This window comes from Ahaetulla prasina, chromosome 1 (assembly GCF_028640845.1).
Source record: "Ahaetulla prasina isolate Xishuangbanna chromosome 1, ASM2864084v1, whole genome shotgun sequence".
Classification (NCBI taxonomy): Eukaryota; Metazoa; Chordata; class Lepidosauria; order Squamata; family Colubridae; genus Ahaetulla; species Ahaetulla prasina.
Window position 1 is genome coordinate 361,480,982 of NC_080539.1, and position 109,319 is coordinate 361,590,300.

Consider the following 109,319-nt stretch of genomic DNA (forward strand, 5'->3'; position numbering starts at 1 on the left):
TCCACAGATTCAACCCCGATCTGGCATTTGTTCAGTTTAACTTTGAGACCGCAGACCGGAAAATGCCCAAAACTTTTCGCAGCCTTACCCCTAATTCCTCTAGATTCTCAGCGGATACCAGTACATCGTCAAAGTATGGTACCACCCTGGTAGTCCCTGCAATAGCCGCCCATTAGGTTCTGAAATAACCCTGGAGCCACACTAACCCCAAACTGTAACCGGGTACACTTAAAAGCCCTCTGTGAGTCACAATTGTCTGCGCTCGCTGTGCTGCTATCTACGGGCAGCTGTTGATAGGCTTGGGCCAAGTCTAGCTTGGCAAAACTTGCCCTTGCCCCATTGAGTGCAGTAAGTGCTGTACCACCGGACGGGTAAGCACTCTTTGCAACGCTTTGTTAAGCGTTGCCTTATAGTCAGCGCAACCGGACCGACCCGTCCGGTTTGACTGGGGTGACTATAGGGTCTCCCACTTAGCATGGTCAACTGGCACTAGAATTCCCTGGTTTACTAGCTTGTCCAGTTCCCGGTCAATCCTGGGCTTTAGGGCTAACGGGACCCTCCTAGCCTTTAGACGGATAGGGCAACTTGGGGTCTAAGTTAAAGAGATAGGGGTCCCGTGTACTTGCCCAGGCAGTCTCTGAAAACGCCCCAAATTCCTTCATGAGTGCGTCTTTGAGGTTGACTTCGTTTCTGAAGATTCCAGTCACTCCCATGCCCAATGCTCGGAACCAGTCCAGTCCCAACAAGCTTGGCAGGGTCCCATCGACTATGGTGATGGGCAGAGTTTTCTTGTATTGTCCATACTGACGTGGACGGACGTTACCCTCGAACAGGGATGCGATTCCTTGGTAGTCTTGTACCTTTAATTTCTGTGGTTGCAGCTTGCGCTTTGCGATGGCGGGTAAGGCTTTCACGAGTGTCCCAGGACATGATCGTGATCGCTGAGCCGGTGTCCACCTCCAATCGGCACGGCACCCCCTCAATCTTTGCCTTTGTAAAGATTTTTTTCTCTAGGCGTGTTGATGCATGACCCACTCTCACGACAGTCTGATTCAACTTCGCGCCTTTTTTGAATTGACCAATCACGGGCCGCCGCTCCCCGCCTGATTGGTCGGTTTGAATTTTGGCGGAAGGTTGGGGTGCTCGACAGACCTGTGCTAGGTGCCCTTCCTTTCGCACCGCCGACAAGTTGCATCCTTAAATTTGCATTGTTGTCGTTGGTGTTGCCCTCCACAACTCGCGCAGTCACCCCGGTCTTCTTTCTCCGGCCTCCCGGTGTGGAAGACTCTTCCTCCTCCTCACCGTCCGATTCGGCCTGGACCTCTTCATTGTGGACGGGGTTGATTTCGCACCAGCCGTTGGTGCGACCTGCTTTTGTAGGGTTTCCGCCGCTTGGGTAGACATCTCGTGAGCCCTGGCTTCATCCAAGGCGTTTGCCAGCGTTAGGTTGCTTTTGGACAGCAGCCGCCTCGCAAACGGATGTCCCTGACCCCACGGATGAGTTGCTCCAGCAATGCCTCATCCAAGTCTCGGTACTCGCAATGTTTTGAGGCTTTCCTCAGGGCTGCCATGTATGCGCTGATGGACTCGCCTCTTGCTGTCTGCGCCCCTGAATTCAAACCGCTGCACATACTTGGACGGCGTTGGTGCATAGTGGGCTTTCAATAGGGTCTGTAGAGTCTGCCACGGCACCGATTGTACCGGCGTTGGCTCAGCCAGGGATTCTGCGGTGTCGAAAACCTCTGGACCACAGTGGCTCAGGAAATACGCTTGCTTCCTGTTGTCTGAGACTCCTTGAAGTTCGTTCGCTTCGAGGAAACACTCGAAATGGGCCATGTATGACCCCCATTTTTCCTTAGCTGGGTCGAATGGCGCTGGCGGTGTGTAGCTGGACATCGCTACTTTCTGCCCCTTGTTTGCTGGGTTCGCGTCTTCCCGGTGACTTCAGCTATTTCCTTGGCGCTCCTAGCCTCGAGATCCCACCTTCGTCGCCAGTGTTAGATTCGGGCAATAACGAGGCAGGAGACCAGGATAGTGACAACAGCTCTTTACTATATGGTGAACCCAGCAGCCAGTGCTGGGAAAAACCTCTCTTTATATACAGTTTGGCCGGAGGCTTCAACCAATCAGCAACGTGCTTTTTTCCCGCCAAAACTTTTAAAGATACATTACAACTGGATTCTGCTGGTAGTTCTGCTTTAGGCATGAAAGCCAGCTGGGTGACTTTAGGCTAGTCACTCTCTCTCTCTCAGCCCAATCCTTCACACAAGGTTGTTGTTGTTGTGTGGAAAATAAGGGGAGGAAGGAGTATTGTGTGTGTCCACTTCTGTTATTTATAAAAATAATAAAGGCAAGATATAAATAAAGGGAAAGAAAGGAAGGAAGGAAGGAAGGAAGGAAGGAAGGAAGGAAGGAAGGAAGGAAAGAAAGAAAGAAAGAAAGAAAGAAAGAAAGAAAGAAAGAAAGAAAGAAAGAAAGAAAGAAAGAAAGAGTCCCAAAGGTGCTTTATCAAGAGGCAACTGGACTGTCTGGTTTTTAAACTAAATCATTTTTTTAAAAAATTTAAATAAAATTTTAAAATAAATCAATAGAAATTTCAAGTACATTAATACTAAGGTAGCCTTCAAATTATCTACGAACCACAATTTAGCCCAAAATTTCCATTGGTAAGTAAAACAATTTTTTGAGTGAATTTTGCCCCATTTTATGATCTTTTTTGGGCACAATTGTTAAGTGAATCACTGCCGTTGATTCACTTAACAGCAGTTACCGTATTTTTCGGAGTATAAGACGCACCTTAGTTTTTGGGGAGGAAAATAAGAAAAAACCTGATTGGTGAGTGGATTGGCCTCCTGAAATACCCCCAATCAGCTGTTCCCAGAGGTGAATTTTGTTGGTTATGAGCTCTGTGCCTTGCTTTTCTTTCTGCCTCTGAAACTTCTGAAACTCCATTTCAGAAAAAAAAAATCTGCCTCTGAAAGCCTCTGAAACAGAGGCTCTGTTTGGAGGCTTTTTTTTTGAAGCTTCTTTCAGAGGCTTTTATTCTGAAGGACTATCTGTACTCTGTTCAATCTAATTTCTTTAGTATTGGTATATAGATTAACGTCTTCCGATCTGTTGGTTGTTGTGTCATTCTCCAGATTTGGTAGCATAGTTTGGTTAGAACCTTTACTGATTCTTCTTTTGCTGCTTGCCATATTATTTTAGATAAAAGCCTTTCAGAGGCTTTTTTTTCTGAAGCTCTGTTAGGAGGCTTTTTTTCCTGAAGCTTCACTTCTGATGCTTTTTTCCTGAACTTCATTTCCGAGGCTTTTTTTCTGAACTTCTTTCAGAGGCTTCTTTCAGCCTCTGAAATCTCCGTTTGAGAGGCTGGGTGGAGTTACATTCAGAGTGTAAGAGGCACCCAGATTTTCACCCTCTTTTTTTGGGGGGAGGGGGAAGATGTGTCTTATACTCTGAAAAATACGGTAGTTGTTAAGTGAATCTGGCTTCCCCATTGACTTTGCTTGTGAGAAGGTTGCAAAAGGTGATCATAGGAGCCCAGGACACTGCAACCGTCATAAATACATGCCAGTTGCCAAACGTCCAAATTTTGAACACATGGGTTGGTGATGCAACAAATATTGGGATGATGCAACAGATATAAATATTGTTGAAAGAAAAATCGGGTCTGGTTCCAAGCCAGGAATAAAATGAAGGCTGCTTTAAGAAAGAAGGTTTATTGATGAGCAGAACCAACAACAGCATGTAGTTCTGGAACAGCTGACAAAATGGCTGACTGAGTGGATGGATCTTTATAGGTTTCTGGGGTTTTGTGTTTTGGAGGGGGGTTTATTATTATTTATTTATTTATTATTTAGATTTTTATACCGTCCTTCTCCCGAAGGACTCAGGGCCGTGTACAGCCAGAATAAAACAGTACAATATACAAATTAAGACAAAAGTTAAAATAACATATTCAATAAATGGCCAAAAATTTAAAACCGTCAAATTTGACCCATAAAATTCATAAAAATACCCCAATTAAAATTGTGCAGTATAGTGAGTTTTTTGTCTTTTACTATTTTAGTGGTGGTGAGTCATGTCCTGTCCTTCTTAATCCTATCAGCTAGAGCTGAAGGTGTTTTGTTTATGAATAGATTGGCCCAGTCTTTCTTAATGGGCACAAAATATCCCTCTCTAAAGACTTCAGGCATTGCTGGAGGCTATTAAGAAAGACTGGGGTTGCTTTCTTCCTTTAAGAACATATTTTCTCTATTTCTCCTTTGGGCAAATATTCTATCCGATCTCTTTTAATATTAAGAATAAAGAATATTTTAATCTGGGCCAGAGGGCTTCCTACAGTATGAAAAAATGGTAATAAGTCAGGGTTCCAAGTAACAACCCCCTTTTTTCATTGCCATTGTAACTTTGAATGGTCACTAGATGAATGGTTGTAAGTCAAGGACTACCTGAACTTCAAGAAGGAGACAATGCAAAGCTTCATGTCCAGAAAAATTTCTATCTGGGGAATTCTGGAACCATCATTCTCTGAAAAAAATTGGGAGAAGTGTATTTTTAAAAAATAGAGAAAACCCTTCACTTATTCTATTCTTGGCAGTTGCTCTTTTGCTGTTATGTGATTTAACTTGTATTTCTTAGCTAAAATACCATGGAAAATGTCTCATGTGTCCAAGTCCCCTTGACTGATTCACTTGTGCCATTAAGTTGGTGTCAACTCTTAGCGAACACATCGATGGACCTTCTCCAGGATGATATATCTCTAACTTGGCCCTTCACCTCACTTTCTTCTTCTTCTTCTGCATCAGAAATTGAAGGATAAATTTAGATGACTGTCATGTTAAAGGAATGCCCGCTAAGTCTAATTTATATTATTTGGTCATTGACCCTGTTATGTCCTGCACTGTCAAAGCAGGCACGCTGTTCTTGGTTGTTGCTGGTCTCTGTGAGTTAAAAATAAACGCTATCTGTGAACATCTGTGGAGCCTCAATTATTACGGAACCCACAGAATATAATAGACCCCAAGTCAATACATCCCTTCAGTGCCATTTCTGTTTTGTGTGTAGGTTCTCAATAGCAAATAGCACGATCTAACTGAAAGTATCTGCAGATAGTCCTTGACTTTCAACCAACCAGTTAGCAACCTTTTGAAGACAACGGACCCCTCCCCAAAAGCTAATTGCAACCCAATTTTGAAATTCCAATGTTGCCTGCCCAGGTGGTCATGTGACTATATTTTGACTGCTTGGCAACCAGCCAGCATACATAGCCATTTGCAGCATCTGCACCTCAAACTGAAGGGCAAATGGCTCCTATAGTCTGCAATTTTCTGGAAATCCTTCAAACTCCCACAACATTCAAAGGGTGTTCATCCCAAAGAGCATAGTTAAAAGTCTACGGAGTTTCTCAGTCATTCAGGTCATGGTTGTCCCAAAGGTGCTTTTTCAGGAGGCACTGAATGATGCTTTTGCCATTGTCACTAAAGTGAACATCTGCCTCTGGCATCTTCCCCTATCTGCTGCCTGATACAGGTGCCTGCTTGCTTTAGGTGGGCAGCTGAGATGAATAGCTTTATACCATTGGTGACTCTGCTGGGAATACAGGTAGTCCTCGCTTAATGACCGATCACTTTACAAGTGGCTTAAGTTATGATAGCCACCAAATGGGTGCTTTATGGTTTGCAAAGCATCCCTGGCTGTTGTAATTGGCTATGCACACACACCACACACCCCGCCAGTCATGTGACCAATTTTGGGCAGGTCAGCTTTGCTACTGGTTGCAGCATTCTGCAAAAAGCAAATGGGTTCACTTAATGACAGTGGTGTTTGCTTATTAATCACGGTGGTTGTTTAAAGGAAAGGAGTCCCTGCAGATTTTACTCTGCTAGACATTGTCCCAAAGGTGCTTTTTTCAAGAGGCAACGGGGCTTTCTGGTTTTTCTTTGAAGACATTTTTGCTTCTCATCCAAGAAGCTTCTTCAGCTCTGGGCACCTTTGGGACAACCATCACCTGGATCAGTGGTCTCCAACCTTAGTAACTTTAAGGTTTATGGACTTCATCTCCCAGAGTTGAAGTCCACAAGCCTTAAAATTACTAAGGTTGGAGACCCCTGACCTGGATGACTGAGAATCTCCACAGACTGCTGGTCATTGTTGGCTATGGGGTGTGTGTGCTCATCTTCATTTCAAGGTCGTGAGTCAGTGCTGTGTGAAGACATTTCTGCAGTCATGTGGCCATCATGACCTTGTGGAGTGCTGTTTCCTCCCCACTGAAGTGGTACCTATTTACCTATTTGCATTTGAATGCTTTTGAACTGCTAGGATGGGCAGAAGTTAGGTGAAGATGGGCGCTCACTCTATCATGCAATGAATGGATCTCAAACTTGGGCTTTCGGCTTTTCAGCTGATACGTCCAGCTTCTTAACTGTTGAGTCATCAGGCCACCCAGTGGTGTTTGCTGAATGACTATCATGAAAAAAATTGGAAGATTACTTCTGGTCACATGGGTGCCTCAACTTATGACTGCAACAATTTATGGCCATAGTTCTGAGCTCAGTTGCTCTTGGTGGACATTTTCAATGTTCTTTGCTTATCCCTTCACCCCTGGCATGATGACTCAGTACAGCGGGACTTGAACGGGCCAAGCCTTCTTGGATCGTAAGAGAGAAAAAGAATAGGATAGAGAGGAGTTTAAATAAACCAAACCACCCATCTCAATCTGTGTGGGATGATTGATGAGAGAAGCTGGAAAGAATTAACTTTTTAAATGAGTTTTAAACAAAGAAGAGAAGGAGGATTATTGTCCTGGCTAAATTTTCTCCTAATGTTTTGCTGATGTAGGCCAGCTGAAGTCAAGGTTGCTGAACATCACTCTTGCATAAATATTGGGGGTTTTTTCTCCCCAAGCAATGCAGCATTATAGCTGTCCCTACCAATGTTGTTAATGGAGGGATGCTATAGAAATTCTATATGTATAGATTATCCAAGCATAGAGGACAGGAAGTAATAGAGACCAATGGAAGCATCCAATGAAGCTGACTGGTGGGACATTCCCAAGCAGTGTTTCTCAACCTTGGCAACTTTAAGATGTGTGGACTTCGATTCCCAGAATCCCCTAGCCCCGTGATGGCGAACCTAGGTGGCACACAGAACCCTCAGCGGACACGCGAGCTGTCGCCCCAGCTCAGCTCTACCGTGCATGTGTGCGTGCCTCTCACCAGCCAGCTGATTTTTGGGTCCCTGCCACGGATGCTTGAGAGGCAGGGGGTGTGCAGGAGATGTGTGCACATGGGTGGGGGAAGGCTGGAGTGCAGGGGTTGCACACACATGCGTAGATGTGCAGTGGGCGGGACACACAGGGAGTCACCCCAGGGGTGGGTTCTACTTCCTTTACTACCGGTTCGCATCGTGCCCACGCGCTCACAGACATGCACAAACGTGTGCATGCATAGGCATGCATACTTGCGCAGCAGAGACTCGAAAACCAGCTGGCCAGCGGGAGGTGGGCATCCCAACACTGGCAGCGCGGCAAGAGGTAAGATCTTTTTCTTTCATGAGCTTCTGTTTCATGGTTTGCAGAGAAACAGAAGCTCACAAAAGAAACACCATGGAGATCTGACCTGGGGCGACAGCATGCGTGTTAGCAGAGAGGGCTCTGCGTGCCACCTCTGGCATGTGTGCCATAGGTTCACCATCACGGGTATACACTAATCTCTCTGTCTTGCTTGATTCATAGGTTTTTTTTATTATTAAAATAAACACATGGGAACCTGGGAGGCTGTAAAATGAAGTGCTAACCTAAACTAGACAAATATCCAAAATTAATTCACAAAGCAGAGCATACCCATTTTGGTAATGTAGGGAAGTAACTATACATTTCATAATTTTGTTGATAATAGTCCTGAGCTACCTTGGTCGGCTTGTTTATAAGATTTCCAGAGGATGTATGTGAATGCTTACAGCAATCTAAATGTATCCTGTAAATCAGTGGTAGTCAACCTGGTCCCTACCGCCCACTAGTGGGCGTTCCAGCTTTCATGGTGGGCGGTAGGGGTTTTGTCCGATACTGAAGCACTTTCCTTTTTTTTTATTTAATTGACTTTTTAAAAAATTTTCATAGCATTATTTAAAAACATTTTCATTAGGTTTTCATAAAATTCCCTGTGACAATTTAAATTTTGAAAAATATGCTATTTGTATCGCCCACGCATAAGTTTAGTTCACGTTATGTAAGTGAAACTAAATGGCGCTATAATGCGACCACAAACAAAGGAGCCTCGTCCCAGAATAGCTCGTGCATCTCCCCCCACATCACCCAGCTGTAACAGACAAGCAGAGCTGGTAGCCAGGCCCCCCCCCCCAAACTCAATCCACGATGCACGAGAGGCATGTGCAGACGGCGATACATGGCGCATTACTGTGGAACCGGTGGGTGGTTAGAAAATTTTACTACTAACAGAGATACAAAGGTGGGTGGTAATTATAAAAAGGTTGACAACCCCTGGTGTACATAAACACTAACTATGACTAAAACTAGAAGGGACATGATGGCTCAGTGGTAAGATGCTGAGCTTATCGATCCAAAGGTCGGCAGTTCAGCAGTTTGAATCCCTAGTGCCGCGTAATGGGGTGAGCTCCCATTACTTGTCCCAGCTTCTGCCAACCTAGCAGTTCGAAAGCACGTAAAAAAATGCAAGTAGAAAAATAGGGACCACCTTTGGTGGGAAGGTAACAGCGTTCCGTGTGCCTTTGGTGTTTAGTCATGCCAGCCACATGACCATGGAGATGTCTTCTGACAGCGCTGGCTCTTCGGCTTTGAAACGGAGATGAGCATCGCCCCCTAGAGTCGGGAATGATTAGCACATATGTGCGAGTGGAACCTTTACTTTACCTTTATGAATAAAACTAAATCTCAAAGGGGGAATTTATGGGGAGTAAAAATTCCAATGCTTGTAAGCGAATTCTGGTCCTTGCTCTTTGTTTCTACTTCCTGTAGATCAGGAGGTCCCCAACCCTCGGACAACAGCCCACTATTGGTCCACAGCCAGTTCAAAACTTGGCTGCGGGAGAAATGGGCAAGTGTACACATGTGAAGCTCTATTTGCATGAGCTTTGAGCACAAGCGCCCTCCACTCAAGACCCACCATTTGCACGAGCACAAGGGCCTGCCACTCGCACGGGTGGAGCTTTAGGCTCGAGTGCAAGCACCCTCTGCTCCATTCATGTGAGTGGAGGACGCATGCATGTCTCTCGCATAAATGGAGCAGTGCGCTCATGCATGCACCTGCCACTCACATGCCCCCCTTGCGCCATGCCGGGTCGCCAAGCTGGAAAGGTTGGGGACCACTGCTGTAGATCACAGAATTAGAATAAATGGTGCAAAATATTTCAGAACTTTGTGTCATCATTTACAAAGATCAAAAATGTCAGTCTTTTGCATCTCAGGGTTTAGGTGTGTGACATTAAGGGAATCTTGTTTGGTTTTTTTAAATCATGAAAGGCCACACTTGGAATGTTGCATTCAGTTTTTGTCACCACAATGTAAAAAAGATGTTGAAACTCTAGAAAGAGTGCAGAGAAGAGCAACAAAGATGATTAGGGGGCTGGAGGCTAAAACATATGAAGAACGGTTGCAGAATTGGGTATGTCTAGTTTAATGAAAAGAAGGACTAGGGGAGACATGATAGCAGCGTTCCAATATCTCAGGGGCTGTCACAAAGAAGAGGGAGTCAAACTATTCTCCAAAGCATCTGAAGATAGAACAAGAAGCAATGGATGGAAATTAATCAAGGAGGGAAGCAACTTAGAACTAAGGAGAAGTTTCCTGACAGTTAGAACAATTAATCAGTGGAACAACTTGCCTGCAGAAGTTGGGAATGCTCCAACACTGGACATTTTTAAGAAAATGTTGGATAACCATCTGTCTGAGATGGTGTAGGGTTTCCTGCCTGGGCAGGGGGTTGGACTAGAAGACCTCCAAGGTCCCTTCCAACTCTGTTGTTGTTGTTGTTGTTGTTGTTGTTGTTGTTGTTGTTACAAATGCTGACTGATCCTCCTCTTTTTCCTTATCTTCCTCTCAAGTGAACACAGCAGGTTCCTTGCTATCCACAAAATGGAAGGGAGAAAACTTTGGTGGGGCACTGTCACGCCTTCAGGAGAAGACCTGCCTTGGTGCAACATCATGGGACTGTACTGAATATAGTCATCGTCATTCCCTATTGGAAAAATGACAGAGGCGATCTCCCACTTCCCAACTATGGAATCGGAGAACTCCAGCGCTGCTAGACATCTTGGATCCTGCTTCAGGGGAGTGAATGTCAGCGAGGAGTACAAAGAACACCTAGCATCTCCTTGGTTCGCCACAACATTTGGCCTGATTGGCCTCTTCTCCAACCTTTTTGCCTTGTGCGCTCTGGTCAATTCCTCCAGGAAGATGCAGAGCCCGTCTGGTTCCTCCTTCTTAGTCTTCCTCTGTGGCTTGGTGGTGACGGACTTCATGGGCCTTCTGCTCACTTTCGTCATTGTGATTCCCTACCACTTCCTCCGCTTTGACTGGACGGATGTAGATCCTGGATGCCACCTCTGCAACTTCATGGGCTTCATCATGGTCTTTTTCGGGCAATGCCCTCTCTTGTTAGGGGCCACCATGGCTGGGGAGCGTTTTGTGGGTATCAACCGACCCTTTTCCCGGTCTGCTGGTATTTCCAAACGGAGGGCCTGGACCTTGGTGGGTGTAGTGTGGGCCTTGGGTTTCTTTTTTGGTCTCTTACCCTTCTTTGGGCTGGGGCACTATAGCCTGCAGTACCCCAACTCCTGGTGTTTTCTCACTTTGGTCCATGATGCCCGAAATGTTGTGTTCTGCTTCCTGTTTGCCCTGTTGGGCCTCCTTTCTGTGGGTCTTTCCTTCCTCTTCAATACAGTCAGCGTGGTGACCCTTTGCCGAGTCTATCATGACTCTGAGTCCGTGCAACGCCGGAGGGACAGCGAGGTGGAGATGATGGTCCAGCTTTTGATGATCATGGTTATCGCAAGTGTCTGTTGGCTTCCCTTGTTGGTGAGTCCTCAAGTATTAGCCTTTTTCCCAAAGAAAGCCTATCTTTTATGGGTAGTCCTCAACTTACAACCATTTGAGCTCTGGTGGCGCAGTGGCTAGAATGCAGTCCTGCAGGTTAACTCTGCCCACTGCCAGGAGTTCGATTCTCATCGGTTGACTCAGGATTGAGTCAGCCTTCCATCCTTCCGAGGTGTGTAAAATGAGGACCCAGATTGTTGGGGACAAGAGGCTGACTCTGTAAACCGCTTAGAAAGGGCTGTAATGCACTCCGAAGCTGTATATAAGTCTAAATGCTATTGCTATTTGTTTAGCAACCATTCAAAGTTACAAAGGTGCTGAAAATAAATGAATTATGGCTGGTCTTTGCAGTGATGACTGTCACAGCATCCTCAAGGTCATGTGATAAAAATTTGGTCCTTTGACAACCAACATGTATTTAAAACAGTTGCAGCATTCTGGGGTCATGTGACTATAATTTTGCAACCTTCTCAACTGGCTTATAACAAGAAAATCAATGGAGGAAGCCAGATCGGCTTAACACTTATATGATTTCAGTTAATTGCAGTGATTCGCCTAACATTGGTGGCAGAATAGAATAGAATAGAATAGAATAGAATAGAATAGAATAGAATAGAATAGAATAGAATAGAATTTTTTATTGGCGAAGTGTGATTGGACCCACAAGGAATTTGTCTTGGTGCATATGCTCTCAGTGTACATAAAAGAAAAGATACCTTCATCAAGGTACAACACTTACAACACATAATGATAGTCATAGGGTACAAATTTAACACTTAATGATAGTCATAGGCTACAAATAAGCAATCAGGAAATAATCAATATAAATATAAATCGTAAGGATACAAGCAACAAAGTTACAGTCATAAGTGGGAGGAGATGGGTGATGGGACCGATGAGAAGATTAATAGTAGTGCAGATTTAGTTAATAGTTTGATAGTGTTGAAAAGGTTGTAAATGCGATTCACATAACAGCTGCCTTGCTTAACAATGGAAAGTCTGGTCCCAATTGTGCTCATAACCTAAGGATTACTTGTACTTTGTTTCAACCAAAAAGATGTTGGCAGCAAATGTATCTTACAGTATTTTAAAGAACTTTCTGAAAGTTGTATATTACCCTTTGATGTAATAATAGTTGTCCTAAAATAGAACTAGTGAGGTTGTTCTCCATTACTTTCCTTCTCAATCTCTCAGTTTCTGCCTTTTGATGGACAGGTGGGCATGCTTGCCTGCAGCACCCTCTCATTTTTATTTTCTAAATAAAACAGACATTAAATCTTTTGTGGGAAAAAATAATGCCAGAAACTTTACCATAAAAAAGTAGTTGCATTGAAGGCTGATTCTTTATGTTAGAATGTCCAAGCTTCCAAGTTATTTTGATTAAAGCAACTGTAAAAAATAGTTTATTTTGTAAAATATTTTTTAAAATAAAGACTTTCTAAGAAAACTTTGCAAACATTTCAAATCTGAAACACCTGTTTCCTTTTGCCAACATCTGGTAAACAGATCGATTACAATTCCCTTTGTCCCCTAATCCAGGGGTCTCCAACCTTGGCAACCTTTAGCCTGGAGGACTTCAACTCCCAGAATTCCCCAGCCAGACTCCTGCCTGCCCTAATCCACACACACCCAATTATGGAAGCCGATGGGTTTGTAGTCGAAAATCTCTCAGTGATGTTAAGCAGGAGACAGCTTTATTTATTTCCAGAGGCATTGGAAGGAAAACTGACCCTGACTAAACACCCATAATGTCAATGCAATACTTGCCAAACTTTTATTAAATCTTCTCCAAAAAAGGCCAAGTGGAGGACAGAATCAGACTGTGATTTATCTGGAGCAAGGAGTGGAATTTGGGAGTTATCGCCTGTTAATAGAGTTGGAGCACAATGGTTTTCAAGTATGCATATTTATAAATAAGGATGTGGACAAGCAGCAGAGATGGATCCTACTAGTCAGTCTTGTAGAAAGTTAGCACCCACCCATCTCCTAGAACAGGGGTCTCCAGCCTTGTCAACTTTAAGACTTATGGACTTCAACTCCCAGAATTCCTCAGCCAGCTTTGCTGGCTGAGGAATTCTGGGAGTTGGAGTCCACAAGTCTTAAAGTTGCTAAGGTTGGAGACCCCTGTCCTAGAAGAATGAAATATTTTGAGAAATATTAAAAAAGGCAGAATATTATATTTCCCTGGATGAGATATGGAGCAACATGCTCTTAGAAAGCAGCCCCCACCTTCTTAATAATACCCCACAGCAAATGTCAGCACTTAAGTGATAAAGAGATAAAGAGAAACTTCAACCAAACGTAGCTCAGCCCAAGATTTGTACATGACCCCATCGGAGTCTGACAACAGCCAATAGAGTACATGTTCTTGCACAGGAACAGGAAGTTCAAGTGCAGCGCCCAAGAGAAGGTATGACCAACTCCCTGTGGTCAGCTGCACCAGAACCATGTGCTTGGTGGTTCTGCTTCATCATTAAACCATCTTTCCAATCAGCCTCCATGGTTTCTAGTGTCTTTCTCCCAGCTTGGAACTGAACCAGAAGGATATTTCTTTCATTTGTCTCAGAAGTACTGGCCTGCCTAGAATTGGAACATCAAACCATCATTGGACCTTCTGGTGAATCAAAGATTGCAGTTCCTATGCTTGTAAAACATTTGAGTGGCAGGTTGGATGAGGATAGACAGAGTGGCTTCACTCTACTTTAGAAACAGGCAGGCAATAAGGCTCTTTTGTCAGGATATGCTACTGAGAAATGGTATGTAGTTGGGCCCCAAGTATTCTTTTTTTAATACCAAACACATTTCTCAAATGCAAAAGGGCAACAGCAGCAGTAAACATCATATTCTCCTCTATCCAATTTTATACAACACCCATTAGTAGTTAAGCCAGCTGATCAAGTCCCAGAAATCTAGCTGGCTGGGGAATTCTGGGAATTGAAGTCTATACATCTTAAAATTGCCAAGTTTGAAAAAGACCCTTCAACTAATTCATTAGTGAATGGCCAGGTTCACAAATGCTCCAATTTGCCAATTCGGTTACAGTTTTACATTTTCCTGCAAAAGTGCAAATGGACCCAGATTTAATTGGTGAATTTATATATTAATTGATTATCTCCTAAGCTGCTTATTAAACAATCTCTTTTTTTTTAATGCCAGCATACCTCCAAGCTTGGATGTTAGGAAGAATTTCCTAATGGTAAAAGCAGTTTGACCGTGGAATTAGAGCTCTGAGAACTTGCCAGCTTTGCTTCACTGGATATGTTTAATAAAGGCTGGAAGCAGCTGTTTGAGTCAGAAACTAGGACAATGCCAAGATAACAACAACAGGCAATTACGATGTATAAATATGGCAATTATATATTAGTTGTCAGACTTCCTTCAGTCTTGATTGGAAGCGAGGAATAAGAATCCGACCTTTATTTGAAGGAAGATAAAAATGATTAACATAAGTTCTCTAAATAAACATTATTTTCAAATGAGAAACAATTTAGAACAACAAAACTCTGTTCTTCCTCTGGACCTTCCTTACAGCAGATTGAGTGGCTCCATCTTTTTGAGAAGGAAGGGCATCTTTTATTGCTCCATCAGTTTAACAGTTAATAGCTGTTTCAGCAGCATGAAAAATAACCCTCCCACTTGTGTCATGATATCTGATATAAGCATATATATTGCAACATTGGTGCAGTGACACTATAGGTAGTCCTCGACTTACGGTCACAATTGGGAGCAGAATTTCCGTCGTTAAACGAATGAGTCATGTCTGGTTTTTATAACTTTTTGCCATGGTTGTCAAATGAATCACTGCAGTTCAATGAATCAAGCGGTCGTTAAGCAAATCCACCTTCCCCCCTTGACTTTGCTTATTGGATGTCAGCTGGGGAGGTTGCTAATGGCGATTGTGTGAGGCTCGGACACGGCAACCCTCGTAAATATCTGCCAGTTGCCAAGCACCAAAATCAATGGTGGCATTCAACTGGTTCAGACCGGTTCGGGAAAACCGGTAGTGGTGACCTACGGGTCCGCCCACCCGTCCTATTTAGCCACGTTTTCTAAGCTGCACGCATGCATGCAAGCAAGCCATGCACGCAAGCAAAGCGCATGTGTGGAAAGCCGTGCGCCTGCGTGGAAGGCGTGCGCACACATTTTCGGTGCGCGGCGAACCAGTGGTAAAATTATGTGAAACCCACCTCTGTACAAAATGTTAATCACACGACTGTGGGGATGCCGCGATATATGATTATCAGTTATAAATCACTTTTTTCAGTGTGTTGTAACTTCAAACAGTTGCTAAATGAATGGTTGTAAGTTGAGGACTACCTGTGTTACGCATGCATTTTGATTTGGGTCCCTGCCCTCTGCAAGGTTGATTGTAAGGTGGTACAGTGTGTGTGTGTGTGTGGGTGTGGGTGTGTGTAAGAGAGAGAGAGAGATCTTTCTGACTCTACCCCTTCCCACGTCTCTCTTCTCATCGAAATATAATTTTTATTGAAAGTTTTTTTGCACAAATAAAAGTAACATGGAAACATCTAAAGCAGAATGTTAATAAAAAAGAGGAAAGAAAAAATGCAGAAAAGAAAAACGATATTACACAAAAGAAGCAGCATCCGATTTTCTTTGCAGCAGTTACAAACAAAGCTTATTTTCTCCCTCTCCCTTTAAAGTTTATGTGTATCTGTCCCCTCTCCTCATATTCAACCTTTTTTTTTAAATTAACGAAAACAAAAATGACCCAGGTCATTTTTAACTCTTTTCGGCAAAAAAGCAACAACAAAACATCAAAGGTTTTCAGTCTTTTATGAAAGAACTTACTATTTTACACATAGTTAAAAAAGTTTATTTTGTATTCTTTCCTCCTAGGCAATCTTCCAATACCAAGTTTCCCAACCTTGGCAGCTTTAAGACGTGTGGACTTCAACTCCCACAATTGCCCAGTCAGCCATTCCCCCATGCTGTTTGGGGAATTACGGGAGTTGAAGTCTACATGTCTTAAAGTTGCTAAGTTTGGGAAACCCAATTCTAATAGATCAGGGGTGTCAAACTCGCGGCCTGTGGGCCGGATGTGTCACATGCTGGCCAGGCCCACCCTTGGTTTAGCAAAGGGGGGGAGTCATGATGCCTCACGTGACGACAATGTGACGCCATGAGTTTGACACACCTGTAATAGAGGCACTTTCTTTGGGCACTTGGTGTTGAACACTAGTGGGTTTCACTTACCTTCGCTAACGGTTTGGAACTATGAGTGTGCATGCGCGCTTGCTTCGCTAATGCGTGGTGCTTCTACACAGGCACAGAATTTTCTGCGCATGTGCAGAGCATCCATGATGACGTCCGGGTGGGTAGGCGGAGTCTCCCGCCGCTGCAGCTACTGATTCACCTGAACTGGGGTGAACCGTTAGAAACCCACCACTGGTGTTGAAGTATTGTTGTATAACTTGATCTCTTGTTATCCCACTTTTCTCCAGATACTCATTCTCCAGACATCTCTTCAAGAACCACCTTCTAACCTGCCCCCCAATCAGATCCCAGAGGAAACTGAGAAGTTGCTGCTCATCTGCCTTCGGGTGGCCACTTGGAACCAGATTCTCGATCCCTGGGTCTACATCCTCTTCCGCCGAGCAGTGCTGAGACGCATCTACCCCAGCTTCAAGTCCAGGCCTTCTATTGTCTCCCTCTACCCGGTGCTCAACCCATCCCTACGGAGGAAATTTACTCAGGAATCGGTGTTTCAGTAGCAAGATCTTGTGTTGAGCCCAAGTGAGGTCCAGCTCATAGGATTCCTTCTTTAACAGGGCAAGAGAGCTCTGGAGTGCTATGCTTTACTGGTGGTCCTCGACTTACGACCAACAATTAGGCCCGAAATTTCCATTGCTATGCAAGACAGTTGTTAAGCGAATTTATGATGCTTCTTGAAACAGTTGTTAAGCGAATCACCGTAATTGTTCAATTAGCAACACGGTTGTTAAGTGAATCCGGCTTCCCCACTGAATTTGCTTGTCAGAAAGTCGTAAAAGAGGTCATATGATCCCAGGACATTATAACTGACATAAATACATGCCGGTTGCCAAGTAACCGAATTTTGATCATGTGACCATGGGGATGCTGCAGTGGTCGTATAAGTATGAAAAAAAGATAAATCACTTTTTTCACTGCCACTGTAAATTTGAACAGCCACTAAATAAATGGTTGTAAGTCGAGGACCACCTGATCTATACCTATGCTGCTTGATAGTTTGCATTGGGGTAAAGACCCTGGGAGTGTACTATGACTTATCTCTAAGCTACAGTATAAGTATAAGGGCAGTGGTTAGAATGCAGTACTGCAGGCTATTTCTGCTGACTGCTGGCTGCCTGCAATTTGGCAGTTCAAATCTCACCAGGTCACCAGGTCACCAGGTTCACTCAGCCTTCCATCCTTCCGAGGGTGGAAAAATGAGGAGTCAAGTTGTTGGGATAAGTATGCTGACTCTGTAAATCATTTAAAGAGGGCTATAAAGCACTGTAATGCGGTATATAAGTCTAAGTGCTATTGCTATTTCTATTGCCGAGGTTCCAAGTAATGAACCCAACCAACCCGGCAATTCTTCAGACTTTCAGCTTTCTCAAAGAACTGCTTTATTGAGTACATCATATGGGCACTTTTGAAATGCAAAACCAGCTCTGGTTATTTCCCGTGCTTTCAGTATAGTTCAAGAACAGGCGGCCCCCTCCCTCCTTGTCACTGGTCACATTGTCCAATTAGGTTTTCTGGCATCTCTTTGGTAACATCTTCCAGTCTCTACCTGGCACCTGTTGGGATGACCTTGGTTCCCACGAGATAGTAAAGTGTTGATGTCTGGTCTGACATTCCAGAGTGCATTCGTTCCCCCTGCCTAAAGTGTGTGAAGCTGAGAAATGGAGAAAATGGCTGCGACAGGCCAACCTGTTTCAAAGTTGAGAGCTATTCCATTGGATGTGGCCTTTCAGCTCCAGAAGCTCCTGCCATGGTACAACCCATAGCCCCAAATGTAGCATGTAGCTTCACATTGGAATCTTTCCAAGAGTAGGAAGGACAGTTCCTCAGAATGGAAGAAAGGCAGGAAGATACAAGTAGGCCTCAAATTACAACTGGTAGCTTAGTGACCGTTTGAAGCTCCAGCCAACCCACCCCAAAAGCTGCTTACAATACAATTCCAAAGTTCTGATGTCACCCTCATCCCTTGCAGTCACTTTGGGATGTAACTGGGCCACCCTTATGGCAGTTTGCGGTACTCCACAGTTACGTAGCCATGATTTGCGAAGGTTTTGCCAGATTTCCAGCAAAACCCAGCCCATAGAAAACAATGGATTCACTTAAAAACGGGTGAAATGCTCCCGGTTCGGACCGGATCGCCCGATCCAGTAGCAATGGCAGCAGGTAGTTTGGAGAACTGGTAGCAAAAATCCCTGCCCTCCCCGCATGCCCAGCTGAGCCGTGCAATCATCAGAGGTTTTTTTTGTTTTTTTTACTTTTAAAAGCATTTTTTCTTCAGCCAAACAGTAAAAGTAAAAAAATAAAGCTCTGATGATCACGCGGCTCAGCTGGAATCGTCAGAACCTTTTAAAAGCATTTCTTCAGCCGAAGAGGTTGTTTAAAAAATGCTTTTAAAAGGTTCTGGTGATCAGGCAACTCAGCTGGGATCATCAGAACCCTTTAAAAGCATTTTTTCTACAACCTCTTCAGCCGAAGAGCTTGTAAAAAAATGCTTTTAAAAGTAAAAAAAAAAAAAAGTTGATCACACCTACCCAGTGACATTAACCCCCCCCCCCACCAAGCCACGCCCACAGAACTGATAGTAACAAATTTTACATTTCACGCCTGCTTATAAACCACCATTGGAAAAAGTCCTAAAATTTGGTCTGGTTACCTAGTGATCTGCTTTATGTCCATCATGACTTAAAACTGTACAGGTAGTCCTCAACCTATGACCACAATTGAGCCCAACATTTATATTACTAAGTGAGAAATTTGTGAAGTGAGTTTTACAACTTCTCTTGCCACATTTGTTAAGTGAATCCCTGCTGTCGTTAAATTGGTAACCCGGTTGTTAAGTGAATCAGGCTTCCCCATTGACTTTGCTTGTCAGAAGGTTGCAAACTGTGATTACATGACTCCGGGACACTGAAACCGTCATAAATGTGAGTCAGTTGTCAAGCATCCGAATGTAAATCACCAGTGTGAAAAATGGTCATAAATCACTTTTTTCAGAGCTGTTGTAACTTCGAATGGTCACTAAGCAAAATGTTGTAAATCAAGGACTGCCTGTAATTGCCAGGCTCAATTATAGTCGTAATTCGAGGATTACCTGTAGTTTGGCAGACTGATGCAGGTGAAGAGAAGGAGCCAGTTTTTAAGCAGAAAGTTGGTCTTATATTCTGTAAACCACCTTGAGTCACAATGGGTGAATAGGCGGCAATATAAATTCAATAAATGAATAAATAAAGTTAATGGGGAAATTGATCCCTAGCGAGAAGACTATATGCAGGATGACCAGGGCAATTCAAAATGCATGGATTTATTCAAAATAAATGATTCTTGCAGTAATAAATCCTGTGGCAGTGTACAATATACTTGTGATCGTCGTCTTTTGGATCCTTTCACTATCCTGACAAGCTGGATTTCAAAGCATTGGAAAATTACTGTGGATATTTCCAGTTTAGTCTGCCCCAAGCAATCCCTGTATCCAGATTGAAGCAAAGGAGCACATCACACAGTTCAGCCAGCAAAAATTTAAAAACTGGATGTTTATTTATTAAACATCAGCTAAAATTTTTGCATTTTTTTTATAAAAAGCCTCAGCTAGCTGGCCAAACCAGGCTAAGAGGCAACTGAATGCAGGAAGGAGGACATGACTAATATGTCTATGGAGAGTCTCAGTCATCCAGGTCATGGTTGTCCCAAAGGTGCTTTTTCAAGGGGTAGTTGCAGTGGTGGGATTCACATAATTTAACAACCGGTTCTCTGGCCTAATGATTTCTTCCCACAACCAGTTTGCCAAACTGCTCAGAGAGTTAACAACCGGTTCTCCCGAAGTGGTGCGAATTGGCTGAATCCCACCACTGGGTAGTTGGACTTTCTGGTTTTTCTTTGAAGACTTCTCATCCAAGAAGCTTCTTCAGCTCTGAGCAATAGGCAAGAATTTACCTGATCTACATACATATCTATCTATCTATATATATATATATTCACATCAGGGGTGAAATCCAGCAGGTTCTGATAGGTAGTGTAAATTTTGAGGACTTCGGAGAACAGGGAAATACCATCTCTGGCTGGCCCCAGAGTGGGATGGGAATGGAGATTTTGCAACATCCTTCCCCCAGGAGTGGGGAGGGAATGGGGATTTTGCAGTAACCTTTCCCTGGAGTAGGGTGGGAATGAAGATTTTGCAATATCCTTCTTCTGCCATGCTCACCAAGCCACACCACGCCCACCAAGCCATGGCCACTCTAACCAGTAATTTAAAAATTTGGATTTCACTACTGATTCACATGCATAGAAGTTTCCAAAGGCACTAAATATAATACTGTAAATCAAAGGCGTCTAACCGTGGCAACTTTAAGCCTTGTGGATTTCAACTCCCAGAATTCCGCAGCCAGCCATGTAATGAGTAAACTTTGCCTACTCTAGTCCTAATCCCTTTATGAACCTAATTAGAGCAAAACAGAGATGGAAAGGAGGACGAGGCGATCCCTCCTGCATTCTGTACCTTGAAGGAAACATTTTGGTAGATGGGGATGGTATACTCCAGAAAAAGAAAACTTTACAAGCTTCAAGGTAGAGCTGTTTCAGGTGTTTTTCCTGCCTTCATGGAGTGAGGTTTGGGGAGAGGAAAGAATAGCTGTCAAAGAAGTGTTGGGAAGTATTGGGAGTGTTAAAAATGGCAGATATATTTTAGAATCCGTCATAAATTCCATCCATGATGCAGAGGAACTTAAAAGTGTCCTGAAGTGTCCATAACAAATTGCATATGAAGAGCCAACTGTACAGTGCTCAGACAGTAAATATAAATGTCAGATTCTTGTTACTGTGGTTTAAAAACCTAGTTTTCAAAGGCTTCATCATCCACATATCCTAAGAACCATGGCATGGATGTGGCCCAATAGTTCCTTTTGCCTGCTGTGACTTCATGCTGTTTGCTTAGCTAGCAGCTAGCCACAGCTGAGGAATTAACCTTAGTTGCTTCAGGTTTAAAGTAGCATTTGTCCTTTTCTCCCAATACCATCAGGTCTTATACAGGCCCCTTATATCCATCGGTTTAATGCTATTATGAAAAAGTGCTAAACCAGAGGTCTTCAACCTTGGCAGCTTTAAGACTTGTGGACTTCAACTCCCAGAATTCTCCAGCCAGCTTTGCTTCAACCTGCCAAGGTTGAAGACCTCAGTGCTAGACTTTATAAACACAATAAGGTAGATTGTGGAGTCCCTTGGTGTTCCCAAAATGTGGTCATTTGCTTGTAGATGTCTCATTAGGGCACTGATGGTGTTACCTAGTTGGGTAATGAGACGTCTGCAAGCAAAGGAAAATGAAGCGAGTCTCATTCCATGACGTACATTAATGAAATACTGCAAAAAGATGCGGTTTTTACAAATATCTTTAATTATTTCAAAAACAAACTGACAGACATAAACAAAATTGCATATAAAACACAAACACATAATTATCATGTCGAGGTGGGTGAGAGGATTATATATATATATATATTGTGCACAGACGAGGGGTATGAAACAGCTTAGCAAAAAAATAATAATAATAACGGCAGAAGATGAGAAAAAGGAAAGGAAACATAGCGAAAACTTGTTTACACTAATACATCCTCCATACCTTCCTATCCTCACAAATCATCTTTATTCCCAATATCCATAGAGCACTTCATATACCACCCCATTTTTCCTTCAAATTTTTCTACTCTCTCTGTTTGAGGATCTCAGCAAGACTAGCCCACCACCCAAACTCCTTTCTCGGGTCCTTCATTTGGATTCATTCTTCCTTCCTTCGCCTTCTATGACTAAACCACTTCAATGTAATTCTTATATTCTGATCCAGGGATGAAATCCAGCAGGTTCTGGAGAACCGGTAGCAGAAATTTTGAGCAGTTCGGAGAACCAGCAAATGGCTGGCCCCAGAGTGGGGTGGGAATGGAGATTTTGGAGTATCCTTCCCCTGCCATGCCCACCAAACCACGCCCACCAAGCCACATCCACAGAACTGGTAGTAAATTTTTTTTGATTTCGCCACTGTTCTAATCGCTAGTCACTAGTCATTCAGAACCCATTCATTCTTGTCATACTTCCGTATAACAAAATACACATAGTCCTTGAGTTCCAACCATTCATTTAGTGACCGTTTGAAGTTAGAATGGCATTAAAAAAGGAGCTTATGACTGTTTTTCACACTTATGACCGTTGCAGCATCCCCATGGTCACATGATCAAAATTCAGATACTCTGCAACTAATTCATATTTATGACAGTTGCAGTGTCCCCTGGGGTCATGTAATCCCCTTTTGGCAAGCAAAGTCAATGGGGAAGCCAGATTCACTTAACAATCGTATTACTACCTTAAAAACTATAGTGATTCACTTAACAACGGTGGTAAGAAAAGTCATACAGACAGCCCTCGATTTACGACCACAATTGAGCCCAACATTTATGTTGCTGAGTGAGACATTTGTTAAGTGAGTTTTGCCCTATTTTATTACCTTTCTTGCCTCCGTTGTTAAGTGAATCACCGCAGGAGATAAGTTAGTAGCCTGGTTGTTAAGTGAATCTGGCTTCCCCATTGGCTTTGCTTGTCAGAAGGTCATAAAAAGTGATCACATGATCTTGGGACACAGCAACGGTCATAAATATAAACCGGTTGCCAAGCGTCTGAATTTTGATCACATGATCGTGGGGATGCTGGAAAGGTCGTAAGTGTGAAAAACAGTCATAAGTTACTTTTTTCAGTGTCCTTGTAACTTTGAACGGTCACTACATGAACTGTTGTAAGTTGAGGACTACCTGTAAAATGTTTCATCTATAACGTAAATTTTTGGCTCAGTTGTGGTCATAAGTCAGGGACTACCTATACTCTTTCCAACTTTAGGTGTGCACAGGGGTCTCCAACCTTGGTCCTTTTAAGACTTGTGGACTTCAACTCCCAGGAACTCTGGGAGTTGAAGTCCACAAGTCTTAAAGGGACCAAGGTTGAAGACCCCTGTTCTAGCACAGAGGTCTCCAACCTTGGCAACTTTAAGCCTGGCGGACTTCAACTCCCAGGAGTTGAAGTCCGCCAGGCTTAAAGTTGCCAAGGTTGGAGACCTCTGTTCTAGCACACCCTTCTCACTTCTATATAACCAAGTGGAATATGGGTAGTCCTTGACTTACGACCACAACTGAGTCCAAAAACACACTTGCCTAGAGGGCCGTTTCCATTTGTTTTATTCAAGATAGAGGTAAACATCCTAACAATGAAACGCCTGCAAGAAAACAATCAAGCTCAGAGAGCAACAAGGATGACGACGGTTCAACTCTGAGCTACAAATATTCTCTTCCATTAATACTAACAATGAATCTTCAGATGATCTCCCTTTTGTTGCATATATTCAGGCAGAGGTTAATTAATTATGACTTGGAACTTGGGCATCTCTGCATAGTGAAAAGAGTTTATCCATTCCAACTCTTATGAATTAATCTATAAAGTGATTGGACTTAATAGCCCAGTTATTCTCTTTCAGGCTTCTTGAAACTGATTAGGAACAAATGAAATTGTCTATGCAGGGTGAAGACTGCTTTTGTTCCAAATGGGTCTTCAAACTGGCTCTGTGTTATACGTTGGGCAATTCATTGAAGGATAGGTGAGGAACCTTACTTTCCTCGAGAGCAGAGCTGTCAAATTGGCAGCCCATGGGCCAGATCCGTCACACGCTATACACATGGGTGAAATACTCTGAAGTCTGCTACCGGTTCGCTTTGCTATCGGTTTACTTTCTGCGTGCATGCGCTGTGCGCGCCAAAAGCAGGCTTTCCCGCTTTCTAGCAAATATAAATCGCGTGGCACAGCTGATCGTCGGCATTTTTTAGTACCGGTTTGGGCAAACCCATCCAAACTGGTAGTATTTCACCCCTGGCTAGACATGCCCACCCCAGCTCCGCGAAGGGAAAAATTGTTGCATTACGTCATGTGATGGCAATGTGACGCCATGAGTTTGACACCCATGCTCAAGAGACTGGTCTTTGGAAGAGATTTATCTTTTTAAAAACCAACCACCAACTTAAAAAAAAAATTACATAAGAAAACAAAGGTATCCTCAGGGAACAGTTAAAAAATCAAGAGAGTAGGTGCAACTATGAGATTGAAATTCCCATTTTTAATTGGCCTATTGGCATATTACTGTGGCCGTCCTCTTGACTTACTTCACTATGCCCTGCAGAAACCACTGTGAAGAATGATGGTTCAAATCCTTCCCAGTTTCACAACTGGACTAAAAATGCCCACCTTTAAGAGAAGCCTGAAATTGCAGTGCGATGGGTTGCCAAGAAGCAGTTTTTCTCCTAGCATTCTCCTATCTATTCGGCAATTATGAGGAGCGTAACTTAACCAAAGAAGATGCCATCCTGACCTGTTAACATAGACCTACAGGCAGGGGTGGGCTTTAAAAATTTTATCAAGGGGTTCTCTGCCCGATTGCTGGGTGGGTGTGGCCATGGTGGGCGTGGCCTAGTCGGCCTCCTGCACCATGGCAGGGGGCGTTTTTGCCCTCCCCAGGCTCCAGAGGCTTTCCTCAAGTCTCCAGGAGGGTGAAAATGGTCTCCAGATTCTGGAGGTCTTCTAGTCCTCCCGAACTTCCGGTAGGCCTGTTTTTTGCCCTCCCCAAGCCTTTGTGCGTGCCCTACACTTATCTGCATCCAAAACAGGCCACATGGGGATGCCTCGGAGGAGAGGGGAGGGGTGGGAGGGGCCAGCCAGGAGTGGGGTTCTTCAAACTGCACAGAATCTTAGCTAGAGGTTCTCCTGAAGCCTTGCGAACCCCCAGCAGCCCACCCCTGCCTACAGGGTAGAAATTGTATTTTGGAATATTGCTGGAAGAAGATCCCATATAAATGGTAACTAGAAGTAACCACCCAAATGGTACTATCTCTCTGTTCCCTCCGTACAGGTAAGTTCCTTCCACCCTTCACTGGTGCTAATGTCACCTCTGGAAATTTTGCAAAGGTGTCATCCTTGAGCCACGGGTGATAATTCTGGATGGAAATCCCAGATGTGGATGTCAGTGCATGCAAGATATGGAGAACTGCAGAGTAGAGAAAAGAAGAAAAGGGTGAGAGGGGTGGCTATGACAAGAAGCAGCCTTCATTGCCCAACCCGTCTCCTGAAACTACTCAGAGATTTCCCTGCTCTTGCAAACGGCAGTCCAGACCTCTGAGACAAACTCTTCTGGGAAGGCAAATTCACCCAGAAGCAAATCCAGTCCGCGAGCAAAGTCTTCAGGGCTCTGGCATTCTTTGGTGATCTCAACCATGCTTGATGCTGTGGGAAACGGGCCTGAGGTTAGAATTCAGCACTGGGATAAAACATCATTTGGAGCAAAGGGATATTTGGGTGTGTTCTGGGTGCATCCATAAAAAGGCTGCTAGGGAGGGTTTGGCCTGTAGTGAGGCACCCAACTCAAGACAAAGTGTAACTCTAGGATGTTGTTCAACCATCTCAATGAGAGCCCATGGAACCTACAGGCACTCCTGCAAATAAATGTAAATTGTGAAGATTTTGGCATACTCGCTACCCAGTGAATTCAATATTAGCCAGGATCCTCGTTTGATTATTAATTGAATCAAGAAGCCTAATGGATACCAATCTGGTGGATGATCCACCAGTTCCACCTCCTTAAATTCAATGGAGGAGATGGGAAGCACAGGAGTATCCAAGGGTGCCACGTTGTCTACTTCTGATATCATTTTTAGACAAAATTAAGGGAAGGTCCATCAAAACCTAAAGAACCCTGCTTAGGACAGTTCTCTTTATCTCTCTTTAATTGTTAGCTTCATTTCACGTGAAAACATGTATGGATTGTCTTGCTGTATGAAACTGAAAATCCATCTTCCTCAATAGCCACCCAGATTTAGCACCCTTCTCTACAGCCATGTTTTTCAACCTTGGCAACTTTAAGATGTGGCGGACTTCAACTCCCAAAATTCCTTAGCTTAGGGAATTCTAGGAGCTGGAGTCCGCACATTCTATTCTTATTCTAGTTCTAGTTCTATTGTAGAGATTGAGGTAATTCTTGATAGTCTATTCAAGGTTGAGAAACACTTTCTACAATATAATTCCCCAAATCCAGAATCTGAGGGTAGTCTGTCTCCTAATCTGGAGGTCCCACTAAGGCAATAGTGAGGGCAAGGTGAAAGGAATCCCATTTTTTACCAACCATATCATGCGTTGCTCCCTACTCACCCAATTCGAGGTCACGAATGCCCATGTAGCTTTCCAATAAGTCATCCATTTTTTCAGCAGCTTCCTCCTCAAACTCACTTGGCTGTGAACAGAAGGAAGGAAGGAAGGAACTGAAATGCCAATGTGGACAGGAACTTGTAGTGTTTCTCAACCTTGGCAACTTTCAGATGTGTGGACTTCAACGCCCAGAATTCCCCAGATGGTTGGGGAATTTGGGAGTTGAAGTCCACACATTTTCAAACCTCCAAGGATGGGAAACATTGGGCTGCATAGAAGCTTCAGAAGCAATGAAAATTTGGTGCCTTCTCATAACCTTTCAGAGGTCTCTCCTGTTACAATTGGTAGGTATCTAACAGGCATTTTCCTGAGGTTAGCCCTAAGGCAATCAGCTCATTTCCAGCTAGCCACCAAGCTTCTTATATACAGTACTATAAGAATATGGGCACCTGTTTAATTCGATCCCTGTCCCAGAGCATACTCACTGCCTGCTCTATGGTGGCAGTGCCCGTTGCACGCAGCCGTAGTGTCTCCCTTCCGCTGCCTATTTTCCCCTCACTTGAGCTCTTGCTGCTTCGTGTCCTCTGGCTGATCATATCTACAGAAGGGAGGAGAAAAGAAGATCAAGGACTCAACATCTGGTTCAAAGACAGTGGACGGAGCAGAAGATGTCTGTTCACAACAAAACTCTTCAGCAGAATGAAAAAGTTCCAGAATTCACTTTTTATTTTTGCTAGAACCCCTTGAAGTTCATAAACAACTGCGTAAAATAGAAAATGGGGTGGAAGAAAACAATGGCTTGAAGATTAGAGGCAGTTGATTATTACACCTAGTAAGGCATCTACTAGGAGAGGAAATGCATTCCTTTGGGCCACTGGCCATATCTGGGATTTGGGGAGCATGTTATGGACACATCCACAAAAAACCAGCTATGGAATGCGGCCATCCACATGTTATGTGCTAAGAAGACTTCTGAGATCAGGGAGGTGATGCTATCATAAACATATGTTTTAGGCTAACACTTTTGTAACATGGTTATCTTCCTTTTAATTTTTTTAAATTAAGCACATCTTAAAAAAATTAAAATAGGTAGGGCAGAGAACAATATCAAGGATCAAGAAATTAGAATGACAAGCATAGGCAGTTCTCAAGCCCTTACAAAAAAATTCAAACCGTAGGATTATTGGGTTAAACTGAATTAATGACTGAAGATAGGGAATGATAGATGAGGAGGAGGAGGAAGAAGATACGATGATGACGACGATGATGATGATGATGATGATGATGCAAAGGTGGGACCACACCACAATATAGACAAAGTAATAGAAAAGAAGCTCTAGAATGCAAATAGACAAACACCTGCTACATAATACTCCAGACTTAACAATTGTTGATAAAAAAGACAAAACAATCTGGATAGTGGATGTGGCAGTATCTAGAAATAGCAGAACAGAAGAGAAAGAAGTGGTGAAAATAATAACATTCAAAGACTGGTGAATAAAACGACTGTGGCAAAAGAAAGCAAAAATAGAATCAATATTGAAAGGCACCTTGGGTGCCATCCCAAAACATCTGGAGCACATCTTAAACATCACCAGCATCGACAAACTCATCATCAGTCAATTTCAAATGGCTGCTTTACTTGTAATGCCTTACATTCTATGAGATACATATAACACCATCGAACCACAACATCTGTCTATCCCAGATCCTTAGAATGGACTAAATAGATGAACAAACATGCAAAATCCCATCTAAACATCTGGCTAACTATGCAGTGAAATTTAATTTTTAAAGTGCCTTTCTTGAAAGTTAGCAAATTGTATCAAGGCATTGTGTCACATTTTACAGATGGATTAGTCTGAGGCTCGGTAGGATGTTTCAGAAAGCACTTTCCATTGGGGCGGTCAAAAAAGTCAAGATAATTATTACAACCGTGTGACTTGAAGTCCTTTTTTATGCATGGTACATTAAAAAAAAGGGAATGGGCAGGGGTGGGATTCAGCCGGTTTGGACCAGTTCCGGCGAACCGGTTGTTACGATTTTACACAGTTCGGAGAACTAGTAAAATCGACCGCTGGCTGGATGAATCCCACTACTGGGAATGGGGCTTCAACCACACAGTCGCAGCAACCATTTTGACTTTTTATATCCTGCCTGGACACCCTTTGCTCTGGGTTATTCAATGCTTTCCTCCCTAAAAGAAAAAAAATGCAGAAAAATTAAAAAGAAATCTGAAGGGATTCCAAATTGAGCATGGAGTTATCAGGAGGACACAACAGTTCCCTATGAAAGAGTTGAAACAAGGTTGGACAATTGCACAGCAGGAGATTTCTACGACGCACCCATAACCACCTTAACAATACAGGTGGTCCTCGACTTACAACCACAATTAAGTCCAAAATTTCTGTTGCTAAGCAAGGCAATTGTTAAATGAGTTTTGCCCCTGTTTATCACCTTTTTTTTTGCCACAGTTCAGCAAAGCACTGCAGTTCTCAAGGGAATCATGTGATTGTTAAACAAATCTGGCTTCCTTCATTGACTTTGCTTGTTGGAAGCCAATTGGGAAGCTTATAAATGGTGATCACATGATCCTAGGACAGGGCAATTGTCATAAATACATGCCAAGTTGCCAAGTGGCTGAGTTTTGATCACATGATCACAAGGATGCTGCAAAAGTTGTAAATGTGACAACCAGTCATAAGTCACTTTATTCAGTGTTGCTGTAACTTCAAACAGTCACTAAACAAATTGTTTTAAGTGAAGGACTGTCTGTACCAGGGGTGAAATCCAGCAGGTTCTGACAGGTTCTGACAGGAAATTTTGAGTAGTTCAGAGAACCAGCAAATACCACCTCTGGCTGGCCCCAGAGTGGGGTGAGAATGGAGATTTTGCAATATCCTTCCCCCAGGAGTGGGGAGGGAAGAGGGATTTTGCAGGATCCTTCCCCTGGAGTGAGGTGGGAATGGAGATTTTGCAGGATCCTTCCCCTGCCACGCCCACCAAGCCACGCCCACAGAACCGGTGATTTAAAAAAATTGGATTTCACCACTGTTCTGTACACATTTCCCTTATAGAAGTGGAGAACTTCTAACCATACAGCTCTGAGCATCCTACACTATGGACCATGTTAACTATATGACTCCTGGAAGCGGTTATCAGCCGACATTCGGGAAGCCCAAATTCCCATGCCAACCTCTTTTCATTTTAGCAACCCAAATTAGAAATGAAAACAAGAGGGTTGCTGTTTTTTTTCTTGCCTTTGTTGCAACAGGGAATCAGCTTCAATTTTGAATCGGTCTGAGATCCGAAGCCATATTTTTAACCAAAGCTGAATTAAATGAACTGCAATGGCTGTAACAATCCTTGTTAAAATTCCCGGTATGCAGTCTGGGAATTGTTCTCATCTGTGACATTCTTTCAAAATGGCCGGTTCTGCTTATTATTATTTCGTAAGGTTACAATACACATTAGCTGCTCCTTAAGGAAAGATCAGGCTCCTTGGGGAGCTGATAACATTTAGAATCTCCATCCGACAGCAACCTGCTTTTCCAAACTGCACTGAGGAGGATTTTCTGCCCTTGATCCGACTTCCTGATGTGCTAGATACAAATAAAAGGAAGGGAGGGAGGGAGGAAGAGATGAAAAGCAGGGGAAACGAAGAGAGAAACCAGGAGAGGCTTTACCCGAAACTGGATTTTTAGAACATAATCTAGAGCAGTTAAACAATTTTAAGGAAATCCAAAGCTTGAAAGAACACACAAATAAAGGAGAAAATCATCCTGGACAACAAAAATCAGAGCAGCAAATAAAATGAAGACTAAAACAAAAAGAGATATTTCCTGCCTCAAATAATTTAAACAAACAGTGCAAGCGTCAACTCTTTGGGGGAGCTTTTCATAATCATGGTGCCACTATCGAGAAGACCCTGTCCCTCGTTTTCACCAAATTATCCATTGTTGAGGATGGGCTATAGCAGTGATGGCTAACCTTTTCCGGACCAAGTGCCCAAAGCGTGTGCGCGCCCAAACCCCCAAAGTGCAATGCGTGGGGCCCCCCCGTGCATGCACCCCTCCCCAAGCACGACAGAGACATGAAGACCAGCTGGCCAGGCGGGGATGTGTGTGCATGTGCAGCAGAGCTGAACTGGGGCGACGGCTCACGTGCCATCGGAGAGGGCGCTGCGCGCCACCTCTGGCACGCATGCCATAGGTTCGCCATCACGGAACTATAGCAAAGGCCCCCTAAAAAAGATCTTAAATTACAGCAAGATTAACATGGGTTCAGGGGATTATTCAGATAGTTATAGATAGATATTCTGACTCTGTGGTCTCTTCCCATAATCCCAAAAGCTTTAACCAAAAACTTTCTACTATTGACCTCACCCCATTCCTAAGAGGACCATAAGGGGCGTGCATAAGCGCACAAACGTGCCTACCGTTCCTGTCCTATTGTTTTTCTTTTTTCTTCTTCTTATTTATTTATTTATTTATTTATTTTTATTTATTTATTTATTTGATTTTTATACCGCCCTTCTCCCGAAGGACTCAGGGCGGTGTACAGGCAGAATAAAACAAACAATACAGAATACAATTAAAATACAATTTAAAAAACTTATTTAAATTAGCCTGAAAATTTAAAAATTTTTACACTAAAAAACCCCATTTAAAATTAATAAAATTTGACATTTAAAATTCAATTCAAGCCAGCCCTGCGCGAATAAAAAGGTGTGTCTTCAGTTCGCGGCGGAAAGTCCGAAGGTCAGATATTTGGCGTAAGCCTGGGGGAAGCTCGTTCCAGAGTGTGGGAGCCCCCACAGAGAAGGCCCTTCCCCTGGGGGCCGCCAGCCGACATTGTTTGGCGGACGGCACCCTGAGAAGTCCCTCTCTGTGAGAGCGTACGGGTCGGTGGGAGGCATGTGGTAACAGCAGGCGGTCCCGTAGGTACCCAGGCCCTAATATATATATATATATGCTTATACCTCCTAATATTTACTCATATATATGTTTATATACTATATAATCTTTTTGTATGATGCCTACATATATTGTTGTGACAAATAAAATAAATAAATAGTTAAAACAGCTGGGATTCTACAGGTAAGAACTAGCATTATGAAGTGAGACCAAAAGCAAAATGGTAACCATTACAACTGACGCCTTGTTTACATTTGGGACAGAATTGCTGATGAAGTAAGATGACTTCAGGTAGTCCTCAATTTACAATTTACAACCACTCATTTAGTGACCGTTCAAAGTTACAACAGCACTGAAAAAAGTGACTCATGACTGTTTTTCACACTTATGGCCATTGCAACATCCCCATGGTCATGTGATCAAAGTTCAGATCCTAGGCAACTGGCATGTATTTATGACATGCAGTGTCGTGGGTCACATGATCTCCTTTTGTAACCTTCTGACAAGCAAAGTCACTAACTTAACAATTGCAGTGATGCACTTTAACAACTGTGGCAAGGAAGGTCATAAAATGGGGCAAATGTCTCACTTAGCAACATAAATGTTGGACTCAATTGTGGTTGTGCGCGAATCTATAGAGACTGTGGATTCTCCATCTCTGAAGGTTTTTAAGAAAATCCTTCACAGGGGATTTGATTGGTCTTCCTGCATGTTGCAGAGGGCTGAACTATATCAGGGGTGTCAAACTGAGGGCCTGCGGGCTGGATGCGTCATGCACAGGCCACGCCCACCCCAGCATCACGTGACAGCAATGTGACACCGCGAGTTTGACACCCATGAATCAGATGATCTTTGTGGTCCTTTCCAAATCTACAGTTTTATTATTCCATAATTCATTCTGTATAACTCTTTCAAACCGGTCAGCCCAGCTAATCAGCAAGAGTGCAAGCACCCTTGATCCAGAGGTGGGTTTCAGCAGGTTCTGACCAGTTCTGGAGAACCGGTAGCGGAAATTTTGAGTAGTTTGGAGAACCAATAGTAAAAATTCTGACCAGCCCCGCCCCCATCTATTCTCTGCCTCCCAAGTCCCAGCTGATCGGGAGGAAATGGGGATTTTGCAGTAACCTTCCCCTGGATTAGGGTGGGAATGGAGATTTGACAGTCTCCTTCCCCTGCCACGCCCACCAAGCCATGCCAATCAAGCCATGCCACGCCCACAGAACCAGTAGTAAAAAAATTTGAAACCCACCACTGCCCTGATCATGATTACAATCCCTCCTTTATGGCTTGTGACGTCCACTGGCCTCTTTCTGAACACGGGCCTCGTGCTCTTTTGAAAGAGTGCTTAACCCGTTGTCCAAAAGAACCCGGAGAAAGGCTGCAGACATGGAGAAGGCTCTAAGAAGAAACTGAACCTCTCTCTGTGTATGTCAGTCACATCTATTGGACAATGTTACAAGCAACTAAACTTGCTGTTCAATGAACCCATCATCATTGGGATCAACCATGCATTAAGGAGGATTAGTAATTGTTTTTCTTGCTGGCAGAAATGCTCAGCAGGAAGGAAAAAGCAACGAAGAGAATTCACAAATCATTTACTTAGCTTCTTCCATACGGAAATTATTAAGAATTATTATTATAATTATTATAATATAATTTAATATTATATTTAATAGTATAATATTATTTAATATTATAATTATTATTATCTGTCTCATCAATGAAACAGAAAAGACCTTGATCATCAGGGGAGTGTAGGAAGTTAGCACCCACCCCTCTCCTAGGAAAATGAGATATTTTAGGAAATATTAAAAGGGCAGAATATTTCCCCTAAAAGAGAGGCAGAAACTCAGCCCCCCCCCATCTTTGTCAATGGGCCATTAACGCCTGGGCCAGTCTATTCTATATAACAAAGATCTACCTCCTTCAGGCAGAGCCATAGTAGGAATTGTCCAAAGCCCGTTCATTACATCATCACCCAGCAAGGCTCAACCAAGCCTGGGACCAAGACAACCTGCAAAGTTACCCCTGCATGACCCCATGGGAGTCTGACAACCAATCAGAATACAAGCTCAAATTCAAAGCCCAACAGAGGGTATAAATTTCTCTCTCTCTCTCTCACCCATGCGCCTTTTTTGCCCAGGATTTCAAGCCATGTGATCCTTTCATCAATAAACCTGCTTTCCAAGCAACTGTCATGAATCCAGTGTCTTTTTCCCCACTTGGAACTGAACACAGATGGACATTTCTTCCAACAAGAGAAAAACAATATTTTATGCATTTATTTTTGTTGGCTCAAAAAATATTGGAGGGCACTTTAAAGTGACCGACTGGCTGTTTCTCAGTGAAGCTGGGCTGTGGTGCTAGGCCTATGGTGGGTCTTTGTGGTCCAGCCTCTCTTCAGTGCTCAAATATCCACTTACCAAAAGCTCGTTTAGGCTGCACCAAGCGCAAAGTAAATGGCTGTGCCTGGGGCATCTCGCGCAACATCTTGGCAACTTCGTAGTGGCGGCATCCGACAATGGTTTGGTCATTAATGGCTTCAATGCTGTCCCCAACAGAGACTGTTGGAATGCGGTTCATGATGCTACCTTCCTTAATACGCTATAAGATGGGAAAATAGAAAAAACGGAACGTTTAGAAAGAGAATAACCCTATCTATGGCATAATGACTTTGACTGACCTTGAAAAATGAGGCAGGAGTAGCAATTTTTCTCAGCGTTAACAACTTGAAGATGTTTGGACTTCAACTCCCAGAATTCCCCAGTGAGCATGCTAGCTGAGGAATTCTGGGAGTTGAAGTCCAGATATCTTCAAGTTACTAAGGTTGAGAAACACTGGTGATAGGGTATGGTAAAAATGTCAATTTTTTTGCAGCAGCACAATCAAAGTTCCACGTATTTTTTTAAACTGGCAAAACTTTGATTACGCCATTGTGGCTGCCATTTTGATTTTTTTTGACCATGCTTTGTAGACACCTCTGTAAGAAGGGTTGGACCTGCATAGTATTTGAATGAGAAACTATTGAGAAATAATGAGGAAAAGGTTCAATTGTGTTTCCTGCAGCAATGCAAGGATTTCCTTCCTATTTCCCATGTCTTTGGAATGGGAGCCACATTATGTGTTGTTGTAGATGATCCAAGATTTGCTTGCTTGCTTGCTTTTTCTTTTTCTTTCTTTCTTTCTTTCTTTCTTTCTTTCTTTCTTTCTTTCTTTCTTTCTTTCTTTCTTTCTCTCTCTCTCTCTCTCCCTTCTTTCTTCTCTCTCTTTCTTTCTTTTTCATTCTTTCTTCCTTTTCCTTTTTGTCTCTCTCCCTCTTCCTTCTTCTATTTCTTTCTTTCTTTTTCTTTCTCTCTCTCTCTCTCTCTCTCTCTCCCTTCTTTCTTCTCTTCCTTCCTTCCTTCCTTCCTTTTGTTTTTCTTCCTTTCTGTGTCTTCACTCTTTCTAGAAAATTATTTTCCACGTTCCCAGTTTGCTAGTGGAGCAAAGAAGATTTTAGTGAATCCTACAAAATGGGAGGGCTGAAATTTTGTCCCTGTTTTACTTTTATTGACATGATGTGCACATGAGCTGTGGAACATTGAGAAATATCATGCAATATGAATCTTGAAGCTGTGGATCAGGGTTTTTCAACCTTGGCAACTTGAAGATGAGTGAACTTCAACTCCCAGAAATCGTAGAGACCTCCCCGAAACCAGTAACAATCAATTAACAAAGAGGGAGTCAAACTATTCTCCAAAGCACCTGAGGGTAGAACAAGAAGCAATGGGTGGAAACTAATCAAGGAGAGAAGCAACTTAGAACTAAGGAGAAATTTCCTGACAGTTAGAACAATTAATGAGTGGAACAACTTGCCTCCAGAAGTTGTGAATGCTCCAACACTGGAAATTTTTAAGAAAATGTTGGATAACCATTTGTCTGAAATGGGGTAGGGTTTCCTGCCTAAGCAGGGGGTTGCACTAGAAGGCCTCCAAGGTCGCTTCCAACTCTGTAATTATTATTATTATAATTGGCTGCATGTGATAAACGGATTCAGATTTAAATGACCTTGGCCACACTCTCTAACTTTCTCTCAGCTTAACCCACTTCTCCCCAACCTGGTGCCTTCTCAGCATGTAAGAATACAAAACCCATGCTGAGTTGGAATTCTGGCATTTGGAGTCCCATGTATTTTGAGAGACCCAGTGAAAAGGAGATTGGCATCATCTATTTCATGGAGAGAATAGGATTGGAGCGAGTTGTAGAAACCATTTATACCAGTTTGAACAGCTTAGAGGACAAGGTATGATAAATGCAACATGAACAACTGAGAGGAAAATGGGGACGGAAACTAAAACAAGCTGAAAATTTGTGCGCATCCCATCTTGTCTAATTTATCCAGTCCCCATAAAAATTGCCTCATGTTGCATGTATCGGTTATAATTCCTCCTTGCCAACATCAAGACACGCTGGCCCAGACCCTTCAACTGGTCCCAAATGCCACAAACCAGCTAATAATGAGGTCACGTTATAGTTTGTTTATTGAATTACAGTATATACTTATTCAATTTCTATTGCCGCCCATCTCAATCAAAGCCTCTATTATGCAAAGCTTTCACACGCAACTCTAGAGGATGGCTTATGAAGAAGATATCTGCAGATAGAATACAGAATAACAGTTGGAAGAGACCTGGAGGTGTTCTAGTCCAATTCCCTGCTTAGACAGGAAACCCTACATCACGTCAGACAAATGATTATCCAACATCTTTTTAAAAACTTCCAGTGTTGGAGCATTCACAACTTCTGCAGGCAAGTTGTTCCACTGATTAATTGTTCTAACTGTCAGGAATTTTTTCCTTAAGTTGCTTCTCTCCTTGATTAGTTTCCATCCATTGCTTCTAGTTCTACCCTCAGATGCTTTGGAGAACAGTTTGACTCCCTCTTCTTTGCGGTAGCCCCTGAGATATTGAGACACTGCTATTATATCTCCCCTGGTCCTTCTTTTCATCAGAGTAGACATACCCAGTTCCTGCAACCATTCTTCATATGTTTTAGTCCCCAGTCCCCTAATCATCTTTTATTATTAATAATAAAATTAAATAATAATAATAAATAAATAATAAATAAATAATAAATAATAATAATAATAAATTTATTTATTATATTATTTATAAATAATAAATAATTATTTAATTAATAATAAAATTAAAATAATAATACAATTAAAGCATTGAACATGGTGTGACTTTTCTGGTTTAGACATTTCCATCAAGTTTTACCTTGCAACAAATACAGTTTCTTTTTTGCTATACAAGTATATACCATCTATTCAAACACATAAATTCTTTCATCTATAAAAGTTACATCAATACCAATTTCATTCCTATCTATCGAAAACTAACATAAAGATTTCTAAACTTTCAACTCATCAATGATCCTTTATCCCAGCTATCATGTCACCTCTAGTGCTTCTTTTCATTAAACGAACCTAATCCCAGCAATCGTTCTTTGTATGTTTTTGCCTCCAGTCCCCTAATCACCTTCGTTGCTCTTCTCTTGCTCTTCTCTTTCTAGAGTCTCAACATCTTTTTAAAAACTTCCAGTGTTGGAGCATTCACAACTTCTGCAGGCAAGTTGTTCCACTGATTAATTGTTCTAACTGTCAGGAATTTTTTCCTTAAGTTGCTTCTCTCCTTGATTAGTTTCCATCCATTGCTTCTAGTTCTACCCTCAGATGCTTTGGAGAACAGTTTGACTCCCTCTTCTTTGCGGTAGCCCCTGAGATATTGAGACACTGCTATTATATCTCCCCTGGTCCTTCTTTTCATCAGAGTAGACATACCCAGTTCCTGCAACCATTCTTCATATGTTTTAGTCCCCAGTCCCCTAATCATCTTTTATTATTAATAATAAAATTAAATAATAATAATAAATAAATAATAAATAAATAATAAATAATAATAATAATAAATTTATTTATTATATTATTTATAAATAATAAATAATTATTTAATTAATAATAAAATTAAAATAATAATACAATTAAAGCATTGAACATGGTGTGACTTTTCTGGTTTAGACATTTCCATCAAGTTTTACCTTGCAACAAATACAGTTTCTTTTTTGCTATACAAGTATATACCATCTATTCAAACACATAAATTCTTTCATCTATAAAAGTTACATCAATACCAATTTCATTCCTATCTATCGCAGAAAACTAACATAAAGATTTCTAAACTTTCAACTCATCAATGATCCTTTATCCCAGCTATCATGTCACCTCTAGTGCTTCTTTTCATTAAACGAACCTAATCCCAGCAATCGTTCTTTGTATGTTTTTGCCTCCAGTCCCCTAATCACCTTCGTTGCTCTTCTCTTGCTCTTCTCTTTCTAGAGTCTCAACATCTTTTTTACATTATGGCGACCAAAACTGGATGCAGCATTCCACTGCTGCACACTGCTGGCTCATATTTAAATAGTTGTCCACTAGGACTCTAAGATCCCACTCACGGTTACTACTGTTGAGCAAGGTACCACATATGCTGTACCACATTCTACTGTAGGTAGAAACATGGCTATTGCAAATCAGCATGTCAGTCTTTTACCCTATTCCCAAAGACCTACCTTGATGAAAGCATAGCCAGCCCCATTATCTGTGATAGTGAGTCCCAGAGCATCCTCTGTTTTGGTGACCTCCACCTCCTTGGTATCACCGCGGACATGAGCGAAAATGAAGTCCTCCAAACCAATCTGGCCGCCCAGCAGTTTCTGCATATCTACCTTGTGGGTGTTCAAAGTGCAGAACAGGATCTGGAGGGAAGTGCAAATGCATTTATATTTTATATAGGGAAAAGGTCTCTTTGGAAGAAGTCAAAAGGTCTGGAAATCTGAGGGCCAAGCCTTTTGGAGCCCTCTCCTTCCCTTTTGCTTTTAGAAGCAGAAGTGGTAAGATTAAAATGGGGAGGAAAATATGGAGTTTATACAGGCATCTTCATACTGGACTGGAAAAGATGCCCCCCTGCATAAGTGAATCTATATTTAAGATTATTCTTCCCTAGTAATGCTTGTTTTTGCCCTTCCTATCTCCCATCCTCTCCTGCCATAGACTGTAAGCTTTGTGGGAACTGAGCTTTCCAGCTCAAATTACTCCTTAACTCTTTACTCTTCTTTAACCTGTAGCTGAGGTTTTCATAGGCCTAAACATTGCTAACTAACCCAGTTTTTAGTCTGCTTCCAGACACAATAAAAGCTCTTCAGTTGCCCCTTCGTGCCTTCTCATTCCCAATCCCTCTTTGATCCTGGAACCTGATAATTAATTCTTTGTATTTTCTCTTCCTGTTCTGTTATCCTGAGCTATTTCATGCTCTTTTTCCCCGGGGCTCCTTTGTTGTTTCTTATGTGTGATGCTGGAGGTTTTTTTCAGCATATCTACACAAAAATACCTCTCTCTTCTAGCAAGATGCTGGGCATTTCATCTTGTTACCATATATTCTTAATGGGATGCTTGCTGAATCAGCACACATTTCTGTGTTTCCTTCCTCCCTCCTTCCCTCCCTCCCTCCCTTCCTTCCTTCCTTCCTTCCCTTCCTCCATCCTCCCCTCCCTTCCTCCCTTCCTTCTTTCCTTTCCTCCTTCCTTCCTTCTCCTCCCTCCTCCCTCTTTCCTCTTTCCTCCTTCCTCTTCCCATTTTCCTTTCTTCCTTCCTTCTTCCCTCCCTCCCTCCCAGTAACAGAGTAACGTAGACTACAGTACAGCCACACTGAACATCTAACTACCCATCATGGGCATTGGAGCCTGGCCTCTTTGCCTAACGCTTTGATGAATCTTTTCCAGTGCCAAGGACCAGGTCACCCACTTGGCTGAAAGGCTGAGAGCCCAGCCCCTTCCTTCAATGTTTCCAGAAGACTGAGCAACCCCGTCCTTACCTCTGTTGAGGAGATGTCAAAGACTTCTGCAATTTTGGCATAGAGCTCCTTAACATTGGTGAACCCCTCAATCTTGGCAGTGGGGCTCCCGTGGGCCAGCTGGGTGTGGAAGATGAGTCGAGGCCGCACCCGAGCTGGCGGCTGGGGTGGTCTTGGAACTGTGCCATTCTGGCCCGGAGCACCTCTTCTTCCCCCTTCTGCAGAGGGCTGAGAGCCTCCAGTCTCCTGGGCCACACCGTTTTCCATGGGGGACCCCTTCTGCTGCTCTGCGTTGTCTTTCTTGCACTGCTTTCTAGACTTCCTCAGCATTGAGATGCCAGGTGTTTGAACAAAGGGGACGATGGCCTCGATTAAATTATTGATGTTGCAGGTGGAACAGCAAGGCTGTAAGGCGATCCCAGCTCTGGTCTGGTCTGCTAACTGGAAACCCAATCTCCCGCCTTCCAGTGGACAGTTCAGTTTGGTGAGCTGCACCTGTTCACGACGATGCCACTGCCTAGTCACAGGAGACACACATGCAGGAAACTGCAGGAGAAAAAAATGTCCAATCTGGCAACCTGAAGCACACAAACTTGCAAACTATTTCTGTCTCTGGGCGTTTGCTATCAGTTTCTCTAGGGAATACAGATGTTTTGCTGGTATACCTGGAGCACATGTGGCTCAGTTGCTCACTTCTTTTATTTATGGAAAAACAATTTGTGCTGGATTTTCTCAGATTCACTGTTGAGATTGTTAAATGTTGTTGTTGTTTTCCCATTACAGGTAGCCCTTAACTTACAACCTGTTGTTTAGCAACTTATGCCTTATGCACAGTCACTCACGCCCTTGTGACGTCTCGTCTGGATTACTGCAATGCTTTCTACATGGGGCTCCCCTTGAGGGGCATCCGGAGGCTTCAGTTAGTCCAGAATGCAGCTGCGCGGGTGATAGAGGGAGCCCCTCGTGGCTCCCACGTGACACCTATCCTGCGCAGGCTGCACTGGCTACCTGTGGCCTTCCGGGTGCGCTTCAAGGTGTTGGTGAACGTCTTCAAAGCGCTCCATGGCATAGGGCCGGGCTATCTACGGGACCGCCTGCTGCTACCGAATACCTCTCACCGACCCGTGCGCTCTCACAGAGAGGGACTCCTCAGGGTGCCGTCGGCGCGACAGTGTCGTCTGGCGACGCCCAGGGGAAGGGCCTTCTCTGTGGGGGCTCCCGCCCTCTGGAACGAACTCCCCCCAGGACTCCGTCAACTTCCGGACCTCCGAACCTTTTGTCGCGAGCTTAAAACTCACCTATTCATCTGCACTGGACTGGGTTAGTTTTTAAACTTATGGATTTTTAATGGGTTTTATTCTAAATTTTAATCATGGCCAATTTAATAAGTTTTTTAATTATATTTTAATCGTATTTATATTGTATTATTTTGTATTTTTATCAGGCTGTGAACCGCCCTGAGTCCTTCGGGAGAAGGGCGGTATAAAAATTTAAATAATAAATAAATAATAAATAAATAATAAAATAAAATAAACTATTAAAAATTAAACACACACACACACACACCCTTTTTAAAAAGCTACTTATGACCCAGTTCCGAAGTTCTGATGGCCAGACCCTCCTCCTATGGTCATGTGATTAATTTTGAGCACTTGATAACTGGCTCTCATTCTCAGCCACCCACATTAGATGAGAAGAGTTGCCATACAAATCAAATCAATAAGAACAGCAGCAGCCCAGGCATGTAATATGTTATGCAAGTACAGAAATTGTGTTTTGCTAGCCCCAAATTTGAAAATATTCTGAGGGAATCAACAAAGCACCCGTATTTTCTTGGATTGGTAAACTGGTTACTGAGCAGAAATCTAAGTAGATAAGTTTAGGCCATAAAATCAAGGAAAGATTCTCCTGGGCATGAGGCAGGGGTGAAATCCAGCCGGTTCTGGAGAACCGGTAGCGGATTTTGAGTAGTTCGGAGAACCAGCAAATACCACCTCTGGCTGGCCCCAGAGTGGGATGGGAGTGGAGATTTTGCAGTATCCTTCCCCCAGGAGTGGGGAGGGAATAGAGATTTTGCAATATCCTTCCCCCAGGAGTGGGGTGGGAATGGAGATTTTGTAATATCCTTCCCCCAGGAGTGGGGTGGGAATGGAGATTTTGTAGTATCCTTCCCCTGCCATGCCCACCAAGCCACACCATGCCCACCAAGTTATGCCCACAGAACCAGTAGTAAAAAAATTTGGATTTCACCACTGGCATGAGGGCATAAAGTGTTGGTTTTTTTTAAAATAGGGAACCCATGGGAAGCTTCTCCTGTTGAATTTCTGCCTGTTTTGTGGATACTGATTTACTGATTTCTTGTCAATGGCTACAACCCCTGGCCACTATGACGAAAAGAAACCGGTCCAGGACCTTAAGACTTCTCGAAGTCGGATCCCAATTTATTTATTTATTTATTTATTTAATTTATTTTATTTGTGAAACACAACAGTATATATAAGCATGAAATAATCATACGAATTGGATACAATCAAGGGAACATTAGGACAGGAATGGTAGGCACGCTGGTGCTCTTATGCACGCCCCTTACAGACCTCTTAGGAATGGGGTGAGGTCAACAGTAGATAGTCTTTGGTTAAAGCTTTGGGGATTTTGGAATGAGACCAGAGTGAGATAGTGCATTCCAGGCATTAACAACTCTGTTACTGAAGTCATATTTTCTACAATCAAGATTGGAGCGGTTCACTTTAAGTTTAAATCTATTGTGTGCTCCTGTATTGCGACAGGAAGGACATTGTACCAGATGATTTTATGAGTTATACTCAGGTCATGCCGAAGGCGGCAGAGTTCTAATTTTTTTAAGCCCAGGATTTCAAGTCTGGTGGCATAAGGTATTTTGTTGTGATCAGAGGAGTGGAGAACTCCTCTTGTAAAATATTTCTGGACACGCTCAATTGTATTAATTAATTATTAATTAATTAATTGTATTAATTAATGTATTAATAATTATTAACTCTGGGAGTTGAAATCCACAAGTCTTAAAGGGACCAAGGTTCGAGATCCCTGCTCCAAAGTACTTCATTATAAGTCGCCAGTCCATGATGAACACTTGCTATTTTGAAGAGCCTTTGAAGAGCTCTCATTGGCTCCGGCCTCTGTTCCAACCAACCCGTGCGCTTGGAAGTCGTGACGTCTCCCAGTACAGGCGCGCGGGGGGGGGTGAAAGTAAAGAAGCTGGCCTATCCCGAGAGAGCAGGGAAAGCCGCTCTTCTCCAATCAGCGCCTCCAGAGCGAAGCTGGTTTAGCATAATGGTACAGCTGGGCGGGGGAAGGGGAGGAGGAGGAGGCGGCGCTTTCTGCTGGTGAAAGGGACGAGAAAGAGCAAAAAAGAGCAGGAGGACCAGGAAAGTTTCGGGAGTCGATATTGTAATGGTTGCGATAAGAGGGAGCGGGGAGATCTCAGCCATAGCGAAAGAGGGGGGCGGGGGTGGGATGTGGGGCTGCGCAAGGTGGGAGATTCAGGAAGAATCCATGAACTTATTTGGGGGGGGGGATCCTGGGAGGGAAAGAGGGAGGGGGGCTGTCTAGCTTCCTCTTTTCCCATCCTCTTCGCTCTCCATTTATCCGAGAGCATTGATGTTCTAATTTAATGGTGTCTTCTTCCCCCACGTATTGCGGTGTTCCCAGGTTCTGTGTTCCCAGTCTAGATTAGAGCAGCCTCACCTAGCACGCTTTTTCAAACGTTCCCGGATTGCAAAACCCATAAAAGCTCCGGCCAGCATGGCCGTCTAAATAATCCTTAAAAGAGTTCAATGCTTACAGGAAGTCCTCCCCCACTCCCCCCCCCCCAAAAAATGCTGAAGGGCAACAATACTCCTATTAGCGATGATACAATTCCTTTTAAAATGGAGATTCTCTTTTACCCGTCCCACCTAATGGATTTTGGTGCGGGCTTTTCTCCCTTACTCCTCTCCCAAAAATTTAGTTATAAATTTATAACAAGCTAAATATATAAATTTAGTTTGTTTCTAAAGTTGTGTATTTCAGCAGTCAGCCTTGCCCCAGAATAATAATAATAATAATAATAATAATAATAATAATAATAATAATAATAATAATAATAATAATAATAATTAGTGTTCGACTAGTGATCTGTGATACGAAATCCAGCATAGTTACCCTGTTTGCTGTGTATACTGTCATTTTCTGTAAATAATAATAACAACAGAGTTGGAAGGGACCTTGGAGGTCTTCTAGTCCAATCCCCTGCCCAGGCAGGAAACCCTACACCATTTCAGACAAATGGTTATCCGACAAGGCATTCTGGAAATCCTATATAGTGAGTGTTTTTAAGTGAGGTGGGATTGTGGGGAGGCATCTACTCCAGCTATTTGAATCTGGTTCTGTAGGGTTTTCTAATAATCTCAAATTTCAGCAGTAAGAATGGGAGCACCAGTTGACATCTTTGTTCAAGGTGCAGATTGATTCTCCATATGCCACAATGGCCATGTTTGCATAATACAGACCGGCCATGCAAATGTGTTAGGTAAATTTAAGCCGTGCGGTTAATGGTACAACATGCCGTATAAATTCGGAAAACTGCATTGAGGAAACTGTATTTCTGTTTATTATAAGCGTATTGTATGAACAAAGCAGTGGTGTTTGTTTATCCATCTCAACATAAAATGCATCTTGGTGCATCTTCCAAATTGGAATGACCTTTCCCAGGTCACTAATTATTTTTACAGACAGGGATTGGGAAACATGTAACTCTCCAGATGTCATGTAACAATCTGCAATAGCCACAGGATCAAGTTGCATTTGGAGCAGGGATCTCCGACCTTGACAACTTAAGACTTGTGGACTTCAACTCCCAGAATACCTGGGAGTTGAAGTCCACAAGTCTTATAGTTGTCAAGGTTGGAGACCCCTGATTTGGAGGATCATAAATTCCCTATCGTTAGTCTAAGCTTATGAAAGGATGGTGGCTTCTCAGTCCAAAATATTGAGCTACAGTGTTTCTCAGCCTTGGCAATTTTAAGATGTCTGGACTTCAACTCTCAGAATTGGCCAGTCAGCAAGCTGGCAGGCGAATTCTGGGAATTGAAGTCCACTGGTCTTAAAGTTCCCAAGGTTGAAACATTCTTATATTACTGTACGTGGACTAATCCCAATTCAGTATTTGGCAGCTAACTTACTATATAACGACATTTCCCCTAATTCCCATTGACCATGCTGGCTGGGGATGATGGGAGTAGCAATCCAACATAGCTGAAGAGCTTCCATTGAGGAAGAATGTAGCAAGGTCCATTCCATTGGTTAACCTAAGATGGCCATTATTATATTCCAGAGGAGAATTTCTCTTGTGGTTGCCCCTTCCTGTTCTATTGAAATTTTCAGGTTAGAAACTTTTGGGCATAACATAAATTGATCCTGCAGGGCCTTTACCTCTTAATCCAGGGTCTCCAACCTTGGCCATTTTAAGCCTGGAGAACTTCAACTCCCAGAACTCCCCAGCCAGCTTTGCTGGCTGGAGAATTCTGGGAGTTGAAGTCCGCCAGGCTTAAAGTGGCCAAGGTTGGAAACCCCTGTCTTAATCTGTGCAAATGGAGCTTCTCTTACAGGGTCAGCTTACTTATGAAAGTAAGGTATTTTGCTTTCTTTGGAAGCCTTGAGAGCTTTTGCTCAGCCATTTTAAGGGCTAAGATGCTTGATTCATCATTTAGGCATTCAGAAAAAGAGTTTAGCAATACAAAGAGCCATTTAATCTCCTGTGTAAATTATTTCCTGCCCAAGCTAGTTGTAATTTACACACTAATAATTTTCACATGTCCTTTTTTAGGTTCCTAAGTGTAAGTGGACATTTATGGTTTTTTTGAATTCAAGAAAAAGGAATGTCGCAGAGCTCCAAGCAGCAATCTACGGGACTCCTGTAAGTGATGAACACTTTTTTATTTTGGTGGGAGTGGACTTTGGATAGTGTGAGAGACAGACAGACAGACAGACTGTATGGTTTGTCTACCTGGGATCTTTCTCAAAAATCCAACTTGTACCTAAAACTTTCCCTAAACCTGTTTTGAATGGTCACAAATACTGTTAAATGTTTAAATACTCAAAATTGTGAAATCCTGTATCTTGAGTACATGCAAAATCTCCTTTTCTTGGCCAGCTTCTAAAATTCCTCTTTCATTTTTGAAATTTACCAATCTTGGCTAAGTTTTCATGGCACTGTCCCACACATAGGTTTGTTTATCTACATATTTATATTCTATTTCTATTTTCTACAACTCAAGGGGGTGTACAGATTTTTCTTACCTCCTTTCCCCCCCTCACAACAGTCCTGTGAGGTGGCTTAGACTGAGAGAGGAGGACTGGCCTAAAGGGACCCAGCCAGTTTTCATGCTTAAGGAAGAACTAGAACTCAAAGTCTCTTGGTTTTTACACCTGCACTTTACCAATTACACCAAACTGGCTTATTAACCTATCATGTGAGCAAGCTACATCTTAGAGGATGTTTCCTGTTGGTTCTTTTTTACTAATTAGTTAATTAGACATGTAACTTACACTAATGACTGAACCCAAACTTGTATTTTTTGTGTGTGCCCGAATAAGACAGGATCATTTCTTTATTAAACAAATTTATATAGCGGCCCAACTCACACATAGATGACTCGGGTACCAATTTAAACTTGCATGTGGGTTGCTTATTATCTCAGCTGTTTAGGTTGAATAAAACATTTTGCATCCTGTCTCTTCACTTTCTGAATGAATGAGTAGAGCAAATGAGCTATGTGTATTTGCATACTTGTTTCTATATACTTGTTTTAATATTCCTGCTACAATTCATAACTGAAAACAAACTGGACATGCCCAGTGAGTCATTGTATTGAAACAGTCTTTTCAACAAGGAGGACTTGTTTTTCATTTAATGCTTTATGTATGTAAGTTTAAATACTGTGTTTTTTAAAAGATTTCAAAACTAATCAAAAGTCTGATTGTGTTTCATAGGGCTTTTTTCCCCTAAACAAATAATCCTACACCTTATTTTTCTCTTCTGTTCTTAAATGATTCATTTATTCATAACATAACATAACATAACATCAGAGTTGGAAGGGACCTTGGAAGCCTTCTAGTCCAACCCCCTGCCCAGGCAGGAAACCCTACACCATCTCAGTCAGATGGTTATCCAACATTTTCTTAAAAATTTCCAGTGTTGGAGCATTCACAACTTCTGAAGGCAAGTCGTTCCACTTATTAATTGTTCTAACTGTCAGGAAATTTCTCCTTAGTTCTAAGTTGCTTCTTTCCTTGATCAGTTTCCACCCATTGCTTCTTGTTCTACCCTCAGGTGCTCTGGAGAACAGCCCAACTCCCACTTCTCTGTAGCAGCCCCTGAGATATTGGAACACTGCTATCATGTCTCCCCTGGTCCTTCTTTTTGTTAAACTAGACATACCCAGTTCCTGCAACCGTTCTTCATATGTTTTATCCTCCAGTCCCCTAATCATCTTTGTTGCTCTTCTCTGCACTCTTTCTAGAGTCTCAACATCTTTTTACATCGTGGCACCAAAACTGGATGCAATATTCCAAGTGTGGCCTTACCAAGGCATTATAAAGTGGTACTAGCACTTCACGTGATCTTGATTCTATCCTCTGTTTATGCAGCCCAGAACTGTGTTGGCTTTTTAACAGCTGCTGCACACTGCTGGCTCATATCTAGATGGTTATCCACTAGGACTCCAAGATCCCTCTCACAGGTACTACTATTGAGCAAGGTACCACATATACGGTACTGGTGCATTTTGTTTTTGGCCTAAATGTAGAACCTTACTTTTTCACTGTTGAATTTCATTTTGTTAGATAGCGCCCAATGTTCAAGTCTGTCAAGATCTTTCTGTAACTTGAGCCTATCTTCTGGAGTGTTGGCTATTCCTGCCAGCTTGGTGTCATCTGCAAATTTGATGAGTTCCCCATCTATCCCTCGTCCAAGTCATTGATGAAGATGTTGAAGAGTACTGGGCCTAAAACAGAGCCTTGGGGTACTCCACTGCATACTTCCTCCATGTGGATGTAGTTCCGTTGAGGACTACACGTTGAGTGCGGTTGGTCAGCCAGTTACGAATCCATCTGGTGGTGGTGCTGTCTAACCCACATTTTTCTACTTTATCTAGTAGTAGGTTATGGTCTACTTTATCAAATGCTTTACTGAAGTCCAAGTAAATTATATCAACAGCATTCCTCTGGTCTACTAATTTTGTCATTTTGTCAAAGAATGCGATAAGATTAGTCTGGCATGATCTGTTTTGACAAACCCATGTTGGCTTTTGGTTATTACTTTGTTTGCTTCTAGGTGTTCGTGATTCGTTGCTTGATTATCTTTTCCAGAATCTTCCCGGTATTGAGGTCAGGCTGATAGGTCTGTAGTTTCCTTTTTTCCTTTTTTGAAGATGGGAACTACATCAGCTCTTTTCCAGTCCTCTGGCAGCTCCCCTGTGCTCCAGGATCTTTGAAAGATATAGTTCAGTGGTTCTGAGATCACGTCTGCCAGTTCCTTCAGAACCTTGGGGTGTAATCCATCCGGTCCTGGTGATTTGAACTCGTCTAGGGTAGACAGGTGTTCACTTACCATTTTCTTCCCTATTTTAACTTGTGTTTCTAATCTGTTTTTTGTAGTGCTGTTTTTGATAGGTTGGATTGTTTTTTCCTTTTGTGTAAAGACAGATGCAAAATATGAGTTAAGTAGATCTGCTTTCTCCCTGTTGCTTGTCATCTTCTTGCCACTTTCTCCCAGCAATGGGCCAATTGTTTCCTTGACTTTTTTCTTGTTTTTAACATGTTGGAAGAAGCTTTTTTTATTATTTTTTACTTTTGTCGCTAGCCTTTGTTCATTGTGAGCCTTAGCTTTCCTCACTTCATCTTTACAGGCTCGGGCTATTTGCTGATATTCTGCCTTAGTTATTTGCCCCTCTTTCCACTTTTTATATTTGTCCTTTTTGTCTTTCAATTTGTCAGATAGTTCTTTATGCATCCATGCTGGTTTCTTTTGTGATCTACTATTTTTCTTCTTCATTGGTATTGTGTTAGACTGTGCTTTTATAATCTCACTTTTCAAAATTTCCCAAGCTTCTTGAGTTGTTTTCCCCCTGAGGATTCTCATCCATTGAATCCTTCTCAAGATCTCTCTAAGTTTATTGAAATTAGCTCTCTTAAAGTCCAAGACTCTAGTTTGACTTTGTTCTACTACTTGTATTTGCTTAATGTTGAATTCCAATATTGCATGGTCACTTGCCCCCAAGGTTCCTGTAGCTTCAACACCTTCTATCATTTCATCTCTGTTAGTGAGAATTAAGTCCAATATGGCTGATCCCCTTGTCGCCTTCTCTATTTTTGGGAAACAAAGTTGTCTGCTACGTTTGTTAGGAACCTGTTGGATCTTCCACTTGGTGCAGAGTTTGTTTCCCAGTTGATGTCAGGGTAGTTAAAATCCCCGATTACTACTGAGATGTGCTTCCTACATACCTTAGCTAGCTGACTAGCAAAAAGTTCATCTACTTCCTCTGTTTGGTTGGGTGGCCTATAGTATAGACCTATGGCAATATCGTTTTCACCCTTTTATATTGACCCAAATACATTCAAGATGATTTTCATCATTGTTGTGCTCTATTTCTGTAGAGATGTAGTTATTTCTTATATATAGTGCAACTCCACCTCCTCTTTTATTTGGTCTATTTCTTTTAAATAATTTATATCCCTCTAGCTGTATGTTCCATTTGTCAGTTTCATCCCACCAAGTTTCCGTAATGGCAACAATATCATATCTACCCTCATTTACTTGGTTCTAATTCACCCTGTTTATTCCTCATACTCTGTGCATTGGTGTATAGACATTTGAGTCCATTTGGATTGATCTTGTGTTTACTGTCTACATAACCTGTGTTGACTGCCCCTACTTTCTTGCCACCTGTTGGTTTAGTGCACATGGTATGGCACTCACTGTTAAATGCTTGGTTTTGCTTGATAGCATGGTTGGTAGTCTTACCCATACAGACATGTATGTTACATGCACTGATAACCCTTTCAGTTTTCGATTGCTGGGGACAGAAATTTTCTATATCAGTTAATTCTCTGTCCCCACTGTTCAGTTTAAATGTTTATCCAGAAAATCTGTGAATGTATTGCTAAGTAACTCAGTCCCTTTCTTTGATGGATGCAATCCATCTCTTTTATACAATTTTCATTGGACCAGTTGCAGACATCATGACTAATAAAACCAAAGCCTTCCCTTTTACACCACTCCTTTAGCCACACATTAAACTCCACTACACGCTGGCCTTTACCTTTTTGTTCCTTATGTACTGGTAAAACCTCTGAAAAGTTAAGCCTACAACCTATGCTATTAAGTTCATACCCTAAGCTCTGGAAATCATTCTGCACAGAAAGCACATCCTTTTGGGACAGATCATTTGTGCCAAGGTGTATAATAGCATCAACATCAGAATCCTTACTGGCATTCTTGACTATCTTAAGAATACGTCTCTTGTCTCTGCTGGCAGTAGCACCAGGTAGACACCTGACGTCTTTCAAAACCTCCATATCCTTTCCTAAATTTACATCCCTTACAATTGAATCACCAATCAGAAGGTGGCTTCTCTTTTTGGATACCTTGCTCTTCTTGTGTGACCGATCTGTAATACTTGATACACACTAATACTTGATACACACTAATACTTGATACACATTTAACTCTTTAGCTATGTCCCTAAATCTGTTTTAATGGTAGCTTTGGAATTTTTTGAAGTTCTGCATTGCTATTGTGGAAATCTTTGCTTGTAATTTTGGATTACAGGAATGCTGCAAGTAAAGCTCAACATGGGAACTTCCTAGTGGCTATTAAGCAGGAGAAAGGCGAGGCCCCTCGATTAATTGGGGAAAAGCCCCATGGCGAAGAGGAGGTGAGCCCCCTGGTGCGTCCATATAAACACATTGTCAATTTTGATTTTGTTTTTTTTTTAAACCTAGCTCACCTGAGAAGGGAAATGTCCTTAGTAAATCAGGATGTAATATCATCTTAGCATTTTCCCTGATTCTGCTGCAAAATTTTGATTAGCTGTCATAGGAAGTGTTGCAAAAAAAAGCAGTCAACAAGAAATCTAGTGACTTGGGGCCTATGGGTGATATAATTGGAGTGTGTTTATAGCAAAGATAGAATAGAATTGAATTGAATTGAATTGAATTGAATTGAATTCTTTATTGGCCAAGTGTGATTGGAGACACAAGGAATTTGTCATAAAAGTGTATATAAAAGAAAAGATACATTCATCAAGAATCATAAGGTACAACACTTAATGATAGTCATAGGATACAAATAAGCAATCAAATCATATTAGGAAACAGTCAATATATATCGTAAGGATAGAAACAACAAAGTTACAGTCATAAGTGGGAGGAGATGAGTGATGGGAACGATGAGAAGATTAATAGTAGTGCAGACTTAGTAAATAGTTTGACAGTGTTGAGGGAATTCTTTGTTTAGCAGAGTGATGGGGTTTGGGAATTTTTGAAGTTCTGCATTGCTATTGTGGAAATCTTTGCTTGTAATTTTGGATTACAGGAATGCTGCAAGTAAAGCTCAACATGGGAACTTCCTAGTGGCTATTAAGCAGGAGAAAGCGAGGCCCCTCGATTAATTGGGGAAAAGCCCCATGGCGAAGAGGAGGTGAGCCCCCTGGTGCGTCCATATAAACACATTGTCAATTTTGATTTTGTTTTTTTTTTAAACCTAGCTCACCTGAGAAGGGAAATGTCCTTAGTAAATCAGGATGTAATATCATCTTAGCATTTTCCCTGATTCTGCTGCAAAATTTTGATTAGCTGTCATAGGAAGTGTTGCAAAAAAAAGCAGTCAACAAGAAATCTAGTGACTTGGGGCCTATGGGTGATATAATTGGAGTGTGTTTATAGCAAAGATAGAATAGAATTGAATTGAATTGAATTGAATTGAATTGAATTCTTTATTGGCCAAGTGTGATTGGAGACACAAGGAATTTGTCATAAAAGTGTATATAAAAGAAAAGATACATTCATCAAGAATCATAAGGTACAACACTTAATGATAGTCATAGGATACAAATAAGCAATCAAATCATATTAGGAAACAGTCAATATATATCGTAAGGATAGAAACAACAAAGTTACAGTCATAAGTGGGAGGAGATGAGTGATGGGAACGATGAGAAGATTAATAGTAGTGCAGACTTAGTAAATAGTTTGACAGTGTTGAGGGAATTCTTTGTTTAGCAGAGTGATGGGGTTTGGGAATTTTGAAAGTATCAAAATAACAATGGGCAAACTTTGCTTTAAAAAGTTTTAATTGTTGAATTTGGTGATGCATAGATTAGATCACTCAGCCCAGTGACAACGTCAGCCAAAGCTCTATTTGTACTTCATAATACTAAGGAAGATCATATCTAGTTGTATTTGAATGAGAAGTCATCAGAAACAGAATTATTGGCTGGACTGGGAGTTTTAAACATTCAGAAAAAAATAGCAAACAGCTTCTACATTGTTGCAAAGAAAGCTACATGGATGAAATTACTAGGAGTCTAGCTCAACTTGCATAAGACTTTAACTTTTTTGATAGATTAATTATGCTTTCTTGAGCGGCATGGTAGCCTAGTGGTGAAGATGCTTGCCTCCCACTCGGAAGGTTGAGAGTTCAATCCCAGGCATGGCAGATATTTCTTAGGGTGCAAAAAAAATAAATTTGCTGAGAACTCCATATATGTGTTAGGAAGGGCATCCAGCCCGTAAACGCTCAGCTCCATCCAATTGCCCCAGCTCTACTGTGCTCTATCCTTTCAAGGATGTCTCTAGATTTCTGAAAACCAGAAACTTTAAATTTAGAGTGTAGCCAGAGATTCCACATATATTGAATCCCACAATCAGGATTGCAGTTCAGGGTTTTTCCTTTTGCTTGTGTGGGATTGCCAAAAATATGTGGTGGCAGCCCTAAACACAGGCCTCCAGAAATGGCAGGTGTGACAGAGCAGAGTGACCCAAACTTTTTTGTTTCCACTGCGGGCAGCCGGTGAAAAAGCGGGGCTGGCCGAAAGGCAAGAAGAGGAAGAAAATCCTTCCGAATGGACCAAAGGCCCCCGTGACGGGCTATGTCCGCTTTCTGAATGAACGACGGGAGCAAATTCGCATGCAGCGCCCAGATTTGCCCTTCCCTGAGATCACAAAAATGTTGGGAGCAGAGTGGAGTAAACTACAACCCACAGACAAACAGGTGAGAGAACATGGAAATATGTAAAGTTTTCTGAAGCCAGCAGAAATACCGACTGTGATTGTTAGGCACGAATAAATGTCAAATCTTACTTCCGGGTTCCCTTAGCTTAAAACTCCCCCAAAAAGGTACAACCTGGATTCAAACTTCCTATTCCCCCCCCCCCACCTGGGTCACATGATTGCATTTTTTTTAGGTAACCAGCCTGCATTTATGATCATTTGTAGCATCCTCTGACTGCAATTTACAGCAGGTTTTTTTTTGCTAGAAACCAGTTTACTTCCAGTTTCCAGTAAAAAAAAAACATTCACTGCGAACAGTAGGTTTGCTTTACGATTGCAATGTTAGCATTATGACTGCCTCAAAATAAAGTCATAAAATTGGACATGGTCACATGATGACCTGCTTAATAACCAGCACAACTTATGGCAGTGATGGTGAACCTATGGCATGCATGCCGGAAGTGGCATACAGAGCCATCGGCACATCAACCATCGCCCGTTGCTCTTCCAGGTTCCGGTGTGCACATGTAAACCGCCAGCTGGTCTTTGCACATGCGCTGGGAACCGGAAGAGCAGCTGAGCTTCCAGTTTCTGATGCGTGCATGCATGTTGGCTAGCTGATCTTCGTGTGCATGTGTGCCAGAAACCGGAATACATATGCGCATGCTGGAAACTGGAAGCTCAGCTTCCCAGCACATACATGCGTACCTGGGAGCCACTCTTCCAGTTTCTGGTGTTCCCCTGCATGCGCACGCATGCTCCCATTTCGGCACTCGGCCAACACTGACCTATGTCCTTAATTATATGTTCCATTATGGTCATAAGTGGAGGACAACCTGCATTTTGTCCCTATCTAATATTAATCTAGAACAGGGGTGTCAAACTCAAGGCCCGCAGGCCAGATCCAGCCCATGGGATGCTTAGGTCTGGCCCGCAGGGCTGCCCTGAAAATAGCAAAGGACTGTCCCACGGTGCCTCTGCCAGCAAAAATGGATTTTGGGAGGCCTGCACATGGCCCTCCCGAGCTCCATTTTTGCTGGCAGAGGGTTGCAGGAGGCCAGCATGGCTGAAAACGGAGCTCGGGAGCCCATTTTCATTGGTAGAGTGCTTGGGCCGCCACAGGTGCCCCTGACCCGAGTGGCGTTGAGCTGGCCATGCCCACCCCCAGTAACCCCCCCCCACAAGGTCAAACACAACCCTGATGCAGCCCTCAATGAAATCAAGTTTGATTCCCCTGATCTAGAAGTTACTATTTCAGTTTTGCTTCTACAAGTTTGAATTCTGTTTTTATTGAATTCTGTTTTTATTGTAATAGAATAGAATAGAATTTTATTGACCAAGTGTGATTGGATACACAAGGAATTTGTCTTGGTGCATATGCTCTCAGTGTACATAAAAGAAAAGATACCTTCATCAAGGTACAACACTTACAACACTTAGTGATGGTCATAGGGTACAAATAAGCAATCAGGAAACAATGTCAATATAAATCATAAGGATACCAGCAACAAAGTTACAGTCATACAGTCATAAGTGGAAGGAGATGGGTGATGGGAACGATGAGAAGATTAATCAGGTGTCTGATTAAGGTGCTGTCAGATTTGTTCCTAGTAACCATGTAGGTGGATTTTCTTCTGGGTAATTGTCCACAACCTGACCCTTCAGGACTTCCATCAGTGACCCATCATTGCTATAATTAAATTAATCCACTGTGCTGCTGGTCATCTTCTTTTTTCACATAATCTATCTGAAATAAGATAATTTGGGCCTGACCATTTGTGCCTTGATTGAGAAGTCTGGGTATTCAATCTGTAGAGATTCTCAGTCATTCAGGTCATGGTTGTCCCAAATGTGCTTTTTCAGGAGGCAACTGGACTTTCTTGTTTTTTCTTTGACCATGACCTGGATGACTGACTACAGACCTTTTAGCGATACAGTTTGGGATGAACACCCTTTTTTTTTTAATTGAAAAAGTTTTTAAAAAACAAAAACATTTTTCCCCCTTTTTCCCCTCCTCCCAGAAAACCCCTTCCCCGCCTCCCCGGCTTCCCGGGTCAATCACAAGGTATTGTTATACATAAACCAAACATAGAGTAAAATTTTCCCTTCTAATCCAATTAACCTCATCCAAATCTTTTCATCTCCCAACCCCCTCCCCATTACATAAAATAATACTTCCTAATTATTCAAAGGCAATCTGATATTTCTTAATCTGATATCTGTTTTGTAGATAATCAATCCATTTTTTCCATTCAATTAAATATCTTTCCTGCGTATTGTCTTTTTAAAAAGCTGAGATTTTAGCCATCTCAGCCAAATTAATGACTTTCAATATCCATTCTTCTATTGTAGGTACCTCTTCTTTCTTCCAGTATTGTCCAATCAACAGTCTTGCTGCTGTTATTAAATTCAGAATCAATTTAGTCTCAATCCCTGTACAATCCGTTATAATTCCCAAAAGGAAAAATTGTGGCAGGAACTTTATCTTCTTCTTCAGTACATTTTGAATAATCCACCAAATTCTTATCCAAAAGGCCTTAATTTTCTTGCAAGTCCACCAAATATGAAAATATGTAGCATCATCACAATCACACCTCCAACATTTCGCTTGGATATCAGGATACATACATGATAATTTTTTGGGATCTAAGTGCCATCTATAAAACATCTTATAAAAATTTTCCCTTAAATTCTGTGCTTGTGTAAACTTAACATTTCTAACCCAGATTTTCTCCCATGTTTGAATAGTGTGGGAGTAGGAATGGATTTTCAGATGGGGAAAAAATGGCAGACTACAGGAACCAGGAGCACCGCTCAGGTGACCCTGAAGACAAGTGCTTCAACGACCCTCTAAAAGGATGCAAATGATCAGCTGTCTGCAAGGAGTATAAATCCTTTCATTCCCCACTATCCTGTCACAGAGATGAAGAAGCTTCTTGGATGAGAAGAAAAACATCTTCAAACAAAAACCAAAAAAGTCCAGTTGTCTCCTGAAAAAAGCACCTTTGAGACACAGGATAAAGAGAGAGATGGAGTTTGTGGATTGGGTCAATCGTAACTTTTCCTGTGTTTTCAGCGCTATCTGGATGAGGCTGAACGGGAGAAGCAGCAATACATGAAGGAGCTGCGGGAATACCAGCAATCAGAAGCTTACAAGCTGTGTGCTGAGAAGATGCAAGAGAAAAAAATCAAAAAAGGTCAGTTTTGCAGTTGCATTTAATAACTTGAAAATCCAGCATAGAGGGATTGTAAATTGTCTCTTAGGGATTCCCCATTATTGTATTTGTACTAAAGCAGTGGTAGTCAACCTGATCCCTACTGCCCACTAGTGGGTGTTCCAGCTTTCATGGTGGGCGGTAGGGGTGTTGTCCGATACTGAAGCACTTTCCTTTTCTTTAATTTAATTGACTTTTTGGAAAATTTTCATAGCATTATTTAAAAACATTTTCATTAGGTTTTCATAAAATTCTCCGTGACAATTTAAATTTCTGAAAATATACTATTTGTATCGCCTGTGCATAAGTTTAGTTCATGTTACGTAAATGAAACTAAATGGCACTATAGTGTGACCGCAAACAAAAGAGCCTCGTCCCAGAATAGCTCACGCATCTCCCCCCACACCACCCAGCTGTAACAGACAAGCAGAGCTCGTAGCCTGAACCCCCCCCAACCCAATCCACGATGCGTGAGAGGCATGTGCAGATAACAATACATGGCGCATTACTATGGAACCAGTGGGCGCTTAGAAAATTTTACTACTAACAGAGATACAAAAGTGGGCGGTAGGTATAAAAAGGTTGACTACCCGTTCTAGGGACACATTTAGCTTTTCATTCAGTAATGTATGCATGCAACGAAGTAATTAATGGACTCCAAGAAAGGCTTCTGTCAGGATTCCAAGTAACACCCACAATGAAATCAAACTCCGAGGCTTGAAGTTCCTCATAGCTAACTTTTATTAGAGGTATCATATTGGCACATCTGGGAAAACCCAAATCTAAGAACTTCTGGGTTTTTCTTACCCAAAAGAAAGTTCAAGACCTTGCCCCTCACCCACATGTCCACCACACGTCCAAACAGTTACCCTCCGGAACAGAAGATACCTCCTCATTCTTCTCAAAATAGCTGCAGGGCACCATGGCCTTGACTTCCTACAAAGAATCTTATTTTGACTACACATCTTCTTCACTCTATACAATGTCCTCTCCCAATTTCCCACAGTAGAATTTGTGGCTGGCCTGAAACCATGAAGGCACAAAGATAGAAAAATGGCTTCCAGGTCTGACAGTTTCTTAACTTTGTGATACCATTTGTGTCTACATATTTTTGTGTATTTAAATAATTTCTTTTCTGAAAAGAGGTGTGTAGGCTTTACCAGCCTCTCTTAAATGTTTATGGCAGGGCAAGCCCTGGTCAGTGGACTGGCACCAGGCCGCAGCATGTCAGAAGCCAGGCTGCGCAAACAAGCAAAGCCCCGTCCGCGGGATGCAGGCAGCATGCGAAACCATGCCCCCTCCAGGCCACAGAAAAACCTCGCTCCTCAGAACTGGTCCCTGGTGCCCAAAAGATTGGGGGCCACTGGTTTATGGCACAAAAAAGATTAAGAACCCCAGACTTACAAATTCCTCCACCTGTTTGCTGTGCCACTTCCCCTCCAGCTAATGTTGTGACCCAGGCCCCAGTAGGTAGTAGGAAAGTCAGTATAAAAACAAACAAACTTTATTCGAACAGCTGAGAATTACTTCATTCTCAGCATAGTTCAACTAAATTAAAGCAAATTCCTCCCAACACAAATTCCTCAGTCCTATCACCAACCTTGGTTCAATTAGGCAAATTACCAAAGGCCTTTCTGGGCAAAAGTTCAGAAGACACCGATAAAAAATAAATGCAAGAAGATGAAGCTATCAACGTATTCAGGCAAAGCCCAAACACTGTTGCTGGTCTTTTAAGCCTTATGGGAGTTGTCCCGAGTTGTCCTCTTTGCTTGAGCTACTCTTGCCTTCTGGCAGCTCTTCTCATGCGTGCATTAGGAACAGGCTCCTCTTGTTTCTCTTCCTCACTACTGTCAGCCTCTGGAGGCTCTGGAGTCCACACTTTACTCCCCAATGGCCCTGGCCCCACCTCTGCCTCTGATGCAGAACCCTCATCCGGGCCTTCCCCACCTCCAGGACTGGCCCACACTCTTCCTCATCCTCATTGCTGTCCGACTCCGTTGCCAGCTCCATAGGTTGCTGGCGGACCACAGCAGCTAATTTCTCAGTCTTCTTTGTAATTGCTCTCTTAAAAAGAACCCGCCGTTAAAAATGGAGCAGCGGAAATTTGTCTACAAGAATACCGCCTATTTATGTTTTGAAGTAGGATGATGGCTACATAACAATTAGCTAGCCATTCCTTTGATGTGTATACATCATACAGAATCCTAGTTTCAAATGGGCTTACCTAAGACAAGGTTGCAAGCAATATTTTATGTAGGAATGAGAATTTTTTGTTCTTCTTGGAAACGAAAACTTTTTAGATAAGATCCCAAGAAGACTGGCGGAGGTTTCCTTGCCATTTTGATTTCATGCCTCATTGTGAGGGAGGGGGGAAGGAGGCTCCAGTAACAATAACCGTAATAGTAACAGTAATGGAGTTGGAAAGGGATCTTGGAGGCCATCTAGTTGAGTGGTTCCCAGCTTGGCAGCCTGGCTGGGGTGGGGGAAGAGGGGAACCAGAGCACGTGAGCAGTGGGCCAGTGCGCATGCATGTGCTGCTCCACTCGTGTGAACGGTGGCCCGGCGCATGTGTGTGCCAGCCCGCTGCTTGTGCAAGTGGAGCTGCAGGCATGTGTGCCAGCCCACTTCTTGTGGGTTCTGAATAGGCCACAGCCCGGTAGTGGGCTGGGGCCCAGGGATTGGGGACCCTTGATTTGGTCCAACTCCCTGCTCTTACAGGAGACCTATACGATATCTGATAAATGGATGTCCAGTCTCTTCTTAAAGGTATTGGTTGCTACCTTTAAAAGCGCTCCATGGCTTAGGACCGGGCTACTTACGGGACCGTCTACTGCCGCCCTCTATCTCCCAGCGTCCGGTGCGTTCCCACAGAGAGGGACTCCTTAGGGTGCCGTCAGCCAAACAATGTCGACTGGCGGCCCCCAGGGGGAGGGCCTTCTCTGTGGGGGCTCCTATCCTGTGGAACGAGCTTCCCCTCGGGCTTCGACAACTACCTGACCTTAGGACCTTTCGCCGCGAACTTAAAACCTATTTATTTCGTATGGCTGGACTGGCCTGATTTTAAATTCTAAATTTTAAATTTTAATTGTGGGCTTTAAATTTCTGTAATTTTTTATGGGGTGTAATGTTATTTTAAATTTCTGGCGAATTTGAATCAGTTTTTTAAGGGTTGTTTTAATTATGGTGTATGTTTCTGTTTGTATTTTATCTGCCTGTTCACCGCCCTGAGTCCTTCGGGAGAAGGGCGGTATACAAATTAAAACATTATTATTATTATTATTATTATTATTAAAAGCCTCCAGTGATGGGGAACTCACAACTTCTGAAGGCAATTTGTTCCTTCTTGGATTTTTTCCCCCCGATCTCCAGAGGGGTAAACAAGTTTTGCCCACAATCAGATACTCCTGATTGGTTAAATTTCCAGCTGTAAAGTCTTATTTACCATGGCATCACCAAACGTAGGTATTCTTGATCCAAGTGAATATCAGTCTCTTTATTTTCTTTGCATATTCCCTTCCCTCCCCTCTGCTCGAAGCTATAAGCCTTAGGAGGGATTTAATTCAGATCATGACTGCCTTGTCAGCTCCTGCATACCTGCTTTGATTAACTATTTTTTTTTTCTTTTAAAAAATTTTATTTTAGAGGACGCTGGTGCTGGAACTGTGAATACATTGCTGAATGGATACAAGGTAATTTGTCAGGGTGTAAGCAGGGGTATCAAACTCAAGACCTGTGGGCCAGATCTGTGGGGTGCTTAACTTCGGCCCATGTGGCCGGCCTGGAAATATCAAATGACCAGCCTGCGGTGCCCCTGCCAGTCAAAACGGGCCGTCTGTGGCCCCCTGCGGCTTGTTTTCAGCCTCCCCAGCCTCCAGCAGCACTCTGCCGGCCAAAAATGGGCTGCGCAGAGGCTTCATGAGTGTTGCTGAAGGCCGGGGAGGATGAAAGTGGGCTGCGTGGAGGCCCCACGAGGCCTCCAGGCAGCCCATTTTGGCCGGCAGAGTGCTGCAGGAGTCCATGGAGGGCGAAAATGAGGTGCAGAGAGGGTATGTGTAGCCCCCCCCATGCCCCGTTTTGGCCGGCAGGATCCTGCAGGAGGCATCTATCCCATCTCCCCTCCCCGCTCTCCTTCTCCGCTGGCCCACGGAGGAGAACTCCAATGCTGATCCGGCCCTCAAAGAAATCCAGTGTGACACCCTTCAGATTTTGCTTTTAGAAATTTCAAACCTGAAAATGAGAAATTGTGAATATGTTTATTTTCTGGTTACTAGTCATTTAGGTAAGATATTTCACCATCCATCTGCTTTGCCTTTTAGCTAGCATACTGAACGTGGAGAGTACACTTTCTCTAGGTCATCCCCACTCCCCAGGCAGCAGTTATTGCAACCGAGCTGAAATTTCAAAACATTTCTATCTGAATGTCAAAGGCAAAAAAACCAGACAAACCCATGAACAATCTGAGCCTAAAAACTACAGATAAACTCCAGAAAAGCAGTTATGTCAATGTAGTTTTGGATCTAGACATTAGATTTAGAATTTGCATGAAAGCTTTCTGTTTGCAGTTAACATATAGTTAATTGTTCCCCTAATTTTCAAATCAGTAGGAAGTTCTTTTCCTACTGATTTGAAAATTAGGGGAATTATTAACGATATGTTCACTTCTAAGAAAAATCCATTTGGCATTGCCTAGATATTGCCTAGATTTTATTTTCTTGAGCATTAAATTAATGGTGGCTGTGTTCTTTTTATTAACTGCTGTGACTGCTCAACTATAACAAGAATCATAGATATAAGCTTTGTTTTAACCCCTGTTAGCTTTGTCCTGGAGCATTGATGCCGGATTTGTGGCACATTAATGTATAGTGTAGTAGCTCCAAAGCAATACTCAACCTTTCATTGCTAATTCTGAAAAAGAAAGGATACTATCTTTTTTTTTATTTTTTATTTTTTTATTTTCATTTTATTTTGTCACAACAGTATATACAATCATCAATATAAACAATAACCCATCATGAGAGAAAAGTATATATAAGTAAAAGTATAAGTAAAAGTATGCATATAATACTATAATGAAGGGAACAATAGGACAGGAACGGTAGGCACTTTTGTGCTCTTATGCACGCCCCTTCTTCTAAGGTTCTACGGAAACATAAGTGTTTTCCCACATTTTCAGTGTTTCCACTTATCTTTTCTTGCAGATTGGAGAAAGTGGCAGTGATGGCTTCTCAACATTTGATGTCCCTATTTTTACAGAGGAATTCTTAGACCAGAACAAAGGTACAAATGAAACTGTTGAAATGTAAGTCAGTGTTAAGATAGGGTGGTTTCCCTTATGGAAACTGGGGCATACCAAATAACATTTCTTCCCATTGCGCCACCTTCCAAAAGCCACAAGCAATGGCCGCAACCTGAATCTCAGATCTGATAGGGATGAATTGTTGGACTGAGTGAGTGTATCAGTGGTGACCATTCAATTTTTTTCTCTACCGGTTCTGTGGGCGAGGCTTGGTGGGGAGGAGGGATTTCCTGTGACTGAGTGGGCGTGGCCACGCCCACTCAGTCACATTACACCCCCACCAAGCCATGCCCACAGAACCCGCTAGGGAAAAAATGTGTGTATGAGCACAGGAAGGGCTCATAGTAAATGCTGTGGCAGAGAGAAGCCAAACTTTTCTCTCTCCATTCACAGCGGAGCTGCTGCTCCGTTTATGGTCTCCCCCGGCCCCCTCCCTCCCGGGGACTATCTTTAAGGGACAGGCTGCAGCAGCTCCGCTGTGAATGGAGGGAAAAAAGTTCAGATTTTCTCTGCTGCATTTAACACGGAATTCTGTGGAATATCGAGCAGCCAGAAGGGCTGAGCCGAGTGGCCAGAAGTGAGCGGACCAAGAGGTGAGCGGCGAGCAGGCGGGTATGGGCAGGGCCAACAAGGGGTGATTTTTACCGGTTCGACAGACTGATTCAAATCGTCCCTACCGGTTTGCCCGATCCGGTCAAATTTCATCCCTTGAGTGTATATGTATATTAAAAGGGGATGCTGCCTTTCCTATTTCTTTATATACAACAGAGACACTTTACAAAGAAATTTTGACACACAGTGAAGATAGGTTTGAAATTAAAGATGCCCAAATTTTCTAGGAAAGTTGAGGCGCTATTAAAACGTGAATTGATTTGAGGAAGGAGGACCAGCTTGACTTAAAATAGCTAGAAAATCTGGAATTGAGCTTTTCTGCCTTCAGTTGCAATGGAAAAGAGATTGCAGCATTAATCACTGAAAGAGTGGAAATCTTTAATACTAGAGATGGATATTGGCAGAAGAGGCAAGTTCTAAGAACTATTCTAAGGTCCTTTTTCAAGCGGCAACAGGACTTTCTAAATCCTTCGATTCCCCACCTTCCAGTCAGAGCTGAAGAAGCTTCTTGGACGAGAAGTGAAACATCTTCAAAGGAAAAAAAAGAAAAGAAAAACCAGACAGTCCGGTTGCCTCTTGAAAAAGCACCTTTGGGACAACCATGACCTGGATGACTGAGAATCTCTAGAGACATTTATTCTAAAGCAAATGCCTAGATTAACAGTCTTTATTCTTCTGTTAACAGTTTATTAAATCACAGTTGGTCCAGTTCACAAATTGAGCTAAAACATAAAAGGAACAGTACCTTTGTTCCTAGTGCATGCTAAGTCCAAAAATAAATCATCTTGGCTCTATGATGTGTTGGCTTTGTGCAATATCTGAACCAGCTCACTTTTTGCTTTGGCTTTCTTCATAAAACACCTGGGAGATCTTTCCTTGTTGTTCCAGTTGTGATTTCTCATTAGATACTAAATCTTCCAGAATCATTTATCTAGGAATTATAGGAGAAGACAAACAGTGCACAGTTCAAATTACATAGATAAACCCACCTGGCTACATTCATTCAAGGCCATTAGAGTTGTGTCTACTTTTTGCTAGGACATTATGGAAGGCAAATAGACTGTCCAGAAATCCAACTTCTCTCTGGTGCCCCTAAAAATTCCCAACCAACACAGCCAAAGTCGGGGAATTCTGAGAGCTGTAACTAACACATCTGAAAGGTATCAAATTGGCAAAGGTAATAGCAAGCAATTGCCTATTTTTATCATGGACTGGAAACAGAGGTTGAAAGAAGCAGGATTGTGATCCGTGTTTTTTTTCCCTTTTTAATTCTGTTTCCTCCTGTTTTCCCTTTCTCTTTGCTGGAGCAGCCCGGGAAGCAGAGCTGCGGAGACTGCGTAAGATGAACACGGAGTTTGAGGAGCAGAATGCCATCCTGCAGAAGCACACGGAGAGCATGAGCTGTGCCAAGGAGCGCCTAGAGCAGGAGCTTGCACTGGAAGAGAGGCAGACAATGGCGTTGCAGCAACAGCTCCAGACGGTGCGCCAAGCTCTGACAGCCAGTTTTGCCAGCCTTCCCATTCCAGGTACTGGAGAGTTTTAGTTTGACCGTGCTTCCCCTGCCAACTTAGGAGACACGGAAGTTTGCATGCTTTGCAGCACTTGTGTGTAGCAGTCAGGTATTGGATATATCTAGTTTAATGAAAAGAAGGACTAGAGGTGACATGATAGCAGTGTTCCAATGTCTCAGGGGCTGCCACAAAGAAGAGGGAGTCAAGCTATTCTCCAAAGCACCTGAGGGTAGAACAAAAAGCAATGGGTGGAAACTAATCAAGGAGAGAAGCAACCTAGAACTAAGGAGAAATTTCCTGACAGTTAAAGCAGTTAATCAGTGGAACAACTTGCCTCCAGAAATTGTAAGTGCTCCAACACTGGATGTTTTTAAGAAGAGATAGGATAATCATTTGTCTGAAATGGTATAGAGCTTCCTGCCTAAGCAGGGGCTTGGACTAGTAGACCTTCAAGGTCCCTTCCAACTCTGTTATTTTATAAATCTTTTAGCAGTGCATCGATCATGGCAGGGCCACAAGCAAAACACTGCCCCATTCTCAATGTCAAGTTTTATTTTGTTACAATGCAAGAGTGTTAAGGTGGTTATATTTACCAGAAGGTTTGGACAAACTCTTCAGGGTCCTTCCAGGAGGTCTGTCCCTTCATAGAAAAATATTTCCATCATAGAAACGTTAAGAACTGGGAAAGATTTCATCTAATCCAACCCCTTCTTCAATAGAGGAATTGACAAATGACCATCCAACCTCCGTTTGGAGACTTCCACCATGATTATTGCTGAAAGAAAAAAACACTTTGGGTTTGGATTTAGATAGGCCTATTATTTACACAGTGGTACCCTAGTACTCAACTGCTTTGAAACTCATTGAGTTTGGTACTCGACACATTTTGAGTGAAAATTTTGTCCTGGGACTCATTGTTTGGCACAGGCTAGAACATGTTCATGTTGGCTACCTTGTGACTCACTACCCTGTTTCCCCAAAAATAAGACTTCCCCTGAAAATAAGCCCTCCCCAAAAATATTTAAACGCATGCGCAGCCGGTCCCCACCATTTCCTCTGCTTGCCGCACAAACAACACGAGGTGAGGAGGCGAGGCTGGAGGGGACGGGGGAACTTGCCCCACGCACCCCACATGCCCTTACCTAACAGCCGCTCCTACAACCCTAGCCACCGCCCCCCTTCTGTCACATTAATGGCCTCTGCAAAAGCCATTAGCGAAGAACAGGGAGGCGGCAACGGGACATCTGGTCGCAGCAGCATGGCCGGGCTGACGGCATCGTGCAGAGTGGCTGGAAGCAAGTGCACAGCCTCAGGGACAAACAGCTGATGATCGGCTGTAGCAGCAGCAGCCATGAGGTGACCACGCTCGTCACCTGCACCTCAAAAAGGCCAAGTGCTTATTTCGGGGGTCAAAAGAAAATAAGACCCTGTCTTATTTTGGGGGAAACACAGTACATTATTCCTTATTGGAAAAATGTGTTTGGTATTCTTCATTTTAAGTACGGCTGTACTTTTTTATTTATTTATTTATTTATTTTTAATTTGCATTTATATCCCGCCCTTCTCCGAAGACTCAGGGCGGCTTACACTATGTTAGCGATAGTCTTCATTCTATTTGTATATTTATATAAAAAGTCAACTTATTGCCCCCAACAGTCTGGGCCCTCATTTTACCTACCTTATAAAGGATGGAAGGCTGAGTCAACCTTGGGCCTGGTAGGACTAGAACCTGCAGTAATTGCAGGCAGCTGCTGTTAATAACAGACTGCATTAGCAGTCTGAGCCACTCAAGGTTGTAGACCAAGATAAATGAATGCAGTTGTGCTGCAGATGGAGAAAAAGTAGGAGTGACTTACTAGAGCAGTGGCTCCCAACCTTTTGGGCACCAGGGTTCTGTGGAGAGGGTTTTTCCACGGATTGGAGGGGGGAGTGGTTTCGCATGCTACCTGCATCCTGCGGATGGAGCTTCATTTCTTTGCGTGGCCCAGTTGCTGGCATGCCAAGGACCAGTGTTGTTTCACAGACCAGGGGTTGGGGACCCCTATACTAGAGCAACTTGCAACCTTCCCTACTGGCTTCCCAATTGTGGTTGCTTTGTGGGAAGCCATCGGAGAAACCTGAAAATCATAATAATGTGACCGATTATGGAACCTCCCTGTGAGGTTATAATCGCAAGCCAGGCACCTGAGATAACAATCATATGGCTGTAGGGTTGCTGTGACAGCTGAAATGTTAATGATCAGTCTGTCATATGTCTGCTTTTTCAGATGTCTGCTGAACTTTGAGCAATCATTGAATAAATGGATGAAAGCTGAAGGCTACTGAAAAAAAAGGCAATTGGAAATTGGGGCGGCGGAGGGGAGGGGAATAGATGCCAACAGCAGAAGCAAACCAGATTTCTATGGGTGCTACTAGCGTTTCTGGGATATAAGCTTGATTGGAAAACTTCTTGATTTCTTCCAATTCGATTCTTGTTAAATTCCAGCTTTACATTTTAGAGCTAAAGTGGAAAATTGAAAAAAAAAGAAAGAAAGAACAAATTTATGCACTGTCATCATTCTGAATCAGGTCAACGTGTTCTGTAACCATACAGTAGGAATACAAAATACATCATTGAGAAAACATTCTGAACAGCATGTTTTACTTTGTTAAAACTGCAAGTGTTTAACTCTTGGTTGTCTTAAAGTTTTGTCCAGATAAGATTTCCAGGATTCAGAGGGTGAGGTTTGTTCTCTGATACCTTCAGAGTAGCCTACACAATGTTAATTAAGCAAGGACACTAATTGGTGCTCAAGCAGTTAATGGGATTCTTTCCAACAGGCACAGGTGAGACCCCCACAATGAACACACTGGATTTCTACATGGCAAAGCTTCACAGCACCATTGAGAGCAATCCTATACAACACGAAAGGCTGGTTGTCCGAGTCAAGGAGATTTTGTCCCGTGTTGCCAAGTAAGCATGAACATGTACTTCTGTGATAGAGGGACTCCATGACTTATGCCCGTAACGGAACCTGCCCATTAACTGTCATAATCATGCGACTGATCCAATTTTACCTTTTTTGAGGGGGGTTTGGTGGTCGTAGAATTAGTCACCATTGTCATTAAGTGAATCTGCAGTCATTAAGTGAATACTATGGTCGTTAATTGAAATTATTGTTCTCTCCGGGACATATTTGCCCAAAACTGCAAGTAAACACCAGTTTTCTGCAAAAAACGTAAACTGCAGTCACATGACCCCAGGATGTAGCAAACGGCCATAAATGCAGGCCAGTTGCTGAGTGCCTGAAATGTAGTCACATGACTGCGGGGGTGGGGATGGTGGTATCCATCAGAACTTTGGAACTGGTTTTTAAGTACCTTTTGGGTGGTCCATCGGAACCTCAAAAGGTCACCATCGATCAGTTGTAAGTCAAGGACTACTTGTAAGCAGGGATGGTGTAGAACGGGGGTGTTGTTGTGGCTCCAGGCCCCGCCCCCCCCCCGGGCCTGGCCCCCTGCCAGAGAGTGACTCAGAGAGTGAGAGGGAAGGGCTTTCAGGGCTCCCTTCTGCAGGGCCGGCTTCCCTGGCTCAGCTCTAGGAGCCAGAGGCAGGCCAGGTGGAAGAGGTGACGAGGCCTCTGTCTCCTGTATCTCCCCCCGCCCAGGAAACGCTTCCAGACCCAGCTGAGGACAATCAGTCCTGGTTAGATCCCAGTTTTCGTAGACAAGAGAGGCAGGAACAACAGAAGCAGGGGTGGGGCAGGCCTAGAAAGTGCTGAGTCACGGAGCCACACCCCACAGGGTATAAAAGCAGGAGGGGCTGCTATACTGCTTCGTGACGAACAAATCAAACTGCCTAGAGAGAACTTGAGCTGAAGTGCTGTTTATTCCTGATTTCCTGGTTGACACGCTGGCATCAAGAAAGATAACAGAAAAACCTTGGCAGATGCTCACTGGGTTGCTGCCAGAGCTGATAGCTGCCGTGGACTCAATTGCTGGCTAATTGAGTCATTTTCTCATGCCTCCTGGACTGAGGTGGGGGGGACAGAATAGGTGTCAAACTCAAGGCCTGCGGGCCGGCTTGGAAATAGCAAAGGACCAATCCGCAGTGCCTCTGGCAGCCCAAACAGTGCATGGTGGGTGCGTGTGGACACCCATCCCCCCGGCTGCCCCATTTTGGCCAGCAAAGTGCTGCAGAAGGCCGTCCAGGCCAAAAAGGTGGCACAGGTTTAGGTGCCACCCATTTTGGCTGGCAGGGTGCTGCAGGAGGCATCCGTCCTGTCCCCATTCCGTGTCCCCCCCGGCCGTCCCGTGGAAAACTACAATGCTGATCTGGCCCTCAAAGAAATCCAGTTTTGACATCCCTGGTATAGAAGTCAACTATGAGGCTGATGCCCAGAGAGGTGAAAATGTTTGCCAGGAAGGCCTGCCCACGTGACATCCAAACACTACACATCTCTGCCTTGAATTATCTGCTTCTCCAGGGTTTGGAAACACTAGGCCTTTCCCATCATTTTTTTCCTGTCTCCTCCTTAAAGGAGCCTGAGATATTTTGCCCACAAAGCAGGTGGGTTACACTGTAGGTTTCTCTTCAGCCATGCGCTCTTGTATAAGAGAAAGATACGAATCCGGAATGTGGCGTGTTCCTTTGCACGCATACTCGAAAGCAGGGTTTCTCAACCTTGGCAACTTGACAATGGGTGGACTTCAACTCTCAGCATAGCTGGCTGAGGAATTCCGGGAGTTGAAGACCACCCATCGTCAGGTTGCCAAGGTTGAGAAACACTGCTCTAAAAAGCATGGATCTTTTGGCTTGTCTAGGCTGCATTGAGTGAAGAGGAATTGTCTTGGGTTGCATATAAAATACATAGAGTTAATGTACACAAATAACATTTTAAAAATATTTTTATATGATCTTAGGGAGCCGCATTACTAGTTGTCCAGGGCCAGATGCAGTCCACGGGCCAAAGGTTGGGCATGGCAGCTCTAAAGCAAATTTAGTTTTAGTCACTGAAGTTCATCTGCTAGTTTGGTGTGCGAACTGAAAACAAACTAGCTGCCTGTTGGAACTAAAGTGAGGGTTGCATTGGATTTTAAGAGCCGTTTAGTGTTGTCATTTCCAAGGCATCAAATGTCTTGTCGTAAACAGACAACTGAGCATGTTGTGGGTAACTTGTCTTTCTCTCCTCAGTGAGCATTTGTAAGCAACTGGGACGCAACTTGAAAAATCTCTCAACTACAGTCTGCCAGGTTGATGGACCTACACTGCTGTTCGCTGCTCCTAACGCAGCTGCCTTTATGTAGCAGATCTTCTCCAGTGCCTCTTCTCTTCAAAGAGCCTTAAGTTGCCTTTTCTGCTCCTGAAATGCGTAGGAAAACCTCTTTTCTTTCTGAGCTTTGTCCTCTCTTGGCTCTTTCTGAAGTTGCTGGCAGGACAGTAGATGGTAGAATGATAGAAAACCAGTGAGACTTGTCCATGATTGCTGGGTTCTGGAACTCTGTTTTCTCCTCCAAAGTACAGATTTCCAAGCTGATTTTGTCACAGAAATGAGTATTGCAGTCACTGGGATATGTGGCTGACTATTGTGGCTACTAACAGGTCACACAGGAATATCAAAAGCAGACCCAGGGAGACCAAGATTTATATAGGCAGATATTGGAATGATTAGATGATGATCAATAAGGATTTTTGACTCCCAGTTAATTAACAATAGCAAGTACACGATGCCTCCTTTAACTCTAAATTATACTACTGAGGTTATGAAAGATGGAGTTGTGTGAGAGGCCTTTAAACTCAAATGCTGATCCTTGATCCTTAATTTTCAGCATTTCAATTGGTGGATACAGAAAAAGCAGAATAGATCCAAGTCTAAAAACTGCCCTTCCCTCTGATAAGAGATACAAATAAGCAGATAATTGAATTGAATTCATTCCACTTGTGTTTTTAAAATCAGAGCAAAACATGCTATTTCTTATAGTTTACATCATCATTTTAATTGTCCTATTGGAACGTTTTATTGACAGGTATTTTGGAATGCTTTTTGGAATTGAGAAATGCATTGCAAAATTTGAACAAGTACAAATCCAAGAGATAGTTATATTTTGATCCAGATGTCCATTGGCAGAACATTTATCTGATTAATTCTCACCAGAATGTGTTAATCATCTCTAATGAGTTGTTTCATTGACTGAATTCATATATGTTAAACCATGGCTTGCTTAATCATGGTTTGTTGAATAGCTGGGCTCACACAATTGTACATTTAAAAAAAGTTAAATCCTCCTGGTGACTCAAAATATGCTTTTTAAAAAGGGACCTGGACTGTTTTTTTTTTCCTTAAGAAGAAGAAGAAGAAAATGTTTCGCTTCTCATCCAAGAGAAGCTTTTGATCCCAAAACATTTTCTTCTTCCTCAGGGGAAAAAAACCAATCCAGTTGCCTTTGTAAAAGCACCTTTGAGACAACTATGATCTGGATGATTGAGAATCTCTACAGACATTTTCCTGGTGAGTTAGAGGGATGTGAGAATATTGGCAAAAGGTTGTGGTTGCATGGCAGACTTACCCATATTTACCCAACCATAGTTTATCCAATTTGCCCGACCTACTTAAACATACACTAACTGTACAGACTGGGTTCACACAACACACTAGGCTGAAACCTGGCTGGCTGCTTTGGGAGTCTGCACTAACAGTCCATGTGTCATTTCAAAGACCTACCTATCTCAAGAATGGGCAGCTTATGGCCTGCAGATCACAAGCACATTGATTTAAGTCCCTTTTCATCTTCTGGGGCAGTAAGGTGAAGATAGGAATGAATTCCTTTTGGGAGTCTTGAACTTCCACCCCGAGGCCAAAAAAAAAGAGTTTCAGCTCAGGAGACTGATTCTCAAATATCGCCATAAAGTTGATCTAGCTTAAAGCTGGTGCCATTTCTCCGAGCTAGATGGTCAGTGCACATATTATTTTAAATCATGCTGAGTAATCTATTTTATACTGGAGATGCCAAGAAAGTTTTATTAGTCTACAGCCGTGATGGCGAACCTATGGCACGGGTGCCACAGGTGGCACACGGAGCCATGTTGGTGGGCACGTGAGCATTGCCCTATCTCAGCTCCGGTGTGCATGTGCACGCTGGCCAGCTGATTTTCAGGAAACTCAGGAAACAGGCTGTTTCCGGCCTCCAGCGGGCCTCCGGGCGGTGGGGAAGGCCGTTTTTGCCCTCCCCAGGATCCTAGAAAGGCTTTGGAGCCTGGGGAGGGCGAAAAATGGATCTACCGGGCCCACTGTACCATTGCATGCCAAAAGCGGGGGCCATGTAAGGGGGTTGCACGCACATACATGGGCGCACCGGGTGCATTGAATTATGGGTGTGGGCACGCATGAGCGCAACCCCTCCATGCTCCCCCCGCTTTTGGCAAGCAACGGCAAAAAGGTTAGCCATCACTGATCTACAGTAAGTTTCAAGAAGTGGAACTTTTCATGGACTTGCTGCCTTAATATTTAAATACATATAATGTGACCTAAGATGCAATTAATATTTTTGCAGGGTGAATGCCCCCCCACCTCAGTGTGCATTTGTTGACATTTGCACTGTACACAATGAAAAGTCTTGCAGATGAGACACAGAAATCATTCCCTCAGGAATGTGGCATGAAGTTTTTGGATTATTTCTTTTTTAAAGAAAAAAGGTCACAGATCTTGTGTCTTAAATCGAAGATACATATATAGGGCTGGTAGAATCTCTGAAACCAAACTAGGAGTCTGAAGACAAATACTCACTTTGTATGCAAGGAATTTTCAAAGCCAGTTCCTTCTCCTTGAAAATAATGGGTACAAGATTTTCTGAAGAAAACTGCCTATGTAGATTAAGTCTGCTTCATCTAAAATAATGATAGTTGCTAGAAGCAATTTAACAATGTAAAACTTGAGTTGCCTTGGCATAAAATAATGGCTTTATTTATTACATAACATTGCACCTCTTCCTCATGACATAAATCCATGCTGATTATTATTGTGAATGAATTCTAACTTAGTTTTGTATTTTCTTAATGCATTAGGATGGGATTTTTTAACATAATATTTGCATTTAAAATTGTATTTTTAACCTTTTCCTCTCCCCCCCCTTGCAAAAAAAAAAAAAAGCAGTATGGGAAATAGTTATGCTGTCCTGATGAGGGCAAGTGTTCTTTTTTAAAAATAAATAAAACACATAAATGTACAAACTTACTTGACTAATCTTTTTATTGCAAATATTACTTGGGATGAAAATGAAGCAAATGCATGTGAATTATCTCTGAGAAAAATTTCTGAGTTATGAATGTGAGATGGGCAGCTATACAAATAAAAATCAGTTTTACTGTGCTAATTGTTTGAAAGGGTTTCTTAAAATACAATATTATATAGGTAGAATGGGATAGATTGTTGTATAAAATAAATTCTTATTAATCTAAGTCAGGGCTGTCAAATTCACAGACCACGCGCTAATCACTCCCGTGTCCAGTTTAGTGGAGGGGGGAAAGTTCTGATATGTCAAGTGACGCTGCTGTGATGTAACACCCCTGCTCTAAGTGAATCAAATTGCAAATTAGATTAATTATAAGAACAAGCCATCCGTTATAACTTAATGTATTCAGACAGATATTTATACTTGCCAATTCGCAGTAAAATTCAAATCCAGAATTAAAAACCAAGCTCACATAAAATTGCCACTTTACAAATAATCTCATCAGAAAATATTTCTTGCAATAAATATAACTTGATTCCTCCAGTTCCTTACTTCTCCACATATACATACGGTTGACATTCACTCTTATCTGCTCTGTGAATTAACCATTTAAACATATGCGATGGATAGAAAAGTGGAATATAAATAGGAAATATTCTGATTTGTTGGATGTTAGCCAAGTATGATGAATTGCAAGGTAGTCCCTAAATTAGAGATTCTAGTTTGCATCAAATAGCATACACATGCTTGGAGCAAAATGGAGCTTAAATTGTGCATACAGTATGCCATACTGATAAAAACATGATAAAAATGACTGGCTATCTCGTCATTAGCAGTAAATGCTGTAAGTGGCATATGTGCAAGATTTTTAGTAAAGTGTTAGTATTTATATTTTTTTTCCTTATAAGAACATTTTTCACAAATCTTTTTCTTTAGAGGCATTTTAGACTCGATTGGATTGCCCTTTTTTTCTCCAATTTTAACATGCTCTTTTTGCAATGTGTAGCGCCCAGTGTTGTCTAAGCCTTGTCTATAGAGCTTCTAGACCTTAGCTACAAAAATCCAGCAAGATGGCAGCAAAGAGAGAAACTGCCATCTTACAGTCATCTAGATTTCTGCAGCCCACATAAGACAGGCCTTCTGTGTGCAGGATTCCAAGTATGATGATTGTGGTCTATAAAGGCATAATGTGTAATGGTAGAGAATGACTTTGGGAGACAGGAAAGAAAGCCACACACAGGACAACCAGTAGATGTCCAGTCCACAGAAAGTGTGGGAAATGTTTAAGAAGGGATTTTTCCTAGATTCCTGCCTCCTATTCTCCCCATAACAACTATGCTGTAAGGTAGGTTGCACTGAGAGAATGACTGATCGAAAGTCACTCAGCTAGTTTTTGTGCCTAAAGCAGGACTAGAATTCCTGGTTTCTAGGCCAGCACCTTAACCACAAAACTGGTTCTCTTTATGTTGCTGAGAATGATCGCTATTTGCCACTTTCAAAACTTACATTTTCAACAAAGGAAGCGGCATTTGGAGGGGTTTTTTGCATTCCAAATCGCTTATAAATAAGTTGAAAGCACTGATTCCATGGAAATACCACTGTTCATAGCTCTACTAAATTGTCAAATACTTCCTATTGTCATTTGTTATCCCATGATTACAAAGTTTGCGCTGGATTCTAGATAGGCTTTTGCATCTACGTCTTATCAAATTATTTTTGGCCATTCTCAAAAGAATACTGAAACTAAGTGCAACTACATTTCCTGAAACTGAATTCTGCTCAAATCAGATTTGCTCTTTTACATATTTCCTGTGATAACTTGCATATAGATGATAGGAAAACTGGATGTAGGAAAGAGGCAAAAAGGAAATTACTGATTTTATTATTTCTATTTCTAACCACTGACCTCTACCAACTACTTTGGGCAAAACCTTAAAACAAAATACTAACATTATTTTTAAAACATTATCAAAGAATGGTTGTGGGTGGGTGGGGAAGAATAATCTTAATTCAGATGGTGAATTCACAGTGTCATAGTCCAGTGCCTGCTGAAACAGATATGAACCGGGGGGGGGGGGGATTCAAGTTCAAGGCCTTTATTGTCATTGTACATCATGTATACAACAAAATTGGTTTAGCCTCTACTGGTACAATCCATACAAGAATACAAGACAGCATGAATAATATAAAGAATCATCCTTATACAAGTAGTTAGGGAAAAAAACTAATCATGTTTCCATATGTACCTCATATTCTGTGCAACATGTATATTACTCTGATGTATGATCTTATATCATGGTATATACATATTACACACTACACTGGCACCAGTGAAATTCATATTAATCTGTTTGTGTGCTATATTGTGTTTAGGAGTCTGACAACCCATGGGTAGAACCTATTTTTAAACCTGTTTGTCCAGCTGGCTATACTTCTGTGTTCTACCCAATGGTAAAAGTGAAAAGAGACACTGGGCAGGGTGTGAATCATCCCTAAGTATCTTCCTTACTCCGCTGAAACAGCAAGACCTGGCAATGTCATCCAGTGGTGTTAGGAGACAACCAATGGTTTCTTGTGCCGAATTAATCATTCTGTTCCAAAGCACAGGAATAATGATGGAAAAGGCATGTCTCCTGAGTCCATTAAGACGAGTTACCTGAATTGCACCTGGAAGACCATTAGTATAGAGCTCACATAGCAGAAGTATTTCAGGGGCATATCAAAGCCATTTACTTTAACAATAGTTAACTGATCCCAGAACAATTATTAATCTAACCAAGTTATAATTTATCTAGATAACTTCTCAATTTCTTCTCTCCCCCTCTCCCCTCCCCCTCCCCCTCTTTCTCTTCTTCCCTCCTGGCATGTGGTTCACTTTCCAGTTCAAACTGAAACTGAAAAAACTGAAAACTGAAAAAAAAGGGCCTCTGGTGGCTCAACAGACTAATTAGTCTGTTATTAATACAGCTACTTGCAATTACTGCAAGTTTAAGTCCCACCAGGCCCAAGGTTGACTCAGCCTTCCATCCTTTATAAGGTAGGTAAAATGAGGACCCAGATTGTTGGGGGCAATAAAAGCTGACTTTGTATATAATATACAAATGGATGAAGACTATTGCTTAACACAATGTAAGCCGCCCTGATTCTTCGGAGAAGGGCGGGATATAAATTCAAATTAACCCACCCCCCCAAAAAAAAAACTAAGATGAAAAATATGCGATCAACGTCAACAAGAAGTTTTGCCTGTAGCCACTTCTAGTGGATTTATTGAGAAATAAATATTCTAGTGTTCAGTAGGATTTATTCCCAGATTAATGTTGCAATAGCTTGGTTGCAAAATAGTACAATGTATGTCCAAGAGAGTATACTAAAAAGAAATATGTAATAAGCAAATATGCCTACTTATACACAATTCAAATAAACATTCTTCTGTTGTTTACTCTGTCTCAACTCTTCCCTTCACTGTTATCTCCTTATGATTGATTGCTTTTGTACAATCAAGTACAGAACGTTTTCAATTCCTAGTGACATCAATAGATTTCCTCCATGATGGGCAGTCCCTAACCCATTGTTTTAGGCCTCCCAACAGTGCTCCCATCACCATTGTAACTAAGCCACTCCCCATTCTGCTGGTCATCCTCTTCACTTTTCTTTCCACTTTTTCCAACACTGCAGCCTTTTCCAGAGTGTGGGGTCTGTCCAAAGTAGAATATTTGAGCCTGGCCATTTCTGCCTCAAAATGAGATCTCTAGATTGATTTATTCAATGATCCATCAAATTGTTTCTTGGTTGCACACAGTATGTTCAGGGTCTCCTGCAACATTAATGATCAAAAGCATCATATTCTTTATATCCTGCATTTTAAAGTTCAACTTTCCCTTCTATAAAGCATCACAGGGAATACCATGGCTTGCACAATTCTGATCTTTGGTGGATATAAACACATCCAGCATCTTGTTACCTGGAATTTTAAGCCGATTATCCTTTTCAAGACCTTCATAGCTGTTCTACCCAGCCATGGCAGCATATTATACTGTATTACCGTAGTTATGTTCTTTATAGTAGTTATTGTTTTTAATCTTATCCTTTCTGTAGGGAACCACACTGCAAAGTTTGTAAATACCATCCTCTTATACAGGTCATGCCTTATTAATAAACTTGTCAATGGCTGAGCCTGCATCTATCCAGAGGCTCAACAGGCTGAGTCTGTCTGTTATTAACACAGCTGCTTGCAATTACTGCAAGTTCAAGTCCCACCAGGCCCAAGGTTGACTCAGCCTTCCATCCTTTATAAGGTAGGTAAAATGAGGACCCAGATTGTTGGAGGCAATAAGTTGACTTTGTATAAATATACAAATAGGATGAAGACTATTGCTAACATAGTGTAAGCCGCCCTGAATCTTCGGAGAAGGGCGGGATATAAATGCAAATAAATAAATAAATAAACAAACATTAAAAATCTTTTCACACTTGTACCTCAAAAATTGTTATTATAAACCCTGTCATCCTCCCCCGATTTCCTCTTCTCAATTTTCTTTTTCCAGTTTTTGCGGTAAAATAGACTTTGAGAAGGAGGCAAACACGCAGAGTTTTTACCGAAGACCATTTAAAGCCCCGATATTTACAGCAACATCAGATTCTCTCTAATTTCGTTCTGTTTTTATTTGATTTGATTTTTCAGTGCAACATACAAATGAACAAACTGTTCGGTAATCGGACACATTTTCAGAGCCGCTTGTCCCTCCCCATTCCCTTTAAAAAACCATCCCAATGTTAGGAACTCCCCTCCATTTTTATTTTTATTTATTTTGTTATTCATCGACTGTCTATATAGGGGGCAAAAGCCGGTTCCATGACCCAATTTGCTACTCCCCCGCCCGCCTTTTCTCCCGTACTTCTGTGCTTCGTTTTTCTCCGCGCAAAGCAGGCTCGCGGGGTCTCAGCTAGGCCTCGGGACCGTTGCTAGGGCTACGCTCCCCTCTCCGTTGTATTCATTCGAACGGGACGAATCAGCGAGCGAGGCCGAGAAGGAGGCGGCGGATTGGGGAAGGGAGGGGGGAATTCTCTTCCCGTGATGCCTTGCGCGCCTGTGATGAAGGAAGAGTGGGCGGGGGAAAGGGGAGGGCAAGAGAGTCGGATCGGCGCCATATTGGATGGCTCTCGCTGAGGGCAGGTGAGAGGGAGGAGGGTTTTATATTTTCCTTACCTGCGGGGTCCATTCTTTTCTCTTTTGCGCCCAGGTGAAAGTGGGCGCGGGGCTTCTGGAGAGAGACTCGGTTGCATCCCCGTGTGATGTTCGAAAGGGGCTGCCTGGGCTTGGATTGGATGCGGTGGGAGGGCTGTCTTGTTACGGGAGCGTTCAGGCTGACAGGCATTTAAGGCGGAGGGTGAATATGGAGGAGAGGGAGGCAGCTCGGGGGTGGGGGACACCCCCTCCCCTCCAGGCCTCTTCTGGAGCATCTCTTGTTCTCTGTAATAAAAGCGATTTGCAACGCGGAGGGTTCCTCGCGGGAGGCTGGAGGTTAAATTCCCAAATGCTGGTTATCTCCATCCTTAGTCCAGTGATGGATGCTAAGCGCAGCTCTTCCCCTCTCTCCATGTATAGCATAGACTAGTCACTGGGCTAAAGGAAACCTGGGAGAGGGATTATATTTACCTGTATTTGTTTAATACCGCCCGCTTGTGCATTGCATTTTTTTTTAAAAACCCGTTTTGTGTCAAGATGTGGAAATGTCTTGATTTCATCGGACTTGGGTTTGAACTCCCGATCAAAGGGTTCTCATTTGAACCCTAAGGGGAGGCATTAAAGTTGGAAATTGGGTGCTGTAAAGGAAGCTTAAGCAGGGGCGCACTTGATGGATGATAACTAGGGTTGTGGTTTTTATTTTTTTATTTATTTATTGGAAATTCTTGAAGCCATAGGAGAAAAATCCCCATTATCCTTTTCTTTTTTGGTCAGGAAAAATTATAGAAAAGATGCACAGCGTGCTTTTTTTTTTTTTTTTTGACAGTTCATTGTTGTGATAATGTAAAATATATAGTTGTAATTTATTTTGGCTTTTCATATTATCATTGCCCAGAACTAATTCTATTAGGCAAATATTATCTGTTAGGAATGTTAGTGCAACGCCCTTTTGAGGGCAACAGATGTTGCTATTTTAACATGTCAGGTAATAGAATAATAATTATTACGGTGTTTGTTGGCAGCCCTTACAAAATCTCTGCATTGACAACATTTCCATCTTTCAATCACAAAAGGGCACTTTTTTTGGATCTGCACATACGTTTTGATAATACATTACATTCTGGGTTCTATTTTGGGAGGAACTGTGTATGAAGGCCAACACCTACTACAGAACTAGCAACTATGATTTCACACTGTTATGTATATAATATTTTTATCCTGCTTTTTATATATTTTAATCAATTCAGAGTGACAAACATACTTGACATTCCCGCGTCCTATTTTCCCCATAACAAATCTGTGTGGTTGGTTGGTTTGAGAGACAGTGGCCCAAAGTCACCCAAGTGGCTTTTATGCCTAAGGAAGGCCTAGAATTAGCACATTTGTGGAATTTAGAGAAAGTCTTGAACAAATTTTCTCAAAAACCACTTGCTGGTTGATGGAGCTAATAGATAACTTCAAACTGTGTGTCAGATAAACCAGACAGCAGAGACAGATTGAAATGAAAATTTTATCAAAGTTCATCAGCATACAAGATCATAGTTCATTTAGAGGGGCAAGGAAGACCTTGAGTTGCAACTCTCTGAGGTGCAGAAATACATTTTAAGGAGTACATATTTTTAATATGGAAAATAAAAAGAGTATTTTCTATGACTTTCACAAATGCCTAGTATTTTAGGTGAGGAAAGAAGAGAATACACATATTTATGACTTTTCACATTTCTACACATAAATGAGATTTATGCTTCATTTTCTTATGCCATAAGTATTGGATTAATGTTTTTGCAAACAAAATGTTGGTTATGCATTCCTCAGAGTCAAAATTGACTTCGGGTAATGTAAGGTTTCATTGATAGGTAGGTATGCACAGGCATTGAAGGATCTTGAGTGTATCTGCCATTGCTTTGTAGAGAAACATTGCAGAATTTGGTAAAAACTTTGTAAACTTTAGTTCTCAAGGTTTTTAAGACCCAACTTTTGAATTTAAATAGCAGTGAGGAAATTTTGAATTGTTTATGTTTCTGTAATACTGTCACTACCCATAATGCTTTTATCACATGTAAACAGGTGAGCATTGAGGAATTTATTGTCCATAATAGATCATGAGAATGGAGATCTCACAGAAGAAATGTATGATTGTTTAAATTACAAGTTGATAAGTTTAATTGTATGGAGAACAATGAATTTATTTATTTATTTATTTATTTATTTTATTTGATTTTTATACCGCCCTTCTCCCGAAGGACTCAGGGCGGTGTACAGGCATAATAAAACCGACAATACAATATACAAGTTTAAAATACGATTTAAAAAACTTATTTTAAATTAGCCCAATGATTAAAATTTACCATACTAAGAAAACCCCGTTTAAAATTAATAAATTTAAACATTAAAATCCCAATTTAAGCCAGCCCTCATGTGGATAAAAAGATGAGTCTTGAGTTCATGACGAAATGTCCAAGGTCGGGTATTTGGCGAAACCCGGGAAGTTCGTTCCAGAGTGTGGGAGCCCCCACAGAGAAGGCCCTTCCCCTGGGGGCCGCCAGCCGACATTGTTTGGCGGACGGCACCCTGAGAAGTCCCTCTCTATGGGAGCGTACGGGTCGGTGGGAGGCGTGTGGTAACAGCAGGCGGTCCCGTAAGTACCCAGGTCCTAAGCCATGGAGCGATTTAAAGGTCATAACCAACACCTTAAAGTGCACCCGGAAGGCCACAGGCAGCCAGTGCAGTCTGCGCAGGAGCGGTGTTACATGGGAGCTACGCGGGTGGTCTGGGGTGGAAAAGTACAGCTGGGTGTCGTCAGCGTACTGCTGGTATCTCACCCCGAAACCACTGATGATCTCACCCAACGGTTTCATGTAGATGTTGAACAGCAGGGGCGAGAGAATCGACCCCTGTGGGACCCCACAAGTGAGGCCCCTCGCGGTCGACCTCTGCCCCCCTGTCAACACCGTCTGCGACCGGTCAGAGAGATAGGAGGAGAACCACCGATATACGGTGCCTCCCACTCCCAATCCCCCCAACCGGCGCAGCAGGATACCATGATCGATGGTATCGAACGCCGCTGAGAGGTCTAATAGGACCAGGGCAGAGGAATATCCCCTGTCCCTGGCCCTCCAGAGATCATCCACCAATGCGACCAAAGCTGTCTCCGTGCTGTATCCGGGTCGGAAGCCGGACTGGAACGGGTCTAGATAGACATCTTCATCCAGGTGTTGGGGCAGCTGTCGCGCCACGGCACTCTCTACAACCTTCGCAACAAAGCGAAGGTTGGAGACTGGACGATAATTACCCAAAATAGCTGGGTCCAAAGAGGGCTTGTTTAGCGCCGGTCTCACCACCGCCTCTTTCAAGGCGGCAGGAAAACCCCCATCCAACAAAGAAGCGTTGATAATCCTCTGGAGCCAGCCTCGTGTCACCGCCTGAGTGGCCAGTACCAGCCAGGAAGGACACGGGTCCAGTAAACATGTCGTGCCGTGAAGCCTCCCCAACAGCCTGTCCACGTCCTCGGGAGCCACAGGGTCAAACTCATCCCAAATGTGCTCAACAAGACGTGCCTCCTCTCCTCGCTTGATCATCCCAAATTCGGTCCAGACCGTCCCTCAGCTGAGCGATTTTATCGTATAGATAACCACTAAACTCCTCGGCTCGTCCCTGCAAAGGGTCATCCTGCACCTCCTGATGTAGGAGAGAGCGGGTCACCCGAAACAGGGCGGCCGGGCGGTTATCTGCCGACGCAATGAGGGTGGAGGCGTAGGAGCGCCTCGCATCCCTCATTGCCACTAGGTAGGTCCTAGAATAGGTCCTAACTAGTGTCCGATCAGCTTCGGAGCGACTGGACCTCCAGGTGCTCTCTAGGCGTCTTCTCCGGCGTTTCATCTCCCTCAGCCCCTCGGAGAACCAAGGGGCCGGACGAGATCTACGCCGGGTCAGAGGCCGCAAAGGCGCGACACGGTCCAGGGCCCCGGCCGCGGCCCGCTCCCAGGCCACGACCAGTTCCTCAGTCGTGCCGTGGGCCAGATCCTCAGGGAATGGCCCAAGCTCCGTCTGGAACCTCTCAGGGTCCATCAGGCGCCTGGGACGGAACCACCGTATAGGTTCCGTCTCCCTGCGGTGGTGAATGGCGGTTCGGAAGTCTAGGCGAAGGAGAAAATGATCCGACCATGACATTGGTTCTGTTACTAAATCGTCTAATACCAGATCATTTAACCACTGTCCAGAGATATAAATCAGATCCAGCATGCCTCCCCCCATGTGCGTGGGGCCATCATTTACTCGAATCAGGTCCAAGGCCGTCATGGAAGTTTGAACTCCCGAGCTGCCGTCGATGCCAAGCCAACTGATGGCAAGTTGAAATCCCCCATGACTATAAGTCTGGGGGTCTCAACCGCCACAGCAGCCAGTACCTCCAACAGCTCGGGCAGGGCTGTGGTCACGCAGCAAGGAGCCAGGTACGCGATCAACAAGCCCAACTGATTCCTATGGCCCCACCTCACATAGAGGGATTCACAGCCGGCAATCTGAGGAACAGTGGCCTCCCTCGGCTCTAGATCTTCCTTAATAACAACCGCCACCCCCCCACCCCTACCTTGGGCCCTCGGCTGATGAAATGCTCGGAAACCTGGAGGGCACAACTCAACAAGGGGCACCCCCCCCTCCGGGCCCAACCAGGTCTCCGTAATGCCCATAAGGTCCGCGGACTTCTGAATAAGATCGCAAATCAGGGGAGCTTTATTAGCCACGGACCGGCATTACATAACATCAGCCGAAGATCCAAGCTCTGAGGATCATGGCCTCCTGAGGAACGGGTAGGAACTGAGGGGCCGGAGCACGTGATCGCCTTCAGACATCGAACACGTGCTCCCAGGTCTCGACACGGCCCCTCCGCCATATCTGCCTCTCCCACTAACCACACAGATGGAACCACAATTGTCACCTGGAACATCACCTCCCGGAACCTTCGGACCTATTAACACTCCGCCGCAAACACGCGCAGTGACTGGCCCCACCTCGACGGGCTACCCCAACTCCCGCCCTTTCCTCCCCTTAAAATTTCCCTTAAAATCCCCAATAAAAACGACTAAAAGAGTTCATTAAAATCCCCTAAGCCTCCTAGATTTCGCATGCCATCTCTCGGGGTTCCAAAACCCGTCCTCAAGATGTGCCCTCGATAGTGTGGAGGGCCAGACCTGCGAGAGAGGGGAGTCTCGCAGGGCAAGAAGGTCTGCAGTTGAAAATCTTCGCATAGGTAAATAAAAATACAAATACAAAACGGTCAGCAGTCCATCCAGGCCGGTGAAAATGTCAAGGTGTTATTGTAGCGCGGTTGTTATAGCAAGGTTAGGCTCCCTGGCTGGCGAGATGAACCGTGGACTTCCAGGGCTCCATGGGGCCGTTATTCTGTCCTCAAACCCAAACGGTCCCACTTGCCCCAGGTACAGATGACTAGCCATTCTCCATCAAGTCAATCAATTGGTGTTAAAGTCAATATAGGCCTTGATGTCAGGGACTCCATACCCAATTCTTAGTCCTAGCCAATCCCCTCAGCTAATAAAAGAATGATGCCAGTCAGTCTGATTTTAACACATAAGACTTTGGCTACACAACATTTTTGCTTGTAGGCTGAAGAAAACATTTCTAATTTCTACATAGGATGATCTGGGCTTGATCATGTCTATAAATGAGCAACGAACTTCCCCCAGGACTTCATCAGCTTCCTGACCTCCGAACCTTCCGCCGCGAGCTTAAAACACATCTATTTATCTGCGCAGGACTGGACTAGATTTTAAAATTTAAATTGGTTTTAAATGGGTTTTATTATGTATATTGTTATTTTTAATTATTCGGCCATTTGTAATAAGTTTTTTAACTGATGTTTTATTTTGTATTTTTATGTATATTTTTATTTGGCTGTGAACCGCCCTGAGTCCCTTGGGAGATAGGGCGGTATAAAAATACGAAAAATAAATAAATAAAATAAATAAATAAATAAATTTGCCCAGTGTGTAAATCCATTGTAATTAAGTGAAAATAGGTGTCATCTAATACTAAAAGAGGAATTAGAATTCACAATTATGACATATGATGGTTTTAACATTTCAGCTGCTTGGAGTTTGATGGTTGTGCCTTTTTCTTTGCAGCCAATTGGTCACCCCCTGGTCTCCATGCACAAAAAAATTGGGTGAGACTATTATAAGACACCTTGGCTCTTTCCCTCCCCTGTCCTGCACCTGTCCATCATGGATCAAGACTATGAAAGGCGCCTTCTCCGTCAGATCAACATCCAGAATGAAAACATGATGCCTTCTGTAAATATTATTAAGCATTTAAAATTTTCCTGCATATGGTACAAGAAATAAAATCATTCTATTGTGGCATACATCTCTAAAAACGATTCATGTTGTGCAAGAGATATTGAGCAAACACATGCTGGTTTGTTTACATGATTAAGTTACAAATGATTACCTAGTTTTGCATTGTTATATTTGCAATCATAAAGTGTATGTTAGAGAGGAGTGTACTTCAAAAACAGGGAATGGTAGAAAAATGCATTTAATGTAAACTTCATTAAAATTGAAACAACCTTTCAATTTTAATTTAACCCTAACTGTAAAGTAATAATTTGCTGGCAACTTCTTAAGAATTAGGAAACTTCAGGATCTCTCAGGGTTGCATCCCTGTTTTGAGAAACTATGTAAGGTTCTGGGAAAACCGTGTATGTGCCTAAGGAATGTGATGAAAGAGGCAACGGAAGCAATTAGAACTCATATTAGAAGAAACTTGTATATTTTCAAATGTTCAGTTTGTCAGATTCAGAAGATTCCTGTTGCTTTGGAGAAATATAAAAGGTCTCATATTTATATGTAATGCTAGTAGTCGAATATTGGAATTGCCCATTGATATTCGTAACGGAAGAGTGAAAATGAAATGAATGGGGAAGCATTCCAATTCATATATTTTTAGTGGGCTTTTTCAGTAATTCAGTATTATTATTTTGTTTTAAAAAATCGAGTGATAACAGGCAGTTGAAATTTAGTGCTCATTTTATATCTTTCTGCAATGTGATGAAAATATAAAAATATAGATACATGCTAAATATAACAAGGCAATTGTGCAAGATTATTTATTGTTAGTGTGGTCCTAAGTAAACTTGCATTAAACTGTGCGCCGAATGCCCTGACCCAAATAAACTGTTCCAATCCCTTCAGAATACTCTGTAAGTGGTTCTAAAGGTCCAGAAAGGATTCACTTCATGCAATCCATGATTTACAAAACTCTCAGAATGACAGTTCTGGAAGTGACAGGTTGAATCCTATGTGGAGTATTCAGAGTGGGCCTTCCTAAGGCGGAATGGGTGATTATTTAAAGTCAGAACATTCTGTACTCCCCTGCTTAATACACTGTACTTACTCATTAATACATTTTGGTTCTGAAAATTTACAAAAAGCAAAACAGCCCAAACAGATAAAAATAAGGTTTTTGTGTCATTGAAATAGCTTTTAAATGTGAAGATTTTGTTGTCCTTTTCTGCAATTCTGTGGGTAGCTTGCATTATTCTAGCAAATGCTACAAATGAGGTACCCTTATTTCATTCTTATAATGTTAGAATGCTAGGAATGTTAAATGGTTTCTAATGGAAAAAGTAATATTATATTTTTATTTTTATTTTTGTTTACATTTATACCCCGCCCTTCTCCGAAGACTCAGGGCGGCTTACAATGTATAAGGCAATAGTCTCATTCTATTTGTATATTTGTATATTTGTATATTTTTTACAAAGTCAACTTATTGCCCCCCCAACAATCTGGGTCCTCATTTTACTTACCTTATAAAGGGTGGAAGGCTGAGTCAACCTTGGGCCGGGCTCGAACCTGCAGTAATTGCAGGCTTTGTGTTCTAATAACAGGCTTCTCTATTGCCTGAGCTATCCCGGCCCCTATTAATATTAAAAAGTGATTAGCAGGCACTGAATGATACACTACTAAAATATATATCAGCAATATTTATACAGTAAAGAATGTTGATAAACACAGGTTAATTAATGGACATAATCAGTATGTCTAGAAATCAACCATATTTGGATTTTTGGTTTGACATGATTGGAGAGGTTTTACTGTTTTATCTCTTCTAATGATGTTCAGATTATAATATTATTTTACTCAAATGTTGCTCAGTTGTATTTGCTGAAATATAATTCCCTCTAGGGTTTGTTTGTTTATTGATCTATGGTCTTTACTTCTAATTAGATATATGTAAGGTTACTTCTTTTCCCAGAAAGACTTTGTATTGTTAGTGGTCCTAAATTAACTTAGTTTGGAATCAAATGTTAAAAAAGTATAAACGCAACAGTGCAAAATGAGGTAAGCTATACAAAGGTGCCAAGTTCATATAACATATGGGTAGTCCTTGACGCATGACCACAATTGAGCCCAAAATTTCAATTAAATAAGACAAGTGTTAGGTGAACTTTGCCCCATTTTGCGACTTTTCTTGTCACAGATGTTAGTGAATCTGGTTTTCCCTTTGACTTTGCTTGTAAGAAGGTCACAAAAGGTGATCACATGACCCTGGGATACTGCAACCATCATAAATATAAGTCAGCTGCCAGGCATCCAAATTTTGATCACCTGATCATGGAGATGTTGCAACATTTGTAAATGTGAAAAACGGTCATAAGTCACTTTTTTCAGTGTCATAACTGAACAATCACTAAATGAATTGTTGTAAGACAAGGACAACCTGTATAAAGATTCTAGAATCTCGCTTTTCTGTAATTGCTGAATTTCATTTTTAATGCAGTTGTATATCTGTTTTGTCACTGGTCTTTGTTGTGGATTTCCAATGGCTGCTCTCCTGACCTTTCCTTTCCTCCCATTTCAAAATTCCAGGTTACAGATATGAGGAGGACCTTGACACCTTCTAATTCACCCGTCTCCTCCCCTAGTAAACATGGTGACAGATTCATTCCTTCCCGAGCTGGAGCAAATTGGAGCATCAGCTTTCATAGAATAAATGTGAGCTTTGCAGAAAGGCCATTTAGTTGGTTGACTGGTTGTAAATGACCGGATGTTCCTAAATACTTGACATGTTGTTTTCTTCCTTCCTGTTGGTCCATGTGTGGGTTGTTTTTTTTTAAATATATATTTTACAGTCATGGTTTCCCTTAAATGTTTGATGGTAGCCAAAAGAAAATAACATGTTCAGTCATTGAAGTTGTGATCTTAAACCATATGGAGGGTACCATATATCTTAGGACTATCATGACCAAGATTGTCAGGAATCAGGTCATCCAGCCTACCATGTCTAGTCAGGCTGGCAATCCTCTCCAAATTTTTACAAGGAAATCTGATAATCTGAGCTACTTACCTGGAGTTGGTGCTGGTCAAATTTGGGGATTTTTTTAATGTGTGAAGCAGGAGTTTTTCCAAATGTTCTGAGTGTCAGGAGTTGTGACTGCAAGGCTTTTGGGTCTTAAAAATGCTGAGGAACTTCAAGCGACTGCTTGAAGATGGGTTTAGTTATTTAAAAATATCCAGTTTACACAAGAAAGATTTTTTTTCCTTAATTGGTTATAAATATATACCAGCAAGACAAACTCTGAAATCAATGGAAAACAATATATGCAGTGATTGTTTGATAGGTATGGAAAGACTAAATAAAAAAAAAAAGCTGGTTTGAATGAAAAAGGATGGGGGCCAATTCATCACAGCTTTTAGAATAACTGAATAGTCTCCTCCCTGATGCAGCCTATTTAACCTTTGAAAGGGAGGGTGGGGCTGCAGGAGTGGAACTGTAAAGCAAATTATAAAACTACCAAGCTGTGTGAATGGATAGCAATGTTTATTGAAGAGATGTTTTGAAAACTTTTGGCATTTTAAAAAATACCAGAATTTCTGGGTGAAAAGATCAGCTGTATTAGATAATGTTCCTTGAACTCCATATTCCTCTAAAATGTCTAAGCACTGAAGAGGAGAAGATAGATTCTGGGACAGTTTTTAAATTTAGGGAAATAAGGTAGGATAAGTAGTGCTAAATTTGGTAAGTGGTTGAAGTAGAGCCTCTGATATGTGACTCAGAATCTTCTGCAGTGAGGCTGCTTAGAAAGCTTTACAACAATTATATTGCCTTTTGAAAGAAAGAAAAAAAAAGATCCACTATGAAGTTTGGAAATTCTCAAAATAGGTGCATTCTAATTGTTTTATCTGCATTTTTAGGAAAATGAAAAGTCTCCAAGTCAAAATAGAAAAGCAAAAGATGCCACTTCAGACAATGGCAAAGGTAGAGACCAAATCTTGCCTATTGCTTGCATGCCTTAGGCCCTCTGAAGAGATTGGGGTAGGCTGGTTTGTGCTAGATTGCAGTAGCCTGGTTTGCTGTTTGTCTTTGCCATCTTGACCTGGATGACTGAGAGTCCCCATAGACATTGGGGGAGAACACTACATAATAGCCACGTGGAAGATATTTAGCAGAGTCTTAAGCTTTTATCAAAAAGAATGTAAGTTTTAAGGAAGAATAAGGGATCCTTAACTAATATTAATAAGATCTCAGCATTACTTATACTCATCTTTCATGTTTGTAATTAAGTATATTAGCACTTTGTAATGAGACAGATTTAACTAATTTTGAAATGTAATCTCCAACCACTGGTTATTAATATATTTTAGAAATAATATTTTTTAAAAATTCTATGTCCTTTTTTCTGTTAATTAATTAAATATAATAATAGTAATTGTTTGTTAATTTTAGTACATTGCCAATAAGACAGATTTGGCTAACTTTGAAATTCAGTCTCCAACCTCCTAAAATGTCTCTTATTTTTCAAAAAATGTTTTGAAAACATTTTTTTTTTGGTAAATTGCTACAATCTTCCAGTCAACCTATTTTTTTAAGAAATGGCCAATCAGTTTGACAAGGTTTTTGTTTGTGCAGATGGCCTTGCCTACTCCGCCTTGCTAAAAAATGAACTCCTTGGAGCTGGGATTGAGAAAGTCCAAGATCCACAGACTGAGGACAGGAGGCTGCAGCCCTCCACGCCTGAGAAGAAGAGCCTTTTCACGGTATTCTCCTCTGAAAATTATATTGCCTTTTTGTGAAATAGTCAGGTGGTGACCTACAATAAAAAGCAGGTAGTATTATTCATTTAGGATTTAGGAATTAAATTATTCGTTTAGGAATTAGTATTATTCGTTTAAACTCAGGGTGTGAATCTGTTTAGCTGAGCAGCCTGTTCTGTAAAGTGGCCCATTTAATAGCTGAATTTTAGACTATTTCTGGATTTGGAAGTCCCAGTTAAGATATTGTGGGTAAACCCTTGATCTGTTATATTTTGTTAACTATTTAAAAACGAAGAAGTTATGATTGTTAAATGGTGGCATGGTACAGCTATTTATTTAAATGCAAATTCATTAAAAAAGCATAGCTTCTGTATCAGGCCAAAGTGAAATCTAATTCAGCTTCCTGTTCTCAAATTAATCTGATAGTTATTGGAATAACATTAGTGCAGTAATATTCTCCCACATTTTTAGAAATGAGTATTCAGATATTGTGTCTTAAGTATTGTGTCTTAAGTATGCAACACATTTAAAAAAGATATGTCACAAAGCAACTTAGCCAGAGCAAAACGGCTGTCCTTGAACAGAGTTGTGATACATTCTCTAACATGTTTATAAAGCAGTTATTTTGAATTCTTTGCATAGTTCTAGTATCTGTTCCTTGTTAAAGTTGCTGAGCCACCTCCCACTAAAATTAAAAAAGAACTTTAAAATACAACAAAAGAAGCATTGGGATAATGGCAAAAAAAATATTGAAACGAATTGAAAAGAATTACATCATAAAATAATGTGACGTTATTTATTGCCTTTCTAATAAGTTGCTTGTCTGAAAGCAAGCAAAGATAAGCCATTTTGGGGAGGCTATTTCAGGTTTATTTTTTTATTACAGCTGAAAAGGATGTGGTTGGAGCCCACGCTTGAGTCACTTTCTGTTTCTTATCTTGTTGACAGTTGAAGGAAGGCTGTAGACAAAGAAAACTAAACAGGCTGTTTGTAAGCATTTGGCAGATAGGAAGGCAAGACTAACTTCATACATACATTGCACTAAGCTAGGTTTTTGTTGAATAGTCACAATGACTGGGGTTCAGAGAGCATGTTAAGCTAAAATTAAACAAATATGATAGCTTAGTGCAATATGGATATAGTCTGAATGGATTGTGAAATCAAGTGCTTGTTCTTTGACAGAAAACTCAGTTTGCTAATTTGGGGGTAATTGTTTTCTCCTTGTTAATGTAGTATTCCCTCACCACAAAACGTTCCAGTCCTGATGATGGCAACGAGGTCTCTCCATACTCCCTCTCCCCTGTCAGCAACAAAAGGTTGGCTACCATTTGAAATGGGATGGTGGTTATCCATGCAGAATATTAATCCTGGAACTAATGCCACCTTGTGGTTTGGGAACTAGAAGTTGCATTGAACTTCGTTGTGGTATCTATTATTAAAAGAGCCATAGTGGCTCAGTGGTCAGAATGAAGTACTGCAGGCTATCTCACTGCTCACTCCAGGAGTTCCATTCTGAGCAGAACCAAGGTTGACTCAGCCTTCCATCCTTCTGAGGTTGGTAAAACGAGGACCCAGATTGTTGAGGGCAATATGCTGACTCTGTAAACCGCTTAGAGAGGGCTGTAAAGCACTATGAAGCTGTATATAAGTGTATATAAGTATATTAGTGCTAGTGTTATTATGGATGCTTAGCTAGTCCTAGTGGTATGCTATTACAGTGGGGGGAGGTAGGATAAAGCTCCCTTGAGATAAACTGCAAATCCCCTTCCCTCATGGTTGAGCTTTTTTCTTCCACTGATTTTAGAAATGGGAAGGGAAAATTCTCTTGAATTGTGTTGGATTTGGGGTGAGGAGAAATTTCCATATGTCTTGAAATGACACTGAAATGGTATAGGGTTTCCTGCCTGAGTAGGGGGTTGGACTAGAAGACCTCCAAGGTCCCTTCCTACTCTGCTATTCTGTTCTGTTCTGTTCTGTTCTGTTCTGTTCTGTTCTGTTCTATTCTATTCTATTCTATTCTATTCTATTCTATTCTATTCTATTCTATTCTATTCTATTCTATTCTATAGGCATCTGAACCACATAAACTATGTGTGGTACATTTGATAGAATAGCTTAATCTGATCTAGATTAAACTATTTCTAGATTTAAAAAATTAACATTTTTTTAACGTTGCTTCCTGGACCATTAATCAATGAATATTGGGCAACCCTCTACAGCAGTGTTTCTCAGCCATATCAACATAAAAATGTGTGGACTTCAACTCCCAGAATTCCCTAGCCAGCCAGCCATGTAACAATGTCAGTGTGTGAATAAACAAGGAGGAAATATGGTGTGGAATTTAGAACATTAGGTCTCAGCCATTATTCAGTACACCAACTCTCAGTGAAAGCATCCCCAGCACTTGAATAACCAGCCCCTGCTTGATCTCTAGCTGTTTAGAATATAGAGAAAGAATATAAAAGAAATACGTTTTTCAGAACACAAGAAGAGCAGTGCTGCATTAAACAAAAATTAATTCGTCTAGCACTCATTTCTCAAAATGGGAAAAGCCTTAAATAGGTGAAGAAGGGCAATGCCAACACCCAACTTGCTTGCTGTTTCCAGTTCTGCCAGAAGATTGTAACTCTAATAGCCGCTGATGGTTATTTATATGGCTGTCCAGCGCTCATACAGGTGACTCCAGGCTTTAAAAAGTCGACAACATAGAAACCCATATCTTCTCCCCATGGTAGCAGCAACCTAATCAAATCAACCATTCTACATTCATGGTCCCCAGGCACACTGACAAAACCACGTCTTCAGGGCCTTTCGGAAAAGCAACACTGTGGAGGGTTAATCGTATCTTGGGGGAATGATGTTCCAGGTCCCACCACCACTCCCTTTTCATGGTTCCACAAAATATACATCCCTAATAGATGGGATTTGCAACATACCCTGCCTTCCCATCCTGGTGGGCTGGGTGGATGTAATAGGAGAGAGGTGGTCCTTTAAATGGTCTGGAATTCCTGAAATGACTTCAGGAAATAATAGAATGGTCAGATTCTTTTGACATTTTTAAAATATCTTATTTTTTGTGTGTATTTGTAGGAGGTGGGTCACAAACTAGGGTATATCTGAATGGATATTCCTTCTCTTTGGTACTTTCCTCAACTTCTTTTTTTTCTTCCTCCTTCCAATAGTCAAAAATTACTTCGATCACCTCGGAAGCCCACAAGGAAGATATCCAAAATTCCATTCAAAGTTTTGGATGCTCCAGAACTTCAGGATGACTTCTACTTGAACCTAGTTGATTGGTCATCCCTCAACGTCCTTAGTGTTGGTCTTGGGACGTGTGTCTACCTTTGGAGTGCTTGCACTAGCCAGGTAACGCCTGTTGTTTGGGACAAGAGTTTATATTCCTGCCCTTGGACATCTCCCCCAATAGAGAATCAGAATATTATTTGCCCCTTGAAGAAGTCTGTAGAGATTTTCAGTCATCCAGGTCATGGTTGTCCCAAAGGTGCTTTTTCAGGAGGCAACTGGACTTTCTTGTTCTTTCTTTTGAAGACCTTTCGCTTCTCATCCAAGAAGCTTCTTCAGTTCTGACAGGATAGTGGGGAATAGAAGGATTTATATTCCTTGCAGACAAGCTGATAATCTGCGTCGTTTAGAGGGTCGTGTAAGCACTTGGAGGTTTATTTGTGTCCATTCCTACTCCCACACTATTCAAAGGGTGTTCATCCCAAATATATTCCTGCCCTTGGACATCTCCCCCAATAGAGAATCAGAATATTATTTGCCCCTTGAAGAAGTCTGTAGAGATTTTCAGTCATCCAGGTCATGGTTGTCCCAAAGGTGCTTTTTCAGGAGGCAACTGGACTTTCTTGTTCTTTCTTTTGAAGACCTTTCGCTTCTCATCCAAGAAGCTTCTTCAGTTCTGACAGGATAGTGGGGAATAGAAGGATTTATATTCCTTGCAGACAAGCTGATAATCTGCGTCGTTTAGAGGGTCGTGTAAGCACTTGGAGGTTTATTTGTGTCCATTCCTACTCCCACACTATTCAAAGGGTGTTCATCCCAAATTGTATAGCTAAAAATGACTGATTCTCAGTCATCCAGGTTATGGTTGTCCCAAAGGTGCTTTTTTTAATCCAGTTTCCTTCCTGAAAAAGCACCTTTGGGGCCCTTGAAGAAGTCTCTCTTTTGACTAGCTTTGTGGGTTTCTGCTCTGGTAGCCTGCTCTGAACACGCACCACATTTAAATTTGAAAAACAGTATCTTTCAGATGCTGGGAATTTGGAAACTCCTGGCTTGAAATTTTTGTTAAGGACAGGATTTTCCTGCTGCTTGACTTTCTGAAGCCAAAAGTACAAGTGAGGTTTCTGAAACCCAAATATTTGAATTCCCCCCCTTTTTTTTTTCAGTGCCTTTACAGAGATTTCTGATTCTTCACTTTTTCCTCCCAAGGTGACGCGGCTGTGTGATCTATCTGTGGAAGGTGATTCTGTTACCTCTGTAGGATGGTCAGAACGGGTCAGTATGTGGTCGCTGCAGGGCTGAGACAAAGATCGAGAGCCAATTTGCTATAGTGGCTAAGGTGCTGGCCTAGAAATCAGGAGCATGTGGGTTCTAGGCCTCCATTGCACCTGAAAGCTGGCTGGGTGACTTTGGGCCAGTCACTTTCTCTCAGTCAATCCACCTCAAAGGGTTTTTGTGGGAAAAATAGGAGGAGGCACAAGTATTAAGTGTGTGTTCACCAACTTGAGTTACTTATATATAAAAAAGGTGGGATAAAATAAAGAGGAGGAGACCAGAAAAATGGATAATGCAGTGAAAGCTTTAGAATTAAAACTCCTTAAATTGAAGCAGTATAAAAGGGCTAAAGGGCTAAAACCAAGACAGGTGTTTAAACCTGTATACTATGTTGCCAACAGCCATAGCTCAGCAGTGGTTTGTAAACAGAAGATTCTAGATTATATCTCTGAAATAGCCTGTTTAAGGATATTAATTGATAGAGAAATTTTGCAGAGATGTCCCTACCATAGAGCATACTGGGCGATTCCAGTTCAGGTGATTTAGTAATTGCCGATACTCATACAAAATTATTACTTTCATCTACTTATACATATTACATATTTGCACAACCACATGTTATCCTACACAACTTATTTTGCAAAACCATACAAAGTTCTTTTACCATAAAAAGTACAATTCAGGGTCCTGCAGAAATTTTGTGCAAGTGAATCTGCATACATATGCCTGCGAAATAAATAACAGCAAATGTTTAGGTGTTCAGTTGCTAACAAGAGAGATAGAGAAAGAATACATTCTTCAACATTGCTCTAGAGCTGGGACCGTATTTGGAGCAGTGTTTTCCCAGGAGACTGATAGTTCCTGCAGCCGTATGTTTGATATTTTTTTTTCCTTGCTTAGGGCAATTTGGTGGCAGTTGGGACCCACAAAGGTTTTGTACAGATCTGGGATGCTGCAGCAGGAAAGAAACTCTCAATGTTGGAAGGTCACACAGCCAGAGTGGGTAAGGAAAGCTGACTGATGTCACCTATTGGAATATTCTATCCCAAGTTGAATGTTAATTTTTTCCTTGCGCAGTAATGAATTCTCGTTATACTTAGCATTGTAGACAACTCTTGGTCATTGTGAGACATTCCAGTGGATGATATAGCCCATTCTTCCATAATCCTAGGTTAAATTATCTGAGACTTGAATGCTTCATAAGCCATCTTCTACCTGTCTGTGAACCTCTCCATGTGCTGAGATCCTCTTTGGTAACCCTACTTCATGTTCTGTTGGAAAGCTAGAATATTGTAAACTGAACATGGGACGTCACTGGTTGCTGCAAGTTTTTGGATGTGGTAGCCATGTGTTCTCCCTTAATTTTCAAATGCTATATGAAAATGGTTTTGTTCCAGAGAGATTAGGATTTGAAAATCCTTTGTATTTAGCTGTTTTCTGTGGAGGGACTCGTGCTCTGACTGTGACTGTTTTTATTGTTAAGATGCTTTTTAATTTGATAAACAGAGTAGATGCTCTTTACTTTTTAGGAGAAATGTTAAAATTTCAAGGATTTAGATAATTTTTAATCCGGATGTTGAGCATGCAGAAGATTGTTTATAATTTTGTGTTATTTTGGTTAGCCATAATTCTTTTATACAAAAGAAAAATAATATATCGTGCTTCATAGCTATCTGGTTTTATTCCATATGAGCAATTAGCTAATGTTGCATCTAATCCAGTGGCTAGAAACACACCTAGTAACTAAATGGAAAAAGGCTCCTCACGCAGCAATTGGGGAAAAAAAACCCTTCCTGAGACTTAAAGAGTTGCTGTTGTTAGTCAAAACAAATATTGGAATAGGTAAGCAAATAACTTTCTGGATAAGCCAGGCACTAGTTATTGGAAGATGCTTCAGAAGAGGTGACATATACAAAATTTAATCACTTTTTAGTTTTAAACAACAGGGATATTCAGTTTTCTTTCAAGACTGTAATTCCTTCATAGTTTCAGGGCAGTTCTGTTTTTTAGCTTTCTTTCATTATTAAAGATGAAATTATGAAATCTGGCATCTTATGCTGGATGTTGCACTGGAAGATGCACTGGAAGAGAATTGTTTTAGGGAAACTCAAATGTAGTTCTTATCTTTAAAATAGTATTAATTCCAACCATTTCTGACATTACTTTCCTCTGGCAAATGGCTGGGTTTTTTCGGTGATTAGAATGGCTCCAAGCATGACATTTCACAGGCACTCCCCCAACAGGGGCAGGAGGTGCTCTAGAAGTGATTCCCAAAACTTCTCTTCATAAAGGATTTTTCCCAACTACACCGTGTTTCGTGGTTTTCACAACACTCCTCTGTTCTAGGTGCTCTGGCATGGAATGCAGACCAGCTATCTTCTGGCAGTCGAGACCGGATGATCCTCCAGAGAGACATCCGGACGCCTCCCTTGCAGTCCGAACGGCGCCTTCAAGGCCATAGGCAGGAAGTGTGTGGGCTGAAATGGTCCACAGATCACCAGCTCCTGGCATCTGGTGGGAATGACAACAAGGTGAGGTGACCGGCTTGGCCTTAACCTTTGCTGATCCAGGGTGGCTGTGGTTACGCAATCTGTGGTTGCTGCATTTCTGTGATACTCTGTAGCAGGAGAGTAGAGGATGGACCTTGAATTAAGAGAATGCTAGAAGCGCATGAGAGAAGTTTTTTTTGTTTGTTTACATTTATACCCCGCCCTTCTCCGAAGACTCAGGGCGGCTTACAATGTATGACCTTGACACAGAATATGCCAACTGTTTTTTATTTTGAATTTAAATAGGTCTGAATAGTGTGTTCGTAATACGATATCTGAGATGATAAAGAGATTGTCAAGCCCGAATTTGGCATATGTGTAGCCATTTTATTTGGCTCTCTATTATATTCATTTATTCCTTTTCTTTCTCTTTACTATGTAAGGTGGATTTTTGGGCTTGCCACATTCTTAAGGTGGTGGGAAGGAGCGAATAGATAGTGAGGATTTTGGCTCACTATTTTGGCTAGGTGGCTTTCTTTCCCGGGGAAACAGAGGCTGCTCCTGGTGAGAATGGAAGATGGAATTTGAAGACACCGGGAAATGTGGATTGAGTGTTTATTGGAGAATGTGACTTTTGAGGGAAGTTTCTAACTTACAATATTATGTGGTATAATTCCGGTTTGTATCAGATCCAGAATTACAACAGACTTTGGCAATTTGATGCCCACGTAAATAAAATAAATTTGTTTTGGAAGATAGATTTTGCCTATTTCTTTTTGAACGGGTTTCATCACTTGGAAACCTGACATTATTCCAGATCTGACACAATTCCCTAAAACACCACGTAAGATTTTAAATTTCATCTGTTCTCTTACTGAGACTGGGGAGACATTTTCGCCTTCAGTCTCTCACTGGCTGGTATATTAGTAGGAAGATCCATCTGGTTCCATTTTAACTTGATGAAGGTGTGGTTTTCTATATAGGTTGGCATTGATTCTAATTTTATCTTTTCCCATGCCTTTCTGAAAATAATGTGCAGTTTTTAATGTTTATTTCTAGTTTATCTTTATTATTGGATATTGCTTTGATGACCCTTTTGAGGGATGCAATATAACATACACTTAAGCTTAGCTGCTGTTTGAAGTTCTCAGGGACCTCCTCAGAGCCATTTACAACCCATTTTCAAGATTCTGATGGACACACACACACACCACTTACATGATGGCCTTTTGGGTGCTTGGCAAGCGGCTCGTGCTTACAACTGTTTGTAGTGCCCCATGATCATGTGTCCATGATTTTCAGCTTATTTTTGCCAGCTTCCAACAAAAACCTCCGACTGGTGAAAATGGGTTTTCTTAACGACTGCTGTAAAAAAGCTTGTAAAATCAGGCAGAGTGAAGAGGTGACACAATCAAGAGGCATTTAACGATTGTCACGACCGTAATTCCAAGCTCAATTACAATCATAAGACGAGGGCTACTGTACATGATTTAATTTTTAAAAAATAAAAATAAACAGCTATGGAAAATGTAAAAACTTGGAGAGGCAAGAATAGAAATGTTCAGATTCAAAACAAAGCCTAGTAATAGCAAATTTCTCTTAAGCCTGAGGCCTAATTCCAAATATGTCACTGTATTCTAATAGTGAGTAGAACAGTTCAATCCACAAACCAGTTAAAGCTGTTTGATTATTGATGGTGTTGGTTTTTTCAATTTAAAAATACAGTCTAGAACTCAGTGGACTGCTGTAATCAAAACTGGGTGCTGAAAGAAAGTCCTTTTTTCCGGTTGCTATACCTCCTCCCTCCCTCCCAGTGCAAAACATAGTCTTGGAGCCAAGAATACAAGTGGTAACTCGTTTGATCCTCTGCCTCAAGTGTTAGCAGAGTCCCTCTACCCTGAAAGCACGATACTCATGAACTGCTGTCCTTCCTTTCCAGCTTCTTGTCTGGAACCATTCCAGCCTCAGCCCCGTCCAGCAGTATACAGAGCACCTCGCGGCAGTCAAAGCTATTGCTTGGTCCCCTCATCAGCATGGGCTCCTCGCTTCAGGAGGTGGGACTGCTGACCGCTGTATACGTTTCTGGAATACCTTAACTGGACAGCCTTTGCAGTGCATTGACACAGGGTCACAAGTGTGCAACCTTGCTTGGTCCAAGCATGCCAACGAACTGGTAAGGACCATGGGATGGTATGGGAACGGCAAAGTGGCCTCCCTTCCTTTTTTTTTTTTTTTAATTTGAATTTATATCCCGCCCTTCTCCGAAGACTCAGGGCTTGGTTCATTGGTTGAGGCATAGGAGAAGGATTCCCAGTTTGGCTACTTTTTTTTTATTATTATTTGCATTTATATCCCGCCCTTCTCTGAAGATTCAGGGCGGCTTACACTATGTTAGCAATAGTCTTCATCCATTTGTATATTATATACAAAATCAACTTATTGCCCCCAACAATCTGGGTCCTCATTTTACCTACCTTATAAAGGATGGAAGGCTGAGTCAACCATGGGCCTGGTGGGACTTGAACCTGCAGTAATTGCAAGCAGCTGTGTTAATAACAGACTGTCTTAGCAGTCTGAGCCACTAGAGGCCCTGGTTTTTGTTTTTGTTTTTTAGCAGAATTCAGTGTGACACAGGGAATATCATGTTGATATTTGAGAAATAATTCTCTTCAGGTGGGCTTTATGTCTACTGTGTTTCCCCAAAAATGAGACCCAACTGAAAAATAAGCCCTAGCGTGATTTTTCAGGATGTTCATAATATAAATCCTATCCCAAAAATAAGCCCCAGTTAAAAATGTCAGCCAGATGGATGAATTTAGTACTGTATTTCTCCTAAAATAAGATCTAACCCATGGATGTCAAACTTGCTGAGTCACATTGCTGTCATGTGATGTATCACAATGTTTTTTTGTGGAGCTGAGATGGGTGTGGCCTGCAAGTGACTCATTCAGCCCATGGGCTGCTAGTTTGACCCTCCTGATCTAACTAGAAAACAAGCCCTAATGCATCTTTTGGAGCAAAAATTAATATAAGACAGTCTTACTTGGGGGAAAACACAGTATAAATATTTAACTATGTAGTATGACTGTAGTATTGCTATATCCTTATTATCATTAAAAGATAATCATATTGGGATGATGATGATGATGATTCTGTTGCTTTGCACATACACTAAGAGCTTTTACATCAGAAACAAATTCTTTGTGTGTCTAATCACACTTGGCCAAATAAAGTATTCTATGCTTTTCTTTAGTTGTCACTAATGCAGAAGATACTGGATGCTAGAATAGCAATCATTCTGCTAGAGCAGGGCTGTTCCTCTCTTCAAAAGCAGTCAGGGGCCCTTAGTTGCTGTTAGTGGGCTTAGGGCAAAGTTTACATACTTTAATAAAAGCATACCTATGTTCTGCTGTGTCCCTTGGTAATTTGAACACTGTCCTCTCATTCCAAGCTACCTTGCAGGGCTATTGTGAATAATGCATCAGTTTATGGGAGAAGTGACATAATTAGAGGAATTCTGAACTAAAAATGGAACTTGAATAAAAACACTCTTTTTGCTTTTATTTTGGGTCCTCAAAGTTCCCACTTGTACAACTTTTCCTTCAGCAGCGTGTAAGGAATGTTTCTATCTCTTGATCTCTCTCCCATCATAAAACAGACCAAATAATTCCTTGGCTGAAACAATTGAAGGCAAAAGGAGAAGGGGATAGCATAGAATGGAGATAGCTAGATAGTGCATTGGCATTGGTGCTGGTTTGCTATGGTCCATATGGTTGCAAAGAATCGGGCATGACTTGGCAACCAAATAACAACAATGAGTCAATTCATACTTCTTAACCACCTTAACTGATAAGGATTTCTATGGAAAACCTATTTAGAGGCTACCATCAACACCCTCAAAAGTCAGATTATAATTGGGATCCCTTCCTCGGCCTTTGTGCTTTTTTTTTTTTAATTTGAATTTATATCCCACCTTTCTCTGAAGACTCAGGGCGGCTTACACTGTGTTAAGCAATTGCTTTTTGTTTGTAGCTAAGACCTGAAGAATGTTCTCTCTGTAGGTGAGCACCCATGGATACTCACAGAACCAGATCCTCGTTTGGAAGTACCCGTCCTTGACTCAGGTTGCAAAGCTAACTGGGCATTCCTACAGAGTCCTTTACTTGGTGAGTATGGGGGTAGTGCAGCCATCCTTGCTGCTCTTGACCTTTTGGTTGCCTTCAGTATCATCACCTAAGGTATTTCCTGCTCTGGTTCCAGAAGTTAGTGTTGACAGTGTCTTGTGCTGGTGCTCCTGGAGGACAACACTGTCTTGTATTGGTTCTCCTCCTTTCTCTAGGTCAGTTCCAGTCTATGCTGATAAGGAGCATGTGATTCCCCCCTCCTAGGTCCCTGCTTTGTGAAGTTCTGCAGGGTTTGATATTCTCCCCACTCATATTTAATATCTACATAAAACTGCTGCATGAGGTCATCTGTTGGAGATATCATCACTATGTTTATGATACCCAGTGGAGATACCCAGATATCTCTTCACCCTTGGCAAATTAAGTGATGTTGTTGGAGTCCTTTTCTGTTCTCTGAAATCTGGAACAATAAGTTTGAATGGGAACAATAGATCTGAATGGGAACAATAGGTTTTGGCTCAACTAGCAAAACTGAATGGCATTGGATTTTTGGGTCTGCTGGTTCCAAGAACCTACGACCTTTGGGTCTGGATGTGGTTGACCCTGCTCCAAACAGACCTACTGTGCAATCTGAGGCTTCTCCTGGACTCATGGTCCTGCTTGAAGAGCAGGTGATAGCTGTGGCCAACTCCTTGTTATGTGCCAGTTGTGCTCATTCCTGGACCAGGAGGCTCTGCTCACAGTTACTCATGCCCTGGTCATCTCTCGACTGGATTACTATCATGTGCTCAACATGGGGCTGCCCTTGAAGAGCATCCAGAAGCTGTAACTGGTACAGAATGTAGCAGCATGTGCAGTTAGGTGCACCTCAATCAGCACAACATTATACTCTGCTGCTCCATTGGTTCAGCTGCATTAATTACCCATGTGCTTCTGAGTTCAATTCAGAGCGCTTGTTGTGACATACAAAGTTCTATATAACAGGACCAGGTTATTTGAACAGCTCTCTCCAGTTACATCTACCCATTCCATCACGAGAGGCACGTTACGGGTCCTGTCTGCAAAAGAATTTCGTCTTTTGAGACCCAGAAAGAGAGCTGTTTCTTCCATGGTAGCCACCCCATGGAACATCCTCCTCTCTGACTTAAATTGGCCCTTATCCTCCTGCCTTTTATGAAGGCCCTGAAAACATGGCACTGCCACCATGCCTGGGGGCTCCAATAATGGTGGTGAGGTCTTACAGTGACTGCGTTGAACTAATACAGGATGAATTCTGCTGCTGATCATGGTTTTCTGTTTGTTTGTTTGTTTTTTAAATTGATTATGAATACTTTTTATATGTGCATCTATTGTTTTTAACCTGTTTTTATTGAATTATTGTTGTGAGCTGCCCAAATGAGATGGGTTGCCTTATAAATCACATAAATGAGATCGGTTGCCTTATAAATCACATAAATGAAATGGGTTGCCTTATAAGTCAAATAAACAATAATAATAACTTTCCTCAACTCTCTTTTTATAGGCAATGTCACCAGATGGAGAAGCCATTGTGACAGGAGCCGGGGATGAGACACTGCGGTTTTGGAATGTTTTCAGCAAAACTCGCTCTACCAAGGTAAAACCTTTGTGTGGGTTTTTTCAAATACTTTGAAGCTAATGCTGAGTTGAGGCTTACAAGCTATGTACCATCTTAATGAATGAAGACAAAGAAAGCTTCAGCCTCAAACTGAGCTGCTATCTGTCTTTAAAAAATCTTCTATCTTCTGCCATGTAAGTGGCTAAATATGTACCTCTGGGGATTTATGAATTCCATTCCAAGTCAGTTCAGAAGTTCGAATAAGTGACTCATCCTCACTGTTGTATTCTGCACATATTGGAAGGCTGTCCAATATGAACTTAACACATTTTGAAAAGTAGGCTGTGAAGAAATCATGCTTCTCTTCCAGAAAGAAGCGTGAGTGGATTGCGTTGGAGAATTTCCTCCTTAATATTGAATGCCTCTGTCAGCAGAAGAGTACTAGGGACTTCTCATAGGCGTATAACTGGTTCTCAAGGACAGGTGGGAACATAGAGTGAGGTGTTCCCTATGACCCAGTACAGCTATTTTTCTGGCAGCCTCTGCGGATTTTAACTGGCAGCCTCTGCGGAGTTAAGACATGAAAGGTGGAGCAGAGCAGTCAGTAACTTGTTCATTTGTTTTAAAGGTTTATGTAGCTGCCCATCTTATGTAGCATAATCTCAGGTGGCTCACAAGTGACATAAAACAATGAAGATTTTTTAAAAAACATAAAATCCTACACAGAAATTCCCAGTGCCCTGAAACATTCCCACACATCCGTAAAGAACTTTACTGGGCTCCAGCCTTACACCCTCCCAATGCTTGTGGGGAAAGCCATTCAGAAGGCTATGAGAATAGAGCCCTGGAAGGATATTCCAGAGGGCAGGGGGCCACCGCTGAGAAGGCATGCTGCCTATCTCCCACTCTATGGCAACATTTAGGGAAGGGACTTAAATGTTTAGGGATGGGCATGGGAGCATGCCCATCCTTTCAGATCTAGTGGCACAATCAGATACCCTGAGAAAAAGGATACTATTACTATTAGTCCTGATGGCTAGGTAGAGTTTCAGGTTCAAATTCAGAACACCTCTGGATACTGAAACGTGGGACTGGTAGTAGACTAGGGCTGGTTTTCCCATACTTTGCTGTCTGGCTTCTTGGAGACTTCCAGACACCAATGTTAGAAATCCAGTGCTGGATTGTTCTGGATTAGGAGAGAGATTGTTGTTCTGTTACAGCTCTTTGTGCCTGCATGAATCAGCTAATGGGAATACAGGTAGCCCTTGCTTCATGTTGCTAATTGGGATCAGAGACTTGTCATTAAGCGACATGGTCGTAAGTCAAAAAACTGCCTGAAGTGTGCTGTTGAATGGTAGAAGTTTCAACAGTTCTGGTTGCCATAATTAAGGGGGAACTGTGCAAGTCATTAAGCAGGGACCTCGTGTGACTGCGACTTCCTACCAGCTTCCACTGACTTTGCTTGTGGGAAGCTGGTAAGGAAGGTCACAACTGATTAATGACTGCAGGGAGGTTGTGATGACTGTAAGTTGTAACTATCACTAATTCAGCAACATTGTAAGCTTGGTCACTGAACAAGTGGTCATTGTACAAGGGCCACCTATAATAGAAATGCTCCTTCGAATTTGTATGGGCATTTTTGTATGGGAGTATGCATGTGTATGTGTGTGATGTGTGGGAGTGAGTGAGTGAGAGTGAGATATATATATATATATTTCCCATATTCTTTATTTCATTTTATTTTACTGCTTTTCTCAGTGTTAGAATATGTTTACATTTCCAGGTGATATTACATCCCGTTTGGAGATCTTCCGTTAAAACACTTCTAAGTATGGCAATGGTAATGGTTCCTTCTCTTTTTCTTCAATCCTAGGAATCTGTTTCAGTTCTTAACCTCTTCACCAGGATACGGTAAAATCAACCCACGGACTATATTTTGGGGTCAAGACCACTAACCGGCGTGCATGGAGCCAGAAGCCTGGATTTGGGGAGAGGGGGTGGGTGGGAACCAGGGGCCAAGGTGTCAATCTGTTTAGAGGGGACTCAGAGATGCTTATTAAATACCTGAGTATGAATGCTATTGAGCATTATTTAGGGGGGAGGGGTGGGTGGGAAGGGAAGGGAAGGGAAGCTGGCAAAAAGAAAGAAAGAAATATTTTCTTGTCCTCCAGGACAGGGGACAAGTGGGGGAAGGGCTTCAGAGAGAGGAGAATCTTGAAGTGTGTGTCTGTGTGTAGTGTGTGTAAGTGAGAGAGAGAGAGAGAGAGCAAGTGCCCAAGTGTGCCTGCCTGTTGGATGAATTCTTTTAAAAAAAGGAAAAGGAGCAGGGGTCATTTTAGGTCCTGGCCATGAAGATGAACAAATTTTGTATATCTGTAGAAAGTAAGCCAGCTCTGACTGAAGTCTCGCCAACGTGGTAAGTGGCAAAAGAAGAAAGACAAGTTTGCAGGATTTCCTTTCCAAGGCGTACAGAGTTTGGAGATGTCCATTCAGTGGCATTTGGATGGACCCCTGAGTGCATGGTGGCTTGGTTTGTGGGAGCTGTACTGAAAAGGGGAAGGAGAAGAGTACTTTTATTTAAGCCTTAATCCTTCTGCCCTCTAGTTGTGCTGAGTGCAAACATGTTGTCGGTCTCGGCACGGCTGGGGTAGGGCTTGAAAAACAGGAGGCCATGCTGGATGCTCAGACAGCAGGGATGAGTGTCATTCTTTGGGTGGTATTCAGCTTAAGGAAGGCTAATACAGGCCTGCAAGGCAGTATTTTGCAGGCCATATACGGCCCCCTGCATCCTTTTTTTATTGCCCTCAGAACACCTCTGTAGTGGGCAAAGCCAAATTTTTAGTCAATTGTTTGTGCTTTTTTTTTTAATAGTTGGAGGAACAATAGTTGAATATAATTAAGGAACAAAATGGAGGTGGGGAAAATTTTGCCATCTTGTTTCCTAAAGCAGGGGTCTCCAACCTTGGCAACTTTACGACTTGTGGACTTCAACTCCCAGAGTTCCTCAGCCAGCATGCGCTGGCCGAGGAACTCTGGGAAATTGAAGTCCACAAGTCGTAAAGTTGCCAAGGTTGGAGACCCCTGTCCTAAAGGGCTGCTTTTCCCCTCCTGCTGATGGGAAAACAAGGCTTATAAGAGCCATCCGATGCCTCAACTCCTCCTACTCCTCCTCCCCTTTTCCAGGCAGAAAAAAAGGGGCAAAATGTGGAGTTCACCTTCTTAGCGATGGCATTTCACCAGCCATAACCTTGCAGTCCCTGGGCCAAATATCTCTTTTAAAAGAAAGAACAGTCGTTGGCTGAAAAAAAAAATTACTCATCCCTGCCTTAGGTACACCAAAATAAAACGACTTGTCCCCAAAAAGCACAGCAATGTTTTTATGCTGAACGTTTCATAGGCTCAAAATGAGTTGATTTCAAAGAGTTTCCAATGAGCAAATAAGCACAAGTTACCTGGCGAGAGCCGAGAGAACAGAAGTGTTGGCTTTTAAGCTTGACTTGGCAAATGTAAAGAGATTCCAGAGATTTGAAAGCTGAGGCTGGGCAGCTGGCTGAGGAACTCTGGGAGTTCGAAGTCCACAAGTCTTAAAGGGACCAAGGTTGGAGACCCCTGTTTTGGTGGGGTGGGGGGAAAATGTTGCTTTTCAAAAGGAGGAAAGCATACAAGTTGAGTTCATACTGTACTTACAAAAGACAATTAAGATTGTCTTAAGATTGAATGTTAGACCGATGCACTCCCTCCTTTGTCTCCCAATATTAAAAATCGGATAACTTATGGCTCATCCAGAATGAGAAATAAGAGACCAAATCGGGAATGCAAGAAGGGAATCAAGAGTTAAGATCTAATAAGTCATGATTCGCCCTGAAGGAGCCATAGGTTTGATGGATTTATGTTTAGTGTTAGGAAGAAGTAAATAAATGGAACATTTTTGGTTATATGAAGTACCGTAATTCAGTCTAAAGTGAATTTTTATTTTTTTATTTTTAATTTGGCTGAATAGGACAGAATGATGATGTTTATTTGAAGCCCAGTCAGTAATGCCATGAAGGTCTAAGATATGAAGACTTACAGCACTTTGAGTTCTCCGTGTTGCTTTTAAAATCAGTGTATTTTGTATTTTAGCAGCCCTTACTCCTCTTTGTGAAGAACTACCCCAGCTGTACAAACTGTTACTTGTTTGAGGTGTCTTTGCACTTAATAGAATATTTTGCAGAAGTCCAGTTCTCTTTGTGAGCATGTAGGAATCAACATGTGGCCCTTCAGGCATCGTGTGTATGTTCTGGTCTTCCTCCAGCTTTGTCTTCTGTTGATGTGGGAACTCCAGTTGCTATCATCCTTGACCCCTTTGGACCAAGGGGGCTTAGGGTTACACTGATTTTAGTCATATAGTACCAGACTGGGGAAAATACTGGTGTTGAGGCAAAATTTTCTGCTTCTTAGAACAGGGGTCTCCAACCTTGGGAACTTTAAGCCTGGAGGACTGCTGCCTGGGGAATTCTGGGAGTTGAAGTCTTCCAGGCTTGAGGTTCCCAAGGTTGGGGACCCCTGTTTTAGACTATGCAAGAAATGCTATGTACAAATATCACATAACCAACTGGGGTATTCTTGAAAGGAAGTACTCTTCTGTTTCCACACAGAAGGCAGAGCATTCTCCTGGGTGGCTAAGAATGCGGAGTACTTTCTTGGAAAGATTCTTTTGGTTCCATCCGAGTCCTTGCCAGCTTTTTGATGCCCACCTGGTCTACATAGTGGCACCCCTTTCGTTTTGGTGTTTGAACAACTGGCTTTGCCTCCATGTAGTATCTAACATGACAAACCCAGCAGTTAATTTTTTTTTTAGAAAAAAAAATGTCCATGGACTGCCAGCATCCAAAGGAGGGTCCCTCTTGTTTACTTCCATTCACAACGTGCCATCTTGAGATCATGTTCCTAGAGAAGAGAATGATTTGAATCTCCAACTCTTGCATTCCATCTGGAGCAGATGCTGCAAATGGGGAGTTTGTGGTGGGTTTAAGCTGCCTCCAAATAAGTATTGTGTGTGTGTGTGTGTTGTCTCAGTTCTCATATGGGTTGCAAGAGTTGATTATACTGATGCATGTTTACTAGTCATGTGTAAGAAAAACAAAAATCCACGCAAGAGGATTAAAAAAAATACAAGTTCCATGATTTGTATTTCTCTATGTATTATCTTTTGGCCAGAAGTATCTGAAAATTCTTTTTGGAATGGGGTGTTTCTGTTTTCTGTTTTGTATGAATGTCTGGCATTCTTATGTATGCAGTGCGTCACATAAGGGGCCATAGGATGTGTGGGGTATGGTACAAAAAAAAAAGTGTATAGCTTCATATGTAAAGTTAATGTATCTGGCATTAAAGACTCTTAAATGGAACAATTTACTTTGTCAAGTGTCTGGTATTTTTCAAAACCGGGTTACATTTTAAAATGCAGTGTCCTTCAATGGGTCGTATATTTATATTAATACTAAACAAAATGGCATAAAAGAGGGGATGTTTCTGAATTCCCCAGAATTGATCTGGTGTCATACCTGGAAGCCATCTTTTACATTTGGGCCTTCAGGCCTGCAACCTGTGGGAAAATGGGAGGGGGAATTGCATAGAGTATAGGTGATATATAGTCAAAATAACATTCTTTTCTCAGAGTCAAGGCCACAGTGCCCGGCAGCTGTGAGGAGGTAACTGGGAGGCATCTCCAGTGTTGGATGGTGCCTGATTGGACCATGTGATGGACTTATGGGTGCTGGCCAGAGACTTGAACTTTCTTTTGGGTGTGGAAAACTTAGCAACTTTCAGATTCACATTTTCCTGGATGTGCCAATATGTCATCTCGAATAAAATGGAACTTTAAGGAAACTCAAGCCTCAGAGTCTCCTTTTGTTGAGGGTGTTACTTGGAACCCTGATATCTGGCAGATGATACCAAAAATCAGGCATGCTAAAATCCAAGGACAATTGATACGGGAGTCTCTTCCAATAGGAAGGAACCATGACAAAGGCTGAAAATTTTGAAAAAGCAAAAGTTTTTGGGACAGCCATGACCCCTACCTGGACGATGGCCATAGGCACTTTTAAATGGAAGAGTTGCTGTACAATAAAAAGAAACAAGGTAGAAAGAAGATGGCTGGTATTTCATGCCATTAATATCCTGAGATTTGCATGCTTGTCATTAATTAGAGAAGAGTTACTTTTCTGCCTTTATCATGATGGACAATGTTCAACTAGTGTAGTGTTTCTCAGTCTTGGCCCTTGGGAAGATCACAAATGGCAATCACATAACCCCGGGATACTGTAACCATCATAAATATATACAGTATATAAGCCAGTTGTCAAGTACCTGAATTTTGATCGTGACTGTGGAGATGCTGCGATGGTTGTAGGTGCAGGGACCCATCACAAGTCACTTTTTTCGGTGCTGTTGTAACTTCAAATGGTCACTGAATGAAAGGTGGTAAATCAAGGGCTACCTGTATTACAAATTCAATTTCATTTTCAATTTCACTTCACCGCTTGGTTTTCTCACAGAGAGAGAGATGATTCACAAGGGTTTAGCCTTAAGCTGATTAATGAATATGTGACATGGAAGTGTTTTCATTGAATTCCCCCCTCCCCCATTTCTGATTAGGGAAGTGGGGACTAAAACATGTGGAATGGTTTCAGGAATTGGGTATGTCTAATTTAATGAAGAGAAGGACGAGGGGAGACATGATAGCAGTGTTCCAATATCTCAGGGGCTGCCACAAAGCAGAGGGAGTCAAGCTATTCTCCAAGGCACCTGAGGGCAGGACAAGAAGCAATGGGTGGAAACTAATCAAGGAGAGAAGCAACCTAGAACTAAGAAGAAATTTCCTGATAGAGCAATTAATCAGTGGAACGACTTGACTCTAGAAGTTGTGGGTGCTCCATCACTGAAGGTTTCTAAGAAGAGATTGGACAACCGTTTGTCTGGAATGGTGTAGGGCAGTGATGGCTAACCTTTTCCGGACCGAGTGCCCAAAGTGTGAAATGCGCACGTGAATGCACATGCGTGCGCCCAATCCCCCAAAATGCAATGCATGTGCGGCCTCACGCATGTGCGGCAAGACCATTTGGCTGGTGGGAGGTGCGCGCATGCAGAGCTGAACTGGGGGACAGCTCACATGCCCAACGAGAGGGCGTTGCGTGCCACCTCTGGCACGCATGCCATGGGTTCACCATCACTGGTGTAGGGTATCCTGCTTGAATGGGGTTGGACTAGAAGGCCTCCAAGGTCCCTTCCAATTCTGTTATTCTTTTATTCTGATTTTGGTGCTGAGGAGCATAATCCCAAAGAATTTCCTTTATTTTAGATACTGTATAGTTTTAGATTTAGGTCAGGCTTTCAGATCTTAAGTTATAGTGCCTCTATTCACACAAAATATGATTCAGCCCAAACCAAACTCTGTTATATCCTCATATAATTATCTGTGCCTTTGAACAGTAGCTTGCAATCCATAGTTTAAACCTTACTGTATTGTGAGTATTCAGCCATTGAGTTTTAGCAAATTATAGTTTTAAAAAATGATTTAAAATTGACAAAACACCGTTGAAAATAACAGATGAAATAATAATTACAGATGATTCTATTAAACAACATGGAAAATGTAAAGTTCTTCATCCGTTGTAATCATCTCAAAATGTTAAATGTACAGCAGATTGCTTTTAGTTGCTATAGAAACAATTTCAAATTTCCATTAATAGAAGGAAGCAATCTGTCATCGAATCTTTGGGTAGCCTCATAGACACTGATTTCACACGTTGCATTCATACCATAATATCATCTGCTTGCTGCTGGTTTTTCATGCTGTATTTGACCTTAGCATTGTTGTTTAATCATAGTTAACTCATTTAGCTCAATGTGTTAACCAAGCTGGATATCAAAACATCCACAAATGTTTAAACCGTAAGTTGTTGAACAAACCTTAAAATATTTGGGTTTCTCCGACAACAAATCATAAACCATAGCACGCATGCAGCTATGACCAGGCTCATAACATATTATGCAAAACATGTAGATTTATTGCTAATTACCATCAATTGCTGGTTTTCAGCCACCACATAAGATAGATTTCCTCCAGAAACGTGTCCCCAACCAATGCTTCAATCTTCCAGTGATGTATCCATTGCCACTGTTAACTATCCCAAAACTAAAACTGTATTAAAATATAGGATGATCTCTCTGCTAACTTCAAGTATGCATCTCAGTGTTACTTCACGCTCAAACTTTTTTCACCAAGCAATTTTGGTTGTCTGCAACAAAAGTGCTTAAATCTTTCTTCGTTTGTTTTTGATGCCTTTGAGTCAGTATTGATTCCTGGGAACTAATTTCTGCAGTTTTCTTGGTAGGAACATAAAAGGATTGTTTTTAAATTGTGGAAAATTGCAAAATCTGCGGTATTGCTAAAATAACAGATGGGAGTCACAAGGGGAGGATATGCTGTTAATTGCTTACCTGTGGCTTACTGCATAAGCCACAATTATCTATATTCATACAACACAGCAAGCTAGATGCCATGGTTTATAAACTGCAGGCTTGGATTCAGAGATCTGTCAAGCCCCATGGAGCTGAGCAACATCAAAGAAGCAAAAACAATACAGATTACAGTAATTACTTTTAATGTTTGGTGTAAATGCAAAATCTTGAAAAATGTAAGGCAACTTCAAGCTTTTGGGTAACTTTTTTTAGATGTGTGGACTTAAATCCTGTGCTAAAGAATTCCCTTCTTTAAAAAGTTGGAAAGCTTGAGAATCTACTGGGGTTAGATGGCCAATATATTTAAATAATTTAATGAAGGATCCTTGGTGCTCTCTGAGCTTGCTTGTTTTCTTCCAGACATTTCATTACCCTAACTAGTAACATCATCAGTGCTACTGAGGAGTGCTATTTGCTGTCAGTTTATATTC

General features: G+C 42.0%; 4 protein-coding genes across 9 annotated transcripts in view; 3 read left to right on the plus strand and 1 right to left on the minus strand.

Moving 5' to 3' along the window:
* Positions 1–19,648, plus strand: part of TBXA2R (thromboxane A2 receptor) — a 68,525-nt gene extending 48,877 nt beyond the window's left edge. For both annotated transcript variants that reach the window (XM_058163338.1, XM_058163339.1), the window contains exons 2-3: positions 10,081–11,053; positions 16,534–19,648. In XM_058163338.1, the coding sequence (XP_058019321.1) occupies positions 10,226–11,053; positions 16,534–16,803 (1,098 nt within the window). In that variant the 5' untranslated portion in view covers positions 10,081–10,225 and the 3' untranslated portion in view covers positions 16,804–19,648. The remainder of the gene's footprint in view (positions 1–10,080; positions 11,054–16,533) is intronic.
* Positions 19,649–25,272: 5,624 nt separating this feature from the next.
* On the minus strand, positions 25,273–38,918 carry GIPC3 (GIPC PDZ domain containing family member 3). Its single transcript, XM_058172101.1, has 6 exons — positions 38,894–38,918; positions 38,035–38,220; positions 33,852–34,032; positions 26,998–27,110; positions 26,516–26,597; positions 25,273–25,594 (listed from the first exon to the last, which is right to left on the minus strand). Exons 1-6 carry the CDS (start codon positions 38,894–38,896, stop codon positions 25,443–25,445), a joined length of 717 nt encoding a protein of 238 aa, XP_058028084.1. The 5' UTR covers positions 38,897–38,918; the 3' UTR covers positions 25,273–25,442.
* A 3,734-nt stretch (positions 38,919–42,652) lies between these two features.
* On the plus strand, positions 42,653–71,445 carry HMG20B (high mobility group 20B). 3 transcript variants are annotated; one of them, XM_058163341.1, is made up of 10 exons: positions 42,654–42,716; positions 45,155–45,246; positions 50,161–50,278; positions 52,399–52,602; positions 55,678–55,798; positions 59,459–59,505; positions 61,015–61,093; positions 63,035–63,250; positions 66,056–66,188; positions 68,409–71,445. In XM_058163341.1, exons 2-10 carry the CDS (start codon positions 45,209–45,211, stop codon positions 68,419–68,421), a joined length of 969 nt encoding a protein of 322 aa, XP_058019324.1. In that variant the 5' UTR covers positions 42,654–42,716; positions 45,155–45,208; the 3' UTR covers positions 68,422–71,445. The 3 variants fall into 3 exon arrangements, with proteins under 3 accessions (XP_058019325.1, XP_058019324.1, XP_058019326.1); XM_058163343.1 differs by having other exon boundaries at positions 50,161–50,266; XM_058163342.1 differs by lacking the exon at positions 68,409–71,445 and having other exon boundaries at positions 42,653–42,716; positions 66,056–66,192.
* Positions 71,446–76,552: 5,107 nt separating this feature from the next.
* Positions 76,553–102,383, plus strand: FZR1 (fizzy and cell division cycle 20 related 1). 3 transcript variants are annotated; one of them, XM_058163344.1, is made up of 14 exons: positions 76,553–76,616; positions 82,769–82,936; positions 85,517–85,642; positions 86,843–86,906; positions 87,558–87,685; positions 88,916–88,998; positions 90,865–91,048; positions 92,132–92,197; positions 93,098–93,200; positions 94,544–94,728; positions 96,626–96,859; positions 98,748–98,852; positions 100,333–100,425; positions 102,260–102,383. In XM_058163344.1, exons 2-14 carry the CDS (start codon positions 82,868–82,870, stop codon positions 102,299–102,301), a joined length of 1,482 nt encoding a protein of 493 aa, XP_058019327.1. In that variant the 5' UTR covers positions 76,553–76,616; positions 82,769–82,867; the 3' UTR covers positions 102,302–102,383. The 3 variants fall into 3 exon arrangements, with proteins under 3 accessions (XP_058019327.1, XP_058019328.1, XP_058019329.1); XM_058163345.1 differs by lacking the exon at positions 76,553–76,616 and adding an exon at positions 76,719–76,830; XM_058163346.1 differs by lacking the exon at positions 76,553–76,616 and adding an exon at positions 76,751–76,773.
* The last annotated feature ends 6,936 nt before the right edge of the window (positions 102,384–109,319 follow it).

Excerpts from the sequence above, each read along its gene's own strand:
- GIPC3 (XM_058172101.1), bottom strand. Across the intron at positions 26,598-26,997 it reads CTGCCACCATAGAGCAGGCA|CCAAGTGAGTTTGAGGAGGA; the intron begins GTGAGTATGCTC and ends TTCTGTTCACAG. Across the intron at positions 25,595-26,515 it reads CATTCGTGACCTCGAATTGG|CATCAAGCATGGTTGAGATC; the intron begins GTGAGTAGGGAG and ends CGTTTCCCACAG.
- HMG20B (XM_058163341.1), top strand. The coding sequence starts at position 45,209 with ATGTCGCAGAGCTCCAAGCAGCAATCTACGGGACTCCT. Across the intron at positions 45,247-50,160 it reads CAGCAATCTACGGGACTCCT|GAATGCTGCAAGTAAAGCTC; the intron begins GTAAGTGATGAA and ends TTTGGATTACAG. Across the intron at positions 61,094-63,034 it reads ATTCTTAGACCAGAACAAAG|CCCGGGAAGCAGAGCTGCGG; the intron begins GTACAAATGAAA and ends TTGCTGGAGCAG.
- FZR1 (XM_058163344.1), top strand. The coding sequence starts at position 82,868 with ATGGATCAAGACTATGAAAGGCGCCTTCTCCGTCAGATCAACATCCAG. Across the intron at positions 82,937-85,516 it reads ATGAAAACATGATGCCTTCT|GTTACAGATATGAGGAGGAC; the intron begins GTAAATATTATT and ends TCAAAATTCCAG. Across the intron at positions 91,049-92,131 it reads GGAGTGCTTGCACTAGCCAG|GTGACGCGGCTGTGTGATCT; the intron begins GTAACGCCTGTT and ends TTTCCTCCCAAG.